Source organism: Acipenser ruthenus, chromosome 18 (assembly GCF_902713425.1).
Source record: "Acipenser ruthenus chromosome 18, fAciRut3.2 maternal haplotype, whole genome shotgun sequence".
NCBI lineage: Eukaryota > Metazoa > Chordata > Actinopteri > Acipenseriformes > Acipenseridae > Acipenser > Acipenser ruthenus.
The window spans coordinates 22,162,295-22,306,473 of NC_081206.1; the positions used below are offsets into that span (position 1 = coordinate 22,162,295).

At 36.8% G+C, this 144,179-nt stretch overlaps 9 protein-coding genes across 34 annotated transcripts; 5 read left to right on the forward strand and 4 right to left on the reverse strand.

Annotated features, from left to right (window-relative positions):
• Positions 1-554: 554 nt before the first annotated feature.
• On the reverse strand, positions 555-12,316 carry si:dkey-177p2.18 (phospholipase B1, membrane-associated). The gene is made up of 16 exons (XM_058990626.1): positions 12,148-12,316; positions 11,213-11,277; positions 10,633-10,723; positions 8,917-8,975; positions 8,119-8,186; positions 7,035-7,078; positions 6,627-6,747; positions 5,539-5,590; positions 5,267-5,347; positions 4,961-5,026; positions 3,465-3,556; positions 2,741-2,822; positions 2,040-2,144; positions 1,595-1,690; positions 1,391-1,459; positions 555-1,213 (listed from the first exon to the last, which is right to left on the reverse strand). The coding sequence occupies exons 1-16, from the start codon at positions 12,203-12,205 to the stop codon at positions 1,091-1,093; spliced, it is 1,272 nt and encodes a 423-aa protein (XP_058846609.1). The 5' UTR covers positions 12,206-12,316; the 3' UTR covers positions 555-1,090.
• A 1,301-nt stretch (positions 12,317-13,617) lies between these two features.
• Positions 13,618-26,639, reverse strand: LOC117422581 (protein sel-1 homolog 1-like). 5 transcript variants are annotated; one of them, XM_058991539.1, is made up of 22 exons: positions 26,542-26,639; positions 26,166-26,245; positions 25,359-25,393; positions 24,796-25,006; positions 23,150-23,317; positions 22,479-22,584; positions 22,149-22,311; positions 21,314-21,367; positions 21,169-21,228; positions 20,962-21,043; positions 20,616-20,770; positions 19,619-19,675; positions 19,222-19,290; positions 18,961-19,038; positions 18,530-18,592; positions 18,268-18,355; positions 17,976-18,124; positions 17,415-17,580; positions 17,119-17,196; positions 16,675-16,847; positions 16,436-16,579; positions 13,618-16,148 (listed from the first exon to the last, which is right to left on the reverse strand). In XM_058991539.1, the coding sequence occupies exons 2-22, from the start codon at positions 26,233-26,235 to the stop codon at positions 15,960-15,962; spliced, it is 2,358 nt and encodes a 785-aa protein (XP_058847522.1). In that variant the 5' UTR covers positions 26,236-26,245; positions 26,542-26,639; the 3' UTR covers positions 13,618-15,959. The 5 variants fall into 5 exon arrangements, with proteins under 5 accessions (XP_058847522.1, XP_058847523.1, XP_058847524.1 ...); XM_058991540.1 differs by having other exon boundaries at positions 17,119-17,193; positions 26,166-26,626; XM_058991541.1 differs by having other exon boundaries at positions 16,451-16,579; positions 26,166-26,625.
• A 1,424-nt stretch (positions 26,640-28,063) lies between these two features.
• On the forward strand, positions 28,064-31,589 carry LOC117425382 (dr1-associated corepressor-like). 3 transcript variants are annotated; one of them, XM_058991545.1, is made up of 7 exons: positions 28,064-28,349; positions 28,871-28,960; positions 29,380-29,473; positions 30,085-30,222; positions 30,697-30,823; positions 30,925-31,007; positions 31,146-31,589. In XM_058991545.1, exons 2-7 carry the CDS (start codon positions 28,906-28,908, stop codon positions 31,198-31,200), a joined length of 552 nt encoding a protein of 183 aa, XP_058847528.1. In that variant the 5' UTR covers positions 28,064-28,349; positions 28,871-28,905; the 3' UTR covers positions 31,201-31,589. The 3 variants fall into 3 exon arrangements, with proteins under 3 accessions (XP_058847528.1, XP_058847526.1, XP_033898168.3); XM_058991543.1 differs by having other exon boundaries at positions 28,067-28,349; positions 28,888-28,960; XM_034042277.3 differs by having other exon boundaries at positions 28,070-28,349; positions 28,888-28,960; positions 30,103-30,222.
• A 2,631-nt stretch (positions 31,590-34,220) lies between these two features.
• On the reverse strand, positions 34,221-40,450 carry LOC117424266 (activator of 90 kDa heat shock protein ATPase homolog 1-like). The gene is made up of 9 exons (XM_058991548.1): positions 40,033-40,450; positions 37,831-38,021; positions 37,574-37,656; positions 37,038-37,155; positions 36,618-36,706; positions 36,025-36,150; positions 35,018-35,119; positions 34,828-34,879; positions 34,221-34,707 (listed from the first exon to the last, which is right to left on the reverse strand). Exons 1-9 carry the CDS (start codon positions 40,110-40,112, stop codon positions 34,535-34,537), a joined length of 1,014 nt encoding a protein of 337 aa, XP_058847531.1. The 5' UTR covers positions 40,113-40,450; the 3' UTR covers positions 34,221-34,534.
• Positions 40,451-40,478: 28 nt separating this feature from the next.
• On the forward strand, positions 40,479-59,936 carry LOC117424249 (spermatogenesis-defective protein 39 homolog). Of its 3 annotated transcripts, none has more exons than XM_058991546.1 (20): positions 40,479-40,502; positions 44,296-44,388; positions 44,983-45,088; positions 45,739-45,888; positions 46,790-46,828; positions 47,284-47,348; positions 47,469-47,525; positions 47,971-48,063; positions 48,512-48,545; positions 49,486-49,588; positions 50,151-50,178; positions 50,772-50,845; positions 51,445-51,520; positions 52,098-52,232; positions 52,730-52,771; positions 53,274-53,363; positions 53,524-53,610; positions 54,545-54,634; positions 59,191-59,295; positions 59,790-59,936. In XM_058991546.1, the coding sequence occupies exons 2-20, from the start codon at positions 44,296-44,298 to the stop codon at positions 59,808-59,810; spliced, it is 1,488 nt and encodes a 495-aa protein (XP_058847529.1). In that variant the 5' UTR covers positions 40,479-40,502; the 3' UTR covers positions 59,811-59,936. The 3 variants fall into 3 exon arrangements, with proteins under 3 accessions (XP_058847529.1, XP_033896326.3, XP_058847530.1); XM_034040435.3 differs by lacking the exon at positions 40,479-40,502 and adding an exon at positions 43,566-43,720; XM_058991547.1 differs by lacking the exon at positions 40,479-40,502 and having other exon boundaries at positions 44,294-44,388; positions 44,983-45,092.
• Positions 59,937-59,984: 48 nt separating this feature from the next.
• LOC117417208 (probable G-protein coupled receptor 132) lies at positions 59,985-70,071 on the forward strand. 3 transcript variants are annotated; one of them, XM_034029201.3, is made up of 2 exons: positions 59,985-60,962; positions 66,328-70,071. In XM_034029201.3, exon 2 carries the CDS (start codon positions 66,364-66,366, stop codon positions 67,387-67,389), a length of 1,026 nt encoding a protein of 341 aa, XP_033885092.1. In that variant the 5' UTR covers positions 59,985-60,962; positions 66,328-66,363; the 3' UTR covers positions 67,390-70,071. The 3 variants fall into 3 exon arrangements, with proteins under 3 accessions (XP_033885092.1, XP_033885087.1, XP_033885098.1); XM_034029196.3 differs by lacking the exon at positions 59,985-60,962 and adding an exon at positions 61,581-61,689; XM_034029207.3 differs by lacking the exon at positions 59,985-60,962 and adding an exon at positions 62,156-62,255.
• Positions 70,072-93,688: 23,617 nt separating this feature from the next.
• Positions 93,689-100,163, forward strand: LOC117421801 (cell division cycle-associated protein 4-like). Of its 10 annotated transcripts, none has more exons than XM_034905627.2 (4): positions 93,689-93,863; positions 94,210-96,167; positions 97,107-97,210; positions 98,020-100,163. In XM_034905627.2, the coding sequence occupies exon 4, from the start codon at positions 98,026-98,028 to the stop codon at positions 98,818-98,820; it is 795 nt and encodes a 264-aa protein (XP_034761518.1). In that variant the 5' UTR covers positions 93,689-93,863; positions 94,210-96,167; positions 97,107-97,210; positions 98,020-98,025; the 3' UTR covers positions 98,821-100,163. The 10 variants fall into 10 exon arrangements, with proteins under 10 accessions (XP_034761518.1, XP_033892092.1, XP_033892084.1 ...); XM_034036201.3 differs by having other exon boundaries at positions 96,076-96,167; XM_034036193.3 differs by having other exon boundaries at positions 93,689-93,824; positions 96,076-96,167.
• A 2,539-nt stretch (positions 100,164-102,702) lies between these two features.
• LOC131698660 (SERTA domain-containing protein 2-like) lies at positions 102,703-119,307 on the forward strand. 3 transcript variants are annotated; one of them, XM_058991552.1, is made up of 2 exons: positions 102,703-102,898; positions 114,646-119,307. In XM_058991552.1, the coding sequence occupies exon 2, from the start codon at positions 114,650-114,652 to the stop codon at positions 115,511-115,513; it is 864 nt and encodes a 287-aa protein (XP_058847535.1). In that variant the 5' UTR covers positions 102,703-102,898; positions 114,646-114,649; the 3' UTR covers positions 115,514-119,307. The 3 variants fall into 3 exon arrangements, with proteins under 3 accessions (XP_058847535.1, XP_058847533.1, XP_058847534.1); XM_058991550.1 differs by having other exon boundaries at positions 102,706-103,148; XM_058991551.1 differs by lacking the exon at positions 102,703-102,898 and adding an exon at positions 111,089-111,297.
• Positions 119,308-119,736: 429 nt separating this feature from the next.
• On the reverse strand, positions 119,737-129,379 carry LOC117417106 (uncharacterized protein CLBA1-like). 5 transcript variants are annotated; one of them, XM_034028925.3, is made up of 6 exons: positions 129,278-129,379; positions 125,849-126,548; positions 124,931-125,085; positions 124,498-124,627; positions 122,670-122,771; positions 119,737-122,315 (listed from the first exon to the last, which is right to left on the reverse strand). In XM_034028925.3, the coding sequence occupies exons 2-6, from the start codon at positions 126,122-126,124 to the stop codon at positions 122,196-122,198; spliced, it is 783 nt and encodes a 260-aa protein (XP_033884816.2). In that variant the 5' UTR covers positions 126,125-126,548; positions 129,278-129,379; the 3' UTR covers positions 119,737-122,195. The 5 variants fall into 5 exon arrangements, with proteins under 5 accessions (XP_033884816.2, XP_033884836.2, XP_033884806.2 ...); XM_034028945.3 differs by lacking the exon at positions 129,278-129,379 and adding an exon at positions 128,585-128,757 and having other exon boundaries at positions 125,879-126,548; XM_034028915.3 differs by lacking the exon at positions 129,278-129,379 and adding an exon at positions 128,590-128,755.
• Between the last annotated feature and the right edge of the window lie 14,800 nt (positions 129,380-144,179).

Consider the following 144,179-nt stretch of genomic DNA (forward strand, 5'->3'; position numbering starts at 1 on the left):
TAACACAGACAGCATTGACTTTCTCCACTATGTGTTGAGTAATTTGCATTGCTCTTAAGCTTACATAGGCCGCAGTGCAAAATAATTCCCTGGTCGCTAGGCAATTTGGATTTTGCAGCCACAATTGTTTGCACTGTACCTATCCTTACATCAGCCACATAGTCTGCCTGTCTTTTCAGGTCTGTCTTACCAATTGTATGGGGCTGCTTTTGCAGTATAGTCATTATATACTTTTGTCACTGTTTTTTTTTTTTTTTATCTATTGTTTATAATCACTTATAACGGATACCAAAACTACCGGATTAAGTTTATGTGCAGTTGCTTCTGGAAGTGCGGATGTTCCTGGTGCATTTTGCTCTGGACTGATCTACAATATGCTACCCAGGGATAGCAATACAATTAGTAATCATGGGGTCTGTACTGCATTGCTTTCAATAATTGTTAGAGGGCTGTGCACCAGTGCATAAACAGGCACTTTCTGCCCTCTAGTGGAAGTTGAGAAGTACATCCAACTCTGTAAGAAGAAACAGCAAACAGGATGATTCAGTCTGACATTGTGAAATATCACACCTGTTACAGAGTTTGATTTTATTTCAAATTACAATTAAATATTACAGATGCAAATGTATTAGTATTATTGCTGGTATTTGAATTAGTGTAATTATTGAACCAGTTCAGAAAAGGTAAACAGACAATATCAGAATCAGATATATTGTATAAAATATATAGGATTATATAAGACTGCAGAACATTGATGTTTTTTTAAAACCATAAACAATAAAATGTAAAACAATTAAATAAAATAGGATCATACAATATTTATACCTGGAGACAGCCACAGTCTTGTACACATGAATAAATCTTTAATTTGTGAAAATGTCACTGTGCAGGAAAACTTTAAATGGTCAATAAATGTTTTTAGGACGTGCACTAGTTTGATTGGTTTATTGTAGGATCTCTTCCGTTTGTCAGATATTTCTCAGGAAAGCTCTCCAAAGCCTTATTCATCTTGTTACTTAAGCAACACTGTGGCATTCAGATGTAATCATTTATTCACAAACGAATTTGAATATATCTTTTGGGTATTTCTTCATCTCCTGTCAGTGAGGACAAATCCAAAGAAATAGCCCAGCACAAGCAGGAAGGGAAAAAGTACACAGGGTTGGAGTTGTGTAGCAGAACCTCTTAGGCGGGTGTATATGTAAGGATGGTCCTAAAAATAAAAACAAAAGGACATCTGTCAATAACTGTGACAATATTACAGATCTGTACTTGTTTTGTACCATTTTGTTATGTAAAATTGAAATACACCTTTCTCTGTGGTTCTAAGAATTCGACATAAGCATAATAGTGTCAGCTTTCAGTGCAAAATTACAAACAAGGTTCTTACCACTGGTGGACAATTAGCCTTTATATTTGTAAAGGTATCGAGTATGTCCTTTTTCCCTTCTGGCTGAAACTGAAATGAAAAAAAAATAATAATAATGATAATAATTTTAGCTGTATCTCTTACTTGTATAAAATGTGCACCACATTACCGGCAGGTTTCCCACATCTCGCATGCTTATCAGGAGTTCACCAGTCCATGTCTTACCATATTGTTCCATAGCCCCTTTGCCATCTCTTCATGCCCCTTTATGGTGAAGTGGAAGCAGTCCGGAGTGAAATATGAAAAGTCAACTTTTCCGTCCTAAAGTTGAGATTACAAATTACATTTTAATAACCTCAAACCGGGAGTCTGTCCTTCCCAAATGATCTGCAATTTCTGGCACTACAATGGCATAGGTGCGGTTCTGTAAACAACAGATACAGTGTTAAAGGAGATAATAGCTGTGTGGATAAAATCTGAGGAGTTGTCATTGGTGTTGAAAAGTCGATACAGAAATAATTCATTCTGAAATCTCATTAATTTGTATTTATGCCTTGCAGCACCTCCTTGTCCAACTGCAAATCTGATAGCGTCACAAGCGAGACATTGTATTGCACATTAGAGAACCCTACAAACTAGCACTCCTTTGAAGGTAGAGATTAGGCTTTACCGGAAGCCGCGGAGGCACTGCATTCTTTGCATAAGGCTGGAGAATGACAGCAAAATCATCCCGTTTGTCATATCTGCCAGATGCTATCAGTTCCTCCATTTTCTTCTGTGGAAAAAACACAACATGCACATGTTTTTTAGTTTAGAAATGTCCATATTCATTAAATACCTGTAGTAAATAACCACTAACAAAAATGAACAACATACTAGTCATTAACAGTTATTAAACTAAAAATAATGTCCCTAAAATAATGCAGGACTGCCACAGCAATTCCAACTATTGTAATTCAATTTTTTTACATTTTAGTTTCTGAGATAGACGAGGTCGAAAACATGCTGTGAGGCCCTGGAGACTACCTTGGTCCTTTTTTTTGATAGTACATCTTTATAAGACAGGTCCCTGTAGACCAGACTGTTTTTGTGAAACCTTTTAGTCAGACACACCAGTTTAATAAAAAAAAAAACACCCTGTCATTTTACTCTGTCAAATTAGATGAAGATTGTTCTTTCCTTTCATGGTTTGTAATCATGTACAACAGTTTTTTTTGTGTGTGTGTGTCCCTATCACTCATAACTGACAACTTCAGATAGTCTCTCCCCCAGCCCCAGCCCCAGCCCCAGCTCCAACTCACACAGCTTGATAAAATCACACAGCACTGCAGACTGTACCATCCAGTCAGCAAGCATTCCAAACGCACTAACCTGGAAGACTGAATTCATCTCAATAAGCTCCTTCAGTTCTGTGGAATTGTCCGGTGGCAAAATCAAACACGAGCAGAATGACCTGAGGAAATAATATATTTGACAGAACAAAGATTAGGGATGGCTAGGCATGGAATACAGGGCAGCAAGCACATTCACACTTCCATACACTGCAACCATGGAAGTTTCACACAGAGTAGTTTTGCTCCAGGAAATATAATTGATAGAATATCCCCACGGTAATAAATAAAAAATGTGGGACAGAGCATAAGCAAACCAGGGCTTCACATTCAGGGTTTATTTGGGAATAAATAAATACAATAAATTATAGAAAAATCTTTTAAAAATAAAAGCTATGTTTTACACACACAGACACATATTTTTCTTTTTAATTTAAAGTTGCGACTGCATTTTTTTCATGTTCTAATTCCATCATTCTCAGTGGTTCTCAAATATTCTCAAATATTGTGCCATAGACATATGTAATGAAAACTATAATCAGCTGTGGTGTCAAAAGAGCAACTCCAGAACTCAGGTGATAGAAAGTTGAGACAGTAAAAAACACAGTATTTCCGTAAACCCAATCAGAACCACTCAGAATATTTGTAAAGGTACAGTAAAGAAAAAAAAAAAAAAAAGAATGAAATTTCAATCTACTTAGAGTACTTTTATTGTCTAACTAGGCCCATCCTAAAATCTCTGGCCAACTTTAACAGGAACCTACCTTTGAAGCAAACAGCCTAAGGTTTCTTTTTTGAGGTCCCGAAGACCCTCAAGAGGCAGAATCTCAACGAGATTCACCAACATCCTCGGCATCTGTGAGAAAAAAGAGTTGAGCTGCTGTGAATAATGAACTCAAGATGCCTCATTCAGAAAACAGACTTCTTTATAATGTGCGTTCTAGGACAAAAGGAAAAAACAACTTGCAGCAAATTCAGTATAAATATTAGTCCGCCTAAATGGATTAGCTCCTCCCCATCCATGAGATGAAAAAATTGGACAGGTTAGGCGTCAAAAATAGTTTTGGTCACAACATGGTCTCATTGTGTGCTGGTGTCAGATCAGATTGGGTCCCTTTCAATCTGGCCTATCCTGACCAATTTTCAGTTCCCTAGACAATGTGCCCCCCTGTAATTATATACATTAAAATCAGCCCATTGTGAAAATCCCCCCCACACCCCTTAGATTATTTGTTGATAATGTGCTCCCCCTGTGTCCCCTGTATTTTAACTATTCAAGTGAAATAAATTATATATATATATATTGCATTTTCTTTTAATTCAATATTGTTACCTAGTACCCTTTGTACCATTGTTCTTGTTTATTGTGTTTCATAGATAAAAGTTCTATAAAGAGGCATTTAGTTTATATAAGAATTAGACAGATTAAGCAGTAATTTCTGACTCATGCACACTTAATTTAAAACTTGTATATTACGTAACACAGGATGATAAAAATAATGCTTTGACAGCTGTTTTATGATTGGTTACAAGTTTGTTTGGGAATACAAGCTATAAAACATTTGTTTTATTGACATGTAAAAACAAACTACTGTAGATCATTAATGCATTTTTGAGAAGTTTACTTTCTTTCATTGGAAAAGCACAAAGAGCCATCTCTCACAGAAGGGTAAGACTTGGTCCTGCTATTGGGACTTACAGCCACTAAAGCCAGTTCATTCATTTGTATGGCATGTCTAAGTGCTAATCTACCTGTCTCAAACCAAACACAGTAAAATATCTGATTAAATTATAAATTTATGATTAAGAAAATGGACAATTTAATTATAAAGAGCAGATTATCACACTGTACTGTACTGAACATGTTTCCAAACAATGCTAAAATAAGCTAATATTGCCCATTTAGCATCTAAGCACCTAACAAATTAGAGGCTTAAGCAACACCTGAATCCCTATTAAAATGTAATGCAATTATCTTGCCTATGTTGCTTTTACCCATTTAGCTTTCAAAATACTGTAAATACTGTTACAAAATAAGCACAGAGAACTATGTCAGGCAAAGCTTTATAAGCAGGCTATAAATAAGGCAAAATAAGCACAGAGAGCTATGAAGCCAAGCTTTTTCATCTAGGTTAAGACACAAGATTGATTTCCTGGTTGTCATATGCATTCAAACACAAAAGTATGAATAATAATAATAATAATAATAATAATAATAATAATAATAATAATAATAATAATAATAATAATATCACCATACTTCTTCATAGAGCATGTCCAGGGCAACAGTCAAATTATGAATGAAACTCTCCACTGAAAAAAGAGTCTGTGGAAAAAGAAAGATCCATTCTTGTAAATGAAATGAAATGTTTTGTTATTAAAACAGTTTTAGAATCAGGAGAATAAAGTTGCAGATAACACATTCTTTATTCAGACAAATTAAGATTTTTGAATATGAAACAAACCAGTTTGACTATAAAAAAGCAAATGAATGCTCATTCAGAAAGCATATAAGAAAAAAAGAAATAAAAGGGATTTTTTTCTCTAAATGGAAAACCTATAGTACCTTGTTTTTACAGTAGTCACACAAGTCATTGTTTCCAATAAGAATGGTCAACAGTTTCCAATCCTCATTATAGTTCATCCCCTAAAACGAAACGAAACAAACAATAGTTATGATTTACTGTCTCTAGCATCCCCAGTACAGAATTGAGGAAGCAACTCTATCTACTGTGTGCTGTTAAGGAAAGCAGGGGTTTAGCAGCACAGGAGGGAAACGGACTACATCCATTTGAAGTGTACCTGCTCAACTAATAATCACAAGAGTAGGGTACTTACTGAGAAGTTTTTGAAAGTGTCAATCAGGTGTCTGGTCTGGTCTGGAAACTCACTGTAAAAATATGAATCTGTAGTAGTATTGTAATAGGAACTGTATTACTGAAGTACTGTACATGTTTAATAGTCTTATTACCATTCTGTACCTATGTCAGACTGTAGCTAATAAGTTTTTCAAAATTAGAGAAGGTCAGTGAAGTAATTAAGTTACTGGTACACTGAAGAGTTCTCTGACACCTGTTCTGTCCCTCTCATATAAGCAGCTCATACACAGTTATCTCCATAGGAGGCTGTGTGGTCCAGTGGTTAAAGAAAAGGGCTTGTAATCAGGAGGACCCCTGTTCAAATCCCACCTCAGCCACTGACTCATTGTGTGACCCTGAGCAAGTCACTTGTGCTCCGTCTTTCAGGTGAAACATAGTTGTAAGTGACACTGCAGCTAATGCATAGTTCGGACACCCTAGTCTCTGTAAGTCGCCTTGGATAAAGGCGTCTTCTGAATAAACAAATAATAATAATTAGTCCCCTACTGTACATGACCCTTACAAGATGCCATCAACCAGAAATAGGTCTGAAAAATACAAATAAGGCAGTTGCTGAAAACAATTTCAAAAAACGGTAAGATAATGTAAATCATTATAGAGAATGGCAATGCTCTAGAGTTAAGATTAATACAGTAGAGCTATTTTATCACTGTACAGTGTATGCCCTTTAACAGTAATAAGCAACCATCATACAAGTACTGACACTGCACATTTGACCTTTACATTTGATCAGTTATACAACACTGTAATTCACTTCCATATGCAGCAAGCATTTATAGACTATACAGTTTAATGAAATTGACTAATAACTGAAACATATCCTTGATTCATATTGCATTACCTTATCATTAGCTGGATAGCTTCATTATTACAATAGTCATAGCCTTGTGAAGCCACACATCTGAGAGTGTGGACAAGAATAGATGCATTACTTTAAGAATTACAAAAATGAAATACTTTTAAATGAACCCATGTGTTTGATATTGACAGACGTGTATTATCTGTACAAGCTTATTTGAGTCACCGCTTAATAAATCAGACACTTACTATGTATTGGCTCCAGTGACTGCAAGGTTAAAGCCAGTTTCGTTCAGCAAAGCTGGTTTTGAATTTAATGTCATCTTAGGAGCGGGGCCAATAACGTCAGGGTTAAAGACTTTTATAATGTCTAGACAATGAAAAGGCAAATAATAAAATAATAAAATAAAATAAATAAATAAATAAATAAATAAATAATAAAAAATTACACACACATATATATATATATAAAATGTTAAAAAGCAGACATTTAAAAGTTACATTAAAACCCACTAAGATAAGAAAGCTGTTTTATAAAAGTATGTTTTCAGTCTTGACTTACAAACTGTAATAGTCCCAGCTTCCTTGATGAAAGAAGGGTGGGCATGCTATAGTTTAGGGGCTCTGTAAGTATTAGTTGTCGTACCAGTGACTTACTTGCAAGGGTAATAACATCTTCATATGTCCCATAGCCTCCAATGCTAAAAGGAAAAAACTGTTGTTATACGTCATTATTATATAAGGAATAAAAGACACCCAACTGTGCAGAATAAGGTTTTAATTCTATCAAGAGTTTCTGTGCATATTAACATTAAAGTTTTTTTTTCTAACAATGGTTAACGACAATAGAAACGCATGCCATAGCTTTTACATTTAAACACGATTTCAAGGGATAATTTAATTGTCAAGTCAGATATATTATTACTATATTAACCTAAATTAATTAATCTTAATGAGGGCTATAAAGTTTTATAAGATGTTACCAAAAGTCCAGCACAAAGGTCCAGGATGGAAGGGAAAAGTCATTTTGTTTGTGATTACACAGGCACGTACTTTAACTGTTACACTATGCAACCTGGGCAATCTTGGCGGCCTCGATTCTCTGTTTTTATGTTGCTCAAGGGCAAACGTCTGACCATACAACTAAAGAGCAAGCTCTGTTGTTGAGAGGGAAGTATGTGTCTCATGCTGATGTCAGTATTATCAACTCATCAACCGCAAGGGGGAGATTCATTACACTGTGAGCAATAGAATACTCTGTTATCCTTTAAGCTCCATGTGATAATTGTTTACCCCAAAACATTCAGTGAATTACCACAATGTTCAGAGTACAACACGCACCCTTTTACAAATTTTAGGAGAATTTCTGAGTGTTACAAGGTTGTGCTTTAATATAAATTCAAGGCCACATAAGCACTACCAAGTTTAATTGAATTACCCTGACATGGATGTTCTCCTTTATAAAGCAAGAAGTCATTTACAGACTGGTGGAAACCATTGTTTTATGTCTACTGCTGTTTTCCTCCTCCCGGGACACCCTTGTAAACAAGATCATTGCATCTCAACTGTATATCCTGGTTAACCTTGTATTTTTGCAAACTATAAATCTGTCCAATAACCCATAATGCATTCCATTTGAAAATGTTGGCTTTTAAGGCTGGATTGTAGCCACAACATGCACCAGAGTGTGCTAATTACAGTGTAACTTCCCACTGAGGTATTGTGGCACACGCTGCATTACCTCCATGAAAGTTGCCGGTACTCAAACGGAACTTCTAACACATTTGAAGCATTCGCAGCAATCGCAGTCTGCAATGAAACACACACAAAAAAAGGATTTAGCAGCGGAGTTCACTCTTACATGCAGCTATAATAAACACATGTAGAAAATGTGAACATTCTCATCATGCTTTCAGTAACAGGGGGGTTACAATGAGAAACTGCAGTGAAATATAAAAACAACTGTATTGTGAATATTGGTTATTATCCATGCATTGCTTGGTAACTTTTGTACTTTTTAACTATGACCTTTCACATTGTATTAATTATTTAGTGCTTATGGGTTGCAGATATTTCTTATCACTGGTAATTACAAGGTTATGTGCCCTGTAACTGGAAATTACCTTTGTTGCCTCTTATTTCCATGGTAACATAAAATAATTCATACAAAGCTAAGCCTAAATTCCTCATATTTCCATATAAAACACTAGTCACTAGTTACCTACAAACTACAATGGGATGTGTGTCCTTTAATTGCTAGGTGACTCACACTCATAGAACACCCTATCTGTACACAAAGGTACAGTCTTGTTAGTATGATCTTACAAACCCATCTCACTGCATTTGTATAGTACGTACATTACTGGATATACCATCTTCCCAAACTGCTTGATGGGATGTCATGGAAAGTTAGTGGATACTGGAGCTGACGTATCTGAGTTTGGTTTGTTTAAGGAGTGTATACACATTTAGTACTGGTAAACTGCATGAATGTGGCATCTATATCCCTGGTCTAACTAAGGGAACAGTTGAAACTTACTGTCAGGGAATCTCCAAGGGCAGCCACTACTTTGATATCAGCAGCTTTCACGTAATGAACTACAATAAACAAAACAAAAAAACAACAGGGTTTACACTGTAAAACATAGCAGAAACGTTTTCACATATGACACCTTATCAACTGGATTATTTTTTAACAGAACATAATTATAGAATATATATATATTTACTGTGTCACACTGAATAAAAAATCTCAATACATTTCAGATTGTGTGTGCATGTGGTGCTATGTAAAAGCTGCACTTATTTTGTATGCAGGAGGGAGGCTGGTCACGCTGCAACTGAGCACCTTAATCACTATGCAAAAGTGTATAGAGCCAGGCTGCGTCTGCATTCGTGGTTATAGAGCTTTTAACCTTAACAGGGTAGTGGAGTTCCAAGGTAGAATTCGCCATTACTTTCTAACTTTAAAACGGCAATTATCTGTAGATTTAATCGTAAAGGTTTAATTTGTCAGCTGATAATTTGTCAGCTGATAATGGAACTGATTGCAAATTGTACCTTGGAGTGCTTTATCTCAGTTATGCGTCTTGAACAGTAATCTATTAACATGCAATTATACACATATTAAACTGTTAACCCAAAATAAGCGATAGCTGACATGTTTGGACTCTGACAGTTGAAACATGATAAATGCCCCCTCTCTCCCTTGTTGCAAGAGATACGGTTTTGTGCGACGGTTGCCAGACAGCCTAGCCCTCCACGCTCTTAGCAATGGCCTCAGCCTTAAGAATGCAGTATGTTTGATTGCAATTTTGTATTTACAATAGATCGATGTTTGGCGTCATTATTTGCAAGTTGATTGGCTGATGAACTTGACAGGGTGTAGTGTATAATGACTAAGTACATTTAAGCAATAACTTTAAAAATCTTTTTTTTTTGTATTATTGTTATTTTTTTCTTTATTAGATAGACAGTCCCTTTGAAAGTACAGGCCTGTTGATCAAAATTGCAAAGAGCATGCAGGGCTTAGCTACAATGAAAGGCAGGGGGAGATGTATGATACATTTTAAAACATGTTTAATCTTTACAATAGCCGCAGCATGCTAGTTCACTTATTACCCTCAGCTAGAACTTTTTAGCTAAAAATACAAAAAAACCTAGTGGTTAATGACTTAATTATTCAACTCACCAAATTCATCAGCCAGTCAGCTTGCAAATACGAATGCCTTTACAAAAACTACACTTTCAGCTCATTTACTGTTTTCTCCTCTGGAAAATTATTAGCCATTAAACAAAGCATAAATTTCACAATGCTGTGCAATAAAAAAAAAACATATAATAGATCAAATACAACCAGTTTTACTTTAAGATTTTGTTTCCTAATAAAAGCTTTTAAAGACAACCAAATAACAAAACCAACTTGAACTGTGATTCAGCTATGACACTGAATACAGTATCAGCATTGGGTCTTGTTTTAATACCAGTATAATGATGGCTAGTCCTGGGGTTACCGTGTCTAAATAAATAGACTTGATAATTATTGGCTATTTTTTCTTTTTCATAAGTACTATAAAAGTTTGATCTTGGCAGTAATTTATCACTAAGATGTGGGTTTCTGTATTTTACAGAAAATATCTTGAGGAAAGCCCTGGAGATATCAACATACAAGCAGAATCTAGGCAACATGTCCAAGCAGTGTTATGGTTGGAATACTAAGCATCTGCGTTCTGTAAAAATCAGTAGCTAAGCATACCCGAGGTAGGGACTGTGGGTGATGGCTTCATGTCAGGACACACAAATGGAGGATGCTTAAACTGCTGGGGGTATTCTTTCTCTGGAAAATCCTGGACCACAAACAGTGTACAATACGTTTACAAATACCCACACATTTAGTGCTGATCAAGATTGCTGTACATCTACTATTAATATAAATTAATTCTTTACTGTTCTTTAGAAGAAATTAGGGGATTTTAACCCCATGTTGCCAAATGTTACTTTCAGGCAACATTACATATACTAAGAGACACCTTATGTGTGATGTATTAATTTATTATAAATCACAAAACCTTTTTTTTTTTTATTTAACATTTCATTGGATTGTATAATTGTGCCGTGTGTTCCATGCACAAGATTACATAACATCATCAAATCCATGCAGTGTTCATTTCATTGTTGTCTTTGGTGTTTAAATGTTCAAGCTTTGTGTAGTTCTTCCAAAACTGTGAAACACTCAATGGCAGAATATGTAGTAATACTGAATACAATTTAGTAAAAATGCTATGAAATTGTAAGCTAACTCAAGCAATAAACCCAATCCTGTGTTGGATGCCTACCTGAGCTCCATATAGTTCAAAATACTCTTTAATTCCATTTTCATAGTTCTGCAACCAGTCGTTTCCTATAGCAAGGACAGATCAGCTTAATGACATTTGAAAACAAGATATATGTATAATATAAAAGTATATTAAATATAGATTATCAGGTATACACATATTGTGTCTAACAGTTTTACTTGAACATAAGAAAATACATGAATGAGAGGAAGCCATTGGTCTATCAATGGTCCAGTTTTTTTTTTTTTTTTTTTTTTATTTCTTAGCAGACGCCCTTATCCAGGGCGACTTACAATTGTTATAAGATATCACATTATTTTTACATACAATTACATTATTTTTTATATACAATTGCCCATTTATACAGTTGGGTTTTTACTGGAGCAATCTAGGTAAAGTACCTTGCTCAAGGGTACAGCAGCAGTGTCCCCAACCAGAGATTGAACCCACAACCCTACGGTCAAGAGTCCAGAGCCCTAACCACTACTCCACACTGCTGCCCTAGTACCTAGTAGCTGGTTGATGTCAAAAACATTGTTAAGAACTTTGACTTAAGCAATCCACAGCTTTCCCAGCTAGGGATCTGGAATTACAATAGAATGTCAGGGCTTGTTCAAATGAAGGCAGGAACAGAATACAATAATTATCTCTTTTGTAGTCCATTGAAGCTTTTATTGCTAAATATTATTTAATTTTATTTTTTTCAAGTCAGACTTTTTTTGAAAGCAAGGACAATGTTTTTAAATCGATATTTTTGTTATCTTAAAATACCCCCAGGAGCTTGGTACCTTGACACATGAAAACTCAATTCAATGCTTATAGTGCTAGCCACTTACAGCAGTTTATGACATGTATATGCTGTAACAGCTTCAATTGCAAATAAAGAAAAAATATATTTACATACTATTACATGTATAAGTAAAGGAATTTTTTACCTTGAACATGGTAACTATTCAGAGCAAAGACAGCCAGAAGAATTAGGAAGCACCCCATGGTCAGTTATATGAGAGGTGCAATCTTATCAGCGGTGGGTCTGCACTTTCTGGAGCGGTGGGAAATGTTAGCTCTTATACCTGTAGGATGGATGAATGCAGATCGTCTTCTATTGGCTACTGTTATCTTTCACCCCTGACAAGTATGTGACAAAGTTCACATGTGATTAGATTAATAGGGTTCATACACAATTCAAAGGAAAAAAAAAGACAAATTTGGAGTCAATAGACCATGGGTGAATTCATAAAAATCATGAAAAAGTAAATACTCATGACCTACATACACAGAATAGGACATATATTATTTTTCCAAGCATCTGAGTATCAGATTCGTAGATACTTAAAAATGCCTGACCTGAACCCTGTGAATGGAGCTGGATCTCTATAGTCCCTTCCTGATGCTTTGACATTTTTTTTTTCCCCCCCCCAATGAGAAAATGCTTCTATACCGAACAGACATTGCGCACAGTATTTGGCACCCAGACATAGTGGGATTAAAATCTACATTTATGGGCCAACAGATTTTCTGACAGATGAGTTGTAATGGTTTATAACAAGGCAAAGGACACCACCAAGAAGTAGCCAGAGTAACAAAGCACTAACCAATATACGAATTGATGTGTGAATAAATTGCTTAGTCAATGGCACAAAGAACAGAGATCAAAGCTGGAACCATGTGAAATGGCTTCAGTGTTCAGAATTTGTAGTTGCGATTTGTTTTCAAACACACCAACCCCTTGCTCTACAGTGTAACAAAGTATTGTACACTGATCAAAGGTGCAACTAACATACAAATATAAAGAAAAACATTGTTTCTTTAAATTATCACTTACAACTGCAGAAGACAATTTTGAAAGTGAGTGTTTGTGCTGTATATAAGTTAATCTAATATTAAGTATCAACTCTTCAATAAAAATCATATATACCTAGACTAACACAGTAAAAAAAAAAACTTGCACAATTTCTGATACAGTTTTTTATTTCAATTTCCTGATACAGTTACACTAAATACAAAATCCTTGCAAAATGTAATGTGTATTTTTAGTTTCATACCAGCTACTGGAGAACTTCAGGACTGGTCTATCTCTCACTGCCTTCCGCTGCCTTCTCAAGACCCACCTGTTTAGAATGCACTTGTAGTTCCCCTGATCTACCCCTACTATGCACTGGACTTGCCTGACCTAAGCACCATGTTACTGGATTCTCAGCTAAAGCACTATCCTTCACTTCATTACTATTATGTCATTGTACACACAATGTGTTTTAATCCTAAACTTGCTACTTCTTAGTTCATATTGTATTCTAGTAGCATTTGCACTTACTGTAAAATACACCATTTAAATATTGTTTTGGCCCTGTAATACCTGTAAGTCACCTTGGATAAAGGCATCTGACAAAATAATAATACAAACGTAAGGAAAAAAAGAAACCAACAGTTTAATTACATTTAATTCTGTATTTTGGTAATACAGCTTTTTCTCAAATTGCCATTCTGATATATTTAACTCCAGTCTGTACTCTACACCTTATTAACAACATTTGTACACAATGTTACACTGCAACAGCTGTTCTATTGATTTTATACATACAGATTTTATATTTACAAAATAGATTTCCTTTTTGTGTAACTAAACCCCTTAAAAACCAAACTCAAGATTTTAGTCTATTTGGGAATTTGTAGGCTGTCATGGGTTTGCTATAGAAATGTTGTGGGTAAAATAAAAATAAAAAAAAAGAAAGAAAGAAAGAAAGATGTTAAAGGGTTAAGTACTCCCAATGGACATAATTGGAGATGCAATTCTTCCAAGACCAATACTGTTCAATGCATGTTAGAACAGGAGAAAAACATGGAACATTTTAATACTAATTTTTTTTTTTTTTTTTTTTTTTAAATACACTCAAGTCTTAAGCTCAAGCTTTACATTTAATTGCTGTAAAATAAATAAAAATAAATAAATAATATGCAAACATCCCCATATGTCCATTACTAGTTAAACTCACTGAGAGGTTGGGAAAGGGGCGGTGATGACATTTCTTCAGAAAATGTCTCTACACACCCACCCACCCACACACACACACGCACACAGAACAAAGAGCTGATTACTGTATGAAACAATGGGCTCAATTCAAAAAGAAAAACATAAGTGATGTTGCAAAACAAGCAAGAAACAACTTTACCCTATATTAAACCTTCCTTCCTGGTTGTTTATTATCAGTAAATTGGATTTTTTAGATTACCAAGTGGTATTTTTTTTTTTTTTTTTTTTTTTTTTTACATTTTAACTAACTCAATCCTGTTAGCTTAAGATAGATTGTATCCATTCATTAATTATAGCAAGCTTTTCTTTAGTTAAGACATCTAATAGTTTGTTAAACTGTAAACTGCTACTTAGTTAATTAAACAAAAATCAAACCAGCATATCTTTTAATCTAGAAATAAAACAGCATAGGATTTTGCTGGGTACTAGAACTGCAACACTATGACTTGCACCAGTTTTCAAAAGATGCTCCCTGGGATTAAATTACAAATTCACTCAAAATGATAGATCAGTCATAACATCACACACATAGCATTCAAGATATGTCTGCAACACATACCAGATAGCTAGTTTCAGAAACCTGCTAATGTGGCCGAGGACAAATCCTACACATGGATTGGATGGTAAAGTCACACATCTGAAAGGCTGAACACATTTTCAGACAGTTTGGTTTTAGATTTTATTTAATTGTTTTATGAGGAACAGGGTGGAGAGCAAACACCTTTCATTTAGTGTTACTTGGCACAGTCGTGACTTCTTGAAGTTTAGGTTTCCTTATAAACCATTATTTGAGACTTATCTTTTCAGTAAACATGGGTTACCAGTAGATGAAAGAATATGGAACACTATTTTCCGATAAAATGATTTAATGTTAAGCAAACCATGATGTATTAAACGAATTTGCACTGTTCATTTATCTTTGAACAATTTAGTGGTGGATGCATTATAAAAAAAATTATAAATTCACCTAATGCGAGTATAATCTTGCAACCATGTTGATTATAGTGGTAACATTTCCATTAAAACACCTCTAAGGGGAATGTTCACAAGCCAGGTTACACAGGCAGCACTCTAGAAGGAATAGATTACTGGAAAAAAAAAAAAAACACTAATAAATTATGAGTCCCAATTGGCTACTCTAGTGACCTATCATTGATAAATGTGCCTGGTTGAACAATGAACAAATCCAATGTCTATCTCACATTTCAAAGACATGTTAAACAAGCCCGAACTTAAGACTTCAATGCAAAGTTTCCACAGGTCAGCAAAAAGGATCAACTGGGGTGACACAAATGAAAAGTCCTGTACACAAGATGCACTAACTGTATGTGTTCCTGAATACAAGGTTGAGCCTGCTAATGTATTGGAGAGACACCCCCTCCCACCCAATTAAAAACAAAAACAAAAAAAACATGTTGCAAATGAAGAAGCAATCCAACCCGCTCCACATTTATAGAAACATTTAACAGCTGTGTAACAGCATTATACAATCAGAAGCAGGATATCTGTCATAAGTGGAGGGGGGAGGTGTGTTCAGAACCCTATGTGCACAATTTCTGCAAAATGAAGGTTCAAGTCATGTTGGGATCCTTTTTATGCTGCTCCAAAAAGAGCCAGGACAGCCTCTGGATTTCTGTGCAATACAGGCTTTAGGGGAAGTCTGTTAGCCAGAAAGCCGTTATAATGGAGGGTCAGTGAGGAGGGAGGGCAATCCGCTTATTGCTCCGGCTCTTGCTGCTCTCCTTGGGGCCGCTGTGGGGCTGCAGGTCTGGGAACTCCCTGGTGCTGTCTCTGCCTATAAGCAATGACGGTCCCCAGGAGTAAGGCAATGATTGTCATGAGGTACAGGTCCCACTCTGGTCCCAGTAACTGGTCCAGGTCAATCTGTGACATAAGCTCCTGAGCCTGAAATAAACCCAAAGTGAAATTCAATTAAAGGAAGCAATAAGAAATGGGGAGAAAAAAGCACAATAACTAATTAACCTAAGGACTTCTGATACTGCTATTGTGCATTTTATGGCTTCCAACATATAAAAAGGTTTTCACTGGTATACATAAGTAACAACAAGAGCAATTAAAACAATCTTGAAATAACACTAATAGCATTGCTGCTTCTTGTTCTTTAATAATAAGCTTCCAAGAATACAAATTCTGAAAATGATTGAAGTGAAAGAAAAGCAGTGGGCACTTACATTCCTGACACTTACGTTCATTTCTTGTAGATACTGGAGGGAGTAGACCAGTCCAAGCTTGCAGAGTGCTAAAAACACAGGGACCTGCGCATCCGGACTAGCCTCAGCTGCCATGTCATAGAAGCGCTTTGCAAGGTGGATATCCTGAAACAGAAGGAAATATGGTTTCAATCAAGACTACGTCAAATAAAGAAGATTTAACACAGCCTAAGAGGGTGCTGCAGTCCTCCCTGCCTCACCTGCTTTATTCCCAGCCCTTTCTCATGCATGTAGCCCAGGTTGAACATGGCTTGGGCGTTATGTTGCTGCTCTGAAGCCAGTCTATAATGGATAACTGCTGTCTCATAGTCCACATCTGTACCATAGCCATAGAAATGGTAATCTCCCAGCTTGATTCTTGCCACTGTGTATCCTGTTTAGAGTATACAGAAAAATAAAATGTTTGGGGTTATGATCTCGACCGCGATCTTCAAACTCACCACAGCAGTTCAATGTTGAAAGCATGTCTAGTGCACTTTTCAAGGCTGCCAGATATCTAACAGGTTCATAGCTTAATGTTATGACGGATTGCTTGGATCACTGAAATGCAATCTTATTAATTTAAATGAGTCTGTATATATACACAATCCATGACCACAGCTCCACATCTTTCACCATTAAAATAGAAAAGCCCAAGTCCTCACCCTGGGCAGCGGCTCGGTTCCAGTGCAGGAGGGCTCTGGGGAACGTCTCATTTTCACTGAACAGTTTTGCTTCTCCTGCTTAAAACAGCAGACAAGGGAAAAAGACAAAGTTTACTGCCTGTAAATCACATGCATGTGAAATTAAATAAAGATCATTTAATGTATATATATATATAAACCTTAATACATGGCAAACCGTTAGCAGGAAGGTGAATATCTAAAATGTATGACTAAAGAAACTAAATGAGGTGTCCGAAGGCTCCACAAGTGTGTTGTTTCTTTGGGTTTTGGCTTACCTTGATCCAGTATGAAGGCCACATTGCTCTGTGCCACTTCATATCCTTGTTCAGCCAACAGAAGGTACTGCACCACAGCCAAGTCAGCTTCCCCTTCTTTGTAATGGCTGTAGGCTGTCATCATCCGTTCAGACCAGTGGCCCCGCTCACACACGTTCTTAAACAGCTTTTAAAAAAAAAAGGGGAAAAAAAGAAAAAAAAAATACAACTTGAAATTGTATTAAAGTAAAAGAATGCTGGTTAAATTTATATTTAAAAAAAAAGATAAAAAGGTGGTTCAACAATGTTTTTTTTTTCTTCCATTCCACAGAGAAGACAAAGGGCGCTCTCTAGTGTTTAACTAAATTATAGCAATTTATGATTTCTTAATTGTCATGAAAAATATCAAGCTAAATTCTTTTTTTTCAAAAACTGAAATTGACATGTTCATTTATTATTATTATTATTATTATTATTATAAATGGGAGGGTGCAACTATTTAACCATCTTATCACCAGGTCACGCATGTCATTAAAATATAGAACCACAAAACTGCAAATAAATCCTTGCTCTGCTGCTCACCTCTACGGCAGTATGGCAGGACCTCATCACACCCGTGCCAGTGGCATGCATCTGAGCCAGGTTGTAGAAGGCTAGGATATGCCCAGCCTGAGAAGCCAGGTTAAAGTACTTCAGCGCCTGCTTGTAGTCCCGCTTTACACCTATACCATCTGAAGGAACAAAAGAATTCAAGACATTTTAAAACACCAAATAAAATCTTAAAGGTATTCACAAACCTTTATTACATTTCTTACAGGGTACTGTTAAATATATTCTTGCTAACCTCCCCAAAGCCCTACAGAACATTTCTTACTGTAGTACATGGTTCCCAGTTGGAGCTGTCCATCCACCCAGCCCTGCTCGGCTGCTTTCTGAAAATACTTCAGTGCCATTTCATAATTCTGCAATAGAACATACAGCAGTGTGTGTGAACAAAACACAAACTTGAACACTGCATTTCAGATCAAATGGTCCAAGGGGAGCTTTTGTTAGTGAATTGTTTAAAAAAAAAAAAAATTGTTGGAAAGCACTTGAAACTTGAAACTTTAATGAATTTTAATGTATGCAATACACACCACTGGAACTCCCCTGCCATATAAATAAGCCATTCCCAGTCCACTCTGTCCAACCGGGTTACCCTGAGAACAAACACAAGGAAGGTTATTATATGCAAGGAGTTTGGATAATGTGATAAATGAGAAAATGGGTTTAGTGATTTAGTCAATTAATAAATCAGGAGGTGTCAATTGCCAGCCTAATAATGATAGCTTCAAGTCATATGTTATGTGGAATATATAATGTAAATCATTTTTTGAAGACGTCTTTTCGCAAGTTTTAAAACAATACTGTAAGTTCCCTTTCAACACTATAGAAAAATGATACAATGCATGTTACAAAGGGAACTGGGTGTCAATATTATATATCGTTTAACTTGGATGGGAGAGTCCTCATCTTTGTGAAGTGAATGAACACAATAGAGAACATGTTTTTTTTTTCCATTACTCACTAAGTCTGCTGCCTTCTTGAAGTACTGCATTGCAGTTTCATTGTTTTGAGGTAAAGAATCACTACCCTCAGAGTACATCTGAAAAAAGTCAGAAGTATACATACTGAATAGGAAAGGTAACAACAGATTATATTATACTGCAGTGTTTAAATCCAACTGTTTTTGAACAACAAACTATTCCAGCTTTTTATTCATGCAAGTATAAAAAGAGAAAGAAAAAAAGACAATTAGCTTGAAAAAACAGAACAAAGAATATGGTACCTTTCCCAAAAATGCCATAGCATGTGTATTTCCGGCATTAGCTGCTTGATTGAAGTACTCAAAGGCCCTCTTAAAAAAAATAAATAAAAAGAAATTACATAATAGAAGAAAAAAAGGTGGTCAAAGGCATTTTGTATGTTTCCTTTCATTATGAAACAGAAAAATGATTTCCTTTTTAATGTGCACCATTATTTTAACAAGTTTTCACACACTGTAAAAGAATGTATACATGTTATATATGAGCTGCGAAGGATACTCTCTCTAGTTTATTTTCATGCATCTCAGGCCCTGTCTGCAAGAAAGGAAGAACACTTGTGTGCACAGATATATCTTTCCAAATTGAAAAGTTAAGCAGAGGGTTTTGCTATGTAATCTCATAGAAAACGTTACATCATACCTCATGGTTTTGTTCCACACCACGACCTCCATGCAGATGCAACTGCCCAAGGCCAACCTGCACAAAATGGATAACAACTCACATGAAATCTCAAGGCACAGTTTTAAAAAGCATATACATGAATAATGCATCAAACACAAAGCCAGTACACTGGCAGTGTGGCAGCAGCAGCACTGTAAAATTACTGCCACAGATGTGCAAAATGTTATGATCACCACGACTGAACATGATGACCTAGTAAATCAAAGACTACAGCTCTGCATCAAGGTATGAACCCTATTTCACAAAGCTTCAGGTCTTCATCATTCTGAAACCAAAATGAAACATGGTCAAAGTGAAGGGTACCGTTTGACTGTGGAGTTTCTGTAACACTGAAAACATGAAGCGGGCATTGTGACAGGATAGCGCTGTGGACCCAAGCAAGAAGCTGCAGTTCAAGCGCTAAAGCTCACATTTATTGGACCCAAAAACAGTAAAACAAATAAATATGGCACGAGGGCCAAAATAAAAAGTTTGAAACAAAAGATTAAACAGTTGTAGGCTGGGCATTAGCCTTCACTATAAAGTTGCCCACAAAACACAGTTTCCCACAGTTACACTCCAACTAACTCCCTCCCCAGAAACAAAGGGTTTAGCTCTTCCTTTATACAGATGGCCACTCCGTAATTAGCACTCAATTACCTAATTGGGGACTGGCCACACCTGTGATTGTTGGCAGGGACAGAATTAACCCCATCCCTGTCAACCTTACATTCCCACACACATTTTATACAAGCAGGGCTTTTGCCCTGCCACAGGTAACTTAAATACTATATGCAATGGTAGCAGTTGAAACTGTGGTTAGAATATAAGAAATAAAGCAAATGACACTGTGGCCAAATACAATACTTCTTTTTTTAAACTTAAAACTTACGAAATGTCTTGTTACTTACTGTGCCTTTGAAATATAAAAAGTATACAAAGAGGACATTTTCTATTGTACTAGCTGCCTGCTTACCTGAGCTTGCACATCCCCCTTTTCAGCCAGAAACTGGTAGTATTGGATCAGATCCTCTTCCAGCATTCCACTGGCCACGCCAGGGTTCTCCACTTCATCCAGCAGGCGGATCCGCTGAACCACACTGCCTCCTGTCAGGGAGATGTCACTTGCCACTGTGGGAAGCATACACAAAGCAAAACCTTTTTAGAAGGATTCACTTCAGCAGAACCAGTTAGCTCCTGAGTAAGTGGCAAACCACTTTTGTGGATGTGATAAGAATTCTTAATTACAATCTATTACCACCCCCCTCCCCTCCAACAACAAGGCTAAAGAGACACAGTTACTTAAGCAATATGCTGCTTACCATGGTTCGCTACAAGTCGATAGTGTGTCAAAGCAGATTCACAGCTCTGAGGGACTCCTATTCCACCCCAGTACCTGTATCCCTGAAGAAGTGGCAGAATTAATAATCTTCAACACTGAATTGAATTGCAGGTAGGCAAGCCAACAGTTCCAAACGATAACTTGATACTAAAATCAGGGACATCTAAAACCTGGTGTTTTAACTTACCAGGATCATGTGGGCTATCAAGTTCCCTCCAAGTGCCCCAAAGGTGTAATAGACCAATGCCTGCCAAAAAGCAAAGACAGATCAAGCATGTGCTATAAAATGGTTTATATTTACATTTATAAAGAAGTATTCAATGCACATATACCTTAGCTTGACTTGAGTTAACTCCTAGACCAACAGCATGGAGGAATCCAAGCCCCTGATGAAACAAGACAATTAAAAAGTCTTGGTGATTTGGCCATCATATCAAATCTCAGTCAAATTTCAGTCTTTCAAAACATCTCCATCATCTCATCAAATGTTTAATGTTGTTGAAGCTGACACCCTGGGTTCCTTCAAGAAGCTGCTTGATGAGATTCTGGGATCAATAAGCTACTAACAACCAAATGAGCAAGATGGGCCGACTGGTCTCCTCTCGTTTGTAAACTTTCTTATATTATGTTACAAAATAAAATGAGCACTGACATTTCAAGTACTGTACAGGAAGTGTGCTATCATTTTTAAACATCTACAAGTCCACTTTAATCTTATGACAATGAAAAAGGACCTTTAAGGATTTGAAAGCTTGGTTCCTATTCAAATAGGAGGGGCACATTTTCTGAACGGAATAAATCAATTAGAAGAGTATAATCCATCAAGAAACTGCTTAGTACAATAATTAACCTGCTTTCCATTTTTTCCTCTTTACTTTCATAAAATTTGCCCTCTCACACATAGGTATATACGCCCCATTGTGTTTTCTACTTGTATTACTTAAATAATGTAAGGCTTCATTTCCTTTTTTTTTCCCTGTAAAGTGTTGTTTTTTCTCTGGGCCAATATGATGAACAGAATAAACATTTCCTTTTATGAACAAATTATTTACATTAAAAATGACTGAGCTGACTAAAGATGTCAAAAATGAGTTGAATATTATGGAGTAATCCAGCAAGGCTTACCATTACTAACACATTCGATTTAAGTTAAAGTTAGTTACATACCGTTTGAGCTTTGGGAGACCCCTCAATCAGCAGCTTCTCAAAGAGTTCCCTGGCCTGATGGGTATTCTGTGTCATATAATCTCCAAACAGCATTGCATATGCCACTTTCTCCATTGCCTTGGTGTGACCCATCTCTGCAGCTTTCATCAGAATACTGTATCCCCTGCAGAAAAAAAAAAATGACACAAAATACATACTCGTACAGAAGCAAGCTAAACTCTTGGTAAATGTTGCAAACGTAATTCCATTTGGTGTCAAATTTAATATGTGTGTGTGTGTGAATGTATTTCAATTGGAAAGCGTATGACTAAACAGTGAGAAGATGCTTACTCTTTCTTTTGGCTGGTCTTGCTTGTTCCATTAATGATCTTTATTGCTGTCTGGTAAAGGTCCTCAGCCTCTTGAGCCTGGCGTCTCTGCTTAGCCTGGTCTTCAGCTGATAGGAAAAGAAAGCCCATGAAACGGGAAGACTTTCCACCAGGATTTGAAAACAGAACATGGTGGAAGCACTGTATTTAAAGTATTATTCCTGGTATTCAATTCTAGCCCATACCGTCTGGCAATGGCACCTCAAATTGCACTCAGCTGAGTGCAATACAGACAGGTGTGACATACTTTTAGTCTTTTTTTCTGTTATAAAATATACTGTACCCAGACTGCCTGCACTGTACCACATTTTTCCCCCCACTGTCTGACCGGTTATCCTTTTTTGAACAACTTGTAAACTTGTTAAAGGAATTATGCAACAAGCAATGGATATGTTAAAAAGATCTATACCCGTGGTTAAATCAATGTGGCAATAAAATGATTAATTTTATACAGATGTAATTCTACAGAGGGGATCAGACTTGTATTTATTGATGCATTTATACAATACACTTTTACGTTGCAGTATATTTCAGTGTTTTGTTCACTGTCTTCAAGGCTCAGGCACAGAGATTTGTCAATCTGTTTAGTATAAACTTGGCATAGCATGTCGCCACCACTAAAAAACATTTTACTTTCACAGAATCCCCATTTCTTGTCTCTGTCGTAGTCGTAGGTAGTTGAACACCAGAGCCTGCCATCTCCTCGTCCCTCTGTGGTACACACTGTGAACTCTTTACCCAGGAACAAATAGGGAAAGAAGCAGGGCTCGCCATCAGCTGTGCCCCCAACCACTCTCTGCACTGCAAGGACAGAGATAAGAGGTAAAGACAGTGTCCCTGCTTTGGGGATGAAGTGCAGTAACAAGGGGAGGGGAATGGAATGCTTAGCTCATACACAGAAGCCTGACCAGCTTGGCTAAGGGAAATGCTTTTTAAGCTCCTCTGGTTGCGCACTAGCTTAGTAGCCAGAAGGTTGCGTGTTCAAATCCCAAGATCCTCAATAACGTTGGCATATTTATTTCAGCACATCTTCAAGGACCAGCAACCATTCCAAAAGCAGTAGTTCACAGCACAGCACCTGGAAAGCTGGCAAAATCACGCATAAGGCAACAGACAACAATGTTTCCCAGCCACTCGGTCAAAAAAATTAACAGATGTAGTTTTCCCAAGATAGCAAACAGTAGAGGCCCAGTTCTTGTTTGCTTGCATTATCAATGTAAATTATTTCAGCTAAATATGGGCAGCAGTGTGGAGTAGTGGTTAGGGCTCTGGACTCTTGACCGGAGGGTCATGGGTTCAATCCTCAGTGGGGGACACTGCTGTTGTACCCTTGAGCAAGGTACTTTACCTAGATTGCTCCAGTAAAAACCCAACTGTATAAATGGGTAATTGTATGTAAAAATAATGTGATATCTGTATAATGTGAAATAATGTATAACGTGATATCTTGTAACGATTGTAAGTCGCCCTGGATAAGGGTGTCTGCTAAGAAATATTCAACAGCACATAGTTTAAATAATATTAAAATATTTATTTCCCTTTTTGTGCTACTTGAGTGCTGTTGTTCAAATAAAACAGCACTCAATGATTGCAAATATCACACAAAGGCAAGGGTGAGTTACTTGATTTAAAATATAAAAAGGCCATCATATAATCCTCCTAAATTGCACTATGTTCATTATTCCTTTTAATACCGTATATTACAGACAAAGCCTATGTATCACAACTGAGAGAAATGCAGCCTTACACTGGCGCTCTCATCACAACAAAAACATTTAATTTTGTTTCTAGGAAAATGAAACCTTGAAACACTACAGTCACTCAGCAGGCAACAGGTGTGCAGAAAATGACAGAAATTTGCATTCTGCAATCCCTGAACCTATCTGAAAGTAGAAACAGGAGTTTTGTGCCGCAATAGCAGAATACGCCATAATGCCAACAGCTGCCTTTACAAAGACAGGCATATAAAAGGACGTGTTTTAAAGCAGTCTCTAATCATAGAAGATTTATTTTTAAAGCTAATAAGAGTTGAGCTTGGCTTGTTTACAGATGGCCCAGCTAGCTAACTTTAAAACAGATTTTTAAGACCTGAGGCTTTAATGTTGAAATTGATCCAAAGTGTAAAGTACACTCTATCCAAAAACTGAACCAAATATACTGTTAATACTTCAGGTTTGGGAATCTTGTTAAAAGACTGATCTTTTTGGCAAATAAAGGTACTGCACACCCACTAGACACTGTTTGGAGAAACTAAAGTTAAAGACGTCTTAGATATTTACATGCTTTCTGTTTTTCTTCAGCATCCACAGGCTCAGTGGGCAGGTCTTCAGTACCAGTCACATCTAATAAACTTGGTTCCTCAGAGCTGCCCTCACCACCCCCTTCCGAATCCTGAGACACTTCTTCTCTGGGAAAATGCGTCTGCTCCACAACCATCCGGGCTCCAGTGGGAACCTCTTCCTCTTCAGTGTTTGGACTGTGGAATGATGTCTAAGATCAATCAATTCATATAAAAAAAGAAAAAAAAGAAAAAAAAATGTTAGCATGCCAACTGTTCACAGATTTACAAAGAGCAAGTGTCCAGTTCGAATAACTAATTAAAGGGCCCAGTTTGATTAACTTTTACCTTAGAAAAAAGATATGAAAATAAATTTTGCTGAAATTATGGAAAATATTTTCTTCTCCATAAAGAGGATCTTTAACTGCAGCTCTGTGTAATTCCTATTGGGATAATGGGATTTAAGGTGGCAACTAATATTTCTAATTTGCTGCAGAAAGTGTCTATTTTTGATCTGCCAACCTATTATTCCTTGGTAATGTATATATGTGGTTTTTATCTTACCTTGCCTTCAGGAGAATCATTTATCTCTTCCAAATCTGCACAAGAAAACAGATACATAAATAAACTGCCACTCAATAGTAAGCTACACAAATTAATTATAAGGCCACCAATCAAACAAAATCAGATTAAACATTTCAATCATAAGATGCAAGAAACGCCTCAATCACAATAGGAAAACTGGCATTCAAACTGTTTATAACAAAACTATAGATAGCCCCTTCCTGTCATGCTTTCTGTAAGCAGAGTAAACCCATGAGTGACATGACCATCTAGGCCCCAGGGCCTGAAGGGGATAAGGGTTCAAGATATGACGTTGATTATAGTCTGCAAACGTGTCTAGTTATCGATTGCAGTGTATACTTGAAAAAATACAGTTTTTAATTATGTACAGGGTAGGATTTCTATTTATTTTATATGTTAGAAAATAAAACTCGCATTGCGGTTACCTTTATTGTTATTATTTTAATAAGAGCAGCCCACTGTTATCAACTCGTTTATTAAGCTTAAACTATTGCTAGTGCCAACAATTTATTGTTCGATATGCACCAAATCTTTTTATTCACATTTTATGCATTTATAATATTTAAACATATTTTTGGTGACCACAGATTCGTAGAGTGTACCCTCTCTGGCTACATTTAATTAAAACACTACGTAAATACACAAGTACAACAAACAGCACGCCGCAAGTAATCAGGCAACGTGTTCGTTACAACACTTTTCTAGAATATGCTGTTCATTTGTTTGATTGCGTGTCAGTCTCTTAAACACTAACGTATTTATGCAATTAATAATATGCACACTTACCAGCTGTCACTCCTTGTGAAACTCCCACCACCAACAATGTAAACAGCAGCCACTTCCTTCTGGTCATCATCTTAATACAACTTCATCAAAAATAAGTACACAGAAAGCAATGTAAACCTTACTAAAATCAAAATTAGTTTTAACTTCCCGCTCCACTAGTAAAAAAAAAAACTGTTCGAAACTGAATTACAGGATTTGTACACAGTGACACTGCGCTTGCAAATCAGTCTCCACAAGATTCACCAACCAGTCTTTCTTTCTACACTTAGCGATTGCCGTTCGATCTTTGTTTGAAATCAACCCGTTCGTACTTTAGGGCATGTTTCCCTTTGTTAATATGTAAATAATATCCCTGGCAATAACATAATCATCTTACTTGGAGCTTTAAATTCCTCATTTCCTTAGGAAAGACCCCATAACCCTCGGAAGACACTTCCTGCCCGTTGTCGTTAAACCAATCACAGCCCGAGATAAGAGGCTCTAGCCAATAATTGCCCATAGAGTTCAACTCTGCCCAATAGAATTTGCACACACAATATTTTTTTTTTCTTCTACCTGTACTGAAAAACAATTGGCTACAAAATCGGCATACATGGCTCGTTCCCACTGGTTCTCAGAATATTATCAGGCACCAACATTCACCAACAGAGAGCCAGCGAGAGAGGTTAGATGAGGTGATTTTAATTTAGTTTACGTAAATATATGGCATTGAAAAATGTCGCGGCTCAATCCAGATTGCATCCAGACAGACTACTGTATTAAGGCCAACTCTTTGTATCAGTCATTTTACAAAGCTGCTGTTTTGAGCCTTACACTTTAAATTTATGAACACTGCTGGCAAAATGTAACAGTGAACTGGACCCCTCACCCAGCGTGGCTATCCTACTGAGGTCATGTGACTTTTAGGTTTCTGCATGATACCAGGACAGCACACTTTGAGTTATTGGCGTCATGTGAGATAGACAGCATTCTAAGATTTCCTCAGTTAAATTCCATTATCACAGTTGTAATAATAATTTAGTGGCCACAGACATTGTTAAGAATACATGTAGTCACTCTGAAAAGTCCCTTCTCTGTTGCAATTCGAGGCTCTATTCATTTAGTAATTATCACTGCACACTGTCACATCAAATCATTGTGTGGAATCCCTGGCTGATGAGGAACGCTAGGCCATCATCTTCTATCATCCTCAGATGTTATGGCAGATGTTTCTAATTTTCTATCTGATATCATTAACATGTTTCACGTGCACAATACTGCCAGGGCTACACTGGTTTAACTCAGGAGTCTGTATTGTTATTGTTCTAATCTAGAGGGACTGTGACTGACCATTGATAAATACTGTCAAATTCCTTCTTGGAGGTTGGGGGTATTTATTTGCAAATGTAATTTCTCCAGAGTCCACAATGACCCATATTGGCATAATTGTTCCTTGTTAAAATCTTAAAATTTGTTTAATCTCCAATATAGATGTAGCTGTCAAACAATAAACCGCTATTACCCTATTGTCGTTTTCATCATGACAGGAACTCAAGACAGCTTCTATATAGTATATTTAGTTATTTAATTACATGAAACAATTTCGTTATCCTGCTTAGTTATATTGATTTATACCATTAAAATATCCATTATATTTCATTATTATGCTGCTGCCCAGTTAGGCATTTTGTAATTTAACAATTAGATTTTATTTTTTTTAAGTGCTGTACTGTATTTATTAAGGAAACGAGAAGGCACGCTTTGGTTTTGCTTCGGTTAATTGGTTAATTTACTAATACTTGTGGGATTCGGTTTCTAAGCAACCAAAAAACGGTCAAACTTGTTAAACATAAAACAAAGTTTACAACGACGATGTATATCAGATTTATGTTCTTATTCCCCCAGCGCATTGTAAATAAATAAATAAATAAATAAATAAAAACACCAATTATGTACGCTACAGGTACAACGTGTAAACCTTAACGATATATTTTTAGAGAGAAAACAAGTGTGAGGTATTTTAGAAATCCTGTTAGTGTTTTTAAACCCTACCCCTTAACTTCCTGTGCAAAATAAACAAATGGAGGTGGAAACGAGGGACCAGGAGAATACCCAAACATGTACTCGTACTCGTACTCGTACTCAGGATTTAAAAAAAACAAAATGCCTGGAAGAAAAAGAAAATACAACACAAGGTTTCCTCCCGTAAGTATGACGTTAGGTTTGTTGCAGCGTATAGTGAATAACGAATTCTTGTGAAAAAATAAAACAAAGCAAGGTGCACCTTGCAGGGATTGGACAGGTGGCTTCGTTTCGATGCAATGGACACATATGCAGCCCAATAGTGTTACACAGTAATATCCAGGTTGCTGTACATTAATTGCAAGTCTTTACGCAGGCGTAAACCGATCATAAGATCTTTCTCATGGTCACCTGGTTTGACATTTTAACAGCACCACTAAGTGAATGTTTTGAGGTCTGGAGAACTTCAGCATTTTGTGTAGTGCCTTATACTAAAATAGTTACACTATTTTTGTATTGTTTGAATATCCAGTGTATAACATTGTACTGTTGTAAATATGTAGCCTACCTACAGTATTTTAACACAAAATTACGTCATAGGACTGTGAGTAAGCCTCTCCTTATTGCTAAAACTATACATGGAAGAATTTAGGAAGACAAATATGTTTTTTACTGAGAGGTTTTTGCTTTATAAATTTCTACAGCTTTTTTTTCATAACAGTCTCGTATCAAGAAAATAATGCAAAAAGATAAAGAAGTGGGTAAGGTTGCAGCTGCTGTACCTGTTATTATATGTATCCTTTGCTTGAAAAGAAAGATCTTACAGTTACATAGTGAGTCACCAGAATATTGTATTCATGTTTTAGTTGAAGGCTTCAGATACTCAATCAATAATTCACCATTTCTTGTTCATTAAATAGTTAATTGACTTAAAAATGACAATGTAGTCTTGTTACAAAGTTTTGATCCTAAGCACTGACACAAGAATTGTGGTTGACCCTGACTAGCACTGATTTGTAATAATACTTTAAATATAGTCCAAAATTAGTGGTGATCTGGGCCTTGGTATGACTTCCTTTCACAGACACCCAATGCACCCTTTCACCAGTAGGTCATTGGTTCAACTCATTGGCCATTTAGCTTCACTCAGCAGGTTTTAAGGGGAGAGGGTTCCACTGCTCTCTCGGTTGCTTGTCCTTGACCCTGGGTTCAGCCAGAGCTCTGGAGATGTTTCTGAAGTCTCTTCTGACACAGACCAGTCAAATCACCCAGTCCAAACACACCAGAACCATGACCCAGGCGCACTTGTAAGTAATTTATTCTGATCACGCATTTCCACCTGGATCCATTTGCAGGCTGTGAAAGAGGACCGGTAACTGTTTCTCACACAACCCAGAGTGGAATGGAAATAAAACATCATTCAAATCTGTTTAACAGCTTTTAATCTACCATTATTATTGGCTGAACAGTATAAATGTTTTTAATTGTATGCATGTAAGTAACCATCTACCTGGTTAAATAAAGAAATAGCAAAGAATAATCAAAATGCTTGTTGCCATGTTATCTACCAGGACTGTATTTTTGGAGCAAATCAAATTGGAGTAATTTATGTTTTTGACCATAAAGGAAGTTGTTCATGTCCCAAAGGGTAACTTATTTCTAGAAATCAAAGGTACATATCAATATCTTGAACAAAAGTTATTGTATTTCTTGCTCTTATTGTATTACTTGTATTGTAACACTTAATGTATTTGCTTACGATTGTAAGTCGCCCTGGATAAGGGCGTCTGCTAAGAAATAAATAATAATAATTTTCAGGTTGTTGGGTTTTTTTGCACTTTTTTGGTGTGAAAACAAACACTTGGTAAATTGTCAAGCTCAAGTTAGTGACATGAATTAACAGTTGAATTTTGTGAAGCATGTTTTGTGATTCTAGGAGGCAGTGTATTAACACAGAGAAGCACTTTGATTTCCTGAAGGATCTGGCAGCTCAGTTACCAGCTCTCCGGCCCTCCCAGGAACAGGGCTTAGCCAAGGGAGTCTGGACAAGTCACAGGTGCGTGGATGACTAACTGCAGTTAACAGATGCCTCTCTTATTTAATCAAAATATTTAATTTACACCTTTGTAGAAATATCAAGACTGCTGAAAACTGAAACTACTCAGCTTAAGTTGTTTGATTGTGTTGTGTTTTTTTTTTTTTTTTAAGTAAACTCAGTACTTTGCCATACTTCCACGTATGATCTGTGTTTGGTGGTGGATATTTACATGGAGTTTCTTTCTGAAGCACTATAAAATGTTGTCTTTGAAAAGTCCAGAGAAATCTCCAGCATATTCTTTCTCTCTGCGTTGACTATTGTCACAACACCCCCACATGTAAATATCCAAGCATTAAGTGAGGTGTAAAACGTATAAAAATAACAGATTACCTTAAAATAAGGCAGGCAAACTAAGAGATGGAATATATGGAGTCAATGTATTGCTTTGTCCCCTTTTAATGTCAGCTTATTTTGATTCTCATGCTGGAAAAGGTGGCAGGATCTGGGACAGAAAGCCAAACGTGGTCCAACATGGAAAGTGCCATCAAAAAAGGTTGGGGAATCTCAGATTGTTACTAGCCAAATGCAAGATTCCATGGAAACTCAGCCAGATTCTGATGTAAGCCTCAATGTCTGTCTCTCTGTCAGCCACAGCACTTTTTTTTTGTTCTCCTGTATCCAGTTTAAAATCCAGTTTGCTGTTTTGTTGATGTTGTGCAGGACTCTGAACCAGAGCTAGTAATTTGCCTGGATAAACGTGAGTCTCCATCTCACATCAGTAGGTGGAACACACATTCTGGACGGTAAGCAATGCAAGCATTTAATAATTATAATGGTAATAAATCACAAATGTGTATATTTTACAGTGAGTCCATGTTTTACGGTACTATATTTTCCCAGTAATAAGTTCTTTCTCCTCAAAAAAAAATGTCATCTTGCAGGTCAAGATCCAGCTATTTCAACAGTTCTTGTACCCATGAGATCTTATCAAAATAATCAACAAAGACGGCTGACACTAAAAGCTACTGGATTGTCAACTTTTAAAAATATATATAAATATGTATAAATACAGATTTTTGCATATATAGATCTTTATTTTGATATTTAAAGTTTTATCTTAATAATGTTAATGTAAACAATTTAAAAAATATGAATTAATAAGCTCCCACAGATTAAGGAGGCAAAAATTGTCAAGGACTGTTTCTCTTCACCACGCTACAGTGGACCCAGCAGGCCAGGTGCTCGTTTAGCTCAATGGCTTTTCTGTTCAGGGCTTGTAGCTTGCAGCTTGCTGACATCTGCTCACCCACTGACTGTTTTGGGAATTGGGGTAAAATTATTGGACACACTAAATTTATTAAAAAAAAAAAAAAAAACATAGAAAAGGAATCTTGTTTTTGGATGACTTTGGAGTAGGTTTTGAAGTTGTGATTGGCCTTCCCTAAAGTGTAATGTGACTACGCCTATGCTGAGCGACAATAGAATGAAAGTTTTAAAGGCCTTATTTATTTTGAAAAACAGTTGTGGCGTTATATATATAATTTATTTAGTTATTTTTTATGTTTTCTTTTTTGGCTAAATGTGAATATTCGTGGGCTGTGAGACATTAATATTAAGTTGTTTAGTTTTGCTTTCCTTAGATTTGAGGGGTGTGCAAATTATAAAATCCAGAATGGATCCCTCTTTTGTACAGAACCAATTTGCAAGCATTCATTGGATTAGAGAATATTAAAAAGTGATGTTATAATATAAACAATTTTATTCTGGCACTGACAAGTTTAGTTAATGTATAAAACACTTGAGATAAAACTGATGTTACTATGTTGTGAGGAGTATGTTGTTGGTCATTCACCGCATAACACTATGTGCAACATTTAAAAAGCATCTTCAGATGTTCTTTAATTTCTGTTTTACATCTCCCTTACTATTTGTAATGGTATTTGCAATCACCTGAGTGGCTATGTTGTTCCAATATTAATTTTTCTCTAAATATGCCTTTACCTTGCTTTGATCTGGTTTAAGCCTGTCCAGAGAATCCTAAGTGTCAGGCTTCCTCATGCCATCCAAGTCGTCTGACAATGTGTTATTTCAACTCTGCCAGCCCCCCAGCTCCATTTCGGAGCAAGAGACCCCTGAACCACGCAGAAGAATTGCAAACAACATGAAATAGTCAGGGTACTGTAAATTTAAATAAGCTTGGAAACTACTTGATCTTCAAATGAATAGTGCTGGGTTGAAGGTCAACAGTACAAGCACATAAGTTAATTTAAATAAAAATGAAACGAAAATTGCAGTAAACTGCTTTTTCAGTCATTACCAATTAAATAAACCAATACAACATCAATACTGCCCAGGTAAAGCAGCGCTGTCATGGATGTGGTACTGTTTTTTTGTTTATCTTGTAAGTTTTAAAATTTTAGAGCAAGTTGAAATCAAAGTGCCTTAACCATGTTCTGTACTTCGTCTCAGCTAGCAGAAAAACTACTCCCATTAAAAATGTAAATCTGTATAAATGTATATAGAAGAAAATCTGTTAAACTGTAAAAGATAAATGCCTGTGAAGATGACATGCGTTATTTTTTTCAAGCTGTATTGCTTAATGTTGCCTGCCCAAGATTGCAGAATAAATATTGTCATTTTCTAGAAAATACAATGCTTTTGACTGCATTCCTCTATGTACAAAGACCCTTGCTTGATTTGTTTCTAAAGTGACAAGCACAAACACATCCACCCCTGTATGTTCTGTAGCACCGGGGATATTTAAGTTAAAACAATAATACTGTAAAATTAATACTTTGCATCATTTATAGGTTTACCTACAGTTTAGAAAATTGCAGTGTTTGGTGATGCACTTATTTGATGAAACTGCTTTACTTAATACATTTGTCCTTATAATGGTAAAGAATGTATTACCTTCCATAATGTTAAAGATTTTGAACTGGATTACTTAAAAACCTAATTGGTGACTCTCTTAAATAAAATGTTATTTTAAACAAAATATGTATACTTGAAATGGGACAGCACCTTTTCATTCCACATATAGGTTACCGAAACTTAATTTTTTTGATGCCATTTTGGACTTTGGTCAGTTGATTATCTGTCTGGATAATTTAAAAGCACAATTGTACCAGTCATGGCCCTTTCCAGCCTGCAAACCCAAATCATTGTAAAACATCTTTAAAGGTAACAATCCAAACTGGTCTTTGATTTAACACAATAGGGTTGTGATTTTAGTTTTATAGCTCAGTGTTTGGAAAAGCATTCTTTTGCTTTGTGGTCTTATGCTTTGCTAGTTAAAGATGCCCATGACTTACCAATTTCTCTTAAGATCTAGATACACACACATTCATCACAGTGTAAAAGCTGGACAAGCTTTTATGAAAATCTTTATTGAAATTGACTTTCTATTAAATGTTATTTTTGAATTCAAGGGTCAATTCAGTTGATCAAAGCTGCTATATGTGGCTATATAATTGACCCATTGTGATTTTATATTTCATGTTGCAGTTGAGAATATTATGTACTGTAATGTAACGATATATCTATCCTATTAAGGCTGTAAAACTGTTTAAACAAGCACACATTATTAATGAAAGTCGTTGTGATTTAGTATTTATAGTCATCTTTATATTTGACTTTTGTATTCACACACATTCAATTACAGTGCTTTACAATGCATTAAGATACTATAAAACAATGAAACAGTTGAAAGAAATAAAAAAAATCAATACAAGATCCTCACAATACAGGACATTTTTAGTTAAGCGTTTAATAAAATACTATGATGTTTAGGATTTATACTTTAGTTTACTGTTTAAACCTTTACAGCCTTAGTTAACAATTGGTATTTTGTGTACCAAGCTTATGAATTCAGTTTTTTTTTCAATTCAATCTTTATTGTATTCTCAGAAAAGCATTTAAAAAAAAAAAAAAAAAGCAAGGATGTACATTTATTATTTTTAATCGGCACCAGTTTAGCTTGACTAGACCTATTCTTTAAAATGACACACAACGGCTAAGTAAAAATCACATTTATTTATGTACTTTGACATCTTAAATATGAACATGTGACAAACTACAGTACAGACTGCAAGTGTAGTTGTTTGTTTTAAATAACAGGTATGATGCGAGTGGTTCTGTTTTTCACACTTTCTGTATTTTATATATTTCTTTGTATCCACAAGCTGTTTTAGAATCCTTTCCAAAAGGCACAATGCACTCACAGCAGCCTCAGCTCCCCACTAAATGAATGTACAAACACAGAAATGGACAGGGGACTGGAGCTTTAACATAAAATCAATATTAAATCCCATTATACAGTGCAATGTCCTCAATACAGTCGTGCCCCATAACCAAAAGTCTGTTTAATGCCCTCAAAGTAGTAGCGCTTCCAGCCGTCTTTTGTTCTGTCTTCTTCGTTCACTGGAACTCCTTTACAGTCTACTTTTAGCTCAGTCTCTCCACTTTGGTCAACAAAATGGATTGTTATATTTGCATAATGTTCTAGGAAAAGTAAGGAAACACCAGTTAATATTTAATGTATGTATTCAAAATAAAAGTTAACTTTTTTACAACAACAACAACAACAACAACAACCCAGGACATGAGAAAACCAGTACTTACCAGTAGGCCAAGTCTTAAACCTCCATTTCATACCAATCTTCTGATCTGGAACCTGAAAAAAACAATTATTTTAGCCAAGATAAGTTTGTTTACATTTTCTGTGCTTATGCACTGCCGTGAACTAATGTAATCTTTCATATTCAACAAGAAACTGTCAAAAAATAATTAAAAAAACAAAATCGGCATTCACCAGTTCTAAGAATTCACCAGTGACGTTCCCCTCCAGCAGCTTGAATTTGCCTCCTTTTTCTGCATCCACAACCGCAGCAGAGTGTGTGAAACCCTGCACCAGCTGGGGGAGGAGGGGGGGGATACAAAAGAGAAATTATTGAGTTGTTTCTTGATAATTTTACAACATAAAACTTGTTTCGTCTTAAACAATTATCTTGATTCTTATAGCGAGTCAAAGATAGCTATGGTTTCCTGGAATACATGAAACTAATGCTCGATGTGTCTCTGTGCCACATTGGTTCCTTTACATGCAGCATTAGAAACGAAAGAGGATGGTTTAAAAAGAAAAAAACAGTAACATAGAATATTTTAGCAGGGTGAAGCAGTATCCAAAATGACAGAGGAAACAATACTTGTCGTTGAAAAAATAACTTTATGAGCTTTAAGACAAGGCCATCAATTATAAAGATATGGATTTGAAAGATAACATATGGGAGTCCACTTTGAAGGAACTGGATGATCCTGGTGTGTATGATTTATTGCCATATATGTTGAAATACCATCAGAGAAGACCCTCATAATTACCACATTATGTTGACGAATAGGTACCAGTCTTGATCGTAGTTTTGTCAATAGCAATTTTGAACAGTTGTATAGATCTGGCAGTTTTTAAACCTGTAGCATTGCCTCTGTGTCACTTCTGGTGTGTACGGTCATGTCGCTGCCAGTGTCTTGTTGCCAATTTAAAAATCGCATCACGTCTGGTGTGTGGAGCCATCTGGTGTGTGGAGAACTTTAACTGTATTAAGTTCAAGGCTGTCAGACTGCAGCATAGGAGTCATGCCAAGCTTTCAATTCTCAAACAATTGCTGAAGCAAGTGGCCTTATGCAATCACAGTGAAATTCCAACCACTCACCTCACTGAACATGTACATTGTCTCCAAATACATCCCCTCACCCCTACACACCTGCATCAAGATCCAAGAGCAAAATAATATTAAATAGAAATGTGAATGAAGCATTTACCTCCTGCGTCACAAAGACTCTATAGATCTCCTCAGGGGGGGCTGGGAAATGGTCCTTTAAACTGAACTTGCAGGTGGGAATCTTCACTCCAGCACTGGTCTTGGAAGCTGCATTACCTGAAGCAGGCTGTCCAAACAGAAATTAAGTGAGAAAGTCAGTGAACTAACACAGACAAACACATACCTGACAGACTAGTACTATCAATTATTTAAAACAATATTTTACACACAATTTCAGATTTACCTAATTTTGCTTAATTTAAAAAAAAAAAAAAAAAATCTGAAGTGAAAAAAAGTAGTAGTGAAAAACTTAATTCAGTTTCAGTTTTAAAAGACTGTATTTGGTTGGTAAAACGAATCAAGCATAGGTTACTAAAAAAAAAAAATGTAGATAATCCAGTTTTTCCAGGGCATTCCTCAATTACATTATGAGGTGTTCTTCCTGTTTGTTTAAAATCACCTCTTTACAGGTGAACTAAGTACACCCAAAATCACCCCAAATGCCCACCAAACTTAACATTAGAGTTTGTGTCAAGCAAAACAGTTAAATGTACAAACTTAGTGAATGCAACGTGCAGTCAATTCAGTGGTTACCTGAGCTTTATCCACTTTGGGTGCAGCCTGTGCTCCTGCATCTTTGCTCAGGTCATTAATTGTAGGCAAGATCATACCCTGAGTGAACTCTGGAATTGAAAATGAATAAAATAGGTCATTTTTCTACATTACAATATAAAAACATGATTGGAAAAGCCGAATGACGGATGCAAACATATTTTGTTTTAAAATATGAAAAATACTTCAATGGGATTATTGTTAGATAGCTTTTTTTGAAATTAGAATAAAAAAATACATTTTACAAATTCTAACTTAACAGAAAAGTAAAAAAAAAAGAAAGCAAATAACCAAAACCTGTTGGCCAAAAAAAAATGCTTTAACGAAACAAAATCTTTGAGAATGTTATCTTGCTATTGTGCTCATATTGAGAGTGCAGTAGGAGCTGTTGCTAACACACACCTGTTCTTAGCGCATCCATGTACATTCCCATCGTTTCTCTAATTTTTTTTACACCTTCTTTCTTCATCAGTGCTGTGAGATCTGTTTCAGGTTCGTCTTTTCCAAGAGAGACGGCTATCTATTTAAAAAAAAAAAAAAAAAGCGAGACAGACTCAAAACAGGAAATCAACATCACCCCTATCAGGGGCTCTTAATTCAGACTTAAACTAAATTGTTATTTTTCTGTAATCAGGTTTCAAGTTAGGTAGATCCTGGAGGTACTCCTGCACAGTAGACCTACAGAAATTCTCAACTGCTATAGTTGATCCATGCTTTTTTATTGTAATAAATAAGAGCAAATAATGAGAATACTTACAGCAAACTAACTATTTATTATGGCACTAGTTTGGACCAGAAAGGAGTAGTGCTTTTTTAATTTACTTAACTTACACCATTTAATGATTGCAGATCAATCAGTGAACATTTTTTAAGAGACATACTACCGGACAATCAATAGGAGTGTGTTGATCTCAATTAACCATTTTATAAACACTTACATCCAAGTCATCCATGTCATTTTCATCTGACAAGTTGGCAATCTCCACATTCCCTTTGTATTTTATTCCAGACTTTGCTGTACCTGTTAAAAAAAAGTAAGAATGTGTTATTTTGACTTTCTGCTCGTGCAAAAAGACTACCTTATGCTTCATTTATATGACATACTTTCCATTTCCACTTGCTGTAACCAGATTAATCAAGTTGCTTTAGAAATAGCTCAAGCCCATTCGAAAATGTTCCTGTCAGATACACTTACCGGTCCATGTCATTTTAAGGTTCCACTCATAAAAGAAAATGAGTTTTCCTTTCCGGTTGTTGATAGAGGCCTCTCCCTCCACCTTGCTGACTTCTGTCACCTCGCAGCTCCCATCTTCATTCTCCACCCGCACTGCCAGCAACAGCTCCTTCAGCTTGTCCGACGACCAGTTTGTTGCGTCTCTCTCTGTCCTGCACACAAAATGGGATTAAAAGAAAGTAAGTTACATTTGAAGTGAAAGTTATTGATGTTTGAAAGTTGTTCAAATCTCCCAGTGAAATACATTGGATAGTTGACTCTCCTGACTTTGTTGTAATTATTGCAACCCCATAGCACAAAACTAAGCAGTGACCCCTCCCTCCCTCCCTCCCATTTTTTGTTGCTATTTCATGGTCAAACTCACAGGGTCTTTCACTGTAAATTGTAAAACAATTCTTAACGTTATAACTATATCTGAACGGTTGCCTTTAAAAGAACAGCACAATCTTGCATTGCCCATCCCTGCTACTGTAGCTTGACCTTGGTTTAAAATACAAGTAGAAGATTAATGGCCTTTTCCTTTTTATCATTTGTTTTGTTAATACTAAATAGCTATGCCAGCAAAACATAAGGCAGTTTGTTACTTGTCAGTAACCTTTAAATATGGCCAATTGTTTCATTCCAGTAAATTTCATTTTAGTTTGAATCTAACTTCATAGGTCAAGAAATGTACATTATACCTAAATGCAGCAAATTGCAACACAAGATGGGAATATTTTGTCTTTGATAATTTGTTGACGAATTAGTGAATGCCAATTTAATATTTGTAAGATTAAATGCAGTCAACTAATGGATTTCAGACCTCAAAAGGACACACAAAAAGAAACAACTGAAGCCTTTATAAGGCGTTTCAAATAAAGATTACCCGCTTCAATTATAGCTCAGTTGGTTGTATGCAGTTTTTCCAGCTATACCACAATTTGTTTGTAACCAAGTGTATTTAAAAAAAGAACAGTTGACAGACAAATGTGTTATTTAATAGCAGTCCTTTTTTTTATCAATTTAGTCTGGCTGCCACTGTAAGGGGTTTTCAAATTCTTATTATGCAATATGTTTAATGTGCCATTTTCAATTACACTTCAAATGTGTCCTGTTTCAAATCATGAGTGCCTCAACATGAATGAACTGCTTCACATTTTATTTTCATTTAATAATCTTCAAAATCGCTAATGCAGGACGAATCCGATCATTGTTAAATTGTGTTGCGGTAAAAATAAAGGTGGCTACTCATTGTCAGTTCTGATCCATTCCCATGACTTGTTCGGCACTAACTGTAGAATGATCTGCTGCCTCTGGCCTCCATGTTAACTGAAATCCCTAGGAACACTATCCTTTAGCAATACTAAGTATGCTTCTTGACACTTTCCGAAAATATTTTGTAGGGGTTTGCAGTTAACCTTGGAAAAGTATTCCGATGGCTGTACAGTAACTTCTTTTGTATCTATTTTAAAGTGCCTGTCTAGACATGGTAAACTGAAAACCAGCAGACATCTTTTTACCATTGCTTAGGAGTTTAACTATTTCTAAACTGGGCAGAAAACGCATAATATAATACTTATTAAACAGATTATTTAAACATGGGATGATTGCCTACAGGAGCCTTTCATCCCCAACGAACACGAATCTGGCTCGACTTACTGATACTGTTTACAGTGTGTTGTGTTTGGAGGTACGGGGGTTTAACACAGCTCCGCAGTGGTTACTATTTTTGTGTTATGTTAATATCAGAGAGAGTTATTCTTCCTGTAATTAAAAAAAACGAATTAAATTGGGTTGGGTATATAACGCAGGCTTCAGTACACGCAGGACAGTTACCAATTATATAATTACAGTAACTGCTACAATTACAGAAACGACCAGAGATTAACTTTTTAAAATATTTGATGTCAAACATCTAGGCTGAATCATAGATACCTAGTTATATGGGACAATTAATTGATATTCAGTCCCCTGCCAATCCACGCCTGGGACAACAGGGAGCTATTTTTATAAACGTTTACATCTCCCCCACGCAAGCCACGATCTTCTCACTTAACACTATGGCAGTCAAGCCATGTGTATAACACACCATGTTATATCTTCATATTATGGTAAAGAAAAATAATCGCCACACAAACTACCGTATAGAATCTTATAAATATTCCGTTTGCTGTGTTGTCTTACCAGTGCCAGTTATTGACGTTGGTTGCATCGGCTCTCTCCTCCACGATCCAGCGAGGGTCTCCTTTTCCCCACTTGGCCATAACGGAAAAAGAGAGTCTCTATCGCAACGGAAAGCCAACAAAAGAACAATCTAAACGAACAAATAAATAATATAAAGCTCTACAGGGATGTCTGACCTATGTCTCTTTTTGCTCTTTGTTTCAAATATATTAATAATCTGTACTATCTCTTACTGCCCTTTTCTAGAACGCTGGCTCTTTTCTTCTTACTCTCTCGCCGACTCGCCGTAGAAATGACTGGAAACAGACCGGCATTGAGAGTCACCAGCGTTCTGCTCCCCCTATCCACATCCGCAAACCATACAATCAATAGTTCCGTTCTGTAGAGAACTCGTTTTCTAGCCTATTCTGGAACCTTCCTAATGCTGCAAGAGATTCTGAAAGTGACGCCATCCTGAGTCAGTCAGAAATGTATATACATTTTTGAGAAACCAGAGTCAACATGGGGGGAAATAGGGATAGTTTCTTTATTGCAGAAACCTTGAATTAATCGAGGACAAAAATGACGTTCCATAGTGATGCAGTAGTGTAATATATTAATTCTTTAGTACTGTATTGCAGCGAATGCAATGGTAGTAGCCGTTTGAAACGCATACAAAAAAAAAGATGCTGTACTACTAGCTTTTTGTGGAAGAACTGATTACAAAATGTTACAAAATAAGTAAAAGAAATATACATTTAAAAAATGTATGTAATATATATATATTTTTTTTACACAGGAAACAGGATCAGACATAATTCCTTGCAAGGTCATCCACGTTTTAAAATTATTATTATTATTGTAGTTGTTGCTGTTGTAGGTGCCTTTTTTTCGTTGTATCGTTATGCCATGTTATGTTTTTTATTCAGAATGTGGGTGCTTTTACCGAAATATGTAACTATAAATTAAAACAACAGTCAATACATTGAGGTATGACACAGGCCCGGTTTTTGGGATGGAACCGCATAACAGTCTCGCGTTTTGATTGGTCCATGTCTGTCACATGAATATGTCGTCACACGAGTGGAAAAGCGTGCAGGCATTTTTAACATTGTGATCAGAGAGAGAGAGTGATCTGCTTTCCACAACCTTACCATTAAAATGTAATGTGGTATTACGCTGTACTGATATAACAAACTATGGGTGATTACTTTATATGAATTATCATGTTATGCACGAATGTAAGAATTGGCTTTCTGTGGTGGTGTACTTTTTTCTTTCAAGTAGCATATATCAGTAATCGTTTTTGCGATATATTTTAATATAAAATGTATACACTATTGCAGTTTTGTTAGAGGATACATTAGTTTATCTCTAATGTAATCACAGTTTTACATATAGACTGCCCCTGTTTCCATTTATGTCGCAAATTCTGTGCCGATTTGGTTTGCAGATAACGTCCCAAATTCTGGGCGCTTTGGTATTTTAGATAACGTCCCAAATTCTGGGCCGATTTGGTTTGCAGATAACGTCCCACATTCTGGGCTGCTTTGCATTTTCGAATTCAGCCCAGTTTTGAGGACTCAGCTGACAGCCGAGCTTCTAAGTCATCCATGCACAGTTTACCATAAACTGGATCGTGAATTCATTTGAGAGTAACCCTTAGTACATGAATCAAAGTTAATGTATTTTTTTACTCTCCCCAGAAATCTTTTTTTTTTTTTTTTTTATGAAAAAACAAATAAAATGTAAATGTTAAAAAAAACGTATTTCTTATTACATGAAGAAACTACATTGCACTGAAATAGATACATGAAAATTAAAGCAGTCGTTTTCCTTTATTAAAGACTAATATTAAAACACATCCGAAAAAAGGACATTCATTTTCTTATGTAACATCCATCAATATACTGTAGTGTTTCAGGTTCTTTTTGGACAGAAATGAGACTGCAACTGTGAGTAGATGAAGGCCGTTTATTTTGACAATAATTAAATAATCACAAAATAAAATCATAAAGTGAGGGTAAGGAGACTGGGAGTCGACAGTGAAAATAAATGATTGTAGTAATTTTTCTTTTACCCTACCCTTCCCAGTCTTTTCCCCGCCCCTCTTTTGTGCAAAACCTGCACTCTAATTCCCCTCCACACACGTGTACCACCATGTAACCCCAGCACACACACACCACCATGCAACCCCTGCACGCATACACCCACCATGCAACCCCTGCACGCACACACCACCATGCAACCCCTACATGCATACACCAATATGCAACCCCTGCATGCACACCACCATGCAACCCCTGCATGCACACACCACCATGCAACACCTGCACGTACGCACACACCACCATGCAACCCCTGCACACATACACCCACCGTAGCAATTCTTTGCAAAATATATTTTCGGGTATTCAGCCTCATTCATGTCTATGGCAGGGTTGAAAAACACATTTCAGGCATATCTCTCGAACCCGAGCACGTAGAACCACCATTCAAAGTGATATAGACTCAGGGGAGCACCCCAAACCACTCCCTAAGACGGTGTGGTGGTTCACCCAAAAACTCATGTCATGACGAAAAATTTCACTTTGCCAAGCCGTCCTGGCATCTGAACCATGAAAATGGTGATTCCTTGTGCGGGGCCCCATGGGGCCCCGCCACAAAAAAAAAATCAAGTTCCTAAAAAATCAAGTTCCACAGAACCTGAGATACGCCCGTCAAAAATGTCCAAAAACTACCCTTTTCAGGGTCATATCTCCATGACCCTGGGGCCTTGAAACTGGGTTGAACTTCCTAGGGTCATGTCTGGGGGCCCTCTTTCACAGGGAGCCACCCATTTTCAAATGCTACATTTTCAACAAATTTACACATTTTCAGCATGATGGCATGTCAAGGTTGCATTTCCAATAGCTTTTGAGCTCCAGGTTGGCAAAAAAAGTCTAAAATGGTGCCCTTTCTAGCTGGGGACACGTCGCTTGGAGGGATCGACAGGGGCCCTGAGGTGGACCTCCGTACCGATTTTCAAGTCTCGGGGACCCCCGGAACCTGAGATATAGCACCCTGAAAAATGTCTATGGGAAATTCCATTATAAAACCCCTTTGGGGCAACGCCCACCATCTGGCGGTGGCATGGCGTATGAACCCGTGGCCAATGTCTTTCTTTAGCTAAGACTCTTGTGCACGCAAAGAGTGCCCTTCTGAATTCGTTGGCCCAGGGGTCATGGAGAAACGGGTACGATAAGAGACCACCCCCTTCCCTATGGCAAATCCCATTAAAAAAACACCATCGGGGCAAGGCTCGGCCAATGGCAGTCGTGGGTCGTACGAACTCGAAGGAGCCCATTTTCTTTAGCTAAGACTGTTGTGCTTCTAAAGAGAGTACTAGCGAGTTTGTTGGCCCAGGATTTGTGGACTCATGGGGTACGACAGGAGGACTCCTTGACTGTCAAGCTAAGAGAGTTTGGGTGGAGCTTTGATTTTTGACAGCTGCGATCAAAAAACCAATACAACTCTCGAAATGCAAGGTTGACGTACAAGGAAGTTGTGCTCACAGAGACTAGAGGGAGTTGTAGTTTGTATTATTTCCAAAAATGATTTATTCAATGACTTTCTATTGAAAAAGAACTACAACTCCCATAGTAGATCTATAATAATCTGATGTTATATTTGTCAGGCAGGTTAAGCATTGGGTGTTATGTAAAGGAAGGTACAGTATTTGTATGTTTTGTTCATAAAAAAACATGACTACGTTATATTGAAAGTGTTTTTAAACAAGTAACGGTGCCTTGTATTTTTTATTTTTACAAATGCCACTTCGGTTTGCACATAGGGGATTCTTATTGGTTTTAAACGCAACAGTTCATTTGCTGGTGGATGCAGTCAGATTGTTATGTTGTTTCTCGTCTATATTGATTTATATAGCAACACACCAAGATGTACCGTATCAGGAAAATCTATTTTTAAACTGAAGCTGTAGAAAACAAAACTTACACGGCAGGCGTGTTTTTTTGTGTCGATATACCGCAAATCCTAGTTGAAGTTCGAACAGTACCGGAATACCTGTTAATAAATAAAATAATAGCAAATACCTCACAAACCATGATACCAAAAAAACAGTCAAGTCAGTAAAATAATTAAAAAGCGTGGCCAAATGTGCCATGTAATATAATTTGGTGACAACGAATATACAGGGACTATTGATTTAGTTAACGAAACTAAAACAATCGTAAAACAGCACGTCAGGTCTCGATTACCAACAGTATTCTCTTCTTGAACTTTCAGATGCTCAGAAATAAACCTGACGAAGATGATTACTGGAACCATTCAAAGTTTAAGGCCTTCACGTTTGAGGATGAGGATGATGAATTCTCCAAGGTACTCTAACGTTATGTAAGCAATAAAATAAGGGTGTGTGAATCTCTTTGCCATGCACTTTCATTGAGATTCAGAACTCCTGTCACTGACGTTACATTAACATCCATGGTCGCAAATAGGTCATATGTGGACACTGTAAATGTAGATCTTTTAAAGTCTTGAATATTTTAAAAGATCTGACCTCTCAAACATGACCCCATTTCAGGGCTTGTTTTCATCATTGGCACCTCTGCTTCCCCTCCTCGTATAAGCCCATAACTTTAAAAATAAGATCATATTTTGATATTCTTCCTAAAATACTTCCATATGTGTTATCATCTGAGACGGTAAGGTTGGTGGCATCCAAAAAGTTAGTTTATTTGGTGTGAAATTACCCATAATAGCGATAGCTAGAGAAGCAGTAAGTGTACTTGGAGTCACACTTGTGAGTATACAGACATCAATTATGGCATGGATTTTATTCATGAAGAAGCCTGTTCTATTCCTAAAATAGATTGATACTGCTTTAATTAGTAAAGAAATACACATCTGTCCTGAGGTTTTCCTCAATATCAAATATGAGAATGAACTCCTAGCTTTTCTTTGTGTGTTCAGCTGAAGGAGTCGAAGAGGGCTGTGAACAGCATCTTTGTGACGGATGATGAAGATGAAGATGATGATGACGTGGAGAAGGTCAGCTGGAGTGGAGAGCCAGTGGGAAGTATGTAAGAGATCTTAATGCGAAATACTGGGGGGGGGGGGGGGTCTGCAACCTAAAGTGGCTGTAACAAAATGATTCCACAAATCTTGTGCAGGGGTGTTTCTACACTGGGTTTGTTTTTAATGAAAATATGTTTGCTGTAACACGTGCTTCTTTCTAAACTGCACATTAGAGAGGTATGTAGCTAATGAAAGTGCAAAGCAGGTATTATTAACATCATTATTTTGTTAGCTGCAGTGTGTAATAGACCCATTATATTACTGTTACATTCTTGTAGTTTTGTTTTAAAATAAACAGTAATATTAAATGAAATAAACTTAAGGTTAGGCATTGTATTCTTTAGTGTTTTGTGTTGTTAAAGGTATAATAACAAGTCCTTTAAAAAATAAATGTATGTGTATAAGGCTGCCAGTGTGCAGCTATGTGTGTCTAATAAAGCTCAGGTGTGTCTCTAAAATTACCCTGAAATGAGTCTTAAAATATAACTTGTATTACTATACAAATACTAGTTTACAATAACATCTGTATTTGACATTTGACAATAGTTAAATGGTTAAAAAAATAACCGCGCTCATTATATAAAGTGTTTTTTTTTTGTTTGTTTTTTAGAGCGTGTTCATAGTGTGCTTTATCCTGTTGTTTATTCACAGGTATCTCCTGGTCCATCAAAGAGACTGCTTCCACTCACAGGACGACAGGAGAAGGGCGAGATTATGGCTTCCCGAAGATCGAGACTACAGCCCAGATTCCCTCCTTGCCCAAACAAGGATCCAGTTATTCCTTAAGCAGCTTATTTAAAGGTTCTGCCTTATTTGTATCATAAGATGGCCATGCAGGTTCTGGATTAAAATAACTGGAGGTGCAATCAGAACATGATATCTGGAAGGTTGTCCCTGATTGGGGTCTGTGAGTGGCTCTCCTGGTAAAAGCAGGGCCATGTGGAGTGCTGGGTTGTCATACAGTCAAGGGAGCGCAGGTTTGCGTCCTGGCTGTGCGAAGGCACCGGTCTTTGCTGGGGATTCAGGAGGTAGTGTCGCATTGGCTCTGCCGCCCCCGTGGGTTAAATCCAGCAAAACCGTACAGCGGACCCTACACATTGTTAGTTCTTGGGACCTACTCATTAAAATGCATCTAATCTTAGTCATTATTCTGTACTTAGGTATATTTACATGTAACATTGAGCCTAGGTAACCAGGCAACAGACCTATTGTAGTTTTACACACAAAAAGTACCAAGAGCAGTTTCCTTCTACAATTCAGTGACATCCAGTTTAAAGAAGCCACTACCTGGCAGTGGTGGGTTTGAGGGTAGCATTTTAATACAAATCTTGCTGCTTAGTTCATTAGGCGATCCATTTTTTTTATTGCTCGGTAGATTCATGTAAAAATAAAATATCACCATAATCAAGCAAGGGTAAAATATGGCTCTTAATTAATATGATTTCTTCTTTGGAGCGTAAACCTTTTTGAGCTAAATAACAAAAACAATACCCATCTTAATATGAATTGTACATTCAGGATCTTTTTTTGAGATTTTTGAAATACCAGTTGAACTGTTTCTATTCAGATGCCCCTGAGTACACTGTAATCAGTATATTGAGGACATCTGAGTAAAAGCATCGCAATTGGTATTACTGTGAAACCTACTATTAAATAATAGGAATTTAAATATTGCTAATCAGAGGGTCATTTTTGTTTTTAGGACGGAGCAAACTTGGGAATTTCCAGGTACTTTCGGATTGTAAGTAGCACTGAACCCTATCCTTATGAAAAAGACCTCGGTGTGGAAACTTGATGCTACCATATCTATACTGACTATAGGAGGTTCTTCATAGTAAAGGTCAATTTCTGACGTCAGGTATTCGCAGGGTATCCATGGGTTACCGGTCTGGATGTGTATTTACGATTTTTAAAAGGATATTAAGGTATTGTACAAAACTATGCCAGCTCTAAAAATGACTTTGTTGCCATTTAAATTGCATAACCTATTTGCAGGCATGGAGTGAAAGTAGATTTGCAAACCAACCATGTTTGTTTGTTTTCCAAATATACTAGTTGTTTAAAGTATTAATAAACAGTAACTGAATCAGATCTCTCATAATGTACATCGTGTTCTTTATTGCTTTATTCCTGGTCAGTGCAAAAAAAATAAAATAAAAAAAAATAAACACCTTCCATCTTACTTCTATTTTAAAGCTACCAATGACCCCTCTCTTAGAAGTTTTGCCCCAGAGCTGCGAAAACCAAAGTCTGAATACAAGGTAAGGATGTTAATATTTTCACGTAACATACATATGTCATTAATAGCGTCTTTATTTTATTTTACAGTTTGAGCATGTTGTGGTTTTTTCTGTGTTGACAACTGTGCTGTGTTGTTTTAGGACTACATTAGTGACTGGAGTCCAGAAGATACAGTCAGAAGAATGCAAAAGGGCAAGGTAAGAACTCTCAATCATGTTACTCAACATGCCTAAATCGGAGAATGCTACTAGACAATAGCCATCATTATATCTCTGCCAACGCACATCATCAATAAAAAAGGCTTGGGATGGGCTGTGAGGCAGACATCAAGGCACTCCAACAACAGCAGGCAATGCAAGTTGTTTTCTGAGTGCTCAGTGTGGCCACCAGTAACTGTGGGATTAAATCATGAAAATAGGGCCCTTCTGGTTTTTTATACTTTAAAAAGACTGTTTTGTTCTGTTAGAGGTGGGTGTTTACCTTGGAAGACAAAGGTTCCTATTTTAATTATTGAAACAGTGGCAGTTTTTATATCTGCAGCTGTTGAGTTAAATTGAATAGCTGCCTAAAATTTGACTTCTGCTCCAACCTCCCTCCAACCTTTGGTCATGTTTCTCATCCCTGTTCAATGTTCTGCTGTAGCCGTACTCTCTTGAGAGTTTCCGCTCCCTGAAGGATAAGCTGCTGCTCCTGGATGAAGCCGTCCAAATACACGACGGCAACGTCATCACAGCTGTGAGTGTCCCTGCCTTAATGTCCCTCCTCCTTCTGTGATGTCACTGCTATAGGAGGCTCTGTATCAAACATTCCACAGTTCAAGTATGGTGCTTATACTGCTTCAGGTTCAGTTTTTACTTTGAGATAAAAGGGATTCTAACATCACCAACAATCTTGGACCGACTGTATATAGTATTTCACTGCTGAAGCCGTGTCATGATGCTTTACATAGAGAAATCTGAATAGCCATTAAAAAATTGTAAAGAAAACCAAAAAAAAACAAACATTGAATCTTAAATCAGAATGCCCCCTTTAGCTTTAGTTAAAATGTTCTGAATATTAATTATTGACAGGTATGGAATTCATATTCACTCCTCAGAGTAACCTTTTATACCAGAACGAATCTGTGATTATGATTGACCACTTCATCCAAGTAACATTGTGATCCCTCCTGTCTGTTTTGCAGGTTTTGATTTTTTTAAAGAAATCATTAAGTAAAGGTAAGCATGCTGTATTCTTTAAATTATCCTGGATAAGAAATTAACCAGTTGCTGACTCCTATTTTGTCTTTTTGATTATTGGATGTTCTCCCATGATTTGAGAAACCATGAAATCTTACAGGCATAACATGGAACAAGCTGAACAGTTCCTCGTATGAAGCTGTTGATTTTGATTTTCCTGTTGATATAAAATAGCTTTTCAACAGTGTCGTCCTCAAACCAAGTATAGGGTATAATGGTATTCTCAATGGAGGATTTACTTTCATATACTTGCTTTTAGTCAAATAAATAGTTTTTTTTAAATTGTATTAACATTTTATAGAGCATTCCTTTTTTTCTTTTTGTTTTTTAAATGTAGTCGTCGGCAATGGATTTTTTATCCAATTTTTTCCCCAATTTGAATTGCCAATTGTATGTATTGATCTCGGTCCACCGCTGCAACTGCCGCGCCGACTTCGCGAAACAGTGGCAGACACACGCGTCCTCCGAAACATGCCCTGCCAAGCCGCCTTTTTTCGCACTGCAGGTCCACAGCGAAGCCATCAGACCTATAGTGCCGGAGGACAACACATATCTGAATGGCTTCACAGCAGACCCGCAGGCTCCCTGTCAGCCACAGGAGTCGCTGGTGTGCGGTGAACAGAGGATTACCCTGCCGACCTGAGCCCTCACTACCCGGATGGCGCTCGTCCAATTGTGCCCCCTGGGAACTCCCGGTCACGGTCGGCAAATTACATAGCCTGGATACGAACCAGCGATCTCCAGGCTATAGGGTGCGTCCTGCACTCCACGCGGAGCGCCTTTACTGGAAGAGCCCTCCTTATAGAGCATTCCTGAAGACAATCTACAAACTTAATTGGACATGAAATGAGATTTAGAAACACTTTATTTCTTCTACTTGTGTTTTATGTGATCTGTTTTTCTTACATATTTTTTTCAGAAATCCTGTTTCGGGAGTTGGTGTCAAGACAAATCGCACTGCAGCATTTTATCCACTTTCTGAAGGAAGCAGGAGAACAAAAACTACTTCTGGAACTGCTTAAGTAAGCAAGATAACCCTATTCTTACAGCTTGGAAGCTGCAAGCCTTTTGTCAGACAGAGCCTTTTTCAAACGGCGCCTAGTATCTCAGCCTTTACACAGGTGTAACGTTCGAGATAGAAGCAGGCCTCCACAGGAAATCAGATTGAAGTTCATTCTAAAACATGGATTAGGCTTGCTGGGCTCCATTACTGCACTTGAGGCTTGTGCAACTACTTGAAACTAAAGGTGTACAAACACAGCTTTCATTGACTTGGTATAGTACCAGATATCATTTTTCAAGTGAAAGCAGCCCACAATTATTTTGTTAGCTAATAATGGACAGTTGCCTCACTGCTTTGATCAGCCAGTAAATCCGGAGGATGAAACGGTTTGATTCCAGTTATCATTCAGGGTTGTCATGTTGAATAATTAGTAATGCTTGACAGTCGTGTACCCTAGTGCTAACAAATACAGAGCCAACACATAACATATTTCTGACTCTAAGACACAAAACCCTCAAATGGTTATGGTCACTAGTTATTTGAGGCACAATATCTCACAAATATGTTCTGTTTGCATGCAGGACCCTAGGAAGGACGGAAGATATGGCTGTAAGTATACTTACAGTACTGTTGCAATATTATTCCTTTGCACAGAATTCTATATCTCCAAACTTTTTTACTACATTGATCCAATAGCAAACTCGAGGGTTAAAGTGCAGTTACCTTGTGTTTCTATGTAATAAGTTCAAGTGAAATATCTTGTAAAACATTTATTTAACAGTAGGGTAACTGGTGATAAAGAAAATAAAGTTAACTATAAAAACGATGTTGAAGTGGAGTGCAATAGAAAGCAAGTATCCTTATTTGCTGGTATTATACATTGTTATTTACGGGTAATATGTCTATGTGAGGAATGTCTCCTTGTGAGCCAGGTAGAAGGCTTGGGACAGTAAATACTCAGACTGCAAAACTACAAAGTGACCACTAGAGGTCACTGAAAACCACTTTGTGTTAGTGTCATCATAAAATGTCAATGATTGCCAAGATTATTTAAGCAGTACCATTGAACTGTAATATTTCATAAAGGGAGTGGTGGTGAATAGTGATGTAATTCGATTTGTTGTTGGTGATGCACCCCTGGAGAAAACAATATACCATTTTTTTTTTTCCCCCCCCCCTCCCCCCCGATGTGTTGTTTACAGCTGTTACAGTACAGCGAGCATTTGAATATCAAAGATGAAGTCCAAAGAAAAGACTTCCTGAAAGGCTGCATTAGGTGAGGTTATCACAAAACCTTTGTTGTGATGAATAACACATCTATGACATAGTCAAAACAACTTCTCAAAAACACTATATTTTAGTTATTAAAGTAAGAACTAGTCAGAATGATAGCAAAAAAGAAAAGGGGGCAGTAGCACAAAAATGTTATGATTAATTCTCTTTAAATTAAAATTAATATTTGTATTCTTGTTGAAATGTCTCACAGTATCCAAATTATTTTGTTTTTAAATATGGTGGTGAACGCAGTACTTCTTGTTTGACATTTCCACAGTCCTTTCCACAGTGCAGTACATGGCCCTGGAACAAAAGAGCCCTCCATAACATTTGCTTCCCCCCAGACCAACTTCATTTAACATCTAGAAATTGTGTGCAAGAGCAGTGAAAATGTAATATTGTATTATAATATGCAGCTAAGTGCATCAATACATTGTTCTGTTGGTCTGCACTTATTTATTTTTCATGTAACATGTTGATCAAAGCTTTCTTCATTGTAGCTGCTTGTGAGACTGACAAGGTGGGCTTTGACTAACACAAGTTGCTGTAAATAGTTGAGTATTATTGTGTTGTTGTGTAAAGCCCTGGCTTTCTTGTTAGTCTCCCTTTTTCAGTGGATGATGCCAGTCACGTTCAGGATCACTACACGTTACTGGAGAGACAGATCATTGTAGAGGTAAGGAAGACTGTGACTCTGTTGGTCATCATACTGAATTGGCTGATATGAAGTGAGCTGGGGATTAAATAACAGAGAAACTTCTGCACCTTTAAGAGCTTATCACCAGGAATCAAGATTTTCACATATAGCCCTTGTAGTGTCTGTGATGGTGCTATGATCTTCTGCTTCCAACACTCAATGTATTGAACAGTATGTGAAACACAGCGGAAGCTGTGGTAATGTGGAGCCTGGCCGCTCTGACCGATTTTCAGTGCTCTCTCTGTCTCTGTGTTCAAATACATTTTCTCAACCTTTGCAGTTTAGTCCCGAACTTTATACCACTTAAGTTTGTATGTAATGTGTTAATCCATAATTACAAAACAATCAAAAGTAAGATATATATATTTATATATATATAATTTTTGAAAACTTAAATTACTTCAAATGTAACCTTGTTATTATTTTAATTTTGATTTAAGGCCAAAGGAGAATGTAAACGGCTGAGGTTTCGACATACAACAACTACAAAAATGAAAGGGTTGCTTTGGACTAGGAAAAGCCTGAACTTTACTTATGTTTCATATCGTTTGGACAGGTGAATGACAAACACTTGGAGAAAGCCGGACAGACAGAGATATTCAAGAAATACCCCAGAAAAGCTTCCATTTTAAACATGCCCATCATAACCACACTCTACTACTCCTGCTTTTACCATTACGGGGAATCCGAAGTAAGTAGTTTCATTCCACCTGTGCACTGCTAGAAGCAGCGGAATGCAAGGACAGCCTACATATCCTATACATATAAAAGAATGATGTCAAATGATGGATCCATTCAGCCTGCCTCTCGGTACATCTTTAAACAGTGATGTGGCTCCCCATGTGAAGGTACTGCCTAGTCTAGTACTTCTGTGATTTTATATAAAATTTGATTTAGTTTAACAAAACTATTGCCATGCAACAGGAATGAGCAAAAGTAAAAAAAGGATTTCATTTTTAAGACCTTTAAGTGTTCTTGTTGCGTGGGGTCTCTGCTGTTTAGGGTTAGCTTGTGATTTACATCTAGTAACTTCATCACCACTGTCGTATAATAAACTCTGAGAAATGGAAATGCTGGGTACCACTGAGGGCTGCAGAAAGCTAACTAAGAGGCAGACAATGTGGATTGAGAAATATAAAATATTAAGAATGTTTTATGACTGTCTTTTCTTTTTTTTTCACCTTCAAGGGAACGTACAGCAGCCCTGCAAACATCAAAAAAACTTTCAAGGTAAGTCTTGAACGGTAAAGCTTGTGGTTTCCTTTTGCTTGCTGTGCTAGATAACAAAAAAAAAGATGCACTGGTCTGTTCCACAACTAAATAAAAGACAATTAAATACGTTCTATTTATTGTTCTCTTTTATAGTTTGTTATATATATATTTCCGGGGGAATAAAAGGTCACAGCCACCAATCTTTAAAAATCCTTCCTCTTGATTCCTGATGATAAGTTACAAAAAAAAAATCAGTGTCTCAGCCCTGTCTAGGGAAATTACAGGGGGTAAAAATGTCTGTTTTGTGACATCAGTCTAATATTTCTCCAGGATATCTGAGAAACACAATCTCTGTTCCCGCGGGGACCTGCGTCTATCCAATTAGGTGGAATGAAGTTTGAGTCTTGTTGTCAGTGGAGGAGCTGAACTTTCAGCCCACAATCTCCTGGTTGTTAGTACTTTGTTGACAGCTTCCTCCCTTGTGAAAAGAAGAGTTAATTGAACTTGGTTTGTTTTCCAGATTTCAGATAAACAGTATTTATTGGCAGCACTGGGAGCCAGAGCTAAACTGAAAGCATGGAAAGATGTGGACACCCTGTTTACTACAAAGGTAATAGAAGAATATAAAATACCTTCATTTTAAATGTAGTACTGACTCCAGATAATAGCTGTTCCTTAACTCTTTTTTTTAGTCTGTTTTATAGAATTAAATAAGTACTGTGTAGAATAAAATAGCTGATTTAGACTGACTCTACTGTTTTTCATTGCAGAACTGGCTGGGTTACACAAAGAAAAAAACCCCAATAGGATTTCACAGAGTTGCTGACATTCTGCATAAAAACAATGCACCAGTGCAGGTAGGCTGTTATGAACCTCTTTATTTCTAGTTTGTTAGTTAAGTTGTTTAATATGCTCAATGGGCTTAAAGAGAGTAGAGCGACTATCAGAAGTTACCGTGTTCAAATATATAAATGCTGATTTGTTTAAAAAATTTGAAGATATGAATTTGTATTTATTAGCCACACTTAATGTGCTTGCAGTTAACAAGATAAAGTATTTCCTGTTGTGTAGTCTCTAAATAGATCTCAAATGTGCTGTTTAGAGAGGAGCACATGTCATAGCCAACATGATATATTTTACAACACTATGTCAGGAAAACTTCTGTGTTTGCTTCCCTTATTTTCTGGAAGGCTGTCACCGTTTCACTTCCTATGCCATTTTACCTCGAGGTTATGACTAATGGCAGAAAGGAAGATGTGGCCTGAGAGCAATTTCACAAATGACAAAAGAAGTACATTACAACCTGAATGCAAGTCTTGTAAGACTGAGATTTCTGCATCAACATGTAAAGCTAGAACTAGTAGTATTTATCTAAGGTAACATTAGATTGACCAAGTCAGGATCTGTGAAACCTGCCAGTGCTAAAACAAGCTGATAAGAAACAAAGTAGATCCTGGGTTTAAACTCGGCAGTGGACCATTAAGTTCATAGTAGTCTCATCGCCCTTGCATGTGGAGGGCATGTTCTTCAAGGTGTTCCTTATTGATTTATTTTTAAGCGTTAATTTGTTTAAGTGCAGGTGGTAAACATTCAGAATTTTTAGAATTTGGACTGTTTACTGTACCTGTACCAGTATGAAATATTACATGCGGTTCTTCAGACCCATGTACAGTGCTTCATTAATTTTAGTGTTCCCCACATACATGCAGTAAATATGTCAGTCTCTCGTTATGATAGGTACCCTACTGCCTTTCAATTCCAACCTAAGTTTTACATGGCAACCTTTTGCAGGTGCTTCAGGAGTATGTGTGTTTAGTGGATGACACTGACCTGAAGTTAAATCTAGCATCAAAGTACAAGTGCCACGATGTTATCATTGATGTAAGTACAGATCTCCTTTCAAAATTAAGTTTTACAGGTACACTATTTTTAAGGGTTGTTCATGCAACCAAAACTAAAGAAAAAACGAAATTATAGTGCTAAACTTGCAGTACTGTCTCTGAATGAGTGCTATTTCATGTTACCACTATATATATATATACAGACGTGCTCAAATTTGTTGGTACCCTTATAGCTCATTGAAATAATGCTTCATTCCTCCTGAAAAGTGATGAAATTAAAAGCTATTTTATCATGTATACTTGCATGCCTTTGGTATGTCATAGAATAAAGCAAAGAAGCTGTGAAAAGAGATGAATTATTGCTTATTCTACAAAGATATTCTAAAATGGCCTGGACACATTTGTTGGTACCCCTTAGAAAAGATAATAAATAATTGGATTATAGTGATATTTCAAACTAATTAGTTTCTTTAATTAGTATCACACATGTCTCCAATCTTGTAATCAGTCATTCAGCCTATTTAAATGGAGAAAAGTAGTCACTGTGCTGTTTGGTATCATTGTGTGCACCACACTGAACATGGACCAGAGAAAGCAAAGGAGAGAGTTGTCTGAGGAGATCAGAAAGAAAATAATAGACAAGCATGGTAAAGGTAAAGGCTACAAGACCATCTCCAAGCAGCTTGATGTTCCTGTGACAACAGTTGCAAATATTATTAAGAAGTTTAAGGTCCATGGAACTGTAGCCAACCTCCCTGGGTGCGGCCGCAAGAGGAAAATCGACCCCAGAGTGAACAGAAGGATAGTGCGAATGGTAGAAAAAGAACAAAGGATAACTGCCAAAGAGATACAAGCTGAACTCCAAGGTGAAGGTACGTCAGTTTCTGATCGCACCATCCGTCGCTTTTTGAGCGAAAGTGGGCTCCATGGAAGAAGACCCAGGAGGACTCCACTTTTGAAAGAAAAACATAAAAAAGCCAGACTGGAATTTGCTAAAATGCGTATTGACAAGCCACAATCCTTCTGGGAGAATGTCCTTTGGACAGATGAGTCAAAACTGGAGCTTTTTGGCAAGTCACATCAGCTCTATGTTCACAGACGAAAAAATGAAGCTTTCAAAGAAAAGAACACCATACCTACAGTGAAACATGGAGGAGGCTCGGTTATGTTTTGGGGCTGCTTTGCTGCGCCTGGCACAGGGTGCCTTGAATCTGTGCAGGGCACAATGAAATCTCAAGACTATCAAGGCATTCTGGAGCGAAACTTACTGCCCAGTGTCAGAAAGCTCTGTCAGTCGCAGGTCATGGGTCCTCCAACAGGATAATGACCCAAAACACACAGCTAAAAGCACCCAAGAATGGACAAGAACAAAACATTGGATTATTCTGAAGTGGCCTTCTATGAGTCCTGATCTGAATCCTATCGAACATCTATGGAAAGAGCTGAAACTTGCAGTCTGGAGAAGGCACCCATCAAACCTGAGACAGCTGGAGCAGTTTGCTCAGGAAGAGTGGGCCAAACTACCTGTTAACAGGTGCAGAAGTCTCATTGAGAGCTACAGAAAACGTTTGCTTGCAGTGATTGCCTCTAAAGGTTGTGCAACAAAATATTAGGTTAGCGGTCCCATCATTTTTGTCCATGCCATTTTCATTTGTTTTCTTATTTACAATATTATGTTGAATAAAAAATCAAAAGCAAAGTCTGATTTCTATTAAATATGGAATAAACAATGGTGGATGCCAATTACTTTTGTCAGTTTCAAGTTATTTCAGAGAAAATTGTGCATTCTTCGTTTTTTGTGGAGGGGTACCAACAAATTTGAGCACGTCTGTGTATATATATATATATATATATATATACACACTACCGGTCAAAAGTTTTAGAACACCCCCATTTTTCCAGTTTTTATTGAAATTTAAGCAGTTCAAGTCCAGTGAATAACCTGAAATGGTACAAAGGTAAGCGGTAAACTGTCAGAGGTTAAAAAAAAAAGTTTAGGTTACCAATAACTGAAAAATAATGTACATTTCAGAGTTATACAAAAAGGCCTTTTTCAGGGAACAAGTAATGGGTTAACAACTTACAGCTGTTCTGCAGCAATGGAAGTAAATTAAGCCTTGAAAGTTGATGCTAACAATTCCTACAAGTATCCCAACTTTTGTTGATTACTTACAAACCCTCTGTCTGTATAAAAACAGTGTTGGAACAGACTGTGTTACTACACCCTCTTAAGCATTATTTGGACAGTATTGTACTGCAGGAAGTAGTATATTGCTCTCATAATGGCGAGAAAAAGGCAATTAACAAAGGAACACAGACAGACCATTATAACCCTTAAAAGTGTAGGTCTTTCCTTTAGAGAAATTGCAAAGAAAGCCATGGTGTCAGTGAGTACAGTTTCCTACACCATCAAAAGGCACTTGGAAACTGGAGGAAACTCTGACAGGAAGAGGTCTGGCAGACCCAAAGCCACAACAGAATCAGAAGACAAGTTTCTGAGAGTCAACAGCTTGCGTGATAGGTGGCTCACAGGACAAAAGCTTCAAGCACAGCTTAACACTGGTCGAAGTAAGCAAGTCTCAGTTTCAACTGTGAAGAGAAGACTTTTGCGTTCATCACGCAGGGTTTTTGTACGCCGTCGAGTAGGCGAAAGGATGGTTCCTCGGTGTGTGACACCAACTGTCAAACATGGAGGAGGAAGCGTGATGGTCTGGGGCTCTTTTGCTGGATCCAGAGTCGGCGACTTGCACAGAGTGAGTGGCACCCTGAACCAAAACTGCTACCACATTTGAACCGGGGAACCTCCTGGTTAAATGCCCTTTTCTTTAACCACTGGACCACACAGCCTCCCATTGTAGAAAGAATGCCACGAGTGTGTTCGGCTGTTATATCTGCAAAAGGTGGCTACTTTGATGAGTCAAAAATTTTGTTAAACAAAACGATTCCATGATTTCTTTTTTATCTCGAATTGTTTATTTGTTCTATGCTTTAATTTCAGACTGCATTGAGATATTAAACTGCGTAAATTTCAATAAAAACTGGAAAAATGGAGGTGTTCTAAAACTTTTGACCGGTAGTGTGTATATATATATATATATATATATATACTTTTTTCAATCATTATCCATTTAGAAAGTCTATTGCAAGGCTAATTTAACCCTAGCCTTTAATTAAATAAAGTTCCACTGATACATGCATTTGCCTTAACTTGGTATGGTTCTGAAATATCACGGTTCTCTTAACCGATGGATTATTCTTGTTCAGAATCACAAATGTTGCATTGCTTACATCCAGTGGGGACAGAGGCCGTACCCGCTGAAGCCTTTTTTGTGTCCACGGGTGTCACCAGTATGTGATGACTGAAATAGAAAAATGATATACAAAATGATTCGAACACATTTTAAAATAACTGATATTTCTTAATCATGCCAAGTTTCTCACTAAATTAAAAAGATACGTATGGTTTGTCTCTTAACTGTGTCAGGGTTTTGGAGCCAAGCCTGCGCTATTTTATTGTGGTTATGACAGCTACTGTCCCTGAGTGGTTGCTGACTTAAATACACTAAACTGAGTCATGGAAAACAGTTATTCACTGCTATTGAACCAAGCCGACTGCGATAAATAAAACTCCTCAGTGTGTTCAAAGTCAGTGAATATATGCCTTATAAAAGAGTTGCTTAAAAGAAAAAAAAAAAGAGAGAGAGAGAGGTGCGCCTGTTTATATGCTCCATACTGTCTCGTATGGTAGTTTAGAAAGTTTTAGTTGCTGGGCCCCATACTGTTTATATGCTTTCACTGCTCTTATGTGATTTCTATGCATTGAATAAAGATAGTTTAAATTGACTGTAGCTTACAAAATAATGTAATGAATCTTACCTGCTGTACACTTCCATGTCTTATAGATATCTGAGATGTGCAGTTTTGAAAGAAATACATGTCATGGGAAGTGTTTTAAAGTGAAAAGGCTATATAAAACAGGTCATTTTTAGACAGAAAAATACATGACTGTGCATAGATAAATGCATGTTACGTGTATACAAGCACAGGAATTTATTTAAAAAAATACTGACAAACCACCAGACCCCCCCAACCACGCCCCATGTTTGTCTTATGTGGTTCAAATACAACAGCACTGGTTAGGCAAATGACTTTCATTATTAAGGCATTAAAGGGAGTGAGGCAAATACATTTTAATAAAGAGCTATTTGACTTTTTCCAGGTTGCATAAAGCTGAAATAATATCTAAGCCTGGTTTTGATCAACTTGCTAAGTTGTTGTGAATGAGCAAACAGACTAGTAATTCATAACTGAGATATTTATGTTATTCACGGTAGTATCATTGACAAAAATACATGCTAATCTTTCTCTGGATCAAAAGCTTAGTAAATCTGTCCCTCTGTGTTTCAGACAAGCTCTCAAACTCACACTCGTACAGATCCACAGCAACTCATACGCACATATGCAGTACATATATAAAACCAGTAGCCTAATAATCAGGTTGCTCTGCTCTGGTTGTGAAGATCCAGTGCAGCCGGTAGTTCAAGCACATCTTGGGATCCTCTCGTTTCTAAATCATGTTTCATTTCTTTGTCTCAGACATACAAAGACATGAAGGACCGTCATCAGTTGATGGTGTACAGGTGCAAAGTAGACAGGAGCTCCCCAGAAGAGAGGAAGATTGATGACATCCTTAGCAACACAGTAAGCTTTCATATTGTCATGTCAACATATGATGCTCTGCTGCCTTTGGTACACTTTGTAAAGCCATTCTATTGCATAATGTCATTGGGTTTATTTGTCACAAGAAAAATCTCTTCAGGAAATAAAGGAATTTAACCTTCCTGTAGGCAAATATTTTACATTCATTTTCTAAATATAAATTGTCAAGTGTTTTTCTGTTTGGCGAGAGAACTAACAAAGAAAAGTTGCAGCGGCTGAAACAATAAAACCTTGTCTAACACCTTGTTAAATACTACTGGGATAACAGACTGAGGAAACTTCTGAAATGCTAAACATTAATTATGAGTTAATATGGTAGGTCTACGGTAAAGGGATTTTATTAAAAAAAGATATGTTTTATAAAAACCTGAATTTAACATACTTTCCAGTACAAGATGAATCTATCTGTCTGTATTCATTATTCTGTTGTCAAGTTTCCAGAATGAGATTCAAGGCATGACTATTTTATTTTTCAGCAAATCCGATGGAAAAACTGACACTGACTGCATTGGGAAGACTGGACTAAATTGATTACAGGGACACTGATACTTGCTAATGCCAATGAGTATACTGTACATTACATGATGAGATTTTATTAATAAAGTTAAAATGTATTCACTGAATTTTATCAATTAGCAGAAATAATTAAAAAAAAAAAAAAAAAAAAAAAAAGCTGGGCAAAATGTAACGGTACCCTTCACTTAAAGTTGTGTCCTACATACAAGAAACTGTCACAAAACGATAGTTAATTTTACTGTCAATGCCTCATACTGTAATCAGGCTTTGATGAAACAAGGGCCATGTACACAAGATGCTACAAGTTTTGCTTACCTTGACATTCACCTTTTAATGAAGGTGACTATATTGAGTCCTGTGACCTTCATGTAGTACTGAGACAGTGCATTCATTTCAGCCATGTTCTATTACCAACCTTGTCCTTTAAGAATGAAACCCCTTCACTGCCACATTATCAATGAAACAGATCACACTCTTGTTTCACATATCCATTTCATTAAGACTGATTGCAGTTACTTCATTTGCCTGGAGAGAAATGGGGATTTCCAAAAAGACATTTTCAACAAGAAAATGACGTGAGTGAAAAGATGAAGATTGGTATATGGAAGTGAGCCAGACATCTTTCACAGAGAACAGACAAACCAAGGTAACCACAGAGAAACAGTGCGTGGCAATAACAGGGGAAAGCAGTGAACAAGATGGATGAGTGAGATAGCATCAACACGGGAAGTGGATCGTCAGGACTCATTGGAAAGTCGGGCAGGAAGCAACAAGTTTTCTTTCAGCATAATAGGTCATGAATATTATGGGATTTTACCTTAAATGATTGAAGACACCTTGGGGGTTTCCAGCTGCAGTTTAGATTATCTATTGTAGCGACCTCCGCTCTCACGCCAGAAATACACAGTTCTTGGATGAGAAATGGCAAGTTATATAAAAGCTGCTGTAGTAGGTGTTCGGTTGGCAGGTGCTTGCGTCTCTAAGATTGCACAAATAACTTTTCTGCACATTTCCAATCCCAACTTCCCTGAAGGAATTAAGAGGTGATAATCTTTCGAGTGGTCAAATATCCCTGAAAATGAATTAAACGCCTTGCAGGCTCATCATATGGAATCTGTGCTGCCATTTCACAGGTAAGTTGCTGTCTTACACCATTCACTGCACTGGCTGCTAATATGATTGCTTATAGAGTGTTATTTGCAAAGCTCTTCACAGACGTGTTCCGCAAAACCATGTACATCAGCAATCGCCCTGTGTGTGTCTCTGCTTCGCTGCTGAACACGCCAACCTGAAGTCTTTAATCTTGTGGATCCTGCCTTTAAACAGCTTTTATTCGGTCACAAGTTTCAATTGATGGTACTAAAATAAAAATAAAAAGTATATATATATATATATATATATATATATATATATATATATATATATATATAAATAAAGATGAATAATTACACGATGCTCTCCAAATGAAAGCAAATTGTCTTCTATTGTAGGAAATAACGATTAATAATGATTACGGTTAGGATTAAGCAATATGTAGAGGGCGTTCTTATGTTCTTATTATTTACATGGCATTGGTGTAAATAATGCACACACATTTTAAGCAGACAGTTATTTAGGCTGATGCATTTATCAGTGTGTGTGTGTGTGTATATATATATGATTGATAATATATTTGTAGCTACTGTCTGTGATCATTACCATTCCTACTCCGTATTTTCCTGCTTGCGCACGTGCTTTTCAACCCTGGCTAGGGGGCGCTGCAGAGCTCAGATAGGGACAGTGGCTGGCTTCTGAAATGATTTAATCTTCGTCTGCAGGAAGATACGAACATGCATGTTCATGCATAGATGTATGCAAAAGGTAATATTTTGATTTTAAAAACAGATTTTATCAGATGTATCTGTAGTATTGTATGTGTGCTTTTTTTTTGGTGTATTTGCTGATCAGTTGTCAGTGTAAACTAATTACAAGCAATTTTCATAAAGAGGTTTAAGCTTTTTTGACGTAATGTCTTTCAAGCTGAAAGATATCTAGTCCTATTTGTATTGCAGGGCTTGGTGGCTAGAAAATTATGCAAATATACTGAAAATATACAATAAAACACAAGCACAATACAATGTACAATAACGGGGGTGGGTGGTGTGTGTCTTAATATGTGTGTTTTAAAAACGAGATATAATCTATATTAAAAAAAAAGCATATTTCAGACACAATTTTAAAATATAACTATTTGCAATAGTATACTCATGCAGGCTGCTTGGCTCTTTCGATCAAACAGGATCTCATTGGTTAAGAAGAAGATGAGTCAATAATCAAAGTACTGAACTAAGTGTAGTATTAGTAGCAATTGCAAAGTAGATCTGTCACAGTGAGACAAGGAAATGTGATGTTGCGCGTTTGTACTGAGAAAGCGGTGTTGCAAAACGGTAAGTTTGAACAATAGTTAAGCATTCTTTATCATTTTTAGTCTTGGATATATTGTAAATACGTGGATAAATGAGAATACTGCATACCGATTCTACTTGTGTGTGTAACTGTGAAAGCATAAGCGCTCATTAGTTGCTATTACTACTATAGAAAGAAAGCTTTGTGTATCAATTATCATTTCAAAATGTAAGTATATTATTATGTATATATGAAGCAACACAGTTGTGCCAGGCAGATAACTGCTGTATCCGCTATTCAGAAAGCATGCCTCCTTTGTCTTTGGTAAGTAAAACATTGTCCTGGAGTATTGCTGTTTATTTTTACCAGTATATATGGGCATGTATATGCTCTTTGTCAGTTTAGTTTTATTTATAGCCTAAACGGAATAATTTTTATTATTATTATTATTTTTTTTAAAACCCACAAAGAACCAGTGACCTAGAAGCACGTTGTTCAGTCACAATTCATTGACTCACCCAAGCAGGGTACGGTGTTTATGAAAAGAAAATCCAGACAGTGTTTAATAATTAACATGTCTGGCAAAATGGCAGCTGTGGTTATTTTAGTTTTAAGGATTGTTATGTATTGTTTTATTGAACATAATTTAGAATAATAGTGCTCTGAATTTAAGCCAATTGACAGCCGTATGCCAGTTTATCAGGTGTTTGTGCGGCACCACACTGTGCAAAACCTTGTGTTCGTTAAAATGCGGTACATTTTATGAATACACACACACACACACACACACACACACACACATATATATATGTATATATATATATATATATATATATATATATATATATATATATATATATATATATATATATATATATAATTGCGTACTGTTAGTACTGCTCTTATTTTCATTTTTTAAGGTTTTGATAAGAAATGTGCTCTCCCAATTTACTTATCTAAGCATTACTTTTGTAATGCAGCATAGTATTGATAAACCATTTTTATGTTTCCACTACAATATTATAATATTAAATCTCATGACACTTTAACATACTTGACTTTATTACCTTAAGGTTAAGATTTGACGTCATGGAAAATCACAACTGAAAAGAAGAATCGAAAAATATTACTAATAAAGTACGGAAAACCCCCAAACATACAAACACAGGGACACATACAAACAGAGCACACGTGTATTGCGACCAGGCAAATAATCTCTTGTATTTTATGTGTGTATTTAACTACAACAAACCCTAAAAAGTACAGTTACAGTACATCTTAACCCTTAGCACAGCTTTTAGACTTGCACATATTTCTACAATTTCCTAAATATCAACTAGTTAATAATAATAATAATAATAATAATAATAATAATAAATGGTATTGTTATATATAGAGAGACAGGGATTTGAAAAGAGAGACTGGCTATATGATAAACCAATGTGATACTGGCTTAAGTCATGCGTAGCCTATTTGCCAAGATTCCGCTTGTGTAGAGTCAAGTGGAAGAGTGAAGTAGCCCTTGAGATGTTCACAGGCTGCAAATGTTTTTAATATGTGTAATGGATGTGTACTATTCCTACAATATGTGCATAGAAGCAAGAGGCTGATAATAATGAGACATGACAAGTGAAGAATGGGTATCATTGAATAAGGAGGTCAGTGACTGCAGGCCCTGTCACTAGCAGCATTGATGTTTCATGATCAGCTGCGCTATTATCTAGCCATTTAAAACCAGTGCCTTACTGTATAGAAACCGCTATTTGGTGGGGAAATGTGTTGCATCACATTCTAGGGTCATTCCTACTTGGTTATACAATATATACAATAATGGCATACAGCACATTTTAGTTAGTTTGTTTATAAAAGATACAGCATAATATTTCCTCAATCGCAACCTGATTTAACTGTGCTGTTGATATGCTGGGGTATTTATCCATGACGGAGATGTATAAAAGTGGAGGAATCCGTTCACTTGTCCCTGTGTATGTTCAGTAGGGTTGCCACCCATTCTGGTTTTGCCGGGTTTGTTCTCTATTTGAGGCAGCTGTCCTGGGAAATCTGTAAGACTTGGGAATGTTCAGAGCTTTACAATTTCCAAGTATGATGAAACTTGGTCAGGACATTCTTTAGCACACGTTATTGAGAATATTTGGGGATATACAGTAAGGAGGAACCTGTCTGTTTTCTGCTTTTAGTTTTACATTACGTACAGAAGCAGAAATAGTTAAATCTTGTGGGACACAAGCTTCCTTCCCATTTGAAACCTGCTTGCCACTGTGTCACTTTTTTAGCCACAGAAAAGGTTATAAATGGCTTCTTCATGATCCTTTTTCAAACTTTCTTTTTTTGTTACACAGTACAGCCTGGTAGTGAATAGGCAGTCCATAGGCCTGTAACAGAATTATTAAAATGAATAGCATATATTTTAACGTGATGTTCAATGCTACAGATATTTAATGTTGTGAGGAGGTTTACTGATAAAAAAGGTCGTCTTTAAAATTTAAAATAAGAACAACTTAGCTGTTTAACAGAAGGGTGTTCAGTTTCCAGATGGAAAGCCCTTGTGTTAACAAATGATCACAATAATGCTGTGGGTTTTTTTTTTTTCTTAATTGTGAATAAATGTTCTGGGGTTCCCATGGGGACAGGGATTCCCCGCAATCACTCAATTTACCGTCTCAAGATGGATGCGGTTTTTGGTACGTCAAATGGGGGGATCTGAAACTTTATATTAAGCCAGAAAAAAAGAGAGGGATAGGCTTAGATGTCCTGTGTGGAAATCCCAACACAGGAAAATCTCTCAGTGTTGATTAAACTCATTTTTATAAGGTTAAACAGAAACAACAGAAAGCTTAGACTGTAAACTGTATCTTTAAAATACCAGTGTCTTACCCTTAATAAACCCATTCATAACTATTAGCAGACTGTAGCATCAACAGAAATGCTAAAATAGTGGATTTAGAACAAACTATTGTACTGATAACCTTAGCCTTCACCATTCACATTTTTGGGTAAAATGAAGAGCTAATTCATTAATAGTATATGTATAATTATCCTGTGTGGCTGGTTTGGAGGTGGGAGAGTTATCTGTTCAAATATATTAAGTCTTGTAAATCCAATGCATTGCTCCACTCTTTAGATGATCGTTTAGAGGATTAATACTGACATGTCTAATTCATTTCCTAATAGTTTCTCACAGTGGCCACATACCGCATTTGGCAGCATCATTTAAGTAAAAGTACATATTTGTACAGGTTACTAATAGCAAAAGCAACTGGAAAGTAGAAAGAAGAAACTAAACTAATGTGATGACAATTATAACCCAGCACTGACCCCGTGTAATGTGCTCAGGCTCTTTTTAAGCAAGTGTACTTGTCCTTTTGTGACTTATTTCAATAGCTGTCATGTAAAGCTGGCTGGGGTTGGTTCAAAGCAATGGAGGTAATGAAAGTACATGTTCCGAGAACAGTGTGCTAAAATGCTTAGTCCAATGGGGATTGCTGTAAAATGTCTCACTGCTGGATACAGAAAAGCAAGGGAAGTTGTTATTGCCTTGAAGAGACAAAAGCTGAGGCACAAGTCCTTTTGAATTCAAAGAAGCACAAGACTTCAGAAATGTCCTTTTCATAGATATTTTTGTAATGTTTTTACATTGTTGTTTTGCTTTTCCTTTTTTTTTTTCTATCAATTTAAGGCATCATAAATAGGGCATCAAATAAAAATTCTTATAACAATTAATTTTCGAGTAAGTGTATGCTGAGCTACTTAGCCGTGAACCAGATCGCTTTCCTTTGTTAGCAATGTGTAAAACATTTCTAAATTGTAAGCTTATGTTATCTCTAGTGACATACGCTCTTGTGTCACATCCAGTTGTGATGAAACTTGATTCGGAGATTGTTTTGTACACATTGTAGATGTTACTGAGAGCATCATATGGTATTTGTTACAAAAGGTTGTACTCAGAGGCAACAACAGTAAGTAGTGAGAACAGGGTTAGTAATTTCATCTCAAACCTGGGATTTGAACACTACTGCTACTAATGCTTCTTCTCTCAGTACTGTAGATCTTCTGTCATGCAACGTAACTGTGATCTCTTTTTTATTCTTCTAGGAGCATCAAGAAGCTGGAAATAAATTGACGGAAACAATGGCTAATAATTCAAACGAGAGTTGCAAACTCCCTTATGAGGAGGACAGGATTCCGTTAGTTGTGTTGTACAGCATTGTTTTCATCATTGGAGTGCCTGCTAACTTTATGACTGTATTTTTAACTTACAAGCAAGTCCGGAGGAAAAACGTGCTGGGGATTTACCTTTTCAGCTTGTCGTTATGTGACCTGATGTATTTGTTCACACTGCCTCTTTGGATGTCTTATGTCAACAATGACCATGTGTGGGTTTGGCATCCTTTGAATTGCAAGATCACAGGCTATGTGTTTTTCAACAACATGTACATCAGCATTTTCCTCTTGTGCTGCATCTCTATAGACCGATATGTGGCCGTGGTTTACGCTGTGGAGTCCAGGGGCCTGAGGCAGCAGAAGCTGGCGGCCATCATCACATGCGTCATCTGTATAGTTGTGCCAGTCAGCCATGTGCCAGTTTTCATAATGAAAGAAGACGACACAGGCCAGGACAGAAAGAAATGCTTTGAGCCAGGCAAAGCCTCTGCAATAGTTACAGGCTTTAACTATGCCAGGTTCTTCATTGGATTTTTCGTTCCCTTGTGCATCCTGATTGTCACCAACTACTGCATCCTAACAAACATTCAAGCCAGCACCGGCCTGCTTGGAAGATCAAAGACGAAGGTCAAGTGCCTGGCGATCACGGTGATAGTTCTCTTTCTGGTCTGCTTTGGTCCATACCACATCATTCTGTTACTCCGAGCCGTGATGTATCACATTCTAGAAGAGGGACAAAACTGTGACTTTGGGAAACAAATCTATATCCCTTATACAATTTGTTTAGGCTTGTCTACATTCAACAGCGCCATGAACCCTATTCTTTACGTCCTGGCCAGCGACAACATTCGGAAGGAGCTCAAGAGAGGACTGCTTAGCTTTCGAAGCCGCACTTCTATTCAGCACAGAGGCACTGACAGCAGTTTGCCCAAGTTTCCCACCTCGAAAAACTCTGTGGATGCAGCACAAACACTTGAAAACAATAACCAATGAGGGTGTCATTATTTCCTCCCAGGAGTTGTGCTGTTTGATCATTTTTTGGACATTTTGTTTCATTTCTGAAAGTTTCCGTTCCAGGACTGGAAAAGCTATTGACTGCTTCTAGTGGCTTGTATTCCTTTCTCAGGAGAGCTACTGTGATTGCAATTTCTTTGTACACAGAATGACAAAACATTCCTGTTTAAAAATAAATCACAAATAAAGAGTTTAAAATGTGTTTTTTTAAATAATAATGCTACGCACCATGATATGTGTTCTAAGACTTCCTAGATACCCATTTGAAGAAAACAGCCTATTTCAGCATTATAGAGTTCTATTTGTTTTTAAAATGAACAGACCACCTACAACTCTATTTCAATCATTTTTATTTGCTTTCTTTTCCCTCTTAATGAGTTATGGAAAGTTTACGAGTTTCCTTTTTTTCAGTGGGGAAAAATAACGCTAATGTTGTGCACAAAAAACTCTTAAAACACTCAGCAATATACAGTGCTCTCCCTTTATAACGCTGTAGTTGGGAGCCATAGTTTAGAGATTTGTGTTCTGCCTTTTAATGAGACTACTAGTGTAATGGCATTATGGGGCAAATGGGAGCCTTGACCGTACCGCCTTATAACCTGTTCCGCAGTATAAAGGGCCGCCTTATAAAGGGGGAGCACTGTTCCTGTATATTGTTCAGTGCTTTTGTATAAAAAGTATGTAAAATATATATTAACCTCTTAAACATTTCCCAAACCTTAGGCAGATAAATGATTACATGGTTATAACATTGTGAACGTCTGTGTATGGCAGAATATCAGCATGTGTATGTCCTGTAACTGCTCTATTATTCATACACAAGATAAAAATCCAGCTATGCTTGCTTACTATTCGTTACCAAACTTTATTTAATCCATTGTGATTTTCATTGAAAAGGTAGATGAAGAGAATACCATTAAGTGGCTGAGGTATACGGCCGATTGTGATGTCACTGTTTTGAAATGACTGTTTGAAAGGTGCCTCAGGTATAATTTTGGAAAGCAGGTGGCTTCAGCTGTGCTAACAACTGAAAGTGGCACGGTTGATGTAATGAATAGGGTTTCTCTTTGATGTTTTGTGGAATATAGAAAGCAAAACATGAGCTCTGATTAGCTGAAAGATCCTGAGCAGTCTGTAAAACCTAAAATGTTGTGTTTAATTCACTGGTTAGGTAATACATTGTACCACATAAACATGTTATTCCAGTTCAAATGTTAAAACATGAGCTGTTGGTTATTGCATTAATATACAACAATTCCACTGAACATTTTTTCTCTTATTTTGTGTTGGTTTTGTACAGGGCGTCTATCTCTGCTAAATTTGGTAGCGCTGATATTCCATATTTCCACATTAATTTGCAAGTGTACTAATTTTTTTAAAACATTTTTTTACAGTTTTTGTAATGGGGATACAACAAAACCAGAAAAAAGCAAACAGAATACTATATATAGTTCATCAGAATCAGCAGTAGTATGTTCTCAACATGAACATAAAAATAAAACTAAGCAAAAATGGAATTGTAACACCACAGAGGCCCTCATTCATAAAACAGGCATCAGCAATGGAGCAGACACCACAGACACCACAAGGAACTGAAACCCGCTGGCACATCAATGATGGTGTCTTTCTAAAGCCCCTTTCACACTGGCACTCCTACTCAGGTCCCGACCCAGGTTCTGGCTACCCGGGTCACAATCCCACATAGTGTGAAACCACGTACCTGGGTCATGCCCGGGTTGAGTAGGGTCCCACCTTAGAATGTGGGTCAACATGCTGTGTCCCGGGTTGAGTGAGACGAAATGCATGACAGCCGTTCATTAGTGCTGCATGAACCGATTATGCGAATTTAGCACAGACAATCAGGTGAGGGTTATTGCTGTTGGACTAATTTGCCAGTCAAAGAAACTATCTACATAAAACTCAACATAGACATAAAACAGTATTTGCATTTCACAGTCATGTCACTTCTTCCATCAGAGCAACTTGGCGAGAGTGAATTCTCTCAGTTCCTATTCCAAACTCATACTGTTAGTGTCCGAGTTCAAATTGTGTTGATATTGCTGATGGAAACAATTGGGATTGGTTTCAAATTACTTTCAACTCTCAGCAGTTGATGGCAACAGAACAAGGCTTTAGATGCAGTACAGTGAATGAGAGTCCTCTTGTATCAAGGTACAGCTGTTGAGAGGTCTGAAAATGCTTTTATAAATCAGTACTTTACTCATAAAAACAGACTGGGGTTTTCAAATGCACCCTCATTATACATTGTTTGCCCTGTTTACTGGATTTCCTCTGCAGCTATATTTCACATGATCGTTTTCTGATTTGTTTTTCAACCTTTTTCTTACATACATCTATTGTTAAGTTTTGAAAGGGTTTGAAGCATTTCCTTTATGTAAGGTTATTCTATTAAATGAAACAGAAAATACATACTGTGTGTTCTTCACATTCTATTAGCCATGAATTGAGGATTTCTGATCTACTGTTTTATTTTTACAGTGTAGATATCTAAGTGCCTGCTGAAATCGTATTGTTGCTTGCACTGTCTGAAGAGCATAGTTAAGTGCTACAGAAAAAGTTGTTGTGTTTCCAAGAAAGACAGTATTTTACTTTGCCATGTCCCGTGCTTAATGCATTAATAAAATACATTCTTAAATGTAATCCTGATTGTTTTGATATTTTTGGTTACACATCAGGAGTCATAAATCCCCAAGGGCTACAATCACACAGGGTGGTTCAACATGAAAAAGGAAGTCACTAGCATATCAAAATCAAGCTCCTTCCTGTAACAACAATGCTGGTTTTCAGTTTCCAAGCAAGCATTTCATTTCAATCAGAGAGCAGAAGCTTATTTATGATTTTTTTTTTTTAAATCTAAACAATTGAGATTATATTAAACTTGAAGCATAGAACTGCAATGTCATGTGCCGAGAAATCCAACCACTCCCGCAGTATTTAAGAATAAAATTAAGGTTTAAATTAAGCGATAGTGCCGTAATCTGTATCTTAAATGACTTCGCTTCTGTTTGCATAAAATTCAGGAAACCATTTACTCATCTTCTGCCACGTAACAGACAGGAAGCCCTCAAACGGACTGTCTGAGGTTGACTTGTTTAAGAACAGGTAATTATAATTCCTGTATAAAAACAACTAGTTTTAAAAAAAAAAACCACAGCGAATATATATAACTGTAACTGCAGTTATGAATTTGCTGTGACAGCTAAACTGCAAGATCAAAAAAATTAAATTCTTAGAAGCTGATGATTAATCATAAACTGATTTACAGTTACATTTTAAACATGATCCATATACAGATACCACAGATTGTTGATAAAAAAATATTTTTTGTGAGTCACCGGCTGGTGAAAGTAAAAATTAAGCACATTACCAAAATGCAATATTTTATGAATACAGCTCTTGGTTTAAGTAGCCTCCTATATAAACCTTTACCGCAGTACATTTGCAAGGAAATTGTGCAGTTTTTCCATTGTCAAACTATGCATTTAGCATAGCTTACCATGTTTTTTTTAATATGCTTTACCATTACACTATGCTGTGCTTTCATTATTATTTATTTCTTAGCAGACACCCTTATCCAGGGCGACTTACAATTGTTACAAGATATCACATTATTTACATACAATTACCCATTTATACAGTTGGGTTTTTACTGAAGCAATCTAGGTAAAGTAGCTTGCTCAAGGGTACAACAGCAGTGTCCCCCACCTGGGATTGAACCCATGACCCTCTGGTCCAGAGTCCAGATTCCTAACCACTACTCCACACTGCTGGCCTGTGGTAAACTTTAATAAAGGCTATTCTTCAGAGTCTGCCTCCAACTTTTGAATCTTGGCAGGGACATATTCAGTAGCTTTGCATGTATCAGTCACCAATGTACTCCGATGTCACTAGAAAACAAGCTGCTTTGATTGGTCATTTTCATATAGTATCACAGGTAAAGCTGAGGTCCATTAAATACATTGTGGTCAAGGAAAGCTTGTGTTCAAAACAGTTTGATCTCTGTATATAATATAAAAAATATAACAACTACAAGTTCACTTTATAGAAAGAGGCACTGGTAAGGGACCATAGGTTAAAGATTTGCATAGCTATTTTGGCACATTAAAAGCCTCTTGTTCAGTGTAAGTACAATATGTAAAGCTCTCTTTTGGTAAATGGTGAGCAAAATAACTACTGTTGGTGAGATTCTAGTAAAGCTTCTGTATCATGAGGAATTTTTTGATTACTGTAGTACTTCATGATGCAACAGTAAGGTTTTGACTCACGCCTTCTTCGTCAGCGTTGAAAGCATAAGTCTACTGTATTTCACTTGCAATCTTACCTCAGAGTTCGTTATCAAGTGTTTGAAGTTGTGGATAAAATTGTGTGATTCAAAGTGACTGACAAATCTATCAGGAGCAGTATTAGCACTGTATTTTTGATCCTCATTTCACTTTGTTGTGAAATGTGTTACTGCTGTCTCTCAACTGTAAGGTGTCTCAATGCGCTCCTCTGTAACTTTGATGACTGGGTTCCTCTGTGGTGACAGAGATCAAGTTACTAAAACTCCTTATAAGGAATCTATTGTGAAGTCACACGCACACGCGGTGAAGGCTTTGTTGAAGTCCTCTGTTTTCAGTCAAAAATACAAAAGTTTCAGTGACTACTGGCTTTATTAGCAAGAGCAGCAGTGTAGAGTAGTGGTTAGGGCTCTGGACTCGGTTCTATCCCAGGTGGGGGACACTGCTGCTGTACCCTTGAGCAAGGTACTTTACCTAGATTGCTCCAGTAAAAACCCAACTGTATAAATGGGTAACTGTATGTAAAAATAATGTGATATCTTGTAATAATTGTAAGTTGCCCTGGATAAGGGTGTCTGCTAAGAAATTAATAATAATAATTACCAAATAGAATCATTTAGTTTTGTCCAAATAAACAATCAGCATATCAACTATGGTTCTTTCCTAAGAACAAGTCACATAAGTAAAAGCTCCAAGCCCTTCATCCTTTAATACTACATCAATGACAAGCCCATATTTGTTGTTTTGCTGAGGTGAAAGCAGGATAGGCCATTCTCTATTAAAACAGAAGCCAGCATTGTGGTATCATGCAGGATGTTGTTCTTATTGTTTTCTGTAATGTCCTGTACAGAAATAAGAGAACAAGGACCCTCTGGGATTGTGTCACTGACAGACTCACATTTATGGGTTTGTTATTTGAGAGGAGCTCACCTTTTCCATGGACACTTAGCATGCTGGTCATTATTCAACACCGAGAGGGACAACGGTATCTAGCGCTCTTGTGACAAACGTTTCAGCTGGATTTAACAATTTTAGTGGTGGTGTTTTTATACATTGTTCACAAGATTTAAACTCATAACGTTGATGAAGGGGCAACATTTATGTACTCTACCTAACTCAATAGATGGAACTGTTGTCCAAATACAACATGCTGGAAGATAAAAGCTTACTGTGAATAGTCTGGGTGCTGGTGGTGGTTGGCAGGGACGGGGTTAATTCCTGTCCCTGCCAAAACCATGTGAGAATGTGACTGCTCCTAATTGGAATAATTGGTGCTATGTGGGAGCAGCCACATCATATAAAAAAGGACTTGGAAGCTCCATTAAGGAGACCACCACTGGTAAGAGTGTGTGCAGTGTGCAGTGTGCAAAAGAAAACCAGTGAAGGCTTTTGCCCGTCCTGGTTCAAATTCAGAGTGTTTTTTCTTGGGAAAATGGCTTATCTGTCACAACCTTGTAGCTAAAAAGTTTAGTTAGTACTCTGTGGGGAGTTAGGTTTTTGTTTTCTGTATTTTGTTTGTTTGTGAAGTAATAAACGTGTGTAACCTCTCTGAAATTGCAGTTTCTGTGTCTTGGTCAGTGTTTTAGGGCGCAACGAGCCCGAGGCGAGGGCTTTGCCGCACTTACATAATGTATTTTTTTGTATTATTCTTTCCTCTTTTGCCATGCCAACTATTCCACTAAAATGTTTTTCAACGGTACTAAAAGCTGAATTCATGCAGTGAGACTTAGGTCGATCTTTAAAAACCACATGCTACAGGCTTTGGTAAAAAAAAAAAAAAGCCAGGTACTATATTGTTGTTGACCGAAATTATCTAACAGCAACCTTTTATGATGAAACGAAACCATAAGAAAGTGTTTCTAATAGAAGGTGCGGATGCATTCCATTTTGAATGGAAACTATCATAGGTTAATATGGTCACAATTAGCCTGAGCACCTGCACATTAAAAAAAAAAAAAAAAAAAAAAAAAAAAAACCACTAAAAAGCAAAGTTAAATTAGTGTGTAAAATAATCTGGGAGAACTGCTGTTTAAAAAACACAGTTTTGCATTGAAAGGGCTGAGACCCTGTTGCTCAATATATGGGTAACTGAACAGGTTTGTTTATCATAGAACTGCAGAACGAATCCTGTACATTTCAACTGTAGATTTTCTCACAGTGTTGGGACTAAATTTAGCAGTGATGTTTAACACTGACACAGACTGAGAGAGATTTTAATGATCTCACTTCTGTTTCTTGCTCATCAGCTATCTCTATGATACTCTTCTGTTTCCTGAGAAACAAGTGCCAGTTTGTGATTTTTAAAAAGTCCCATTATGCACCCATGTGGGTGTGTTCTTCACAGAAACAAAATCAAGTCAGAGGAGTTTTACTTCTGAGCACCTTTATTTCCTACCTGCATCTATTACATTTTGATCATCTTATTTAGGCTAACACCTCTGTGACAGGAATGTGTATGTCGCCGCTGATTACACTGTTAGCTATATTGTCTTTAAGGTTTGTACTAACACAATCTAATGTGACCAGTTTGTACATAGCTGTTTGTAGTTAAAATAATTAAATGCCAAAATAATTAATATAAAAAAGGAAACTACATATTTCCCTAATACTAATCTGTTAAGCATCTATAACATGTTAATAAACTATACATGACCCCAAATACAAGGTGTAACCTAGAAAACATTTCCTTCACATTATGTCCCAAATTCTGGGGTTTTTTTTTACGGTAACGCGGTGAATGTGCCTTTTCTATACAAGCATACCCATTTTGTGGTTTGAGGGGTACGTTGTATTGCCAAACTAGGACACATAGTTGCAACATACTTATGGTATGGAAACAGCCTTCAAACTACAGGTGAAGCAAATTAGCATTCTAGAATAGTAATAAGAAACTATGCTTAGTGCTCCTGAAATGCTGTTTTCAGCCTTTGAAAAGGCTTGTGAGATACTGAGTTCAGAACAGTTTGATTTTGAAAACAAAATACGTTTGCAGCATCATTGTGCTGTATTCCTTGTTTAAGAAAACACAGTTTACAGCAGCGTCCTTTAAGATTGTATTATCAAGTGTTTCATGGATAAACTGTAACTACAGTTTGGTGTTTGTCATGTCTACCCAACCACGGGCAGGAGTCACCTGTACTTTTGTAATGTTGTCTGTCCTTTTGTAAAGCACATCAACTGCTTTGAAATTATTCCAGAAATGTGCTTTATTTTACTTTGATCTCATTCAGTATTGGTTTTACCTTAGCTTTCAAGGTCAGATTATGTTAGTAATTTCAAGCAATAGTTAGTCTGAAAAAACACATTCTGAAACAAATGAGTAATGCTGCATTGTCTGGAGTTGTTTGGTGCAAACTGTCACGACAGAGGGCACAGCAAGGTCAGTCAGTACCCACAGATGTAGGAGGATGTTACTGTGGTACTAAACTGTGGTAAAAAAAAAAATATTGACGTAGAATACGCCTATAGGTATTCATAAAAGAAAGATATCTAATTGAATAGCGTGAATAACATTTGAAAATTAAATCACATTTTTATATCAAATGACAGAAACTGTTGCGAAGAAAGGAAAGTTTGATATAGTAATGAACAGAATTCAGCTGTTTAATGTAGTTTTCTACATCCCCAATTGTGAAAAAACCACATTGCTTCATGAACATGAGGCATACTCTATTTAAAAGGCTGTTTAGTCCATTTCAAGCCTTGGAAATACAGTATAAACACCTGTTGTTTTCTAAATGACAGCTGTTATTTCTCTGACAGGTTAGTCCAGTACACACACTATACTGTGCTTAACCAAAAAGCTTAATGCATCTTCATATAACAATGCCTTTTTATCTTGAATCCTAAAGCCCTTACATACTTAGACCTGCTATTTCCTGTAAATCACACCGATAGCATATTGAATGAGGTCACACCCACTGCCTGTTTTCAATTATGTTTTTACTTCAGTACTAAAGTACCTTGATGAGAAGTTAGAAATAGCCAGACGGTACTCCAGCAGAACTATAAGCTGAGCACAGCATTATCAGCAATGACAGGACAGAGGACACAAGGAGGAACCTTTACCTGGGCATAATAGCCAACAGAAAACATACAGTAGTATATTTTACAATGATTATACAGTATATCAAATAAATCAGTCATAATATTAAGGAAATGTGGAGTAGGACACAGATGCAAGCCAATTAATAAGTACTATTAGGACTGTAAGTGCCATTAACTGAACACCAATAAATCATTAAGTAGCAGCAGCTGGCTAGAGCCTTATTTCCTGTGGGGCTGGTTCTCCCCAAGTCCTGGTGAAGGAGCTTGGGCCCAGCTACCTGCTGTGGTGGGCTCTGCCAGTCTCTGTGATAATGGCTGGTGGACTGTCACCTTGGTGGAGATGGAAGTGGATCTCAGTTGGTGACCATGTTCTCATCATTCACCTGACTTCACCACTCCTCCGGGGTAAGGCTGAATCTCTGAGTCCTGCCACAGATGTGTCTGTTCTCCCATCCATCTGGCCAGGGCACATATACCGCATGTCTGCTACAGTGCTCTGGCCATTAATATTTCAACAGTACATTTTCAAATTTGTAACATATTTGTCAGTGCAGTAGTTCTCTATTTTATTATTGTGATTTATTAGAAGTACTCATTTTGTAATAAGCAAGAGTTGTTAACAGGTATTTAAAATATATATATATATATATATATATATACAGTGTGTGTATATATATATATATATATATATATATATATATATATATATATATATATATATAGGGCAGCTGGCTCTTTGAACTAATATATATATATATATATATATATATATATATATATATATATATATATATATATATATCCCTTGAAATAAAGCACAACCAATATGATTTTGTATTATTATTATTACTACTTTATCTAGTAACAGGAGGCTATGGTTTAGGCATGGCATCATGGATTGGGCACAGAGAGAATAACCAAGCACTAATTGTCTCCAGGATTGTGTCAGGTTGTGATCAAGGCCAAGGGAAGATACAAAAAGATGGCATGAAGCAATCTGTGGCATACTTAAAAGAACTGTGCTTCCTATCAAAAAGGTCATCTGTTTGGAACAATTTGTACAGCATTTATTTTCTGTGGTGAATTTTAATGCTCATGAAAGTGCTGAAATCACTGGAAACTGAAATCCTCTTTAGTTAACCTGCTGTACCATATAAAGTTCAGGAATACCCTTATCCGTTGTAAAAGTTTATAGTAAAAACTTAGCAATGTGTACTAAAGCACAGTGAAAGCACGGTAGAGCCCACAGAGGTATGGTAAAGCATATTAAAAAAACATGGTAAACTTTTATAAGCGATATCTCCCAATACACAGATATAGACATACTACAGATGCTAAAATTAACCAGCACAGAGTTTTCCTTGTGAAAAATGTAAGTGAAACTGCATTATCATCTCAAACGCAGGGCAGTAGTTCTGCAATTTAAAGGAAATAATTTTCATTTCTTCTCTTATTTTTCATGTTGTACAGGTTGAGGGATTTTTCCTCATAATCTATTAATGTGATCCTTAAAATGTTTTCAAAATGTACACTGGAGAGGAGCTAGACTGGGCTTGGCCTGCGGGCTTGTTCTCATTTCATTGCTTATATTCGGGAAGAGGTGCTGGATTGTAGCGACCCTCATAAATGTTTGCCACACTAATTCTGTGGTTTACTATCGTTTACCATGGTTTGTCATGTTTAATATGTTTTACCATACCTCGCTATTCTTTACAATGCTTACCTATGCTTTTAACATGGGAAACATCAGTCCTCCTATTTGGTAAATGAGCTGCAGGGGTGAGGTGATTTTTTTTTTTTTTTTTTTTTTTTTAAATAAACATTTATATATAATTTTATATAAGTACTATCTTACAAATTGCTCAAACCATGTAGCTCCAACTGTCATACCCTTGCCCCTTAGTACAGAACCACTGCGTCACTGAAGATTTGGTAAGTGAAACTTTTTAATTAATCAATTGTGATGCCTAAAAACGCTAATAAAATATAAATCCTTGTGTGTGCGGTGCAGCATGTTTACAGTAATAGGCCTGGTTCTTGGCATTGAAGAGTTGAGATTTCTGAAACAGAAACAAGAGACACCTCGTCGAATCTTCACACTTTCATCACAATGCAGCTGGTTATATTTTGTTGGTGATTCTCAGATGTTTGGAAAGGAAATCAGTACAGCAGGGTCGCAGAGCACAGGTTTACTAGGTAATCCATCATTTCTTACTAAATTAATTGCCCTGGATTCAATCAAAATAACGGTGCTGCTACAGTATTGCAATGGCCATAAACTGCAATTCATTCAGGCCTCTGTTTGTTTATGATAACCATTGCAGTCTATGTATAAGGTGAATTCATGTGAGGTTTAGATAGTAGTGTGACCCCATAAGGATTGAATTATTGATTCAACTTTACTACATATTAAATACATTGTGGAGAGTAAGTAGCTTCAAATTTCATATCTTCATTTATCATACAGACCTAACACAATATCAGAATAATTGTAAATGCCATAACGACGCAAAGGAAACAAGAATGAAACTTAAAATCAAGCAGTTCCAAAAAAGTTTGATAGTTTAGCATGGTCTACAATGTTAAAATATGCTTTACCATACATCTCTGTGCTTTACAGTGCTTGTCTGTGTTTTACCATGCTTTCACTTTGCTTTATGTCACTTTTCTAAGGGTTTCCACAAGTTCTGATGGCTGAAGTCCTGCTGTAAACATGTCTATTTGCTCTAATGTCTTTCTTCCTTTGTTATGCCAGCATGCCATGTCAGAATGAAGGACACTGAGGCAAGCGGACCCCCTGTGCTGTGGATCGCATTGCAAACCCCGACAAGGTGTTAGACTGGGCGAGGAGCACTCAAGCGCACTGAAAGAGGAGCCGAAGGCTGAAATGGAAGCTGGCAAGGGAGAGGGTCTAATGAAGTGCAATGACTCAATGACTGAAGGGCTAATGCATGAAATGCCTCATTCGAAAGGGATTTGCCCAGGGGCAGGAGAAGAAAGTGGATTTGATCAGAATTCTTGAAACCAAAGACGTTGGTAAGAGAAGTCTTTTGTAGAAGAGTTTTTGTTTTTTCTGAATGATGATTAACCATTTGGTCACTCATGGAAACGAGGTCCATATCTGGACACTGTCAGGGAGATCATGGCTTGCTTTTACTTAAGGAACTGAGGAGTTCTTATTTCACTTAGACTGACCTGGGGAAGCGTGTTTATAGCATACAGGCTGAAAGACAGTGCTAAAAACAATCCTTACTTCCTGCAAACTACTATTGGCGCAAGTAAATATGACCAACATTACATTTTTCAATTCCTGTATTGAACACTAGGTGTTATTTTACTTTATCAATTTGTTTTCATCTTCTTTCGTAAGATATATTAAAAAAAAACTTTGTGGTTTTCAATGGCAAACATTCATGTCCCCTAGCTGATCCACTCACTTATTTAAACCTAACAGAAATTATTTAATTTAGTGCTGTCAGCATCTTAAAAGAAATCATAGTGGTTAAATAGAATTTTATTATATAACATTGAATATTGCAGTTGACCTTTTTCCTTTTTAAGAAACACACTAATTAAAATAAAAAATAAAAACACAAGACTGCATACAATCCCCTAAATAAAATGGAATTGGTTATTTCTGGTTTGCAAATGTTATTGTGAGCAAGTGACCATAGGAGGCTGTGTGGTCCAGTGGTTAAAGAAACAGGAGGTCCTCGGTTCAAATCCCACCTCAGCCACTGACTCATTGTGTGACCCTGAGCAAATCACTTAACTTCCTTGTGCTCCGTCTTTTGGGTGAGATGTAATTGTAAGTGACTCTGCAGCTGATGCATAGTTCACACACCTTAGTCTTTGTAAGTCGCCTTGGATAAAGGCTTCTGCTAAATAAACAAATAATAATAATATTGTATATGTTTAACATTCCTGAAACATTTGTGCTAATAATGATTGAGAGAGCTTCAAGAATCGTTTAAAAATATATATATATATATATATATATATATACAGTGCCTTGCGAAAGTATTCGGCCCCCTTGAACTTTGCGACCTTTTGCCACATTTCAGGCTTCAAACATAAAGATATGAAACTGTAATTTTTTGTGAAGAATCAACAACAAGTGGGACACAATCATGAAGTGGAACGAAATTTATTGGATATTTCAAACTTTTTTAACAAATAAAAAACTGAAAAATTGGGCGTGCAAAATTATTAAAACTGATAGAGACATACCCCAAGCGACTTACAGCTGTAATCACAGCAAAAGGTGGCGCTACAAAGTATTAACTTAAGGGGGCTGAATAATTTTGCACGCCCAATTTTTCAGTTTTTTATTTGTTAAAAAAGTTTGAAATATCCAATAAATTTCGTTCCACTTCATGATTGTGTCCCACTTGTTGTTGATTCTTCACAAAAAATTACAGTTTCATATCTTTATGTTTGAAGCCTGAAATGTGGCAAAAGGTCGCAAAGTTCAAGGGGGCCGAATACTTTCGCAAGGCACTGTATATATATATATATATATATATATATATATACACATATACACACACACACACACAGATACTTTTTGTTTATAGTGAACTAAACTAAATCTTTATCAAACAAAACTAAAATAAGGTGACCACACAACACCTTCTGTTTTTCTCAGTTGTTTTGAAGCACATGTGGTTTCAAATGCACATTTGTGTTGGTCGATTTATTGGTGTTATGTCCTGTTAGTGAGAATTTGTTGAAGAAATGCAAGTTGCTTCATGCATATTAGTTGTTGCTGTGAGCTCACTGGTAGTTTATTAAACAAATTCAGTACTGGGAAATGCATCTGTTTCTTAGTAAAGCAGTGTTTTTATTTTGTACTCCCATAGAGACAAAGCATTCCTACAATGAATTGTATTACAATAAGCCGCTGTGCTGGATAACCTATGTGGTTTTATATTTTCCACTGTGTGTATTTATGTTGCATAAATCTAGATTTGCAAGCGCTTTTGAAATTTTAATTTAAAAAAAAATCTATGTGGAATACCACTCTACAAAAAATATTAGGACAGATGAATCCATTTAAAATGACTGTCTGGGAAATACATTGACCATTTTACCCCACTAAATATTGTGGTAGCCTTGATAATTGTCCCCTATTCAAATATATTCACAATGTTTTAATGAGAAAGCAACAACACACAACAAGCCTAGGGGAGGGAGCTGATCGTTTGCAAATTAAATCAGTCAGAGAGGTTCTAAAAGTTGCAAGCTATGCTGGTATGGTTTCTTATTTGCAAACGTTGCAACACATGTAAACCATATTTTACCTCTTTCCTTGCCATTGAATAAGAATGCAGAATGAATAGAAGTTAGGATTTATTGCAATGCAAATGGCAGCACAATGATAGCCATGTGGTATGCTATTTGTGGAATTACATTTTCATAGTTGACATCATGTTTGACAAAGCTATGAACTAATAACACAGCATAATAAGGTCCACCATTTCAGAATTGGTTCAGATAAGATATTCTGGCATTAATGGTATAAAAATTATTTGTACAGACGTGTGAAGGGTTGTTTCTCCTATACATAACCAAAATACATTCAACACAGCTTCCATTTCCAAAAACCACTCCATGTGAACACATTTTCAATTAAGAAATATGTCAAGACCTGTTTTTGAACTATTACCGTCTGATTTAAATTGAAAGTAGTGTTGCAGGAATCATTTATATATGTGTGTACTGTGCAGCTGGGGATACAATCTAGGCAAATTGCAATTTAATCATAAGAGTGACTAAATTTGAACGTGGAGCAGTTCCCACATTTGTGGTAAGCCAAAGTCACTGAAATTGCTGTGTAAATACGCAACTGAGAAGAAGCTCAGGCTGAAGCAGCTTAAGTCAAAAACTGAAGATAAAGTCCAGTCAAATATATATCTTATGAGCAATTTAAAAGTTTAATGCAAATAAACGTATTATGTATTAATGTAAATGTATTAAGAATGCATACATTATAGAACCCTTATTAAACCATGTGGCAGGACAAAAGACCTGCACGTGTAAATAATGTATTGTATTGTGTGTATGTATAGTTTAAATATATATATATATATAATAAGTGTGCACTAGATATGGCAGGTTTTTGCAGTTATAAAGTTGTGAAGTTTTGAATTTAAGTTTGGCAGGGATGGGGTTAAATCCAACTCTGCCAAATCCATGTGCAGAATGTGGCTGGGGCTTAATTGACTAATTGATGAGCAATTAAGCCCAGCCACATGGTATAAAAAAGGAGCTGGAAAGCCTGTTCGGTTGGTTTTTGTTTCAGCAAGCATGCAGCCTCACTACTGTGTGGAGAGCCAGTGTTAGTGAGTTGTATAGGGATTAATTTAGGGGATTTTGATCCCACCCCAGTTTATTTTAGTGTGTCAGAGTAGGTTCCGGAGCGGGACCTCCCTTTTAATGGGAGCAGCGCTAAGCCAGTGTTTGGCAAACTTTTGTTTTTAGCTGTTTCTCACTGTGTTTTGTTTTGCATTTTTTTTAGCTCTTATTTTGATAACACTCTGTCTGTGTATGTCCTCCTGCACTAGGGCTATCATTGCTGGTACACTCGTGGCAGCCACCTGTCACAACAATTAGTACCTGATTTAATTCAAGTCTGGGGATAGGAGTCAAGGGTTGATGGCTACACTAGATTCAACAGATAAGGTTTTAAAATCAATTCTTAACCAGCCACACCCTTTTTTGTGTTGATGTTTAGAGTCTTGTTTTTTTTTTTTTTTTTTTTGCATACTTCACTCTATGATGCGCAGACAAATACAACCCTAATAATAAAAGTTGTTGATGCTTCCTGGTATCCAGCTCGCTCATGTGTTGTGGTTCAGACTCAACCGAGTGGTCGAGCTGAGATTAGACCATGTACATGCCGCAAAGGCACCAGAATACAGCAGTCTAGCTATAGTGTTGCATTTGAAATAGTAGCATGTCCTAAACTAATGTCAAACTAGTGAAGCAGCAAAATATTCTCAGCATAGCATAAAGGGGGGCAGAAACCATGTTAATAAAGCTAATAATAATTAAAAAGTAAAATAATGTATGCTTATAAAAGAGTTTGGTGGCTACCTCTAATCAAGCTGACAGTGCCTTTCCAACTCTTTGATTTGTCAGGCTGTCCTACAAAGAGAAGGAGAAAAGTACACTCTAAACTGGATTAGAGGTAACCATGGACACTATTACAAGCCATTAAATCAAAATTTAAAAAAAACCTGATATTAATGATCTGTTTATATAGATCTGTTGTAGTTGAAAAGTTTAGAAGGCATTGTCATTGACATTCTGAGTGCGAGATCTACACTCAGCAAAATAAGTGTAGTTGCCCCTAATAGGTTCTAATGGGGACGTGACATACTGGATTTTAAAACATTATCTTTAAGCTAAAACACTTGATTCTGTTATCGAAGAAGAGTCTGACTTGATGATTTTGGGTTGCTTGCTGATCAATGTTAAGATAGCAAGAACATGGTGAGAAAAACAAGATGAAGCAGCCATACTGTATTCAAAGACTACCAGGAAATGTGTTTTGGGGTTTTCCTCTTCTACCCAAGTTCACAAGTCACATATAAAGAATTAATTTTGGATGGTTTAAATTGTATTTATTTTCAGAAAAAAATTGATCTTTCACCACTGCCTGACACAAACTTTCTCAATGTAGATGTTGAGTAGGTGGGCTGGCCTTATTGTCGTAAAGGTCATATTGTCACATGACTTAAAACTGACTGAGGAAGGTTATTCAGTGCAGGTACTTAGGATCTCCACTGAAGCTCTAAGCCAAGTAATGGGAGGGTAAGAGAAAATATAATTTATCAGAAGCATATATATATATATATATATATATATATATATATATATATATATATACATACATACATACATACATACATACACACTATTATTAAATATCACATGCTTTAAAAACCTCACAAAACTGGTAGAGAGCTGACCAGGTGACAATAAGCCAAACACTTAACTGTGCACAACCATTAACCCTCCCATTTTCCACTACAGATTTGGGGATTCTGTGACACCAACCCCCAACCCCCCCCAATAATCTTTATCCAAATCACAATCCCAAATAAAACTATAAATATGACATCTAAAATAGCAATTCTTACTAATACAATTGGATTAGGTTAACACTATCTAAAAACATGTTCAATTGTGCAAATAGGCTGGGAGGGTCCCAGTGCTTCGACTGTGAAAAGGGAGGCCGTAGCACAGAAAGATACAACCTTGTGTTCCTTGTGTCCTTTATAGCCCTGCGCACTTATCTGCAAGCCAGACAGGGTTCACCACTCAAACAATAGTAGTACTACTTGGTTGTACCTTCCCTTGATCTCTTGGTGCAACTTTTCCAGGTTCTTCCTGCAGGTTCTTCCTCTCATCCACTTCTTGGTGTAGGTCCTCCAGCAACACAGTCTGCGCTGCACTGTGCTGACAGCACACCTTTTATAGGGCAGTTAGTACTCAGATGAGGTAATGGGGAACAGGTGATGCAAGTAGGTTCCTCAGAATGTCAATCAGTTCTACCATTTGATCACCAGTGTACTAATAATAAATACAACAAAATCGTAACACACACAAAGCAAAAACTGAACATAGTAAGTAATATAAAATAAATCAACCAAATAATCACAGCAAAATTATAACAAACAGTGCAAATCAATCAATCAACGAAACGTGAAGAAGTGCAGTGCTCAATTTGGTCACTTATGAGAAAAATATTCCTTATATTTTATCTAAAAGTCATATCTGATGTGTGAATGGGAGTTGGACACCTTCATAAAGGCCGCTTAACATTGTACAACTGTAAAATCCTTCAGGCTCACTTTGAAAAATGATTAGAGGATGTTCTCATAGCATTGTTGTAAAAGTACTGTAATTGAACAGTCAGCATGTCTGTGACTCAGAGCCATTAACACTTTTTTTTCTGTAATTATTTATCAGTGTGTGGTTGTTCTTGTGTACTGCTTATCTGCACTTTGCAAAGTTGGCTCAGTTTTAGGAATGCGTTTTTGTGAGTGTTGTCGATTACAAAAATCCCCCTTAAGTTCAGTCTTGCCAAGACATCAAAAAAAAAAAATATATATATATATATATATATATATATATATATATATATATATATATATATATATATATATATATTATGTGCTGTCAACATAGCCTAACCATGAAATATCATATTCATATTACACTGGTTAAAAATAAATGAGGTAAGTGAATATGTGGATTGGAAAGAAACATGGGACAGCACTGGTGAAAGATGTCGGCTCTAGCCTTGGGCTAAAGTGAACATACTGGAACTGATTGCTGAGTTAGAGCACACATTGTGAACAAAGTAGAAATTGGCCCAAAACTTACAAAGCAGATGAACAGCAAGAGGGGGGTCACTCATACAGACAGCAGGCTTCACCAGACCACAGGGAACGCTTGAAGTGTCTATAAATGTAACAATTATACAATTAAATCAACACAGGCTTCTAAACAGTGGACAGCTGATCCCTTTAAGAAAATAAACTGCAGGCCTCTTAGTTATGAGCAAATCACTCCACTAGGGTTGTGTAGTGGGGTCCAAGCTTGTTTTTATTTGGGATAATGAAATATATTTTTTGTAGAAAGTAAGACCTTTATTTGAACTCTGTGACAACTTGATGATACGTAGAGATAGACAACGCTCATGTCTTTTGAATTGCAACCTGAACGAATGTTGTTTTTTCTCAGTTATGTTGTTTAAGTAAATATGAAATTCAAAATGTGCCCCAAACTCCGAAAACATGACATGTTCCGATGTCTTGTATACTCAAGCTTTACACTCAGAAGATCTGCTTATATAGGTTAAAAATAATGAAATGACTGTGGCTGAAAGCAAAATAAATATTTTTGTACTTTATACAATCTTCACACACTGTGAACCACAAGTCCCTGCTGGGTGTGGCTGCTTAGACAGAAATATCCCTGCTCTGTCACACACATCACCTGATAATCTACCGTCTATCTTATAAAACTCAGGACTGTTGTTTTGTTTGAAGTCCATTTTATAGTATGAACTAAAAAGATTTGATGTGCATGAAAATGTATTTGATACGCATGAAACTGTATTTGATATGAAACTGTATTTGATATGCATGAAACTGTATTTGATACGCATGAAACTGTATTTGATACGCATGAAACTGTATTTGATACGCATGAAACTGTATTTGATATGCATGAAACTGTATTTGATACGCATGAAACTGTATTTGATACGCATGAAACTATTTGATATGCATGAAACTGTATTTGATACGCATGAAACTGTATTTGATATGCATGAAACTGTATTTGATATGAAACTGTATTTGATATGCATGAAACTGTATTTGATACGCATGAAACTGTATTTGATATGCATTAAACTATTTGATACGCATGAAACTGTATTTGATATGCATTAAACTATTTGATATGCATGAAACTGTATTTGATACGCATGAAACTGTATTTGATATGCATGAAACTGTATTTGATATGCATGAAACTGTATTTGATACGCATGAAACTGTATTTGATACGCATGAAACTGTATTTGATACGCATGAAACTGTATTTGATATGCATGAAACTATTTGATATGCATGAAACTGTATTTGATATTTATGAAACTGTATTTGATACGCATGAAACTGTATTTGATATGCATGAAACTGTATTTGATATGCATGAAACTGTATTTGATATGCACAAAACTGTTGCAGACCTTTGTTATGCATAAAAAAAAAATCATGTTATGGGTCAAAACAGATTTTAAAAATACATTATTTAACTAACTTGTGAGTTAAAGCTTGGTGAATAGGTCCCACAAAGCTGCCACATTACTCAGTCAAACTGTACTGTCAGCATGTGTGTGTCTTGAGTAATAGTCTTATTTTTAAAGCCACCTAAATGTGGGTATGAGCATAGATACAGCAGCCACACTATTCTGCTTTCTAAATATGTGCAGTTTTTAAAAAAATTGTTAGAGGAAACATGAATTTTACTTGTGCATGTCAGGTAATATTTATGGAAGTGCATTTTGTGCATTTTGAGCTCAGGCTATACATAGAATAGCTTCAAACAAAAGCAGCATTATATCTCATATCACCATCAGTAATGTCCAAAGCAAAGAAAATGAATATCGGTTTCTTTTTTTTGTGGCTTTGAGGTGACGAAAGGCATTGCCAGACACACATGCTACAGAAACAAATTAGTAGGTATGTGGTATGCAGTTAATTGTACTCAGTGTCACTGTGCCTTTTTATAGTGTTGTGCAATAAACCTCCACATATGGATATGCCATATATTGCTACATATAAGGTTGTAGGAGGAGGGGAAAAAAAGTAATCTATGACTATGGTGGTACACTCCATAATGACAGGTACCTTGTATGGGATTATAATATATCTCCAAATCTATCCTGAAACTACTCAACACCCCAACAAGACAAAGGTGTTTGAAGGATGTGTATATCTTGGAGGTTTGTTGCATTGCCCCTGCAGAGCAGCTGCACCGGCTCATAAAACACAGTGGAAAAAGGAAGACTTGCATATGCGCATATTGTACATCAGGTAAGTTGTTGTTGTTGCTTCTTGTAAAGCTTTCGGCTTTCAATAAAGAATAACACAAGGTATTGCTGGTTTGCAGACTGGTCAGCCCCTAAGTAAAGTCGAAGCAAGTGCATATTTCTGTAAAGCATCTGTCCGGAAACACAGTGATGCTTGCATTCTCTCATGCACGCATAGGCCGGATATGTTGGTTTTTGTTTTTTTAAAATAAACATATTTTTTTGTAACCGTAATTGCTTTGGTGGAAGGCGAGTGTTTCTTTAGAAACAGTCAGGTTGTATTTTTCCTCACCTCTTCACCTCAAACCTTTCATGGTCAATAAGATCATGCAGTATGTAGGGTTATAATGCTTTGCTATCTAGTTGCGGTCTTCAAAATAGCAAGTGCCACTGCCCATGCTGCAAGAAAAGACAACAAAATACTGCAGAAAGTCACAATGTTTCATCAATCCCCTACATCCTGAGCCTCATTGCATTTTTTTCCTGTCATTGTTGCTTAGAGGCTTTGCAGGCTGCCCAGAAAAGAAAACATATAAAATAAATAATAGAGAGACACATTAAACATGTAGTAACAACAGGCAGTGAAGTCTTTAGAATATATGAAATTGTTTCAATCATTTAAAAAAGTACCGTAACTAGTCCTTTCAGGAAATGTTTTTACAAAATAAAATGTTATTCAGATAAATGTTTTTCTACTTACTAAAGGTAATGTTAGGAAATCCAAGATTAGTGCTAATTGGGATCTGGGTAACCAGCCAATAGAGCTAACCAAACAAAACAGGATGAAACAAAACAAATGAAATCTTAAAATTGACAATTAAAAAAAAAGGCTGCTAACCAATTTGAGGCCTTGCTATTTAGTCAATTCCACTCATTGATTGCATGGGATTGCAAACTGTAAAACTGAGCCCTGAGGTCCCACATTATTGCAGCGTTATGGGGAATATAACAGTTTAACCCCTTCAACAATGTCAGGGCAACCAAGAGAGACTTCTGGAAAACAGGATTGTGTTATTGGGGGGAATATTGCGACATTAAGGGCAGCTGCTATTTTTTTTATAAACAGTGTGTGCATAAAACCAGTGGATCCAAATTTTGAGATTTGTCACAGTCCTGATAGTGCCTTTTTGGTATAAGAGCTGTCTATTCTGGTTTATCTCATCCTTGCAGTTTCTTGGTTATCTTTATAGATGTCATGCAGTGGTTAGCTGTTGGTGTGTGGGTGTGTGGGTCAGGATGGTGCGCACTATTTAAGATCAGGAGATCACTACAGTGTCTGATGTGCCCTGTGCGGACCGCAGATTTGCTGCGGTTATAACATGTTAAAAGACAATTAATTCATGGTAAAGCACTGTGAAACCTTAGTATAGGTATGGGACAACGTGTTAAACTTCAAAATGACCATGCCCCTGACTAAGAGATTGCATTCAAATGTTTTGTGAACAGTGTGGTTAAACTTCAGTTTATCTTCAATCACCCTGCAACCTTGCTAGTGCTACACGGAACAGTTGAAGTGTACGAATGCACTTTAAATTACTGAAACGCACAATACACTGTATTTCTATCAAATGGATAGGTCTCCCTCTACAGTCTTTAAAATGAATTACACCATGCCTCCTGTCAAGTCTTGTATAAAACTTCTGTTATAGGGCTGTTGAGGTCACCTTAAACATGGTATTTAAAAAATATATTCCCTCTTAAATGTAAATGATAACAGATTCAAAATATACACGAAGATATTTCAGATTTATGTGTACAGTAGTACCAGTAAATATGTGTTTTAATTCCATTTACTGTTAAACGGCAAAAATACCAAACCTCCACAAGGGGGCACTTTTGTTCATAAATGTTTTTCTTAAACATCAACACTCAGTATTTCAAAACTTATAAAAATGTTGGAAAGACAAGCTACTGTCTTGTCCCTCGTGTAGTGTTTTAGTAATAAAGATCACTTGAATAGATAGTAAATAGAAGGGTATATTATAAATCAGTGCTGTTATACTGCAGCTAGCAACTATTACCCTTATTACTTTATTTTAATAATGAGGGTTAAATGTGATTTCACCTAAAATTATTGCTTTAATTAATGGTGTACAGGTATTATAACTCAATGATACTTTCTTAAACAATGAGCAGGATGCTTTTAGTAAAAACAAGTACAGATTTCCTTTTTTAATAAGTGTATTTCTGTCAGGATAGCTTCATTTAAAAACATATTATTAGCAGATAATCAGACATTTGATATTTTCATCATACTTCATGTACTTGCTTGTTTGGCATCAGCCTCACCTTTTGAGGCACTTGGAGCTGCCAAAAAGCCTTCATTGATTGAATCTCTCAGGTGATGTTTATATAGAGGCAGGGAGACAATCTGACAGCGATAGAGACCGGGATGCAGTTTGACAGGGATAGAGGCAGGGATGCAGTTTGACTGGGATAGAGGCAGGGATACAGTTTGACAGGGATAGAGGCAGGGAGACAATCTGACAGCGATAGAGGCCGGATGCAGTTTGACAGGGATAGAGGCAGGGATGCAGTTTGACTGGGATAGAGGCAGGGATGCAGTTTGACAGGGATAGAGGCAGGGAGACAATCTGGCAACGATAGAGACCGGGATGCAGTTTGACAGGGATAGAGGCAGGGATGCAGTTTGACAGGGATAGAGGCAGGGAGACAATCTGGCAACTATAGAGACCGGGATGCAGTTTGACAGGGATAGAGGCAGGGAGGCAGTTTGATGGGGATAGAGGCAGGGATGCAGTTTGATGGGGATAGAGGCAGGGATGCAGTTTGACAGGGATAGAGGCAGGGATGCAGTTTGACAGGGATAGAGGCAGGGAGGCAGTTTAACTGGGATAGAAGCAGGGATGCAATTTGACAGGGATAGAGGTAGGGATGCAGTTTGACAGGGATAGAGGCAGGGAGGCAGTTTGACAGGGATAGAGGCAGGGATGCAGTTTGACAGGGATAGAGGTAGGGATGCAGTTTGACAGGGATAGAGGCAGGAAGGGCTATATCTGTTAGTTGGACTACTACAGTGTCAACTAGAATTTATGATAAGTTACCTTTAAGAACTGAAACCATGGGCCTGATGTATCATATCATAGTCAGGGATTTGAGAAATATAACAAAAAAAGAAAAAAAGAAATTAAATACTAGCAACTTTGTGTTAGGGGGGTTGGTTCTGCACTCAGTACGGACCTGAAGAGGTCTGGTCTTTGTTTCAAATCTGTTCTAAATTGTGTATTTGGAATAAATCTTTTGCACATACAGTACAAGAGCAATGTAGTACATACTAATACAGGAAATAGCACTGAGTTGCCGGAATGGAACCACAGGGATACAGGAGAGAGAACAATGAAGAAGTAGAAGGGCAGAAGGTGCTGCTGGAGAAGCTGAAGAGACAGAGGCACCGCCCAGAGGAGGAGCCACATTCAGGGGGCGGGGTTAGTCATGACAAAGGGTGTGTTACCAAAGATCTTAATGTTACTGACCGTGCTTTCTTATTTACAGTATTTGGAACTGTGATTCAAAACCATTGTAGAGCCTTATTTAGTCACCTTGGTTTTATTGGTCCACCCTATTGGCTCCTTAACTATCAACTGTCTTGTTTGTTTTTAACATCTTTGACATCTTTCTTTAGTGGTAGCAGACACCTGAGTGCACCAGGGACACTGCAGCATATATTAAAACATGTCATTAGGGATGCATTATATGAAATATCTGGCAGCTGCATTTTGTGTGGTCGCTTCATCATTAGGCACAGTGGCCCACACATAGATTTTAACAATAAACATGGGGCAGCAGTGTGGAGTAGTGGTTAGGGCTCTGGACTCTTGACCGGAGAGTCATGGGTTCAATCCCCGGTGGAGGACACTGCTGTTGTACCCTTGAGCAAGGAACTTTACCTAGATTGCTCCAGTAAAAACCCAGCTGTATAAATGGGTAATTGTATGTAAAAATAATATGATATCTTGTAACAATTGTAAGTCGCCCTGGATAAGGGCGTCTGCTAAGAAATAAATAATAATAATATATCTTGTCTGTAGCTTTTACTGGTGCATAATTATTTTACAGCCATCATTTCATTTACAATTTATTTTTAAATATTTTTTGGGGGGGTCAATGTTGCTTCCACTGTCGACCTAGTTGGGCCTCACAAACCACCTTTCTGTCCCGGCCCACAGACTGGGAACCTCTGGACTATGGGACTGGTTCGGTCTTTTTAGTGGTGTTTCAGAACCACTTTGAAGTGAATATACATCATTCCAGAACTACACCTGACAAACATGTTGCATAGCTGACACCAGACATCCCACAGGACATCCCTGTAAACATTACCCCATCAGTGGGGTTTTATCCTGTATAGATATATTGAAATTAAAATAGAAAAAAAAAAACAGTTTTGCTCCTCCTGAATGGGGCAACACCTTGAAGCAGGATGTGTCCATATAAGGATTGCCTCATTGTGAACTGCAATATGCTATGCAATGCTAGTTGATGAAATGGGCTTATAAGGTAACATGAGCACTGGTTTGTTCTGTCACGAAATACTGTACAAGCTTGGTAAAAAGCAGGCTAATATGGATCTTTGGCACCTAGTTTAACATGAGCTATGTTTTATAAACATGTTTCATTCAGATCAGTGAAGGTTTTCAAAAAATTGAAAAGTGATGGTCAAGGAGGTGGCAGCTGTGCTTAACTTGTCCTGGAAGGCCACATGGCTGAGAATGATTGAAGCCCAGTTAAATCATGCTCCAATACAAGCTGAAAACCGTACTGTGTTCGTGAATCAGTTGTATACTGTCAATCTACTTAGTAACAATGGTTTTCAGCACAATTCCTGCAAGCACAATTACAAATATTTCCTTATTTGTAAAATGCTTTTGTAAATTCTCATTTTCAACCCTTTTGCATATAGTATATAGTATAGTATAAACAAATAGTCAAAAGGTCAAAGAAACACATGACATAACAAAGCTCCACATCCAAAAGCAAAGTTATCTGAATATTAAACAAAATATGAAATCTCAATATTGCTGCAGCAGAACACGGAACATATGAGGACGGTAGTAGACATCGTAAACAGTGTAAGGGGAAGTTAACCAACATGGAAAATACGTATCTGCGTTCTATTTCTTTCCATTTACTCTTTCATAATGCGGTAAGGGGTCTGGTGTGACTGGTGTGACATGAGCACATACTGACTACCCAGCAATACATTCAAATAGATTAAAATAAGTAAATATCATTAAAAGTGTCCAGGGTCTTGCTCCTTCTGTTTTTCTGTCAAGTTTCCTAGGCCTGGGGGACTGCACTTCCTACACTTTGTATACACTTCATTCAGTTAAACTGATTGATCACCTTGTACAGTATGGTTATCTGCATGGGTTAGACATACATTGGAAACCCCTGCATGATGTAGCACACGTGTGTAAATGGGCTGTCTTTCACGTGAATGAATAATTTGTTAAGCAAGGGCCTCCCCTGCATATATTCAGTAGATATGAAAGTGATGGTCCAGACAGCAGAGCTGCCAGACTTTGATAGAGGGACAATAGTAGGACTTTGGTTTGGCAGGTGCTTCTGTAACACTTCAAAATGTAATTGATGGAACAGTTTTCACAGTGATAACAGAGAACAGACTTCCTGAAAGAATTAAAGCATGTGTCATGTTGAATTAGTACCATGCTAGTTACATCATATTTTCAGGTCAGTTATAAGTTATAAGGGATACCTGTCTCCAAACGACATAGGGGAAAGAAACTGCTTTCAGTTGTTGAATATAAAAGTAAAAAAAAAATATTTTAAATTATTTATTTTACCTTAGATTTGATTTGTTTAATTGCAGTTTGCCATTTATGCATGATTAATTCTTATAAAAAAAAAAAAGTTATATTACACCATCTATTGGCAATATCAAATTTGTTGTCATTTTAGCCATAACAACAAACAGCATTCAAGCCCCCAAGATGTGCAATATTTGCACCAGTTTTAGGTAGAATATAGCTTTTGCAAAACTAGTGCATCCCAACTCAGAATGTTGTGTAATTTAAAAGGGCTGTGGAGTTGCTTCTTACTACTTGTGTATTTTGATTTCTCAGAAACATGGCGTACATCATGTGTATAATGGCTGAAATAAACCGCTTTGATAATAAACGACTATAGTATTAGTAAGTAATCTGTTGGTCTTCTTCCTTGATGCTCGCTTCTTGTTTCTTTGGTGTTTGGCTTTTGTTAGTGTGATTCCATCTTAAGCTACCGGCTGTCCATCAATTCGTATAGTATAGTAACCGCCCACTTCACCCTTCCTCTGCGGCAGCTGCATCTCTCTGCAACCCTGTTCAGCTTTTCACAGCGTCGGGAAGGCGAGAGTGCCAGCGCTGTGCCTTTAATTCTCCAAACAGGCTCTCAGCTAACCAACAGCATATGATCGCCGCCGATATAGAGTAAGATTAAAAAAAAAAAAACACATACACACGTCTAAGGTAAGCGTTGAACAACAAAGTACCACTTTGTTTTTCTTACAAAATGTCTGAAATATACGGGTATTTGAAAAAAAAAAAAAGCTTGCGTTTAGGTAATAAGCTACATGCCAGCAGTTTTATGCGGAAGTGTCTGTGGTATTTTACCTTTTTGCCACTAGGGAAGAGTATTTAATCGACGCGATGTGAAAGTAAAAGATATTTAAGAGAGTGTAAAAGTAAATTCCGAAGAAGGTTGGCGCTGACTTTAACGGCTAGGGGGGTTATTTCCTAGGCTTGAAAAGTAACTGGACGGGAAGGAGTTAGCAAATCCAAAATGGCTGCACTCTCCTTGTTGTCGTCTCCCCAGGCTTTTATCACGTCTTAACCGGGAGACAAAGCGCGCAGTCACGACGAGGTCTGGGAAACTCGACGTGATCGTGCGGGGAGAGGACTCGCGACTTAACGGTTCTGTTTTTTTAAATTATTATTCGGAGGTTATTGTGGTATTTATGTTTCGTTCCGTGACTGTATAGTTCATTAAGGAGTAATCTAACCGGCAGGGGAATACCACAGTAACGTCAGGGTGCTGTGGGGGAGGGGAGCGAGGCTGGGGTGGAGCTTCACTCGGTTGGGGAATGGGATTGATTCATTGAGATTTATATTAGTGTCATATTAAAGTGTGCCACTTTAACTTGCTAAGGGGTTGGCACTGTCAATGGTGGAGTGGGAAATTCAAAAGTGCAAATAAACACTGGCCAGTGGTTAACGTAAATGTTATCAGTAGTTTAAAGCATTTTTTTTATTTATGATGCAAGTGTAATTCATTCCAGAAGAGGCAGTGAAAAGATCACAGTGCACTCGGAGCTGAAGTCAGGGTTGGCCGAGCTCCAGAATGAGAATGTTTGTGGACGGATGCCACGGGTACAGCCACAGCACTGGCTCCTCAAGCACAACCGAGAAGTTACTCTTGCTGATTAATAGAGACAACATCTGATTCTTTTTAAACAATTGGTGTCAATTTTACATTTTTAATAATATAATGCAATATATAGTCACCCAACACAAATATCAATCAACAAATATGTTGAATTGTGAAGAACAAAATATGACATGTAGACTCGTTTTCAAATATGTTTTTAATTATCATACAGATGATATCCATATAATTCTGTTTGGTTTTTTTTAACCAGATGGGTCTTTGTGGTAAAAGTGTTTGTTTTTTCTTCTTTGTAATGTACTTCATGGAAGATGGCCATATTTCATGTATGAACATCATGAAGAGACACACTTAAGTAATTCTTGCTTTGTTACTCTTCAGTGTGTTTGTTACTCAGAAAACCTTGGTTTTCCTGAATAATGCATGGATCAAACATGACAACCCATTCTTGGAAACTAATCAAACCCTCTGCCTGCATCATCAGACACTACATTATTCTGCCAAGCAAGTAAACTATGCCTTTGTTTTGGTACGCAAGTATCAAATGCTGTATGGTATATTTGCAGCATATTTATGATCAAGTGCAAACCTACAATAAATAAATAGCAGTCATTTTATTGTTTCTGCTTTTAGATTCCACTCCAAACAGTTTTGGTGTCTAAAATTCTACAAGTTTGCAGCTAGGTAGTACCTGTGATTATTTGCAGTTAAGGTATTGACCCACTGCAGCAGTTCAGGTGTATTTTTATCTGCAGCAACACCAGTGTGGATTTCTCTTGAGCACGGCTCAGGTAGGATGATTTACCATGAATTTTACTTGACTGTACCCTGATTTGTGTACTGTTGGAACTGGTGCATTTTGAAAACCCTTCTATCTACACATAAACGTTCCCATAACCTTTACATATTTTTGTATTGAGACAATGGAAAATGAACCATGAATATTGTATTTTTGATAACATTTGTGCTACAGCACCCTTAAAAGTAAAACAAAAAGTAGGTTCCCTTTTATTGTGTATGTTCCTCAGCCTGGTGTGCATCCTTCCTGGTTTGTTTTAGGAATGCACCGAGTAAGGTGTTCCAAGTATCAAAATACAATCAATGGAAATCTCAGATAAAATAAAAATGATTTATGAAGATTCACTTATAAGGTATGCATCCTCTTGCTTCAAAAATGTTATGCTGTTATGCTAAATGTGTAACAACAAAACTTGCTGAATAACAGATCACCAAGTAAATGTGGATATTATGTATGATGAAGTGTTGGTTATTGTGATTTGTTCTCTTTGCTTTTAGATGCATGTTTGTTATTTTTAGGCTCAGCAGCCCTGGCTGGCTAGTCCTGTGACAGTGGAAGCAAGTGCCCAAATTTCATTTCAACACTAGATGTATGTACTGTGTTTTTAGTGATGCTAAAATATGTCTGACAATAAAGGGTAGCATTTAATATCAAATATAGAAACCACAAGGTAATCTTTCCTGAAAAAAAAAATATATGTGTGTGTGAATGTGTGTTCAAGGGAGGGAGGGGAGGGGGGATGGGGGAGGAGATCTGTTTTGGAAAAGTCATCTCAAGTCTGGTTTTGATAAAAAAATAATAATAATTGAATCATTGAAACTGCATGGAGGTGCCATGTTATCCTGTTTTAAAACTAGTCCTAGGTTTTCTCCAGTGTGTTCACTATGATATTTTGGTCTTAGCCTTTTTTTATTACAATGTAACATCCCCTAGTTGCTCAGAATGCATGGATTAGTATTTTACAATCTTTAGTCTTTTCAAATTTATAGAATAATAGAGTATCTGGTTTACATGCTCTATAGCTACAATCATAAAATACCTGTAGCAGTCATTTTATTCTTTATTACTTGTAGTATGAAGATACATTGAAGTTGTTATTTGTTTTACTATGTACCTGTACAAATCATTGTGAAAATGTACAAGTTCTGTAGTATTTTTAACAATTCTATTGAAAGGAACTTCAGAATTTCATGGAATCTATGTACGTATTGCATTTGTAATTGTGTTCTTGTAAAATTGACTTTCATAGCTTAAATATCTTACTGGAAAAAAAAGACAAATAGGTATTTGATTTAGTCTATCTGTAAACAAAATTGCATGGGTAAGATGTCCTAGATTTACTTATATTGGGAAAACAAAAAATGTTTGCAGTCACTTGAGTGTTGTGGGGTTCAGGCCTCACTATTATCAAAGTAGATGTTAAAATGTAGTAAGGTGTTAAAAATAGTTAGTTAAAAATCACTAGTAACATGCTGTACTTTGCAGTGGATTAGGGGCTGTTTAAAGCTTCATTATTCCACCCACGCAGGAACCTTACTTCTGACTGGCCTAAAATGGGCAGAAAGAGAGCAGAACAAAAGCTGTTTGTCGCTAGTACAAAAGTGCTGAAGCAGTTCATTCAGGAAGAAGCTGGTATGTTAATGCCTTTCCCTCACAACAGGAAAGGTATAGCCTTTAAACTTTCAGAAAAGAAAATCAATTTCAGAAAGATTGTTGTTGTTTTTATTATTGGGTTTTAAAAATGTAGCCAGTAGTATTTAAAATAAGATAATTCTATTTATTTGAATGACTTATGGTTGGGAATATAGTCTGTGTTTTAATTCAAACTCCCCCCCCCCCCTCCCCCCACATAAATTACATGCTTTAGAGATTTGGATAGTGCGCTGAATAGTCATTTTAAAAAGCATTTTTAACACATTTTAGCTTGCAGATTTATTATTGAAAATGCTATTTTTATTACTCATCTGCATAACAAAGTTAAGGGGGACAACCATTGTGATACATTGAAAAATTACAAGCCAATACAATTGTGTGTACCAAATTTTCTGTACTTTTTATAAGCGCCTTCAGTATAGGGCACATAAAACAGTTTTTCATGTATTGTAGACCAATGAAACACGAGAATGCCTTGCATTAAGAAAACATTTAATTGGCTGGTTCTGCGATTACAAAATAATTGCTACCGTTGCACAGAAAGAGGATGTTGGAAGGCATGTATTGGGTCTCTTTGTGCGATTTTGAGACAACCTTTTAAGATGGTGAACGTCCAGAAAAGTGTGAATTAAGACACAGCCAAAGTAGTCTACAGCTTAAATTACCATTTATGTTGGCTTGGAAAGTTGTGAGTTAATTTGGAATAAATGTTCAAACTGTTTTGTTTATTAATTTACAAGCCTTGTTGTATATTGGTAACTAATGACAAGTTATCATTTCATTTTCAGAACAAAATGTTTCCAAAAGGCACAAAACGTAAATTTTCTGATGGTGAAGAAATTCCTGATGAGAATCCAGCTGATATTAAAGTTATGTCTTCATATAACCTTCAACGGCAGTCTCTGCTAGACATGTCCCTGATAAAGCTCCAGTTATGTCACATGCTGGTGGAACCTAACCTGTGCAGATCTGTGCTCATTGCAAACACAGTACGGCAGATCCAAGAAGAGATGACACAGGATGGAAGCTGGACAATCATGGCTGAAGCTCTAAATTCAAATCAGAGCCCCTCCGATCGCCTGGTTGCAACAGAAATTCTTTGCAGACCATCACCAAAGGACCAAGACGAGGAAAAGCCTTTTTCTGACATCAGCTATGAAGGCTGTGACTCTGTCAGCTGTCATTCAGAAGAAGTGGTTGATGATTCTTTGTGTGAGCCATCCTCTGAAGCCCCAACGTATCTACCAAGCAGCATCGGTACCTGGGACAAAGAAGACCAGAAGGAGAACTCAGAAGAGGAGTCTGAAGAGGACTCGAAGCCAGAAGAACAAGTCTTCGGAACTTTTGAAATTAAGAACCCCACTGCCACTCCGGACCCTGCCCTTGACGAGCTCTTTTCAGATGTTGACACTTCTTATTACGATCTTGACACCATGTTGACAGGAATGCAGAGCAGTCCTAAAATGGGGCCCTATGATTTGTTGGACAGTTTGTCATCTCACAGTCCATCATCCATCAGTTCAAACTCTGGCTGCAGGCCTGACCTCAATGAACTCGATCACATCATGGAGATCATTGTTGGGTCCTAAAACTGACCTAAAAAATCAACTGTACAGATATGGATGGTATGCAAAATTGCTAGCTCTTGACTGTCATACACTGACTATGATGAAGTGTAAGTTATGTTTTTTTAAGGGCTAATATTTTTGCATGCCAACCATTGGAACTTTATGTACATTCATTTTGTATGTCTTTTCTTTATGTGAGTTATGTTTTTTTCACTTTTTTTTTTAATTTATTGTGACATTTACGCTGAAAAATGATGTCTACACTACATAATTTTGAATTGAACAAATGAATTGTGTACGAAAAGTTCGAAAGCTACACGTATTTTTCCTAAAAAAATTAAATAATAAAGTATATATCTATATTTTTGCAACACATACAGCTTGGGAAATGTTACAGTACTTTTAGAATCTTTTTATGTGAAAGAATTATGATAAAATTGAAGAAAAAAAAAAATCTATTTGAAATGGTCTATATTAAGTCTTCCTTTTGACGTTATCCCAAAATGCAATATGTGCCTAATGTGGAGATTGATGCATAGAAATGGTGGAAGGCACCTTTTATATTAGTGCTTAGACAATATGCATAGCCTACATCTCAGTCAGATTATTTTGTTAAGATTGCATAATTGCTAATGTATATCCAACTTGCTCCTGCTTTTGCTGTTTAGAAGCCATATGTTCTTACATTTGTATTGCTACAAATGAAGAATTGTGGGTCGAACCCAGTTTTAAGTTATTAGAGTTAATTTATTTTTTTTAATTTATTAAATGCACATCAGTTTTAAGTTTTGAGTTTAAACTAACTCAAAGTTGTATCAACCTTATGAAATACTTCATTGTCAAAGTGTTCTTTTGAAACTACAAGCTCTGTAACATGTCTTGGGATATCGGGCTATGGCAGTTTTCCTACAATGTAGAAATCGGTGGTTACCACTGTATAAACAGTATTTAAATACAGGAATAATGGCAAACGGAGCTTCAAACTAAGGTATTCATTGTTGATTTCATTCTAAAAGAATGGCTAGACTAATTTGGTTAGTTATGTTTCTTTTAACATACAAGGGTCTTTTTTCTAAGAGATTCATAAGCATAATATTCATTATCATGGCTAATTGATTACTCAGGCAAGGTAAATAATAAGTGTGAAAACAGCCAGTATTATGAAAGCCATTGTCAAAAATCTCCCTTCTGAATGATGTCAATTAATTCAATGCAGTTTACCATAACAACCAGGGTGTAAGTTGAGTACACGTTGACATTAATACCTTGAAACTATAATAGACTATATGCAGTTTTTTATATTTGTAAAAAATACATTGTAGCAGTTTTTTGTAAATACTTTTTAATAAAAAGGTACAAACTAATTTTTGTCCCTTGTGTTGTTTGATTTGTGTCCGTTCAAATGTCTTTTTTTATCGTTATTTGTATTCTTTTGCTAATATCATTCAGATTACATCTGTAAGTATTCTCTGAGAGCGATGAATGTCTTCAACAGGCAAGTGGTGTCGGCATTACATGTGCCGCACGTACACTTTTTAACAATACCTAACGATACTTTCAGAACCATGAGATGAGATGCTATATGTTTCTGAAGATTTCAGCCACGATGTCCTACTTTTTCATTATTCAGCTACACGTTCAATGTGTCATTGATAAAGGGATTTTTTTAACCTGTATCTGAAAACAATACAATGTGGTTTCAAATGCATAAAATATAACTTTTTTGTTGTTTTTACATGACTTTCTAATTATGAAATTCAGCATTGTGAGCACGATTACTACATTTACTATACATATAGAATGCATGCAACAGTTGGAACCCATTTTATGTTGGCTCTTTATAAGGGGTGTGCCCTGTAGCTGTTGTTATCCAAATGCTTAATTCTTAGAACACGATGTTAATGTGAACCCAAATGTAAATTAAATGTGTAATTTTAAACATAATCCATACATATTTTATCACACTGCTCCAAACTTTGTAATCATTCACCAGAAGACCTTACAAACTGCACGTTATAGTAAAAGTGTGGTAAATTATGTAAAATGTTGCCTTTAAATTAAGACGCTAAAGATTTTCCACCAGAATCTTCAAATTTGCATTTTAAAGACATCTATAAACAATGTAGGGGTATTGGCACTATTATTTTAGTTGTGCATTCCTGTTTTTGTAAATTAAAATGTCAGGGTTTTCATTTTAAATGGTTTAGCTTTATGGTACCCATATAGTCCTGAATTTAAATAAATACCAGATACTGATTTGTTTAGTATGGTATGTCACTGGAGTGGCTAATCGAATACGGTATATCCAAACGTAATATATTTATATTAAAAAAGTACACAACGTGTGAAAACTAAATTACTAAATGGACTGTAGAAGCACTTCACTGTTTTCAAGAAAATTCAGCAATCATTACGATTTTGTTGCTTGTTATTGCTTTTGTAACCCAAAAAAAAAAGACAGTGGCATTGCACTCGATTTCTGAGATCAACGAAGGAAAAAGAAACGCAATATGCTAATTTTGTGATGCATTGAAAGGCTGGCATGTGGACAGAGCTGATGGGATAGATACAGGGACCGGGGCAAATATATCTAGGAATAACAACACGCCTACATTTGATGTCACGTCTAAAATAAAAGCAGTAGAAAATAACTCAGACTTGGAAAAGATGTGTTCTCTTGATTTCTTTCTGAAGATTTGCTACCAATTATTTTGAAGTATTCTTCGGTAGTAGCAACGAGATAACTCATGTAGATGTGCTTTGCTGTATCTGACGATTTTGGTTGCATGCAGACCATGATACATGTCCTACGGTAATGTATGCTAACGTGTACTTGTGACAAGGCATGTTCAATCTGGTTTATGCAATGTATTTAATGTATCAATCATGGAGACAAGGCTAACAATAATAACGTCTTGATAAACGTTTTTTTTTTTTTTTTGTTCACCCAGACTACACTGTAGCCTTCTGAATTTATGAAGTAGCTCCCGCCCTTAGTCACTGTATGACTCATTACGAAAAATAACGATTTTTGTTGCATTTTACCTTAAATATACAATCCTCGTTTTGTAAACTCCAACAATCACTTTCATACATAGCCTACACTGCAGTAGGTTTTTGAAATAAAATACTCTCCCAGTTAATAGTCTCCCAGTTAAATAAATGCGAAGTATGACTGCTCTTACTACTGATTTGATTGTATTATATAACTGCTATTATCTGTAATGTGATACTTTGCTATAGCAGCAGAATGCATGAAAGAAACTGAATGTTCAAAATTCAAAGGTTAAATGTACTTCAGCTTCAACAAACATGTGACAATTTGCAAAGATCGGTCAACCAAACTTAAAACTGCCTTTATTTGAGTGACAGGTTAACCTTGCATTTGGGACATCAATGCAGTAACAGATCCCTGAAATTTGATCGTGAACCACGGCCTTAATTAGAGCTGATGATTTGTGAATGTGTTAGTATTACAACATAGCTATTCTATCGCTAGAGACAAGGTAATATAACTGAAAGCTCACTAGCTTAATAATGAATGAATTAATAACATAAGAAACAGCGCTATATTTTAGACCTCACTCCCACACTCAGCGGTACACCGTGCTTGGGTAGTTAGGATTGTGCTATGGTACAAAGTAATTTTAATCCTGTTAAATCTTTTACCCTCGTTGGTCACGATGTGTAGTCAGCGTCCAATCAAAAAAGTTTAGACAGTATGTAAAGTCACTGTCTGGCGGGTGGTAGTGACGCACATCTACATTAAACATTTACGATGGCGTTTCGGGGAGGGCTCTGTAATTCCGTGTCTTTTTATTTTAAACCAATCAGAGGACACCTCCAGGCGACCTGACGTACAAGGATCCCTTTTTACTCGATTTTAAATGGTCACATTTCAGTCCCGTGGGCGAGTCGCGTTAACAAAATATTAACCAATGGGAAATGGTTGCTAGGCGGTTCATCAAGTATGCAGCCCAATTGTAACCAGGGCACCTGACGAGCGTCAACCAGCTGAGAGTCTTTCCCGCAGTTTCTATCCTGTTAACTGTTTTAGCCGGCTTCTGTGAAACCTAGCCGCAGAGCGAGCGAGCGAGTGGTGAGAAAGATATGTCGTTAACACACACCACGGTAGTAAACAAGTTGTATCTGGAAAATAATCCTTACCACACGCACAAGAAGACATACGGGAATATAACTGATTAGGAGTTGTATTATAAATTATTTGTTGATAATGTTACGGGTAAAGCGAATTTTACCAGTCAAAGAGACACCGTCTCTCTTTTGCGACTGACTGCTGGTGTTGATAATAAGGAAGTTTCTAAACCTAAAGTTCGTTCTGTATTACGGTAAGTGCAAACTGTTTGTCACTGCTTATAGCTAAGTTGATAAAACTGACCCTTTTCTTACTGGCTTTGAAAAGTAAGTACAGTATAGTCAGTAGTGTGTGGTGCTTTGTGGTATAGCGTAGAAATAAATGCGTACATGTTTTTATACCGGATATCTTGGTGTTTAATAATGTTTGTCACTTTTGTTCGATTTCATCTCGTTTTGTTTTCCTAGTGTCACTGAATACAGTTAAAGGTGTTTTATCTGACACCGGTGTAGGCAAAAATTGAGTCAAGAATGAGTCGCATTCCCCGACTCCTACCCCAACCGAAGTTGTAGAACTAATTTAGAGTTGCGTGACAGCGTTTGAATTCAACTACGTCATATAAGGTTGGTCAACTTCCTAGTTATGTTTTGTAACTCCATGATAAAGTATGCAGCTAAATTACAGACTGATATGCTGCGTCGTTTGGGTTTTATGCTTCAATATTTTATTCACCCTTTGTTTCGTTATAAACTACAACCGCTATTGGCAATTAAATGAGAAAATATAAAATAAAAAGTAAGTGCGATGCAGTGAGCCGGGTAGAAGGTGCTTTGCTGAGTCACCCAGTACAAGTGAAAACGTTATTGTATTATGTTTAAATACAGTGATTTGGACTGACTGTCAATCAGATTTGGTGGATAAACTTTACTGACTGTGACTGTCAGATTCGGTGGATAATCTTGTTCACCAAACATCAAATTTACCTGTATATGCCCCAACAGAACCATGATGTCTACTAATTATATTCTGTTTCCATTAATTTGGTTCTGACAGGTGGGTTTTGGACCATTTGCGTAAGCACAAGAATAAGGTCATTCTAATCAGAATGTGCTTGTGTGGATCTTGAAATGGGTATGGCATGGGTGCCTTTGCTGCCATGTGACCAAATACACTCTAGTTTAGCCTAACCAGAAACACCAAGTAGTGTTACATAACATGTGTAAATGTAGAAAAAAATGGAAAAAGCATCAAACCCTTTGGAACTTTCCTGGTGTTCCAGTCAGATCACAAATATTATTCTAAGCCTATTGCATTGTGGAAGTGCTTATACGAGTTTTTCCCTATCAGAAAAAATGTTAAGCCTCTTTCACACTGGCATTCCTACCTGGTCGAGTGAATCTGTAAAATGAAGGAGCAGTTTATTTTTCCCACTAATAGTGTGTGACAAGTACATTAATATATATATATATATATATATATATATATATATATATATATATATATATATATAATATATATATATATCTATATATATATATCTATATATCTCTAAAGTTAGCAGCAAGATGGTGGATCACGGTCCCTCTCCGTCCCTCTCCAGGCAGTGGCCCACTGTCTTGTTTCGTTTTGTGTGTCTTCATACACTATCCAGATGCAGTTATTTATTTTATTAAATCTTCTCCACTTTAATCTCTCATCAATATGAAATAGCTGGTAATTGGAAGAGGGAATTTATTCAAAACAAGATAACGGTTGTAGAGCATTACACAAATCTGGCACTGAGAATGAAAGAGAGAGAGATATTCTGCCACTACAGTTCCTCCTTGTAGATTATTTCCTACAATCTTTGCGTGGTTACATGTTAAAGTAAATTTCTGTAATTTCTGTAAGTGTGTCCACCCTCCTATAGTATTGCTGATGCTCAAGTATCCCATTTAAATACTGCAGACTGCTTATGTACATTGTTGTGACTTAACTGTTCAAATATATATAAAATAACTTTCTCAACATGAAATTGTTACAGTTTTAATGGGAAGGAACATTGAATCTTGTCGATCAATTAATGGTATAGCTTGGGGAATATTAATGTTATATCTTGCTCAAATATCATGTTATACTAAAGCCTGTTTAGTGATTACTGGTATAGTAAGTTCAGGTGGATTTAGATGAACACTGGGAGACATGTTTTTTTGTTCTAGCACTGTTTTTTCTATGGGGTAAGTTGCTTGTTTATGAGCACAAAAAGATGATCTTGTTGGAGGTGAGGTGTCATGCATCTGTGGGATTATACAGGAGGAATTCTGCATCCATTCCCTAAGCTACCAAGAAACAAAGCATCAGAGAGTCGATGATTTGAAGATACTAACATTGAGCTGAACTGTAAGAGAGTCCACAGAGTTGATGGCTCTTTGCAGAACCAGAAGACTGCTTGAGAACTCAATGACTCACAACTATAGTAGGTACCCACACTGGGGTTGCTTAGCTACAGAACCAGAGATTTAGGGAATCTTTTAAATCCTGGCGGCAGACTCTTTCAAGCTGTAACAGTGGGTGGAGAGCTGGACCTGGAGAACCACTGCACATAAAAACATAAAGTATACAGATTTGTTTATAAGAAACAACCACAATATTCACAAATAATTGCCATGTAACTTAAATGTAGGGTTTGAAAAGCATTACATTACTTAAGTTACTTGATCAATTTAATCTTAAAGTCAGCAATATGGTTAAAAATATACAACACTGCATACAGCAAAGTAACATGTTTGTTGTAAACACTGCACAGGGTTCCGTAGCACTTACATTTATTTTTCTAAACTAAAATACTACAATTATTGTCAATCGAATTCAGATTAGTCATGTGGCTCTCAGAAATGTCTGCAGGCCGTACCTGTAGCCTTAAGGGTAGCTGTGGTACCTCACCTCTGCTGTATGCGTTCTTGTTGATATGTTCCTGCTACTGTTAATTTCAAATCAGGATGAGCAATCCAAGTTTTTGCTCTGCTCAGTTGAAGATCTGGGGAGGTGGTTCTGGAACACACTATCAGGTTTTCTTACAAAAAATATTTGACACCGCTTGCATGGTCAAGGAATCTGGTATCTTGTCAAAAGTTAACCAAATGCAAACCTATTACCACTGTGCTTTTATTGCTGGAAAAGCTGAAGACCAAGGCAGTTGGTGTACTGTGTTCTGTGCCTTCTGTGCTGTCCCTTTCTGAGCATGGAAAATGTCAGAAATGGAAGAAAGGCCTACTTAAAGTGTAAGTAGCGGGGTTCTGAAAAAATATAGCGATATAGGTCCCCATGTGTTGCTACAACTCTTTAAATAATGTACCTTTCATTTATCTTTTCATTAACGCCCTGACAACTTTTTACATTTATAACTCTAAACTCTGTTTCAAAAGTGCTTTTCAAAATGTCCGTACTAGTGCACTGGGGTTTGAGATCTGTCCTCTAAATCAATGCAGGAAGAGCAATAATAATAACAAAAAACAAGTGCTCTGGCTTTTCTTTTCTGTACCACATCATGGATCATTATTGCTGTTACCTCTTTGACAATGTGGGCAATAATAACTACTATCACTGCACTAGAGCAGACATTTTGAAAAGAGCTTTGAAACAGACTTATAAACAAAGTTTAAGTGTAAAAAGTTGTCAGGATGTTAACAATAAAAAGAAAAATTACAGGTACGTTATTTAAACAGGTGTAGAAACACGTGGGGACGTGTAGTGCTATGTTTTTCAGAACCCTGCTAGTTATGTGGATGTGGGCTCAACAAGGGATTCATAAACTAGTAGTTTGCTTCAGGCACCGCATCACTGACTGTCCCCATATAGGTTGTAGGATGTTCAAACTGAAAGCATGACTAACTTATTGCCACATGGAAGTGAGTCATCATATTGGGGTAGAGTCAGCTAAGCTTTTCTGAAACACGCAACTGCCCAAGTTTAATGGTAAAACAGCCCTAATAAAGACATCCGTTGCTTGTCTATTGGATTAGTCAGAATGCAGCCCACTCCTTAATTCAGATTTTATCATTGTTGTCAACAGTCACTCCCTCTCGGGGACTATTTCCTGCTTGCTACGAGCTGAGTTGCTCTGCCATAGTCATGTCTCTCAGGTTTCTGAAGTGGGTGAATACATGAAAGCGTATAGCAGGAACATAAGAATCAAAATAATAAAGTAAACTAGGAAGAGGTTGGATTACATGTGGTTTTCTGTGCATCTTCTACATATACAGAGAAAATGAATGTCTTTAAATGTTAGATTGATTATTTGAAAAAAAAAAAAAAAAAAAAAGCTGTTATAGGCCATGAAAAGCATTTTATGTAATCTGTAGTGCTAGTGCATTGGAACTTCCTAAACATTGAGGCAGGTTCATGCTCCAGGTACAAATAAATGTCCCAAAATAATTCAAACTGATTTTGTAAAAAGTTCTGTGCATGGCTGAATTTTTAAAGTAGGAGTATTCAAGTCTGTTCATTTAGCAGAATGAATTAATGACAGGAAATGGCAGGAATGGGAACAGATATTCCTTTTAGTGCCCTCTGAAATCAAAGATGGAGATTTTTTTATAACTTGCTTTAAACACCAATAAAAAAAAGTGTGGAGATCAATCTCGATAAGAAGGAAACCTGTCTGTCCGTCCATCTGTCTACTTGTCATGATGCTGATGACTATTTTTGTATTTTTTGTTTGGTTTGTTTTCTTATCTGTAAATATTTGAGTTTTTACTGGCTTTACCAGATGCAGCTACATTTTAATGTTGATTTCTTCAGTCCAAGACTTGCCACTAGAAGGGGAACTATCTCTATGACATCAACAGTACATCCCAGCTTGAACTAGGCCTATATTTTGGTGTTTTAATAATGCATTAAAATATCAGCAGGAGACTAATTTTCTAGCGTGTTACTCATTTCCAGCACTCTTGTGTTCTATTTATAGAGCTGCTGTTTGCATAAAGCTTCCCTATTGTTTTTACAAATGTATGCCATGGAAGGGACAGCTTTTCTTGCTTTTTCAGAAAGGAGCTTCAAAATTATTCTCCATTCATTACATTGAGGTTGAACCAGTTAATAGTGTTCCAAGTAGGTACTGTCTGTAACTTGAATTGACATTTTTGCCCACTTCTTCCTACCTACTACTGGTGCACCTAAAAAGTTATCCATACTCTGATGTACTAAACACATCAAAATGAGTACCTGTTTTACTTAGTTTACTGAACAGGCTGTAAAGTTATGTTTTATTATAAACTTACTGTGCAGCTTCCTGTGTTGGACATAATCTCACTAGATGTATGTCTATTTTCTAAATAACCATGATATACTGAGCATCAAAAGAAACATATTACTTATTTGAGCATCAAAAGAAACGTATCACTTAAAATTCACTAGATGTGATCGAAAAATGACAAACTCTGTTTTAGAGCAGGTGCAGTGACTTTTTATTGTGCTGATTAACAATTGACATCACGAAGATGCTGCAAAATGATCTGTCGATCTTGGGCAGGTGTTGTGACTCTTGGTCTCCCAGTTCATGGCCTGTCATTGACAGAGTGTGTCTGGTTATACCGTCTCGCCAGGTTTGAAATTGCTGGCTGTGAGCACCCAAGACGGTGAGCCACAGTACGCTGCCCTAGTCCAGCCTCCAACATGCCGATTGCACAAAAGCATTGCTCTCTTGACAGACGTGGCATATTGTTTTTTTTCTGTGATTTTCTTTATTACTTTTATTCAAGCTTGCAATTCAACAGCTGAAATCACTCCATATCCAGTGTCCAATCAACTCTCACTAATTAGGTGATTAAGTGCATATGCTTCAGTCGTAGTCACTCAAGCGTGTCATGGTCAAGGATGAATGATCGAGTGATTAAAAAGAATCATTTATATACCTTATTTTATTTTTTTTTTAAAGTGTTATAATAGTGAAATTTCTTGAAATTTCTTCTTTTGATGTTCCCATATCATTTGTCAGAAATCAGTGTTGAATTTACTGTTTTATCTAAACATAGATTGGAAACATGTCATGGGTTCCCCATTCCTCTCACTGAAACTATATTAAAAAAACAAACAAAAAAAAAACATAAAAACAATCAAATCCATACAACTCTGCGGGCAGCAACAATAGATATGTGTTCCGTAACACCTTCAATAAATTATAAACCCAGTGTATTAGAAACCGATCAAAGGACAGAGCAATTTTAGACCAAGTTTTCACATAAAACCAGGACATGGTAAATAATTGGAACCACTAGGGTCAAGTGATCACAACATGATTCAGTTTGAAGTTAACTGGGATTCTAAGCAAAAGGCTGCGCAAACAAGTGTATCATTTTAGGAAGGCTAACTTTGAAAGAATGAGGCAGGAACTGAGAAATAGACTGGGGGAATGGAAGTTTGAAATGAAAACAGGTTTAACATTATAAACATACAGGATATGTATATACCTTTAACGAAGAAGTCAGAGTTTAACAAGCATTCACCAAGGTAGGTAAATGGATCAATAAAATATAAACTAAGAATAAAAAAAGTTATGCTTACTAAAATAATGTATAATATATTAAAGCAAAATACCTGTTAGAGGAAGTTAATGTATTAAGTAATCTCAGTTCTCATAAGCAAATGTATTATTTTGTATTATGTTTTCATCAGGGAGGATACAAACCGTATACCATCACACAGTTTTTAGAGATTTTAGCCTCAGTGAAGCAGCGCCAAGAGCTAAAAAAAATAAATCACCTGGCCCAGATGAAATGTATCCCAAGTGCTTAATGAAACAAGGGTAGAAATATGTAGCGAGTAGCGCAAGAGGACACACATGGAAGCAGATAAAAGTAAGTTTAGAATGGAAAGTAGGAAGCTTTTTTTTTTTTTTTTTTTTTTTACAGATTTATCAATGCGTGGAATAGCCTACTAGGTGAGGTAGTAGGATCATAAGCACTGGGAATATTTAAAAAAACAGCTAGATTCTGCCCTATTAAATTAGATCCTCCTAGTAGAGGTAAATGTGCTAAGAATGGCAAGCCTTGATGAGCGAAGCAGCCTCTTACGTTACGGTCCAAACCCCTTCACCCAAATGCAATCCAAAATGTCTGGAGTGTAAAGATCTACCGTGTTTGTTTGTTTTATGTAACCAATTAAACATCCAGCCAGGTCCAAGAAAAGTTAATTATTTAAGTTACTTACTAAACCTGGTGTAATGGCACTCCAGATGTAGAGTTTGAGACCTGATGGACATGATCAGCGCAGAGCATAATTGTCAGATTCCCAGGTCACAGTGACCTTCAAGTGTCCAGCTGCAAGACTGGATAGAATCTTGGGAAATACACAGACCTGCGCAGGTTGTTGACTTTGATGTACCTGATCTGTGATTAATTTGGACTTCATCTCCATTTCAGATATAGCCCCTTTCATGGGCACACAATTCTCCCCATGGGCTTCACCACATTGTTTTAAATAGTAAGACCTACCTGGTGCAGGGAGGACTCACTGGGAGAGCAGATGTAACAAATCTAAGGTTACTGTATGTGTTTCACACGTTTTCAGTCTCTGCATGCATTTCTTTTTTACCTCATAAATGACACATGATTTATTAAAAATGATTTAAAATTAGGACACTTGTAGATCATTTCTGCTTTGTTCATATAATAAGTGCACCTTAACCTGGAATTGGTTCCTACCAAAAATACTGATAGGTTCAGAATGTGACAAAGGGTACATTTGAGTGTGTGTGTGTGTGTGTGTGTTTTGTGTACAGTTCATTCAATGCAGCAAATGAAAAGGTAGTGTAAACATTTTCAATAGTTTTTGGATCTCTTTTCAGATATATTCCTGGGAGGAAAGAGGAAAATAGTGAGAGGTAGCAGCACGAATAGGAGAACATATATAATGTTTTGCAAGAGGGAAAAAGGGACAAGAGTTTATGGTTGTGAATACACAAACGCTTGCATTGGACAGCTGAAGTCAGCAGTCCTGATCTGCACATTCGGGGCCCCGTGAGGGCGATTTGTCTCTGAGGAGCAAGGGGGCGTCTCCTCGGTGCAGCAGGCTCGCGCATCTCCACCTTTCGCTGTTTTTTTTTTTTTTCATACAGTATCCCCCCCCCCCCCCCCCATTTTTTTTCCTCGCTCCACTTAGCACAAAAGCTTGATTCTACGTCAGCCAAGCCCTATTCTGTGCAGTTTCTTGTTTGTCAGCTGTCTCCGCGATAGAGCGGAAAGACACAGCCGCTGCAGTTTACAAGTATTTTTGCCCCTCCAGTTTAGCAATTCATTTTGTACACAATCGAACAAGACAGCACCGACTATAACAACACTAAAAACACTGTGTACGTGCAGTTTTAATCATGATCTGCGGCAACTTTATGGTAACGTGTTTCAGTGAGGTGGTTTTACCACGAAAAGGTAACCATTTTAAGTCTATCTTTTTCTTTTTTAATCGAGTATGCTCTTGTTTATTTTACAACAAATGTAAGGCTGAGTTTCTGTACAGGTATGCTTTTCATTACATTAATGCTAGTACCGTCTAAGGATTACATTTGGCTACCGACTTGGAGCGATCTCCAGTGCCTCGTTGAGCATTTTCTTCCCCATTGACAAAGTATCGAATACACCAGCTACTGATGTGGCCTACAACCACGATAGTTTCATTGAGTTTAGGTAGAGTAGCACGTTCATTAATATTGGTCTCGCTCCAATAAAGTGTTTCGGTTCTAGAAATTTGAGTAATAAGGGCATAAACCTCTACAAAAAAACTGCCTAGTGAGTGTAGCCAATCGGGTAAACACCAGGAACCGGTTACAACGTTCCACACTATAAGGAAAGTTATTGTACATCATCGAGAAACTGCATTTAAATACTTTTACAAACAAAAATTCTAACTTCAAACCAAGCCTCCAATACTCAGTAACGTTATGAAGTTAGGTATCCCGTTAATCAAAGTTGCAGGATGATATTCCTAAGGAACATGTTTTTTTTTTTGGCAGCCGTATTTACTGTATACATGTCGGCACTAAGTTGTGTGTGATTTTTAAGTAACAGAAGTGGACTAACAGTATTTTGGTTATAAATTGGATGACTATGATTTAATAATTAATTCATCACCAACTCTGAACTGAAAGTTATTAAATCGAAAGATACTTTACATAAATTACCTTCTCTGGTAGGGATTGAATGGTTGGTATTACTACACTAATCCTGTTCCAACGAGTTATTACACAAACAGTACTTGTGTAAATTACAAAGTACAACCCTAAAATACTGATGTGTTGATCACTGAATTAATCACACTTTTTAAAGCCATGCATGTAGGTTGTGCATGACACATGGGGAACAATGGTTTCTTAATTTATTAATGAAATATAAAGTACTTGTAATATGATATTACAACAGTAAAGCAGCCTGCTTGCAGTCCTCTCTACATAATTTCTACATTATACTTTCATAGCAGTAGATTGTTTGTAATACTTGATGCAATTACAAAACACACTTTTTTAAACTTGTACAAAGTGAACATGGGACAGTAGAATTATACTCCTGAGAATGTAGCCTGACATGCATTTCCATATGATCCAGGGAAAAGAAAGTTTGGGCAGGATGTATAAACTGCAATGGATTTGTTTTGGACAACATTAGTAACAGTTATATTCATTACCAAAATGTAATTCCAGACAAAGTGGTAAATCTGCCACATTAAATATGGCATTAGACATTTGCACACCTAATGTGAACACTAGAAAAATAAGATTGATTTATTTCTAAAACCATGGTATTCATTATTCAGTTGCCCTCCTTTTTTTTTTTTTTTTTTTTTTGTTAAAACCATTGCGATTTAACCTTTTAAGTGCATGACTCAAAGATCAGATTGGTCTTGGTGAGTAATATGGACTGGTTTTACTAAGCTTTGGTGCAGTGAACACTCAACACAAGAATTTTTTTTAATAAAAAATAAGCATAGAATTAAACTCCTCGAAATAGGCTGTTTTTTATTTTAAATATGGGTAGAATGTTCATATGTAAAATGAGCAAGAAAACTAGCAATAATTTAGCTAACCACTCTCTCACTTCAAGTTCTTTCTTACAGTTAGTAGTTTGACAGTTCTTACTGAACTTGGTGCTGATATTATAATGGAAACCTCTTCCATTTTTTTGTGGTAAACCAGAGGCAAGGGCTAATTCAAAGTCACATGATGTTTTGAACAGGATTCCTATAAAAGTCAGCTGTCCATATTGCACTGCACAACACGAGCATGTAGTTTCTCTCTCTTTCTCTGTCTTCTATTCATACAGACAGAAGCTGCTCAGCCACAGTGCAGCTCCACCGGTGGTACAGTTCATGTTTTTCTTACGAACATGCGCTCTGTCTCCTTTTATTTCTGTAGCAGAGCTTTTTGTTCTGTTTTGTTTTGGTTAGTGTACTGTAGGATTGGATATATTTGAAGAGCTTGAGGTATGTGGGTGGATAGTACAACTTGCCTGGTTTCACTCTTGTGTAATAAACCCCAACAGGCTTGTTTACAGACAGTACAGAAGGTTGGGCAATACTTTAGAACAGCTTTGTTGTTGTATAAGAGTGAGCTTTGTGAACACGCCTGCCTGTAGAAGTAGTCTCTATGCACAAAGACATGTTGATATGAGTCGCCACGGTGATGGGAGTATTCCACTCAGACCCCACTGCTCCTGCAGGAGAGGAGAAGTCCCTTGAGACTCTGCTTATGAAACGCTGCAGAGCTCCTTCTAGTACTGCTGACGAGTGCAGGATTATGCAGATACACAGGAAGACAGTTACCCTAGGGCCTGACTGGGATCTTCTGCAGACTCAAAACCTATTTGCAAGTTGGTCCACAGTTTCCAATATATACATTGTAAGGGTTTAAAGGTGTTTTAAAATTTCAGTTCACTATTTTAACTTGGATTACAGGATTTATAGAGTGCCACTAGGTGACGCTGTGATTTTATTACTCCAAGGCCCCTACCCCCTTATTAGGTAATAATAGCAAGTAGAGAAAACTACCAGTTAGTAACACAATTAAGTAATTTCTGTTTTGTGAATGCCCCTTGGTAGAGTAACCAATGTTTTTAGCACATAATTAACCACATCAACAACTCTCAAGAACAAACAACTAGCAAATTTCACTCAACCAGGAATTCTGTTCCATTTTGTTTGATTCATGTACAAACAATGCAAGAAATGTTGGTACTTCTAGGTCCCCAACATACTGTATGTGGCTTATAGCAGGTGGAATGTGGAAGAACAGCTGCATGGAAGTCACTTGCACAGAACTGCACCTGGAGTTCACACTGCAGACTTGAAACAAACTCCTGAGAGAATACCATTTATAGCAACGAGAAAGGACTATCAAACACCAATCTAATGCTCATTTCTACAGTTGAGCCACAGAATAAATTCATTACAACCATGAAGGAAAGCATGCAGGTGCAATCTACACCACATCATCCTTTTTTCAGAAATGCTTTTTTTAAAGCTGTATTCAGATGTAATAGAATATAATTTAATAATGCTTGGAGCATTCCATACATGCATGCTTGCATATACAGCTGCCACTTGATTTTCCAAGCAGTTTTCACCTCATCATTATAGGGATATGCAATGCAACCTTTATAAATTACCTGTTTTGTTTTATTTATATATTTACATAGATTTATTTTAATCTAAACCAATAAAGATTCTTGGTTGTATAGTGAATAACTTAATGATACTCTGTTGATTCACTTTTTTTTTTTTTTCTTAAGATACATGTTGGGCAGAGGAGTGAAACGCAAGCTAAGTGACTACGACGAGAGCATGGCTGCTGGTCCTCCAGGTCCCTTTGACTCCAGCCCGGGTCTCCCCTACCCCCAGCAGAGGCAGCTGGTGCTCAACATGTGCCTGCGCAAGCTGCAGAGCTGCTGCTTGAAGGTGGAGCCCAGCCTTCACCGCTCCGTCCTGCTCTCCAACACCCTGCGCCAAATCCAAGGTGAGATGCTCAATGAGGACTGCAACACACCCCCACTCGCAGTGCAGTCTGACGGGAACACCTACAGTGTTGACACCAGCCCCTACATTGGGGGCAACCCCCCTGCAACTCCTGCACACATCCCTGACCTGCCCCCATTGCCACTCTATAGTCAGGCAGAAGAAGCTAACCTGATGACAATGCCATCTGATAATGGGATGTCTTCAACCGTCTCCAGCCATGTAAGAGTGGCTGGCTTTATGAAGGACATGAGCCCACCACCTGCCTTCCCCAGCTGGGCTGAGAATGAGGAGCTGGACTTCTTTTCTTCCTCCTCCTCTTCTGAGGACGAAGGTAACGATCATCCAGCAGGCTCCAGATCTCTAGATTCCCTGTTCGGTTCCTTTGAAATCCCAAATTCCACCAGCTACTTGACGGACCTGGCTTTCGATGATATCTTTGAGGACATTGACACATCCATGTATGATTCCTCAGACTTCACCTCTGTTCTATCTTTCACTGCCCCTCGCTCATCAGTTTCCCCCTCTGAAGACAGCCTCAAGCCATTCTCCACTTGCAGTTCCCTCTCCACTAATGGCATTCAGATCTGTGTTACAGACTTGAACGATCTGGACCACATCATGGAGATCCTTGTGGAATCCTGATATTTGTTTCGGTGGGATTGGGGAATGATTGAAGATTTATAATATAATTGATATCTATATTTTTATACAGATCAAGTTATTTATATATATATAATGCAACAAAATGTCTCAAATCTAGAAAATCCTGGAATACTGGACACATTTTAAAGACTATTAAGAAGAAAAATGTAACTGGTGCGGTTTATAACTAATCATAGTCTTTCCTCGACGACATTTTAAAAAAATATTTTAAAAATTAATTTATATTTATTATGGACTTGTTAAGAAACTTTCTTTTGTTTTTTATTTACTATAATTTAAAATACAATGGGAACTATATATATATATATATATAATCCTGAGGAAATGTAAACAAACCATGAAGAATGATGTTTTAGCTTTTTCGAATGAATATGAACTATTTATTTTTGTAATATTTTCCTACATTTTTAAAGGGTCTTTTACTCACTTTAAATGGTTGTTTATCAAGCTGGACTGGCTCAAATGGTATGGCTTGCACTACCTCTACAGAATTATCTCTTGAAGTGAGTGGTGTTAGTTCAGGAACAGGGCAGGGAAATCAACTTTAACTCTTTTATACAAGCACATTTGTCATGTTAATGTGTTAACTGGTCTTCTACAAGAAACAGACAACTGAGTAGCTCTCGAATGACAATGAAACAGTATTAATTGCACACAGATTCTTTATATTCAGTGTCATTTTGTATACCTTGTGGACTTCACTGGAAAACCTGAATTCTGGCAGGAGGTGTAAATCTCTTTTGCAGCTCAGATCTAGTATCTCAGTGCCAGGGAGGAAAAAAGGCTGTTACCTAACACTGGATACTTGAATTTCACTATCTGTGCTGGCCTGTACACAAAGGTATTGATTAGCTAATCCAGCTGTATTCATTTCGTTTTTTTGCTGTGTGAAGTTGTGCTGGAGTTGCTGATGGCAGCTAGATTGTCGGTACATTTCATCTGTTCTCAGAACATTTCAAGCCACCCCACTCGGGACTGCCTTTCATGCTGTTCACACTGAAGACTTAACAGCTGAGAAAGTTACTTCAAACATGGCTTCAGATAGCATTTTGCTATATGCAACTTCTGTTTTATATATGGGGGTGGTCAATCCTTTTGATGGAGAAACACCCTTTGCTTTGTGTCCCTTTGGAGACATTTTACCAGAAGAGTCCAGCAAGCAGCGCTAGAGTATAAGATCCATCCCAGTATCTATCTGTATCTAAATACTGAAACTAACACTGCCCAGTGCTACAAACTCGTAGCTATTTCTAGTTGGGATTCAGACTGGTTAAGAAATGGATGTCCACCAAATGCATGACGAGGCATCTTTTATATGATTTTTGTCCCTTAATTTTTTTTTTTTTTTTTTTTTTGGTCAGAATCATGTCTAGACCCCTATTCAGGTAAACGCATCCCTGACAGGTCTTATCATAATCTTTTTGAGCCCCTAATCACAATGACAAATCACAATGGCTGGAACATTTCCTCCAATTTGGTCTTCTGACAGCCTTGTCAAGACATCTTCTGTCAGCTCTATCCTTTTGTTTAGCTGGAATCTAAAAAAGGACCAGTTTGTTTCAGGAATGGGTAGCCTAAAATTCTTTGTTGGCAGTACCTTTTTTTAATCAGAATTGCCCTTATAATAATTTTCAAACAAAATTTTGTTATGTATTTGTAGATTTTTATTTAAAAAAAAATGTAAAGTGCCTGCATTTAGGTACCTATGCCAATGCCTTTTTTTAACCAATTAAAAAACCTTTCTCGATAATCTTAAAGTTATAGCCAGTCTCCCCTGCCTAATCTAGGATACAGTGAAAGATTGCTGGACAAGACACAGCTTGCTATGAAAGGGTTGGGCTAAATCAGTTGTCTAAGAATGCCATTATTATTATTAATATTATTTATAGACTTTTTTCCGACCAGCTGTCCAGAGAGAGAGCGAGAGTAAGCAGCCGGCTCGATCTTTGTTAGCAAAATAAAAACAAAAAACTATCAGGACCTCCATGTACAAAAGTCAATACAGAAATCTGATGAAACATCAGGAATACAACCATTGCTAGCTTTGTGTCCCTTTCAATTTAAGGTCACCTTTTGTATGTAAAAATTGATTTATTTTTAAGAAAAAATTATACAGCAGTCACATTGCAAAAATAGTTCACTTTTATTGGAAGTGTCCAAATAAGGATGAGGAAATCTGTGTTTTACTTACTTTTGGTTCTTGAAAGGTACAGGCTGAGAGTAAATCCTGCCAACACTTCACTAGGCAAAAGGTGAAACTTGAAAGCGTTCTCCGCTTGGTCTCTGTGCATTGGCTGGAAGGTGAAACAGCTCATGAATAATGTTGTTATGTTCAGGATTGGCAACAGTATACTCCTGTTCTGGAATTGAACTGAAGCTTGTTTCTGTTGGGAGTTTTAATTTGTCTTTGAGATAGTGGGTTTGTTGCCTCCAACACACAGTATCAATTTGAACACCAGGGAGCAATCTCATCTGGGTTTCACTGCAGACTGTTCATCTGACTAACCTGTCAATTTTACTGTTGTATGTATGTATGTATGTATGTATGTATGTGTATGTGTATGTGTGTATATATATATATTCCCCTCTGTGTGGATATGTATTTTTTTGAGGTTGTTCATTACAGAGGAATGAGATAATATATGAAATGTATTTAAGGGTGGTAAAATAGGAGGTCCAGTCTAGTTTTCCTTGGCAGATCATGCAAAATGCTGGTGCCATTAATTCTGAAGGGATTTTTCGCTAACCTTGTAATTTTCTAGTGCAGTTGTTGATTTATTTATATATACAGTAATGTATCCTATATAATTAGGAATTTGCTGTGTTTATTTATTTTTATTTGTCATCCAAGCTCAGTTTTAATTGGAGTTATTTGAATCTACTGTAGCTCATTTAACTACAGTTAAACAGATAAAAAAGTAAACACTATTGAAGTTTTTGTTTTCCCCTTTAATTTTATTTTGCTATTCCCTGAATGGGCTATTGCATGACCACTTTCCAGTTTACCTAATGTACGTATTCATGCTGTAACCCTCCTTTTCTCTTAAAAGGTCTGAAGGCATGTGTGTTGCCAATGGAACTTGCAAACTGGTCTTTCCTCTTAAACCATTGTCCATTCCTGTTACTCTCTTATGATGCTAAACTGAATTATCCAGATACACAAACCCTTTCACACTTACAAAGGACCTATTTCCTCTGCCAAACTATACAGTCCACCTGAGCATGTCCATCCACCTGTTTACTCAGTGTTCATGTTAGATTGAATGGTTATCGATTTTGGTTGACCTTTTGTGGTCAATCTGCCAAACATGCATGCTCAGTACAAAATAACATACACATTTATTGTACCACACCTTAAACCTTGTATTGCAATTGCTAAATTTGAGGTTGTTTTGTAAAAAATACCAACCTCCTCTAAACTCAATACTGTACAGAATGAATACTGAGATGTCTCACTTTTATCTCCGAAGTGCAATATAAATGTATCCTGAAAACAATAAGCTGGCTCACCTACCAACCTAACCTACCAGCAAGTCCAAGACATTTGACAAGTTCCACTTGTTATAGTTTGTTTCTAAAAGAAAACCTCTCTTTTGCATGATTAACATACATGTATTACCTTTTTATAAAGTTTATTCTTCTGTTGGTGGTTAGCATTTTAAATATACCTTTTACCGTGTATGTGTTGTACATATTTTTACATACTTTTTGTGTTCTTTGTATATCCTATGCAATACTATTGTAGCAGGTCATTAAAATTATAATAAAATAAATCACCTTTGTATTTTTCTTCACTATTTGAAATACAATTTATACTTGCGTGTGGTCCAAAACTACAGTCTCCAAATAATTGTTACGTAGAATATCAACAGTCCATCTGATAAAAGTTGCAGTAATTCTTAAAAGGATGTACTTCTAAAGATTAACTTTTACTGTCTTTCTTCCACGAGTGATATTGAATTCAATAGCATTCTGCCTCCATAGATGCACTAAAGCAGTACCTGCTGAGATGTTAACTAGTACCATTTTCACAATGACACTAGTGCGTTGTTGAGTGAATACTGAAGCAAGACTCACACTTACCTAATGCATCTTCGAGTGCGACTGACTACTGGACTAACTAATCCACCTCATATTTCTTGCTACATAGGGCAGCTGTTCCTCATAATGATTCAAGTTTAAATAAAGTGACCAAGATTGCATTATTTTAATACATAATTTATTAAAATTCCATAAAAGGAATACAATGTACATTAATCATTATTTCACCTTCATTTCACAGAAGTAGTACTACTGTTCAAACTGACACCTTAACAATGTACTTTCTTTTCAATAAAATACACACAATTTTACCACTAAACACCTTCAGTTCTAAAGGTGTCTTATCTGAGCTACATAACCAGTGTGTGAGGTGATCTGCATTTAACTCTTTGGACCATTTGTTAAGAGGGTTGACCTGAAGCAGGAACAGCAGGTTCAAATAGTGAAAATAAACACTCAAATAGAAAGTGCAGTGTCTGTGAACTGATTAAAACAGAAGCATATACCATCTATAAATCCACTTGTATCACAAGAACAGCCTATGCACAATTATGCCAAGCATTATGCTTGTCACAGTATATTTAAACTGCTCTACTTGCAATATAACCACAGCTGTGCTTCAATCAGCTATGTAACCCTAATTAGGAAGTTGAAAATTGCACTGGACCAGCTATGATTCAAAGCCAATTAAAATCCTAGCACCTCAACACCTCGGTAAGCACCTTGTTTGTTACTGGCTGACTCGTTCTTGACATCATCAGTTTTTTTTCCTCTGTGATAGCAGGCACCTCTGTGTTCCATGCCCCCAACCCACTACACTACGCTACACCCACTCACAAATCAGTTCTGAATCATACCTCCGAGGGCACCACAGCGAGAACGGAGAATTAAAACGTGTTGACAGTTCTTTTGGTTACTGCTTCTATTATTCAGTCATTCAGATAATGTAGTAAATGGAGCATATCACAACAAGACAACCTGTAAATAATTAAATGGTGCTGATTATGGAACAGCTATTTGTCCTGGGTGAGCCTTTCGCCATACAAACACAAACATTGTTTAAGCAGAGCAGTTCAAAATGTGCATCGGAAGTAGCCATCTGTCGCCCCCCTCAGGAGAAACGGGGGGGAAAAAATCCAGATCTTTTCAAAAAGTGACTGCATATTACATCACCCGCAGCCTGCTGCAAGAATATTCATGGTCAGCAGTAAAAAAAAAATGGGAGGGTGCTTCTTGGATAATTGAAGAGCTCAGAACAAGAACGGTATGTATTGAACAGCTAAGAAACATCAAGTAATATAAGCCAATTAAAATAGCATTTGATATACATTTAACAAAGCTAAAAGGTCTTACTATTTGTGATAATGTTTTAATTTAACTGCATAAACTATGTTGTTGTACTGCTGTTAAGTTATTTTTGTTTTCACAGATCTTACAACGCAGCAAGACAGAACATTTAGCAATTTGTTACAGGTTTGATGCAGTTTGGCTTCACATCCACGTTAGAAACACCAGCGATCATTTTGTATTCTCTTGGAAGCACTGTTTAATTACGGTCATTAATAGGTAACATGACTGTTGACAGTGTGTAGCCCGTATTCACAAAGACGGTGCTTTTCTTAAGGCTTAACAGTATTTAACAGTAAAAGACAACTTTTCTTTGTTCTGTTCTTTTGCTAACAATTCTACCCTTACAAAAATAACGTACATTTGAAGAGCAGGGATCTGAATTTATGCTCATTAATATTCCAAAAAATCAAGAAAAGATTGGTCAGTCCTGGGTGCCTGGGCCTCCCTCAAGACAAACATTTACAGTGAGATTTCTGTCAGGTTTAGAGGAATGTTAAAAAATGTGCTCAATTTGTGATTAATAAAATATTTGAACATTTAAACACTAAACATTGTTTCCCTACTTGTGCTGGAGGTTTTCTTCAAAAGCTTTTTGTAACAATGCTAAGCCAATTGTTAAGGTGGTTTCAATTTGCATGTTATTAGTTAGGTATGCTGACGCAAATCCTGGGATTCCAAATAAAACACAAACCAGGGTGGAAGCAGCAGTTCTTAGGATCAAAATAATTCTTGCATTTTTGTTGTTGTTGTTTTAAACACCCAGTCATACACATAACATATCTAAAACTAAATAAACTTCTTGGTCTTATAAAAATACGCTTTGACAAAACTGTCTCGGTGGACGAAAAAAAGCAAAGAAGTTAAACATGGTGTTTGCTGGGCATGGAATGAATAATCATTGTCCCTGTAGAAAGCCTGAGTTTTTTCTATACATCTTCAACATCTTCAACATCAACAGGTCTTCATAAAAAAAAGTCAAATATTCCTCATCTTTTCCCATGTGCAGCTGTAAGATGGTGCCTGATTATTTTCTTTCTTTATCTGATAAAAGAGTATAAAAGGTGCCACCTTACATATACAGGTTTAAACCTCTGGGCATCTCACTAAAATGTACTGACATTGAGACATTCTGTAAAGAATAATTACAGTGAGGTTTACAGTCAGTTGCAACACAAACAAACACATTAAATTAAAACAAGACTCTTTGTTCCGCAATTATTCATTACCTCTCGTAGTTCTATAATAGTGCAAATGAAAATAGCAATACGAGTTAAAACAAAAAGCCTTTCTTCTTGCTTTGAATGCAAAGTTGACTGTTTATCTGTAACCATTGATGAGATATGTGGTAGATAAAACTTCGGGCATTTCGTGAACACAGAGGCACAAACAGCTGTGAAAAAACAGAATAAATAAAAACGTTGGTATTGTATCAGCACGGCCTGGCTACAGCCTACAACATATATAGTTATGCTGTTTGAAATTGATCATAAATCACATTCACTTCTCTGCACTTGTCTGAGTATCTCCAATCAGATTCAACAGGGCTTTAAACATGACACTCAAGAATTTCTGTGATAAAATTGTAAGAACCAAGGCAAGCAGTCTCCATTACTATACTGACTTACTGCAATATGGCCGAGTTCAGTTTTACATTTATATATAATGGCATGTACTGTTTATATTTCTATAAGGTGCTGCAATATGCATGCAGCTCCACTGTGATGGTTCATTGTTATAATTTCACCTTGGTTTGAATCAGGTCCTTAGTGCCAGGGCTTGGTAAGGTAGCAGTGTCAGACATTTCCTCATCGTTTTCCCAAAAGTCCTCCTTTACAGTTTCTAGAGTCTACAATGTAAATGAAAGGACATACAGGGGTTAGCTTCTCAAAGCTATTTATTCAAAAATCGGCATAACACCATTTCTTTTTTTCAGAAAGAAAAAAAAAAACAACATGTCCAATAAAATTACCAAAATAGCAATAAACAACTCGGACATTTGGTTTAGAGGCTTGTAAGCAGTTGTTGTTTCTTTTTCATTTTAAAATTGCAATTGACAATTAAAAACAACAAAAAAGAAAAGAATTGTGCTGATGACGATTTTGAATAAATAGCTTTCAGTACCTATGCCCTGTATGAAAGTAACAGCATGGCTGTAAATGCATAATTAGAGCTGCAGGTATCACTGTTCCATCTTCTACACACTGGTAAAGCTCAGAGATCTGTATCCGTATCTGCTATAACTGCTTTCAAGACAGCAAAACACTTAAAATGCACACATAAAGCTTGACTGTCGTTTCTGTTTAAATATTTTATCAACTCTTTGCTCTGAAAGCTGCAACTGGGAGGCTAAAACTACAAGAGCACACGAACAATAAGGGGTTCAAACCAGCAGTTCTTACATTGGCGAACACAAATACACAGTGTAAATGGAAACCATTCCACTGAGACTGTGTGTTCTCTTTGAACAATGACCTGCCTGTGACAGCAATCCCAATTGTCAAGAGCAAACAATCAGATATTTTTAATTGGTTATTAATAGTCGGATAATAACAGTGTAATAGCTTAGATGCAGTGAGTGAAGAGAACAGCGAGACACAAGTTGTCCCTCCAGGACACGCTTGAGGCTCACAGTCAGCGCTGGTGTGGATCCCTGGTGTGTGGAAATATAGGAAGGACTTTTCAAGAGCACCTCATTTCAATACAAGTAACAAAAAGACGTTTCTATATATTATTATGATATATTTAGGTTATATGTGGTGTTTGTTGCTCTACTGGGTTTACAGATTTATTTAATCTTTTTCTTTTATCCAGTAAATCTAACAGAACGGGACCTCATTGAATGGTCCCTACTAAAGCTATTTCCTACTCCCATCAACTCTAACATCTAACCTAGGCTCTTAGAGGTGCACTCATTGCTACTATAATACTGTATCATTTTCTGTACTATTGTGATTGCACGTTAATAAATTGGATGACTTGCTGGAAGGGTTCCCTAGCCATTGTCGATTTTCTCATGCCTGTGCTATGGCACCACCTGCTGGTCATAATCTGTCCTAACCACAAACTACTGTCAGCAATAAAATGCCTTCTTCGCTGTGGAGTTTTCATACAGTGGGAAAACCCCATTATTTTTCCAATGTGACATTTCCTTATTATATCTGGGGTTTTATCTCTGTGATCCCGCCCAATTCCATGCTCTTTTCTTTATTTTTATGCATATAATTAATGGATTAATGATGGCAAATTTGATAGTGGGTGCAGAACACCATTCTTTACATACGCCCATTATGGAGGTTTTGCACCCGCAAATCACTTTGCACGTATCCTTTCATGTACCCCAAGATGTCTTGCAATACCTAGTCCAGTTTCATCAATTTGGGACGGGTCAATGGCTTCTTAATGATTACAGGGGCTTTGAGACATATGTAAAGTTCTATAGAAATGTAAAATCCTGTCAATTCCTTCAGGCCACTAGAGGGCCATAAAATAAAACCCTATAGATTTGCCGGGTTTTGTATCTGTTTCCTGTAGTGTTGAAACTGTCGGCTTCATTTTAAAGTTTGATACTGTACCTGTAGGGTCGTGTCGATCCCGATTGTAGTGAACAGTCTCTTCTGGCTGTGAGACTCTTTCCACTGTTGTTCTAAACCCACAGCATCGTTTTCATCCTGCAGACTTCCCCATAATGACACAGGGCTACTACTGCAAGGGAAATACAGCATGTAACTATATGCAGTCTGAAGAACAGAGATTTGAATGCATTCCTATCTTAATCCGTGTTATGGTAATTGAACAAAATTCATTATGAAGGTAGAACAAGTGTTCTCATCATAAGCTCTTGTTTTCCCTAACTAGCTTTGAATGTTTTGGGGCCTAGTAAGCAGTTAATGAGATTTCCCTTGCTCTCTCGGATTAGCACTTTAAGAACCCACAAACATGTGTTTCTGAGACACTTGGCACTGTTTATGGCTCACTAATAATGAATATTTAAAAGATTACAAGTACCATTGACTGGGGAGGTGTTGGTCAAAAGAAGCCTCTTCCTGCGGAGAGTCTTCAAGTAGCTCCCGTAGTGATCTTACATCCTCACTTGTTTCTTCAACTTCAACTAAAGGGAAACTGTTCTTAAAAACCATCTCGAAATCTGTCACGTCCTGCACCTAAACAACGAGAAACGCAATGCCAACCACTTCTATTAGCTGTATAAATGTATTACAGTTTCAGAATTAATCTATTGTCATCTTTAACAGTACCTATTACCTAGCTTCAATGGTGTAATACAGCATCGGCAAGATAACAAACAGTGCTGCACAAACCGATTATTCGGAATTAAGCTCTCCACGGACGAGGTTCATTGGTGTTGATTGGGCTAATTTAGCGTTTCGAGTGAAACACCTGAAGAAACAGCTGTTTGGCTTCATGTGGATTGCTGTGTTCTTCACAGAGTGGAAGAAAAGCGGCAATCATCACAAATCCAAGCAGCTGTTTCTTCACTTATTTCACTCTGAATGGTAAATTAGCCCAATCAGCACTAATGACCCTCACCTGATTGTCAGCACCTGATTTCTGTGGAGGGCTCACACTGAATAATCAGTTTGTGCAACATTAATAATAATACACATACTAAACATGACCCAAATGATATTTAAATTTGCATATGCAACTGATTTGAATCAATGCAAATTCATACAAGAAAGCTTGTGTACTGATGGTACTACTATACATCAGTAAATTATACAGTAAAACGCAAACAAATTTACAGGGAGAAAGTTCTTTCTCAAAACTACAACTGTTACTGAAGAAGACTGACAGCAAAACTATCTGATTGCATTGTGCTTTAAAATGGAACAAGATCCTTCATTTTGTAACGGGCATCTATGTATGTATGCAAGTTTCAATATATTCACAAATGTAATATATAACCGTGTCTAGAGAACTTGAATCCATATTGACCGGTGATGTTTTCCATTTCAACTGTTCTCCAGTAAAAGGTGGGAAAGCACTATTGTTCAGCTGGTCACTTTCCCCAAAAGTACTCCACTCCCCAAAGGGGTTATTCAAACAGTCAGGCTCATGGAAATTATCTGCAGAGTTGGATGTAGGAAAAGAGCATCCAGGGGGCCCTTCAAAATCACCCCAGGATTGAGAGTTCCTAGAGTCCAAGTTTCCATTGCAATCCACAGTTTCCAATTCATCCATGTCTTTCAGATCCACCTCCCAGGCCCTGTTACTCCATTTCCAATCTGCTGCTTTTTTTTATATATGTTTCAATATGTTAACAACGCCCATAAAAATGTGTAAAAATTGGGCATAAAGCCAGATACCCATCTTCCACCGATTAACTCTCTTCACAAATGAGCTGTATGTTCACAGCTCTGTGTGTCCAGCGTTGACTTAGCCTGCTTCCTTGCTTACCAGAACCCTAGGCTGTGTGTTTCAACTGTAGCTGGTTTCTTTTCACACACTGCATTGCAGAATGAATCACGCTTTATTTGCCAGATTTGCTGTTTTCGTGCAGAAAGAAGCACCAGAACACTGTTCTCCATATCAGTTTCCAGATTTAGGTTTTAGTTTCTTTTTTATTGAAGTTTGACCTTTCTTCCTCATAAACGTGTTCTTCAACCTATGAAACAGAGACAGGCACTTTAAAAGTTTCTCTCAAACCACATTCTTGAAAAGAAATTAATACAATTAGATGTAGCATAGCTGGGGGCCAAATACATGTCAATTTCAATACTGCACAAGCTTATTTTCAGCAATAGGCAGAACAGGTTTTGCACAATTTCCTTCCCCTTTTAAGCTGCAGTCTTAGAATACCTGGGGAGTGGAAAATGCCTCATTCTTTTAAATGAGGTAGAACATTTCATCTCTTTGACAGGAGAGTCTGAAATAGATATTAGTTTTTGAACAGCTCCTACATACATTTATTTTATTTAATTTAAAAACACTGGGGGCTAATTAATTGGTCTAATAATGAATTTAAAATAATTAATAATGCATACAAGGTCATGAAAATCAAACTTCCAACAGTGCATGTTTGTTTTTTAGTTTATTTCTATAAATCCCCATATCTTAATGATTTAAATTATGTATTTTGAACTACCGTAGACAAATAATAGACCCCATTTATCTCTGAATTATCAACAAATATCCAACATAACCACAGGTTATAAACAACCTATCCCAGCTCAGTTATAGTTAAACGGAGCAAAACAACAAGTCTGTTAAAACCTTTTTTAAAACTACATAGGACACACCTCCTTTTGTTATTGAAATGAATACAGATAACAAGGGTTCAATTGGACCTCAGCTAAACTGAGCTGTTGTTGGCTGTACCCTGTGTAACCTCTGTCTGATAAGATACCTAGACAAGCAGGACCATTACGCTGACAAGAGTCTGGGAATCTGGGGGAGTGGTACGATGGTGAAATTTGTGAAAGCATTCCAAGGTGGAGTTTAAGCATTTTGTTTCTGTAAAAAAAAACATTTGGTGTATTCCTCAAATGCAAATTATAGTCACTGATACATTGTTTCACAGAAACCTGCTATTTAACTCTGTGATGAATTTAAAAACAAGTCTGGTGACATTCCAGTGTCCAGGATGTACTTGTGTATAACGGGAATATATTTTGGTCACTACAAATGCTAATAGCACCTCCAGGTAACAAGTGGTTCCCATGACAGTAAATTAAGATAACTACCTGCTACACTGATTGACTAAGAAAGTGGAATAGCCCACCACTGCATCATCTTCTCAGGGTGACAAAACCACTGGAGATATATATAAAATGGTCCTTCTGGAGAAAATGCAACTTCAAAAGAAGTAACAGAAAACTGTGTAAATAACCTTTTTAGCACCAGCCTCAGGGAAATACTACAACTAGACAAGCCATTCCAGTTAAGGTTTACTTCCATATTATGAATAAAAACATCAGTCAGTCATATACATTCATTGTATTCGAAATTGGTTAACAATCCCCGAGTTTCTCTGCTTCAGTTCAGAATGTTAAAGCAATACCTTGCCTTAAACATACGTACGCTGGGTGCTGCTCTCTTGTTGCTAAGTGTTGCTTCCTTATCTGGTTGTAACAAACCTGTATCTACACTGGGGAAGCATCACACAGTATATGATCCGATGTTTATATGTTTCCGTATCACTGAGATCATTCCCTTAAAATAATGAGCTGGCACAAAATACATATTCTAGGATTTTACTAGGTTTTACCTAGCAGCACGCTCACTTGCATTTAGCTTAACACGTGTTTATTTTTTGGTTTTTTTTTTACAGTAAGCTACAAATGTTAGATTTTATTTAGGTTTTGAAAAGGCTGAGGTGTGCTGTCTGTGAAACAAATGATTCCGCTGACACTATTCATCACCTCCCGTAGTACAAACTGCTGTACGTACAAGCAAACATGCAGAAATCTACAGAACGGTGTACAACTACTTATTGTTTCCCAAATTATAGTTTACCATTTTATTTAGTACAAATTCACATTCTCTCTCGTCAATAACGACGACAGAAGCAAAATGTTCACATACAATCTCGCTACGGTAATTAGCATGTTTGGTATAACAGGCTTCAATACCTGCATACAAATGTTTATCGTTTTTGTTTTCTTCAATAAATGATCACCGTAAGAACACATATACAAATACCTTACATAGGAGGTCAGCTTCCAATCCAAGAGTTGAGTCACATTTAAAGGTCATTGATGACCGTAAAAGTTCCAAAGACTGGCAGCTTCCTCTTTCTGTTTGGACACACCCTAATGATTTAACACCTGAGGTCACGAGCAGGTGGAGCTTGAGGCTTCGCTACCTGATACAGGTACGCAGGAGAATTGCAGGTTCTGTATACTGCGCTCTAATGTATTTGTAGATACACTCCTCTTTTTATATGATGAAAAACTGTATCCCACTGCTTTGTTTTTTAATGAGTTGTAAAATTGATTACCCAAACTACAATCAAATAGTAGCATATATATATATATATATATATATATATATATATATATATATATATATATATATATATATATATATATATAGTATTATAACAAGTCCCCCTCTTTTTTTGTCAAAACATAAAGAAGTATTAACAAGTGTCAAAACATAAACGAGTATATTGAACCTAGAACCCTTGGAGAGGTCATTTGATTAAATCAACAGAACATATACTATACATAGAAATTAGATTTCTAAATCTCTAGATTTTAAAATCTAGAATAGAAAACGAAGAAAAGAAATGAATGCATTGTAAATGACACGGTTGTTACGACATACAGCAAGTATAGTTCGCAGTGATTCACAATGCTTGCCTACTTTTATTTTGTATTTATCCATACGTACCTTTCCTGAAGTTGTCTTGGAGTTTTCTATGTAGGCCTACTTACTATTCCACTGCATCGTTCCATTAATGCTTCCTCGATGATATGTGTAAGAATGCCTTACTCTATCATGACAAAATGTTTTACTGACCCACTTTTGGAGGCGTGGTACTGTTTCACATGACGTGAAAGGGATATTTGACGCTATTATTAACTGTCAGTTTATTGTGCAAGGCCTTTAAAAGAGTATGTGCTCTATTCAGCTTTAACGGCTCCACCCTTTACAAAAGAAGTGCATTATTAGCCATCCTTTAACATGGTTCATAGTGATTAAGGAGGTACTTTATAATTCCTAACATCATATTATTTTTTCCTTCAAGGAGATGGGATTTTTTTTTATTTAAAAGCACATATAAAAACAAGTCAAATTAAGTGTATACTCCTCAAATGATCAAGAGCTAACAAAACCAAACTAACTAAAATCTGTGAAAATGTTTGAGAACAGTGGAGAAAACTGTAATGCTTGTGTTTTTTTTTTACTTTAACTGACCCCCCCCCCCCCCCCCCCCCCAAATTAAAGGAAACACAGTGCTTCCAGAATAGTTACAAAATCTATATGACGACTGTACAACTTATTTGACAAAAATACATTTTATAATAACTGTCTGTCTCCGGATTTTTGACAACAAATTTTTGTGAAAATATAAAATTTGAAAAATGTCTTCCCAACGTTGTTTCTTAAATATATGCTTAAATACATTTCTGCCTGCATTAACAGGCGCATGTAATGAATCAGAAAAAAAAGGAAAACACGTACCTTAGTATCTTCTTTCACCAGCAGAGGTCTCCACACACGCCTTCTGTGAACTAGCCTATACATGTTCACACTCTAGTGTGGTCTAAGAAGTCCCTAATTGCTAAATTACTCAAGGTCTCTCAAAATCCCTTGAAAAAGCACTGTCTCTCTCTTACACAGTTGTGTATATTAACACTCCCACCATGGCCCAAAAATATACAACACAGAGAATGCATTCTACAAACCCACTGTATACCTACACAATATATATATATATATATATATATATATATATATATATATATATATATATATATATATATATATATATATATATATATATATTATATATAATATTCTCTAAAGTGAGTATATATAAATATCACATTTCAATTATTTCCTCCCAGCAGAAACCCCTCTTTCGCTAATCTCATACTGCCCTTGCTATAATACACTGGTATTAGCCAAGCATGTAAAAGACATTTGACACACAAGCAGGAAATGACTCCTTAAAGAAATACTGTATCACATCTGCTGCTAATGGTGACTTCATACTTTTAGTGTATATTAGTGAAACAGACTTTGAACAAAGCAGAAGTGTGCAATAGTCCTTAGAATGATTGGTTTGATCTGTTTAACCTTCCCACCCCCAAAGGGCATGCTAGAACACATTTAAATTATGTAATTTAAATTAAGGTGGGTCATTCAATACATATCACCAAATCATTATTTGGTAGAAATGACCAAAATCAGATCACTATTAAAATGAGTCCAATCAAAAAAAGGTGGATCCATGGTTAGTCCTAACAAAAGAAAGTTATGTGACACAATACAGAACAGAGCTGCACTGCCCTCTAGTGTTTAAATATTACTGCTGCATAAAGTAATTTATGTGAATTAAAAATAGCTCTATGCCTGTGGGAGATTAAAACTAGACTTTCAGCAAGATCTGCCTTCTTATGAAATAATACTAGCCAGACCTAATAGATTGTATTTATTTATTTTAAATGCATATCATGCACCATCATTTAATATATAAAAAGGTTGGACGCACATTTGAACTATGTAAGCATGTAGCAAACAGACTCCAAGGTATTTCTCTGTACAACTGAACATCATTGTGTGACACTACAGCTTCAAGTTTAAATTCAGTATTTCGTTCCTTGGGTTTTGTATTAAACATATGCACTTGCAATTTTACATACTGAACAGCAGGGGTCACCATCTGTTCATTATTACCTCAGGCCCATGTGACTGCAGGGATGGAAGTTACACTTGAATTACATGTCTTGAAGCTTGGAAGTAGTGCAAAATTGGCAAATTGTGTCTAGTGTCTTGTGGGTTGTCCAAATGGACACCCTGTCCAGTCAGGGTCACAGGATTTAAATTCTTCTTGTGGTGTTAGTATTCTTTTACAAGGTTTCTAAATCTTGTGGCATTACTGGGGTTTTTGATGAGGTGGTTCTATGTTGCCAGTCAAGGGAAAATCTGCAAATATTAAGAATGACTAGCAGAAGGGGTTCAGGAAAAGGAATCATTTCCAGTATAGTAAGTGTGACATTAACGACAATCGAGAATGCTAGAAAACACCCATAATATGATATTAATCATGGAAGAAATGTCATATTAGGAAAATGTAGATGGTATAAACTAGCCATTTCATCTTCAATTGACTAAAAACCTGAATCAGAATAATGCTACCGTAAGTAGTCCCAACATAGTTATCTTTCTAAATGACGACAATGCAGCTAAACTATCCTTATTTCATGATGTTCAGGTTTGAGCCCAAGAGCCTTGGATTTAGAGCATAAATAAAGAAGCTTTATCCCCACTTAAATCAGATTAGCATCAGAAAGGTCACATTTTTTATGGCAGGTCAAGAAGAAATAACGCCAAGAAAATGAAGCTCATTCAATTGGAACTGAATACAGCTGGAAGAGAAAACATTGAATTGCTGACTACTACTTTCTGACACGCCCTGAGAAGTTTACAAAAGCAGCAACTGTAACAGTAGAAATGCCTGACAACAAAAGATGTAGAGCCTGCTATTGAGCACAGGGCAGAGCTGTTTTACCGACGCGGGATTGATGAAACATCATGCAAACAGATGCAAAACATTCATTCTAATGTCATGTTGTGTACGCTGGTAATACCGGTTCATGCCATTTTCTTTTTGATTATGTTTTCAACCTTTTAATAAAGACTTAATGCAAAACGTAATGCATGATTGCATCTCTGTTTACGCTGCAATGCTTCATTAAGAGACTGCTTGGATTTCTTTATTAGTCCTGATCTGCAAAAGAATGTCAATATTTGGAACAACGGGCTTCTTAGTTCCTTGAGATGTTTTTCAAGACCTGTGCAAAAAAAAAAAAAAAAAAAAGATGGCCTTTAGATATATTTTGTGATACAGTAAAGAAATCTTTATGGTCCTCTGGAGGAAGATGTCACACCTGCTCATCCACCTATAACCGCACAGTTTTTGTTTTTTGTTCAATACAAATAAATGACGAAGGCGCCCAGAAAAAAACACCTATCTGCTCAAAGCACCATACAGTCTCAAATGATCTGTTCATTTTAGTTCAATTATAGTTTCAGTGTACTATATATATATAGTTTAAAATGAGAGGTGAATTTAGGTGGAATGGTGTAAAGGGGACTCTTGTTCACAGTTTTTTTTTAGGACTCACTGGTGCAAGAACATACAGTACATGTACAAATTAAAATATTATGGGACTAAAATTACGGCTTTAATTTAAACATTTTTTAAAAATAAATAAATCTCTTGATTATATTAACAACTTTCATAGAAGCCCCTTGTAAAATTCAGTGCTTAATCCTAACAATTCCAAAGATTGCACAATCTATAGTAATTAAACATGTCTTTTCATGATTGAGTCATATTGTCTAGCGATGAGATTTATGCAGGGAGGGGAAGTTTATCTCAGTCTATATTTTGAATAAACAAAATAAAATAGTTACCATCATGTGATCATGTGATGGAAGAGATTTGGGGATTATATAACAGGTAGTGAAAACAATGCTGATTTGAGATATAACAGTTACACACCTGTATATACAGTACAGAAGCGATACTGTATGCTATACTGTGCAAGCTTACTACCTCTAAGTAATGTTTCCATCTGCACCATGAAACTGGTTTGTATTTAATCTCATCTCCATCTCGATCCAATATCAAGCAGAATTCTGAATAAATATGTCTACCTCCAGTTTTCCTTCTGCCTAAGTGATGGCAAAGTAATATCCTATGCTGGTACTTTTAAGTCTGTTTGTGTACCAATTACAAAACTCAAAGTCCCAGTGGTTTGAATCCAGCAAACGCTAATATTTTACCATCAATTATGCATCAAGGTAAATGACTCTGTCACTGTTAAGCACCGTATATATGTACTGTAGTTTAGTTGATGCAGCAAATTGATATCAGCTACAGTACTAATTACAGGGAAGCCAATACAACATAGACACACAATGTCTTAGAGGATGCTGTTACTGCTCAGCATGTAAGAACCAAGGCATGCAAATCCCTGATAATGGGTTCACATGAATAAACAAAAATTGTAAATGTATAAACAAAAATTTGGTTGTCTAAATTTGGATTATTTGATTTACAGCAGTTCTCAATGAGGAAAGCCTAAGCTGACAGATATAATTACGGTGGAGTCATTTACTGTAAGTAATTTAACGAAATGGACATTTGGCACTGTGTAGTACAAGGATCTCTTTCTCTGCACTGACAATATTTCATAATTCATCAATCACAGAGCTAATGGTAACACTGCTAGAAGAAATTAAAATCAGCAAAACTAGCATGCAGCTCTTGGATCGTATTCAGAAAGGATTAAGCAAAATACTATGTGTCTTGTGATTCTTAAAACATTCATTATAGTACGTTGATGGAGTATATGGCCACCTTCATTACAGTACTTTGATGGAGTATATCGCTACCTTCATTACAGTACTTTGATGGAGTATATCGCTACCTTCATTACAGTACGTTGATGGAGTATATCGCTACCTTCATTACAGTACGTTGATGGAGTATATTGCTACCTTCATTACAGTACGTTGATGGAGTATATTGCTACCTTCATTACAGTACTTTGATGGAGTATATCGCTACCTTCATTACAGTACGTTGATGGAGTATATCGCTACCTTCATTACAGTACTTTGATGGAGTATATCGCTACCTTCATTACAGTACGTTGATGGAGTATATCGCTACCTTCATTACAGTACGTTGATGGAGTATATTGCTACCTTCATTACAGTACGTTGATGGAGTATATTGCTACCTTCATTACAGTACTTTGATGGAGTATATCGCTACCTTCATTACAGTACGTTGATGGAGTATATGGCCACCTTCGTTATTTACCACATTCTAGGTAGGTTTGGTTAATCTGTTTGCAAGAATCCTTGAAAAGATGTCATTGTTTTGCACTTGTACTGTGCATTGCCTAGATCTTGTAAAGGCAACAACCTTTGCACTGTGCTTTCTGGACAGTTAAACTCCACCCCTCCATTTCCTCTTTTTCTAGGCCTAGTCACAGCATTTAGAAAAACTATAAATTCATGGTACAGTGCTCTGTTGTTATAGATTGGCCCTTTTATTCTGCAGAAACAGCTATAAGGCAGTATGGTCATGGTTAATGCATAATGCAATTCTGTGAGTACTTGCATTCTTGTTATAAGGTGGAACACAAACAGCCTAGTCTCTTAAGACTCCTGTCTACAGCATTAATCTACTGGAAGGTAGTCCCATCTCTCCCAGCCGGGGTCACCCTTTATAGCAATGGTGTTTCAAGTGATGTCAGGGGAAATTGGCCTTGAACTCTAACATCAATTTAAAGCGAAAAAGTATAACAAATGACAACATTTTAGTGCTCAGTGTCTTTCACCCAGTGGTTCTCATCGTTTAATTTACAAAAAAATATAGAAAAACAGAATAGTACAAAGCGTGTGGAAATTCTGCCAAGTTAGATTGAACAAACACTGTGTTTTTTCCTTTCTGACCTGTCTTTGTGCCAATGGCAGAACTACAATAACACATTACAAAGAGAAAGCTTGTGATACTAATAAAATGGGCAAGTCTGCAAATTCAGCACCCTAAGCCTCTGAGCAATAAATTGTAGCCTGAGAATATCAGATCGCCATTCCTGGCTTGAAAACATGTGTACATGTGTGCTACACATGGCATGTATATCTAATATTTTGTCCAACCCTGAATATTGTACAAACACTTTGATGCAATTATGAACACTATGAGTCAAACTGTTTCATCTGTAGTCTTAAATAATGATCACTTAAAACAAATATGGAGCTCTATTTTAATCTCAGTATTGCTTAGACAAGCCCATTATAAGCAATTCACATATGCTGTTTTCCAGCCCACAGTTTTTCTGATTATGCATTTTAGCTTTCGCTAATTATCAAACATGCCAACCTGAACAGACCCCAATATTGTTTTCCGCAGCAAAGCTTTAGAAAAACTGGGAACCACAGCATTTCATCAATGTGAACTAAACAAAAGTTATATACACCCTAAGTGAAGTAAAACAGCAAAACAGATGGTATGATTAAATAATATACACACATGACAGGTTTACCCAAGCAGACTATAACGTGAATACAGATGATTCAGCAAGCCTTTAATGGAATATATACAGTTCTGAAATGTGTTTAGTAATGCAGCTTGCACATATGTATGCAATGTGATATTATTGTCTGCATTACAAATACAGCACAAACTGAGCTTTCATGCATACGCATTGTCAGCCAAATGCATGAGCTGGGCAGATAAAAAAAAAACTGTGGGTAAATGTTGTTGTAGACAGCTGGGAATAACTAGAGTGGCAGATTAAAGAGTTGTTTTCCTCATACTTGAGCTGGAGTGCTGGGTCATCAGGTGGAGCGTGTGAGGCACTGAACTCAGCACATGGGATGCTGTTTAGAAATGCAAGACCTGAGACTCCTAGCAAAAACATAATTGCGGTGTGGGTAATCAATCCAGGATGATATGAGGCGTGTGTAACAACCATTAATGTAATAACTAACCGATAATGTAATTATAATGTAATAATTTGTTGCCCATTAATGGTTGTTACAGGAGTGGAGCATTGACATCCAACTGTGTCAGAAATGACCTAAAACCGAATTCTTACAATAAATCTTACCTTTGAATGCAGTGCCATGTACATTCTTGGTTATGAGACCATGGTTGAGGCGTATGATTCAATTGATCTTACAGAAATAAATACAATGATAAAGAACTGTGACCTGTTACTGTACGTTGAAACTAAAAGAGCCAAGATAATTTGGAAATAAACCAAATTATTTAGCATGTTAAGCATTTCAAGCCAATAAAAGAACTGCCTTCAAGTCTCTGTTAGTTAAAAAAAATAAAAATAAAATAATGGCAAGCGAAGTAGCAGGATGTGTGTTAATTTCTAAACCAGGAATGATTTAACATGGCTAGAAGTGATCATGAAAACTCCTTTCTTTTCCCCAACAAAAAGTGAAACCTCTTGAGACCAGCCTTGATCTGAGCTGCTGGCACCCAGGACAGCAAAGTAAGGAGGGGATAAGCAGCGAGGGCATGATAAGTAAGCAGCAAAAATGAGCGATCTTGCTTACATAACACTGTCATAAGGGTTTACTGACTGCAGAACTTGCACATCATTACTTACCTACTACGGGAAAGGCATTGTTGGAAAATGTATACAAATGAATATACAGTTCTGAATGATTTGACACATTTTATTACATGTTTCAAGGTTGAGTGATTGGTGGTCAGTTAATGACGGCTCACCCCCTGCTTCATTCAGCTGCTACACTTGCAGTGCTGGATTATGAGGATGACAAAGCTGCAATTAAGATGCAAGGCACACAGTGCAATAACAATGGCTGGGCTGTTTTTATGCTTACTCCTCTGGGGAGGGCAGACATTTTCACTTTATGAAATACTTTGCATGTATATTTTCCAGTAACCTAACAGTATTCATGTAATAGTCACAACACAAACCCCCCGTTTTTAAATTTGTTTCACAAAATGATTTACAAAAAAGAAAAAAACATACATTATTTAAATGGTACATGTTCCAGTGGTTTTATCATGCGCACCCCAGCAGTTGCCTTGTTCACTCATACATTTATCTATTCCCAGGTTCTGGGATATGATATTTGATACAATAATCCAATGGCATTTCCCCACACAAGTCCTCGTCTACAGAAAGGTTTGAGAACTCTCTAGGATACAGCATCATTCTATTAACCTAAAGAAAACAAAGGAGAACACACCACTCTGGTTCTGTATGCTACCAGTGTGTGTATTGGTTCATACCACTGTAATACCATCGGTATGCCAGAATATGAATGGTACATTCTACCAATGTCTAATACCATTGTAGATGTCATTGTCCTTTTAATCATAACATTGCTATTCTAGTGTCACTGGCTTGCCATTGGTATGGCAGTATCAAAGTAATGACAATTGTTATGAGGCTTGCAAATTAGTGTTATTTCTGCATGTAAGCATTAAACTTAAGCTAAGTTTCTAACTTTACCCAATGAAGTAGTTCTGAAAGCGAGTGTACGCAACTGGTAACACGTACGTTTGTACGACTCCATTGTGTTGTCATTGCTGAGGCCTGCTAAGGTTTTCTCAATATAATTGTGACAGGGTGAGTAGACCTTGCACATGTGATAGGGTAGCTGGGGTCCAATCACAATCATACACAACATATTAGAAAAACTGTAAATATATTCTGGGTTTGTGCAAATGTTGTAATTGAAGGGTTAAGAGCCCTGCTTCTGGCATTAAAGTGCAAGAAAAGTCATACAAATAAGAACTTGTGTATTATGACAAAGTCAAATGCTTAGGTGTTTGACAGCTAGGAAATCCTTTGTGATGGAGTAGGCGGCGATGGAATACGAAGGAGCCCCAGCCTTTACAGACTTTTTGGGTTATAAAAGTCAGTTGTTTAAAAGCCTGAAAGAGCTCTTTTTTTCCTTAATTTTGTATGTAGGAAAAATATTTTGTTCTGTAGCACATTTGTGTTCAAAATGTCAAACACAAATATTTCAGATACACTTAAAGTAATACACTTGTGTAAGGTACAGATAATACAAAAGCTAGATTAAAAATGTACAGGAATACAATTTGTGTTATAGGTGTGTGACTAGTATGCAGTGAAGCTAGCCAGGAACAGATTCCATATGCCATTGAAATCAGCATGGCATTTTATTGTACACACAGCATTAGACACAAAGAGGGAATTGATAACTCATGAAAATGTTTCCTTTTCTTACAAGTTACATGAAAACGTCCTCTTATTATTCCTTTGGGCCTCTGGCTCAATAGACACAAATATAGACAATGAATTGCCAGTAGAGGTGCATGAAATTCAGCAGCTTTGAGATCAGATAACATCACAAGTCATCTGATTCTTTTGAACTCCCTCGAAGTCACAAGGGTAGAGGCTACATAATATCAGATTAGACATATCAAGTAGGCTGGCACTTTGAATCTAATAATGACTCAAGCAAAGGCCTGTAAGTCTGGTGATCCTGGGTTTAAATTGAATGATGAGCTGTGTGGTCTTGGGCAAGTTACATGACTGCCTTGTGCCTCACTCCCACTGAGCCAGAAAATCCTATGGAAATGAGCTTGTTGGGCTGTTCATACTTCCTTATCAAGTACTGTTTATACTGTATATCTTGGGTGTCTCTATCGAGGTGACTTGTAAACACAAGGTCCTGCTGGAGCTCCCTCCCTCCCTTCTGACTACTTTCCAAAATGAGATTAGAATTCTGGGTGGTGCCTTGGCAACTTTCTCCAGTGACTCACCAATACCGCATCTGAAATCCCATTAACTCATTCCCGGCAGACCATCACGCAAAAGACTAAGTGAGTTTCTCCTCTCTCTCAACAGGTTGCACCTGAGCAAGACTTCACAACCGGATCACAAAGGAGTGCTTTAAAGAAACTTCACAGCAGCCAGACATTAACCTTATATTCTATCTGTGGACTGGGGGATCCACACATATCATAACAGCCACTCCACCCTCCCCCCCCCCCCCCCCCGCCGCGACAGAGAAGAATCTTCTTTTTGAAACGTTTCTCCATGCATTTCCATTGCTGAAAATCGAGATTATCTGGGTTAGTTAAACAATTCTCTATTATCACCAGGGTCCGTAGTTGGCACTTCCGCTCCAATATCCTTGTTCCAACCCTCTTCTGAATTGTTTTGAACTAATTAGACCCTCATCCAGACCCTGAAATAGTTAATTGTATTCTTTTACCTGTTAAACCTGGAGTGGAATGGCCTTCCAAGACCGTGATTGGACACCCCTGGGCTAGAGCAACTACTGTGACTATTTATACAGTTCCAAACTTTATAGGGAAACTAGGGGTTCACCACCACAATCCCTGTCGTTTGAATGGCATTTTACTTCTGTTTCTGTATCGATCTAGACAGTGCAGCAAACTGTTGCTTTTATTAGCTGGCATGACTTGACAAGCTATACGGAGAGTAAACATGCTTCTGAAGTCCCTGAGCTGCCTCTCCTTGGGCTCAATGAGAGCCCTGTCTGCACTGTTTATTAAGCCTGCACTTTCCTTTCTGTTTTCAGAACGACCACACAGAGCCCTGTTTAGTTTCAAGTTGGCCCTGTATCAAGCCTTCTAGCCTGCATTTTGAATTCATGGAAGTTTAAGTACACCAAAGGGTTTGTTCTAATTCTGTACCATTAGGAAAAATGAATGTCTTGGATATAACTAGAGCAAATAATAAAAGTCACACTGAATTTTACAGAGAAAAATAGAAACAATATAGATGGCCATACATTTAACTGCAGTATATTTACCACCAGCAAGACCTCAATTATATTGTACAATTTTTTACGCCACTAGAAGATTTTTGGTAGCACGTTAAAAAAGCTGCAAATCCATATGAATTTAAATCTCATTAGCAATCATCAGCAGGGAACCTTGCACGTGTTGAAGGTGAGACTAATAATCAAATGATTAGTCTCACTCTCTAACCTTTAGTCTCACATTGATGATGCAAAAAGCCCTTGTGTGAGACTGAAGGCAATGAAAAAACAGAAACAAGACAAGAATTCAAAATAACATGAATGACAAGTGTGTAAGAGAAGAAAACATTTTTTAAAAACTCTTTCTATTCTACTTTTAAAAGAAAACAGAGAATACCTCGGGTGTGACTTTTTTTTAAATCGGTTTCATGTTGTCCTCTACTTTAGTTGCAAATCCCCTTATCCAATAGAAGGCTGGTTTTCTTAATAAGAAAACACAATGCAATTTATTGTCCAGGGTTTTTTAGTCATATTTATATGCATCTCTCATCTAAGGACAAGTTTTTTTCATTTTAAAATTGATTTGATGGAACAGTTCCTTGACACGAAGGCAGCTCTTAATGCAGAGTCATCCCAGCAGCTTGAACACTGACGCTGAATAACAATTCACAGAGTGAATGTCAGATTGCAGCAAGTGCAGAGTTAGGCTTGTTAAAACCAGATGGTGTGGTAAGTGACACATGGCAGCCTTTTACTGTGAGTGAATGTACAGGAATTGATTTTCAGAGATATGTGCATCCATTATTCTATTGCATCTTTTTGTTTGCTTCTAGAAAATTACAGCCCTAGGTTTCTTTATTTATAATCTTCAGCTTAGCTGAACTTGTTTGGTCTCACTCAGTTATGCTTGAACATTTTTAAAAAATGTTTGTTTTAGGAAATCTTACTTTTCAAGTGCATAGGCTAAAATGACAAATGGCCATTTTCCCTGAGATTATTCCATCTTTGCATCCTGTCTTCAAAAAAGTAAGATATACTTTAAAGCTCTTATATCTGTGGCCACTTTGTTAAATAAAATAGAAAAAGCAAATCATTCAAATTAATGGCATGTGATGTAAAGTACATTTTCAGCTATTTGCTATTTAATGTAACATCCAAAAACACTACAGTATCCTTTAATACAGTATACTATGTACTGCAGTCTACTTTAGTAATAGTGTTTTTGGATGGTGCTATAGTATAATTTATATGGGTTACCATATAATATAGTTATAGAGTATATTTTATTATTTAATATTGATTATAAAATATTTTGCTGGCAAAACTAATTCAGTTGAGTTCCCTTTTTCAGAGGTGTATCGTGGACCTGAAGTCACAATGGAAATAAATTATGTGATGAGTCAAAAGGTACTGAGAGAAAACTCCCATATATAAATAAGGCAGGGGCCTTTGAATACTCTGATAATTAGAGTCAACATATTTTGCAATTGCACTGTGTGGGTTTTAGGTAACACCCAGGTGCTTCTGAATTTTAATAAAACCACACGTACACTTGAACAGGAATGTGGTGATATAAAAGGTATATATGTCCTGTTTAACTTGGCTTATTGTGTCTATCTCACATATTTATACAACTGGCCGTACTATTTTTATAATATGGTACTTTTTATCTATTACTTTTGTTACTTTTTTACTGTTTATATAATTTATATAATAAACAGTAAAAAGCAGTGTGGAGTAGTGGGCAGCAGTGTGGAGTAGTGGTTAGGGCTCTGGACTCTTGACCAGAGGGTTGTGGGTTCAATCCCAGATGGGGGACACTGCTGCTGTACGCTTGAGCAATGTACTTTACCTAGACTGCTCCAGTAAAAACCCAACTGTATAAATGGGTAATTGCATGTAAAAATGTAATTGTATGTAAAAAATAATATGATTCCTTGTAACAATTGTAAGTCGCCCTGGATAAGGGTGTCTGCTAATAAATAAATAATAATAATAAAATTATATATTTATGACATAAAACAAATGTATTTTATATAAACTATAGTACTATTGAGATATCAAAAAGAAATGAATAAAAGCATAATTCAGTTGTATATTCTTAATACCATCTACATATGACTTGGAACCTCAGCCTTCTGAATGTACCCCAGCACAGTGCCATGAAAATTATAGAAACAGTGGCATTTTTAAAAGAAAAACTAATTTCGTTCTAAACTCTTCAAACAAAGTTACCTGTATTTCCTTATTCAAACTAACCGATGTGGTCCATATAATGTAGATTTTGCTTTTTGAATAATAAGAACAACGATATGTTTCAGCTTCTGTTGACGCCTTCATATTTCTCCAGCATATCAATTAAATGTGACAGAAGGGCATGGCACTGATTAGAATGAGACTACAAAGTGCATTGAGATATGTAGACTTGACATTTTAATAAATACTGTGCATTTAATTGCTATTGTTTTAATGTTTTTTTTTTGTTTTCTTTAACTTACAGGATATGGTCAGGTTCATCTTTCCTATGTTTTTCATGCTATATTGATTTTGGCGATGCAAGGTATGAAATAAATCCCCTCAACGTATTTGCTGAGTGATTTCACAACACTTACCTCATTAAGTTACCATTAAAGGTTCTAAGCAGAATGCAATGCCTCATGCACTACTGTTATATAATCTCATCTGTGCTGCTGGCAGACAGCTCCTTGATGTCTGGATGTGCTGCTTCTTAATATTTCAGGCTAGTATATTATTATGAGCAGAATTATCGTAAGTTTTACTTACACAGTGTAGTACTACTTACTGTAGGTGTGTTGTATGTACCCCTGCAATATCATTTTCAACATGCCTGCTTGTATTAATGATGAACCCTGGCTTAATAAATCAACTGTGGCATGGAAGCAGACAGATATCCTGTATAAGTTTGTAGAAACTGGATAAGTCGTGTCATATTCTCGTGGTGTATTCAATTAACTGGCCTCCCTGCTTTTAACAACTAGAGATCGTCAGCACGATTGTTTCTTGAATATGCCACAACATTATGGCATTCAGCTGAAAAATCAGCCTTTTGACATTTTGGTTGAAAATAAAAATCCTTGCTGAAGCACACAGTAGGGCAATATTCAGTCCAATAAGTAGCTAGTTGCTAAAGGACAAAGTAGAGGCAGAAATAGGAAAGCTACAAGTAATACAATAAAGGGTTTGAGAGAATAAAGATTGTGATGGAACTGATGCTTGACATATTGGCTGTCGCTGTATTGGAACTATTTGTCATATTGTCCTGATACTTGGAAGGTAGAACATCCACATCCTTGTTGAGCGATCATTCATTTGACCTCCTTTCCAATCTGGAATCTTGGAGGTTTTTCTTGAAACTGACATGTGTTAGTCCTTGAGTGTGGGTGTAAACTGCACTCAGCTGAATGGGAATTTCCGATCTGGTAACTGGCAGCGCTTTAAAGACGTGATGTCATTGCTATGGGAGATTCCATTTCAATCAACATAGGGACAAGTATCTGACAGGTGACGACTGAGGCTACACTGTTACAAAACAACATGGGAATGTTGAACTACATGAACTATTAGAATTCGATATGGACTTAGAAAATATGCCTCTTAAGGATTTATTTTCCACTAAACAAAAATATCTAGGGCAGCAGTGTGGAGTAGTGGTTAGGGTTCTAGACTTTTGACCAGAGGGTTGTAGGTTCAATCCCAGGCAGGGTACACTACTGCTGTACCCTTGAGCAAGGTACTTTACCTAGATTGCTCCAGTAAAAACCCAACTGTATAAATGGGTAATTGTATGTATAATATAGCTTGAATTTAAGAGACGGTCATGTTTTACTAGCATTTGCTAGTTTCGCAACATATTTTCATTGCCAGTTTAATACACTCAATGCGGTAGTTAATTGCCATTGATTGGCACTTAGTTGTAAGGGTGAGGGAAGGGCAGTTTTTCTTGTTTTGAAATCAACACATTAATAAATAGGTGTATTTTGTTTTATTTAATATCTGCTAACAAATACCTTTTAAAGGCAATTACTCAGAAATACTATTCTATACTATACTAAATATTGACTGTATCCTTCTCTAGTACAGATCATAGCTTGCAACAAAGATAGTGGAGCAATACATTCCAGCAGTATGATAATTACAACCATAAGAAATAATAACCAACTTGTAAACTTAGATGTCAAAATGCATTTCAGATTTCTGTAAGAGAACCGAATTAACAGGCAAAATTTATATCACCAAATTTTTCCAAATATGTAATTTCTTACCTGTTTAA

Bases quoted from the DNA above. Each gene is read 5' to 3' on its own strand.
- LOC117417208 (XM_034029196.3), top strand. From the start codon at position 61,663: ATGTTCATGCATAGATGTATGCAAAAG. The intron at 61,690-66,327 runs GTAATATTTTGA...TTATTCTTCTAG, and splicing joins TGCATAGATGTATGCAAAAG to GAGCATCAAGAAGCTGGAAA.
- LOC117424249 (XM_058991546.1), top strand. From the start codon at position 44,296: ATGCTCAGAAATAAACCTGACGAAGATGATTACTGGAACCATTCAAAG. The intron at 45,089-45,738 runs GTATGTAAGAGA...GTTTATTCACAG, and splicing joins GAGTGGAGAGCCAGTGGGAA to GTATCTCCTGGTCCATCAAA. The intron at 53,611-54,544 runs GTAGGCTGTTAT...AACCTTTTGCAG, and splicing joins AAAACAATGCACCAGTGCAG to GTGCTTCAGGAGTATGTGTG.
- LOC131698660 (XM_058991552.1), top strand. From the start codon at position 114,650: ATGTTGGGCAGAGGAGTGAAACGCAAGCTAAGTGACTACGACGAGAGC.
- LOC117425382 (XM_058991543.1), top strand. From the start codon at position 28,263: ATGTACTCGTACTCGTACTCGTACTCAGGATTTAAAAAAAACAAAATG. The intron at 30,223-30,696 runs GTGCGTGGATGA...ATGCTGGAAAAG, and splicing joins GGAGTCTGGACAAGTCACAG to GTGGCAGGATCTGGGACAGA. The intron at 31,008-31,145 runs GTAAGCAATGCA...GTCATCTTGCAG, and splicing joins TGGAACACACATTCTGGACG to GTCAAGATCCAGCTATTTCA.
- LOC117422581 (XM_058991539.1), bottom strand. From the start codon at position 26,235: ATGATGACCAGAAGGAAGTGGCTGCTGTTTACATTGTTGGTGGTGGGA. The intron at 19,039-19,221 runs GTACCATATTCT...GACTTTTTTCAG, and splicing joins CTATGGCATTTTTGGGAAAG to ATGTACTCTGAGGGTAGTGA. The intron at 18,356-18,529 runs GTGTGTATTGCA...GTTCTATTGCAG, and splicing joins ATGGCAGGGGAGTTCCAGTG to AATTATGAAATGGCACTGAA.
- LOC117421801 (XM_034905627.2), top strand. From the start codon at position 98,026: ATGTTTCCAAAAGGCACAAAACGTAAATTTTCTGATGGTGAAGAAATT.
- si:dkey-177p2.18 (XM_058990626.1), bottom strand. From the start codon at position 12,205: ATGGGGTGCTTCCTAATTCTTCTGGCTGTCTTTGCTCTGAATAGTTAC. The intron at 8,187-8,916 runs GTAAGTTTCAAC...GTTTCATTGCAG, and splicing joins CCCTTGGAGATTCCCTGACA to ACTGCGATTGCTGCGAATGC. The intron at 7,079-8,118 runs GTAATGCAGCGT...TTTTCCTTTTAG, and splicing joins TACCGGCAACTTTCATGGAG to CATTGGAGGCTATGGGACAT.
- LOC117417106 (XM_034028925.3), bottom strand. From the start codon at position 126,124: ATGGATGAATTGGAAACTGTGGATTGCAATGGAAACTTGGACTCTAGG. The intron at 125,086-125,848 runs GTTATATATTAC...CTCGTTGTTTAG, and splicing joins ATTCAAGTTCTCTAGACACG to GTGCAGGACGTGACAGATTT. The intron at 122,772-124,497 runs GTACAGTATCAA...TTTACATTGTAG, and splicing joins GGATCGACACGACCCTACAG to ACTCTAGAAACTGTAAAGGA.
- LOC117424266 (XM_058991548.1), bottom strand. From the start codon at position 40,112: ATGGCCAAGTGGGGAAAAGGAGACCCTCGCTGGATCGTGGAGGAGAGA. The intron at 38,022-40,032 runs GTAAGACAACAC...TTTTGTGTGCAG, and splicing joins AACGTCAATAACTGGCACTG to GACAGAGAGAGACGCAACAA. The intron at 34,708-34,827 runs GTAAGTACTGGT...TACTTTTCCTAG, and splicing joins GTTTAAGACTTGGCCTACTG to AACATTATGCAAATATAACA.